At 45.9% G+C, this 144,179-nt stretch overlaps 6 protein-coding genes and 2 pseudogenes across 7 annotated transcripts; 2 read left to right on the plus strand and 6 right to left on the minus strand.

Annotated features, from left to right (window-relative positions):
- Positions 1-23,373: 23,373 nt before the first annotated feature.
- On the minus strand, positions 23,374-25,600 carry LOC109753387 (tyrosine-sulfated glycopeptide receptor 1-like). Its single transcript, XM_073501142.1, has one exon. It carries the CDS (start codon positions 25,598-25,600, stop codon positions 23,462-23,464), a length of 2,139 nt encoding a protein of 712 aa, XP_073357243.1. The 3' UTR covers positions 23,374-23,461.
- On the plus strand, positions 25,471-31,519 carry LOC120966234 (uncharacterized). The gene is made up of 7 exons (XM_073501143.1): positions 25,471-25,602; positions 26,413-26,459; positions 27,401-27,520; positions 27,593-27,724; positions 28,106-28,150; positions 28,298-28,346; positions 30,941-31,519. The coding sequence occupies exons 2-5, from the start codon at positions 26,433-26,435 to the stop codon at positions 28,133-28,135; spliced, it is 309 nt and encodes a 102-aa protein (XP_073357244.1). The 5' UTR covers positions 25,471-25,602; positions 26,413-26,432; the 3' UTR covers positions 28,136-28,150; positions 28,298-28,346; positions 30,941-31,519.
- LOC109753386 (tyrosine-sulfated glycopeptide receptor 1-like) lies at positions 31,076-39,489 on the minus strand. Its single transcript, XM_020312296.4, has one exon. It carries the CDS (start codon positions 36,404-36,406, stop codon positions 34,265-34,267), a length of 2,142 nt encoding a protein of 713 aa, XP_020167885.1. The 5' UTR covers positions 36,407-39,489; the 3' UTR covers positions 31,076-34,264.
- Positions 39,490-64,697: 25,208 nt separating this feature from the next.
- Positions 64,698-67,804, plus strand: LOC109753377 (indole-2-monooxygenase). 2 transcript variants are annotated; one of them, XM_040392098.3, is made up of 3 exons: positions 64,755-65,764; positions 65,988-66,571; positions 67,295-67,804. In XM_040392098.3, the coding sequence occupies exons 1-3, from the start codon at positions 64,796-64,798 to the stop codon at positions 67,386-67,388; spliced, it is 1,647 nt and encodes a 548-aa protein (XP_040248032.1). In that variant the 5' UTR covers positions 64,755-64,795; the 3' UTR covers positions 67,389-67,804. The 2 variants fall into 2 exon arrangements, with proteins under 2 accessions (XP_020167877.2, XP_040248032.1); XM_020312288.4 differs by lacking the exon at positions 67,295-67,804 and having other exon boundaries at positions 64,698-65,764; positions 65,988-66,661.
- A 705-nt stretch (positions 67,805-68,509) lies between these two features.
- LOC109753376 (tyrosine-sulfated glycopeptide receptor 1-like) lies at positions 68,510-70,980 on the minus strand (annotated as a pseudogene).
- Positions 70,981-83,656: 12,676 nt separating this feature from the next.
- Positions 83,657-86,237, minus strand: LOC109753379 (uncharacterized). Its single transcript, XM_073500638.1, has 3 exons — positions 85,221-86,237; positions 85,088-85,128; positions 83,657-84,529 (listed from the first exon to the last, which is right to left on the minus strand). Exons 1-3 carry the CDS (start codon positions 86,235-86,237, stop codon positions 84,082-84,084), a joined length of 1,506 nt encoding a protein of 501 aa, XP_073356739.1. The 3' UTR covers positions 83,657-84,081.
- Positions 86,238-99,928: 13,691 nt separating this feature from the next.
- Positions 99,929-101,719, minus strand: LOC109753391 (phenolic glucoside malonyltransferase 1-like). Its single transcript, XM_020312300.4, has 3 exons — positions 101,142-101,719; positions 100,822-101,064; positions 99,929-100,736 (listed from the first exon to the last, which is right to left on the minus strand). The coding sequence occupies exons 1-3, from the start codon at positions 101,649-101,651 to the stop codon at positions 100,083-100,085; spliced, it is 1,407 nt and encodes a 468-aa protein (XP_020167889.2). The 5' UTR covers positions 101,652-101,719; the 3' UTR covers positions 99,929-100,082.
- Positions 101,720-103,426: 1,707 nt separating this feature from the next.
- Positions 103,427-109,191, minus strand: LOC109753381 (probable LRR receptor-like serine/threonine-protein kinase At1g51820; annotated as a pseudogene).
- Between the last annotated feature and the right edge of the window lie 34,988 nt (positions 109,192-144,179).

Genomic DNA, 144,179 nt, shown 5'->3' on the forward strand with positions numbered 1-144,179 from the left:
AAGTTCAACTTAAGAACTCCGGTTTGCAAAAAGAATTAAATCAAACGAAGCAACGAAAGTCAAACGGCGAAAGAAACAATCTTCGTTTACTAATATGGACCTAAGTCAAATTTTACAGTAGCAAAAACTTGTTTGAGTTGGTTAAACGGAAAGAGGGTTTCGAGATGAAACTCTAGGCGCTTGAATCGCCTGATTCCGTTAAACGAGCGAAAAGTTATACTAGAACGAAAAACAGATCGAAAATCGCGATCAGAAATAATCGCGGAAAATCCGAGAAAAAGAAAACGGACGAACAGGCTAACGAACGAACGTTCGCTGTCTGCAGAAAAAAACGAAAACCATTCATTAAAACGAGCGTACGAACGAGTGTTCACTAAATAAACTAAACCGAAAAAACAGATCTAGGTTTTTAAAAAAAACGAAAAACCGGACGAAAAACCGAACGGTTTTCTCAAGGAAAACCGCCGGCGGCGGGGCGGTGGTCAACCTCGGCGGGGCGACGGGCGGCTCCGGTGGGGCAGCGGGGTCGGCGGCGGGGCTCCGGCGTCGAGCGGCAGGAGGGCGGGCGGCGGCGGCGGCACGCGACGGCGGCGGCGGCGGCGGATCGGGCTAGGGTTAGGGTTTTCGGCGGCGGGGGTGACTTGGGATGACGGGGACTCGGGGGCGCGCCTTATAAAGGCCTGGCCGGGCGGAGTCCTGGACGAATACGGCCCAAGGTCGGTTCGCGTTTTTTTAATAATTTCGCGCAGAAAAATAAATAAAAGAAATACTAAACGGACTCCAAAAATCCCGAAATAAATTTTCCCCGACTTCTAAAATCAAGCCGGACAAGATGAACATTTATTTGGGCCTAAATGCAATTTTGAAAAACGCATATTTTTCCTAATTCAAATACTAATCAAATAAAATCCAAATAAAATCAAATATTTGTTTTTAATATTTTTCCTCCAATATTTCATTATTTGTGGAGAAGTCATTTTATCCCCTCTCATATATTTTGATATGAAATATTTTCGGAGAGAAAATAATTAAAACAAATGATCCTATTTTCAAAATTTGAGAAAACCCAAAATATGAAAATAACGAAATCCCCAACTCTCTCCGTGGGTCCTCGAGTTGCGTAGAATTTCTAGGATCGCAAAACAAAATGCAATAAAATATGTTATGCATGATGATCTAATGTATAACATTCCAAATTGAAAATTTGGGATGTTACAAACCTACCCCCTTTAAGATGAATCTCGCCCTCGAGATTCGGGTTGGCTAGAAAATAGGTGAGAGTGGTCCTTCCATAGATCTTCCTCTCGCTCCCAGGTGGCTTCATCCTCGGTATGGTGACGCCACAGAACTTTGCAAAACTTGATAACCTTGCTGCGGGTGACTCGGCTGGCATATTAGAGAATCTTAATTGGTTTTTCCTCGTAGGTCAAATTACTATCCAACTGAATTGCTTCCAGGGGCACTGTATCTTCCAGTGGTATCTTAGCCATCTCCGCGTGGCACTTCTTCAACTGGGATACGTGGAACACATCATGAACTCCCGACAATCCTTCGGGCAATTCCAACTTGTAAGCAACTTCTCCCATACGCTCCAAAACTTTGTATGGTCATACAAAATGTGGTGCTAACTTTCCCTTAACTCCAAAGCGCTTCACTCCTCGAAGTGGTGATACTCGAAGATAAACTCTGTCTCCGACTTCGTAAACTGTCTCCTTGCGTTTAGAATCCGCATAACTCTTATGCCTGGACTGGGCTACCTTGAGCCTATCGCGAATCAACTTCACCTTCTATTCAGACTCTTTAATCAAATCTAGTCCAAACAAATGACAGTCTCCAACTTCGTCCCACAACAACGGTGTCCTGCACCTCCTTCCGTACAGAGCTTCGAAAGGGGCCATCTTCAAACTGGATTGGTAGCTATTGTTGTAAGAAAACTCTGCATATGGCAAATTGTCGTCCCAACTGGATCCATAATCTAGCGCACAAGCTCTCAGCATGTCCTCCAAATCTGATTGACTCTCTCGGTCTGTCCGTCTGTCTGTGGATGAAAGGTTGTACTGAACTCTAGCCTGGTACCCAAAGTTTCGTGCAACTGATTCCAAAACTTTGAAGTAAACTGGGTTCCTCTATCTGATACAATGGTCCTCGGAACTCCATGCAGACATACGATCCTGGTCATGTATATCTTTGCCAACTTAGCACTGGTATAAGTGGTCTTTACTGGGATGAAATGAGCTACCTTCGTCAAACGATCGACTACAACCCATATCGAGTCATAGCCTGAACGAGTCCTGGGCAATCTCGTGATAAAATCCATGCCTAGCTTATCCTACTTCCATTCGGGTATCGGCAATGGTTGTAGCAATCCTGCTGGCTTCTGATGCTCTGCCTTTACTCTCTGACATACGTCACAAACTGCTACATACTCCGCAATATCCTTCTTCATTCCGGTCCACCAGAAACTGTCCTTCAAATCCAGATACATCTTGGTATTTCCTGGGTGAATCGAATATGGTGAATCATGGGCCTCTTGCAAAATCAACTTCCTAATCTCCGGATCATTGGGCACATAAGCGCGGTCCTCAAACCATAAGGTATCGTGCTCATCCTCACGAAATCCCTTGGCTTTTCCTTTACTCAACCTTTCCTTTATCTCAGCAATCTCCTTGTCTGTCTTCTGAGCTTCTCTGATCTTATCCATCAAAGTAGACTGAATCTCCAATGCTGCTACCTAGCCTCTCGGAACTATTTCCAAACATAGTTCGCGAAGATCCTCTGCTAACTCCTTGGGTAACTCTCCAGTCATGAGTGTGTTGACATGGCTCTTGCGGCTCAACGCATCAGCTACTACGTTAGCCTTCCCTGGGTGATAATGCAATCTCATATCATAATCCTTATTGAGCTCCAACCATCTCCTTTGCCTCAGATTCAACTCCTTCTGCGTGAAAATGTACTTCAAACTCTTGTGATCCGTGTACACCTCACAATGGTTTCCGATGAGAAAATGTCTCCATGTCTTCAACGCATGCACTACGGCTGCTAACTCCAAATCATGTGTAGCGTAATTTATCTCATGGGGCTTAAGCTGTCGTGAGGCATATGAAACAACTCTTCCTTCCTGCATAAGCACTGCTCCAAGTCCTCGACGAGAAGCATCGCAGTAAACTTCATAATCCTTGCGCTGATCTGGCAGAATCAACACTAGTGATGTAACCAAACGTTTCTTCAACTCCTGAAAACTAGCCTCACATTCCTCAGTCCAATTGAATTTGGTGTCTTTCTTCAACAACTCCGTCATAGGCTTTGCAATCTTCGAGAAATTCTCAATGAATCTCCGGTAGTATCCTGCGAGTCCAAGAAAACTCCGGATTTCTCCAACTGTCGTGGGTGCTTCCCTATTTGTCATGGTGTTAACCTTGGTGGGATCAATTGCTATTCCTTCTCCGGAAATAACATGTCCAAGGAATCCAACTTCCTTTAACCAAAACTCGCACTTGCTGAACTTGGCATATAACTGATGCTCTCTGAGCTTCTCAAGTACCAAACGCAAATGCTCCTTATGCTCTTCTTCATTCTTCGAATAGACCAGAATATCATCAATGAACACTACGACGAACTTATCCAAAAACTCCATAAACACTTTGTTCATCATGTTCATAAAATAGGCAGGTGCGTTAGTCAGACCGAATGACATAACGGTGTACTCATATAGCCCATACCTTGTGGTAAAAGCTGTCTTGGGTATATCCTGCTCTCGAATCTTCAACTGGTGGTATCCTGATCGCAAATCAATCTTGGAAAATACTTTAGCTCCTTGTAGTCGGTCAAACAAATCATTGATCATCGGCAGTGGGTACTTGTTCTTGATGGTTACTTCATTCAAACCATGATAATCAACAACCATCCTTAACGATCCATCTTTCTTCTCCACTAGAAGTACTGGTGATCCCCAAGGTGACGAACTTGGGCAAATATATCCTTTATCCAGTAACTCCTTAATTTGCTTCTTAATTTCTTCCAAATCCTTAGCGGGCATCCTGTACGGTCTCTTAGATATGGGCCCAGTGCCTGGCAAAAGCTCAATCAAAAACTCGATGTCTCTATCCGGTGGCATGCCTGGCAACTCCTCTGGAAATACGTCAGGGAAATCCTTCACCACTGGCACTTCCTCCTGTACAACTCCTGATAAGGAATTCACTTGAGTCCTCTTTGGCACATGCCGGGATACATACTTAATCCTTCTTCCTTCTGGGGTAGTAAGCAGGATCGTCTTACTGGCGCAATCGATGTTTCCTCCATACATCGATAGCCAATCCATTCCCAAAATCACATCCAAACCTTGCGACTCCAAAACTATTAGGTCTGAGGGGAAAACATGCCTACCTATGGCCAACGGCATCTGATGGTTTTTTTAGAAAAGATGAGAAAATAGAATAGAATGAGGTCTAGAGGGAAAACACTACCCATATGCACATGTGACAAACACAATCATATCACTCCAATCAATTCAAACAAGGCATACAATCGATCTAACTATCGTTACAAAGTGCTTGGACTACACTATATACATGGTGGAATACTACTACTAATTTGGTGGTCTACTAGAAAAATTGCTCAGTCGAAGACTCCATGATATCTGCTCCGGCTTCATCCTCCCAATCATCCTCACTGGGGTCCGAGTCGGTGTCGCCGATGATGATGTAGTTCTCCGGGCAAGTAGAATCGTCATCTTCTCCTCCTGGTGCTGGGTCTCCCATGAATACTCCTAGCTTCTGTGTCAGGTCGCCGTTCTTCCTCACTAGTGCGACGATTTCCTCCATATAATCCTCGCGTGTAGCCTTGAGTTCTTCTTCCAGTTCCATGATCCTACTCTTTGCCTTCTTCAGATCTATCATGTCTGCGCACATCTGGTTTTCCTGGCGACGAATGTGCTGGTTTAACTCCTGACTGAAAGCTGCAATAGATCTATCCTTCCTGGTGCTGATCATCTCCCATTGCTCGTCTCGGCGCCCACAAATCTGGTAGATAGTATCCTTGAGATCATTGTGGTACACTTCTCCAATGCGTCCCATGGTAATGTGAGCTGCCATACTCTTTCCTAGACTCCAGGTTGGTGCATCAAAGGAAAACTCTATGGGTTCAGTGACTGGTGTGAACGTCCTTCCTGGAACTTGAACTTGAATCATCCAGCACTCCTCTTCTGGTAGTGTGGCGTTGTAGGTCCCGGTGAAGCTTGGTATTCCGATGTTCAGGTACCTAGTAACTTCCTTCAAGTGTCGTCCAAAAGGTGTATCCTCATCCGGTTGCGCGAACTTGTTCCTTGCATCCGCCATCCTAAAAGAGTGGAAGAAAGGAGAGGAGTCAGAAATGTGAAGAGAGTAGTGATCTAGGGCTTTAACTTAGTGGTCATGTCCTACAGTCAGTGTGTGCTCTGATACCATCTTTGTAGCGACCAGACCTCAAACGGTCTAGTCTCTGTGCATCAGTGTCATCCCTGGATCGGTAATGCTGACACGCACAGTACTTGAAGGATTTATAACAGAGTAGCAATCACACACTTATTACATCGAATAGTCTCAAGAGAGAACTTATTACAATAAATATGGCTTAAGGCCATCTAATAACGATAACAGCGGAAGACTTGGAAGATAAAGTGAGTCCATCAACTCCAACGGCATCACTGAGTATAAGACCATGACCTAAGGCTCCTTGCTCGTCGTCTCAAAAGTCTGCAACATGATACGTTGCAGCCCGAAAACGGGTCAGCACATGGAATATGCTGGCAAAGTAACACATAGAGAGTAATGAACAGAATAATGCTATCACTACATGCATATTTGGCTGGTGGAAAGCTCTATGGTTACAGTTTTGCGAAAAGCCAATTTTTCCCTACTGCAAAGGAATGTATATTTATTTAACTACAAAGTTGGTTGAAAAATATTGAGAAGGTAAACCCCCTCTCAATCCCAATTAAAAGTAATCATTAACAACCCAACAAAATTAGTTAAGTATATGATGAGATTCACATGATAATCCAAGAACTAGATACTCAAGATGTCCATAACCGGGGACACGACGAACCATGATTAGATTGTACACTCTGCAGAGGTTTGTGCACTTTTCCCCACAAGACTCGATCTCCTCCGTTGGATTTCTCGCACTACATGGTGTTTGAGAAACGGATGACCGAGACACAGTCTTTCAGAAGCGTTAGCACCTTACGATGGGTAGACAGTTACACCTACTTTCCCCTACATCTGCTAGTCTACCACTGTAAGAGTTCACATGACTTAATCAACTATGCTAGAGCCCATAATAGCATGTGGCTGCACACGGAAGTTTCTAGCATGAATAATCTCATGATCCCTTTGAGCCTGGGTGGCGGTCCATAAAAAAACAGGCAATCACTGGAATACCCAGGTGCCTCAATCCACCCAGATGTGTGTTTAAGTTGCCACCTTAAGTAAACCATTAATTGACAATCTCACATCTGTCATGGATACACTCACCCAATCCACGTCTACTAGCATAGCATAGCAATAAGCAAACGTAGAAGTAACTCCCAAAGGTTGATAATAAAACAGGTAATAGGTACTACCTCATCTACTTCCCGATACCCACAATTTAATTAGATCCTAATCATGCAATTGTTTGAGGATTGATCTAATGCAATAAAACTGGGTATGAAAAGAGGTATGATCAAAGTGTTACTTGCCTTGCTGATGATCCGTGAAACCTAAAGATTCGAAGTAGCACGCTGCGCCCTCCGGGTACTCTATCGCAAACAAACAAGCATACAATAAGCACTCATCTAATGCATAGGTAAAACTCAAATAAAAGATCTAACCAGAAAGTTCAACTTAAGAACTCCGGTTTGCAAAAAGAATCAAATCAAACGAAGCAACGAAAGTCAAACAGCGAAAGAAACAATCTTCGTTTACTAATCTGGACCTAAGTCAAATTTTACAGTAGCAAAAACTTGTTTGAGTTGGTTAAACGGAAAGAGGATTTCGACACGAAACTCTAGGCGCTTGAATCGCCTGATTCCGTTAAACGAGCGAAAAGTTATACTAGAACGAAAAACAGATCGGAAATCGTGATCAGAAATAATCGCGGAAAATCCGAGAAAAAAACGGACGAACAGGCTAACGAACGAACGTTCGCTGTCTGCGAAAAAAACGAAAACCGTTCGTTAAAACGAACGTACGAGCGAGTGTTCGCTAAGTAAACTAAACCGAAAAAAACAGATCTAGGTTTTTTTTAAACCGAACGAAAAACCGGACGGAAAACCGAACGGTTTTCTCGAGGAAAACCGCCGGCGGCGGGGCGGTGGTCAACCTCGGTGGGGCGACGGGCGGCTCCGGCGGGGCGCCGGGGTCGGCAGCGGCGGGGCTCCGGCGTCGGGCGTCGGGACGGTGGCCGACCGCGTCGGGCGGCGGCGGCGGATCGGGCTAGGGTTATGGTTTTCGGCGGCGGGGGCGACTTGGGCGGACGGGGACTCGGGGGCGCGCCTTATAAAGGCCTGGCCGGGCGGAGTCCTGGCCGAATACGGCCCAAGGTCGGTTCGCGTTCTTTTTAATAATTCCGTGCAGAAAAACAATTAAAAGAAATAGTAAACGGACTCCAAAAATCCTGAAATAAATTTTCCCCGACTTCTAAGATCAAGCCGGACAAGATGAACATTTATTTGGGCCTAAATACAATTTTGAGAAACGCATATTTTTCCTAATTCAAATAATAATCAAATAAAATCAAATATTTGTTTTTAATATTCTTCCTCCAATATTTCATTATTTGTGGAGAAGTCATTTTATCCCCTCTCATATATTTTGATATGAAATATTTTCGGAGAGAAAAATAATTAAAACAAATGATCCTATTTTCAAAATTTGAGGAAACCCAAAATATGAAAATAACGAAATCCCCAACTCTCTCTGTGGGTCCTCGAGTTGCGTAGAATTTCTAGGATCGCAAAAAAATACAATAAAATATGTTATGCATGAGGATCTAATGTATAACATTCCAAATTGGGATGTTACACTCCGGTAAACGGGAGTTGCATAATCTCATAGTCATAGGAACATGTATAAGTCATGAAGAAAGCAATAGCAACATACTAAATGATCAAGTGCTAAGCTAACGGGATGGGTCAAGTCAATCACATCATTCTCCTAATGATGTGATCCCGTTAATCAAATGACAACTCATGTCTATGGCTAGGAAACTCAACCATCTTTGATTAACGAGCTAGTCAAGTAGAGGCATACTAGTGACATTATGTTTGTCTATGTATTCACACATGTATTATGTTTCCGGTTAATACAATTCTAGCATGAATAATAAACATTTATCATGATATGAGGAAATAAATAATAACTTTATTGTTGCCTCTAGGGCATATTTCCTTCAGTACCTGGTAGTATTAGCATATCTATGTTGTAGATCAATAGCTCGCATTTAGCTCCCCTGTTTTATTTTGATATGTTCCTATAGAAAACTAAGTTGAAAGATGTTAGTAGCAATGATGCGGATTGGATCCGTGATCTGAGGATTATCCTCATTGCTGCACAGAAGAATTATGTCCTTGATGCACCGCTAGGTGACAGACCGATTGCAGGAGCAAATGCAGATGTTATGAACGTTTAGCAAGCTCGATATGATGACTACTTAATAGTTTAGTGCACCATGCCTTACGGCTTAGAATCGGGGCTTCAAAGACGTTTTTGAAACGTCATGGAGCATATAAGATGTTCCAAGAGTTGAAATTAGTATTTCAGACTCATGCCTGTGTCGAGAGGTATGAAACCTCTAACAGTACTTTGCCTAAAAGATGGAGGAGAATAGCTCAACCAGTGAGCATGTGCTCAGATTGTCTGGGTACTACAATTGCTTGAATCAAGTGGGAGTTAATCTTCCAGATAAGATAGTAATTGACAAAGTTCTCTAGTCACTATCACCAAGTTAATAGAACTTCGTGATGAACTATAATATGCAAGGGATGACGAAAACAATTCCCAAGCTCTTCGCGATGCTAAAATCGGCGAAGGTAGAAAGCAAGAAAAACATCAAGTGTTGATGGTTGACAAGACCACTAGTTTCAGAAAAGGGGCAAAGGGAAGAAGGGGAACTTCAAAAAGAACGACAAGCAAGTTGCTGCTCGAGTGAAGAAGCCCAAGTCTGGACCTAAGCCTGAGACTAAGTGCTTCTACTACAAAGGGACTGGTCACTGGAAACGGAACTACCCCAAGTAATTGGCGGATAAGAAGGATGGCAAAGTGGACATAGGTATATTTGATATACATGTTATTGATGTGTACTTCACTATTGTTTATAGCAAACCCCTCGATATTTGATACTGGTTCAGTTGCTAAAAGTAGTAACTCGAAACGGGAGTTGCAAAATGAATAGAAACTAGTTAAGGGCAAGGTGACGATGTGTGTTGGAAGTAGTTCCAAGATTGATATGATCATCATTGCACACTCCCTATACTTTTGGGATTAGTGTTGAACCTAAATAAGTGTTATTTGGTGTTTGCGTTGAGCATAAATATGATTTTATCATGTTTATTGCAACACGGTTATTCATTTAAGTTAGAGAACAATTGTTGTTCTGTTTACATGAATAAAACCTTCTATGGTCATACACCCAATGAAAATGGTTTGTTGGATCTCGATCATAGTGATACACATATTCATAATATTGAAGTCAAAAGACGCAAAGTTAATAATGATAGTGCAACTTATTCGTGGCACTGCCGTTTAGGTCATATTGGTGTAAAGCGCATGAAGAAACTCCATGCTGATGGGATTTTGGAATCACTTGATTATGAATCACTTGATGCTTGCGAACCATGCCTTATGGACAAGATGACTAAAATTCCATTCTCTGGAACAATGGAGCGAGCAACTGACTTATTGGAAATAATACATACGGATGTATGCGATCCGATGAGTGTTGAGACTCGCGGCGGGTATCATTATTTTCTGACCTTCACACATGATTTGAGCAGATATGGGTATATCTACTTGATGAAACATACGTCTGAAACATTTGAAAAGTTCATATAATTTCAGAGTGAAGTGGAAAATCATCGTAACAAGAAAATAAAGTTTCTACGATATGATCGTGGAGGAGAATATTTGAGTTACGAGTTTGGCCTTCAATTAAAACAACGTGGAATAGTTTCACAAACTCATGCCACCTGGAACACCACAGCATGATGGTGTGTCGGAACGTCATAACCGTACTTTATTGGATATAGTGCAATCTATGATGTTTCTTACCGATCTACCACTATCGTTTTGGGGCTATGCATTAGAGACAGCTGCATTCACGTTAAATAGGGCACCATCTAAATCCATTGAGACGACACAATATGAACTGCGGTTTGGCAAGAAACCAAAGTTGTCATTTCTTAAAGTTTAGGGATGCGATGCTTATGTGAAAAAGTTTCATCCTGATAAGCTCAAACCCAAAAATCGGAGAAATGTGTCTTCATAGGATACCCAAAGGAGACAGTTGGGTACACCTTCTATCATAGATCCGAAGGCAAGACATTCGTTGCTAAGAATGGAACCTTTCTGGAGAAGGAGTTTCTCTCGAAAGAAGTGAGTGGGAGGATAGTAGAACTTGATGAGGTAACTGTACCTACTCCCTTATTGGAAAGTAGTTCATCACAGAAATCTGTTCCTGTAACTCCTACACCAATTAGTGAGGAAGCTAATGATGATGATCATGTAACTTCAGATCAAGTTACTACCGAACCTCGTAGGTCAACCAGAGTGAGATCCGCACCAGAGTGGTACGGTAATCCTGTTCTGGAGGTCATGTTACTTGACCATGACGAACCAACGAACTATGAGGAAGCGATGATGAGCCCAGATTCCGCGAAATGGTTTGAGGCCATGAAATCTGAGATGGGGTCCATGTATGAGAACAAAGTGTGGACTTTGGTTGACTTGCCCAATGATCGGCAAGCCATAGAAAATAAATGGATCTTCAAGAGGAAGACGGACGCTGATAGTAGTGTTACTATCTACAAAGCCAGACTTGTTGAAAAAGGTTTTTTGACAAAGTTCAAGGTGTTGACTACGATGAGATTTTCTCACTCGTAGCGATGCTTAAGTCTGTCCGAATCATGTTAGCAAATTGCCACATTTTATGAAATCTGGCAAATGGATGTCAAAACTACATTCCTTAATGGATTTTTGTATATGATGCAACCAGAAGGTTTTGTCGATCCTAAAGGTGCTAACAAAATGTGCAAGCTCCAGCGATCCATCTATGGACTGGTGCAAGCATCTCAGAGTTGGAATTTACGCTTTGATGAGTTGATCAAAGCATATAGTTTTATACAGACTTGCGGTGAAGCCTGTATTTACAAGAAAGTGAGTGGGAGCACTACAGCATTTCTGATAAATATATGTGAATGACATATTGTTGATCGGAAATAATGTAGAATTTTCTGGAAAGCATAAAGGAATATTTAAAAGGAGTTTTTCATAGAAAGACCTCGGTGAAGCTGCTTACATATTGAGCATCAAGATCTATAGAGATAGATCAAGATGCTTGATAAGTTTTTTCAATGAGAACATACCTTGACAAGATTTTGAAGTAGTTCAAAATGGAACAGTCAAAGAAAGAGTTCTTGCCTGTGTTACAAGGGGTGAAATTGAGTAAGACTCAAAGCCCGACCACGGCAGAAGATAGAAAGAGAATGAAAGTCATTCCCTATGCCTCAGCCATAGGTTCTATAAAGTATGCCATGCTGTGTACCAGATCTATTGTATACCCTACACTGAGTTTAGCAAGGGAGTACAATAGTGATCTAGGAGTAGATCACTTGACAACGGTCAAAATTATCCTTAGTGGAATAAGGACCTGTTTCTCGATTATGGAGGTGACAAAAGGTTCGTCGTAAAGGGTTGCTACCTCTTGAGCACTGCATTGGTTTTCCCTTGAAGAGGAAAGGGTGATGCAGCAAAGTAGCGTAAGTATTTCCTTCAGTTTTTGAGAACCAAGGTATCAATCCAGTAGGATGCTACGCGCGAGTCCCTCGCACCTACACAAAACAAATAAATCCTCGCAACCAACGGGATAAGGGGTTGTCAATCCCTACACGGTCACTTACGAGAGTGAGATCTGATAGATATGATAGGATAATATTTTTGGTATTTTTATGATAAAGATGCAAAGTAAAATAAAAGCAAAGTAAAAAGCAACGGAAATAACTAAGTGTTGGAAGATTAATATGATGAAGATAGACCCGGGGGCCATAGGTTTCACTAGTGGCTTCTCTCGAGAGCATAAGTATTCTACGGTGGGTGAACAAATTACTGTTGAGCAATTGACAGAATTGAGCATAGTTATGAGAATATCTAGGTATGATCATGTATATAGGCATCACGTCCGAGACAAGTAGACCGACTCCTGCCTGCATCTACTACTATTACTCCACACATCGACCGCTATCCAGCATGCATCTAGAGTATTAAGTTCATAAGAACAGAGTAACGCCTTAAGCAATATGACATGATGTAGAGGGATAAATTCATGCAATATGATAAAACCCCCATCTTGCCATCCTCGATGGCAACAATACTATACGTGCCTTGCTGCCCCTACTGTCACTGGGAAAGGACACCGCAAGATTGAACCCAAAGCTAAGCACTTCTCCCATTGCAAGAAAGATCAATCTAGTAGGCCAAACCAAACTGATAATTCGAAGAGACTTGCAAAGATAACCAATCATACATAAAAGAATTCAGAGAAGATTCAAATATTGTTCATAGATAAACTTGATCATAAACCCACAATTCATCGGTCTCAACAAACACACCGCAAAAGAAGATTACATCAAATAGATCTCCACGAGAGAGGGGGAGAACATTGTATTGAGATCCAAAAAGAGAGAGAAAGCCATCTAGCTAATAACTACGGACCCGAAGGTCTGAGGTAAACTACTCACACTTCATCGGAGAGGCTATGGTGTTGATGTAGAAGCCCTCCGTGATGGATGCCCCCTCCGGCGGAGCTCCGGAACAGGCCCCAAGATGGGATCTCGTGGGTACAGAAGGTTGCGGCGGTGGAATTAGGTTTTTGGCTCCGTATCTGATCGTTTGGGGGTACGTAGGTATATATAGGAGGAAGAAGTACGTCGGTGGAGCAACAGGGGGCCCACGAGGGTGGAGGGCGCGCCCCCTACGTCGTGGCTTCCCTGTTGGTTGCTTGACGTAGGGTCCAAGTCTCCTGGATCATGTTCGTTCTGAAAATCACGTTCCCGAAGGTTTCATTCCGTTTGGACTCCGTTTGATATTCTTTTTCTGCGAAATTCTGAAATAGGCAAAAACAGCAATTCTGGGCTGGGCCTCCGGTTAATAGGTTAGTCCCAAAAATAATATAAAAGTGAATAATAAAGCCCAATAATGTCCAAAACAGAAGATAATATAGCATGGAGCAATCAAAAATTATAGATACGTTGGAGACGTATCAAGGGTTACGTCGATGCAAGTTTTGACACTGATCTAGATAACTCTAAGTCTCAATCTGGATACATATTGAAAGTGGGAGCAATTAGCTAGAGTAGCTCCGTGCAGAGCATTGTTAACATAGAAATTTGCAAAATACATGCGGATCTGAATGTTGCAGACCCGTTGACTAAATTTCTCTCACAAGCAAAACATGACCACACCTTAGTACTCTTTGGGTGTTAATCACATAGCGATGTGAACTAGATTATTGACTCTAGTAAACCCTTTGGTTGTTGGTCACATGACGATGTGAACTATGGGTGTTAATCACATGGTGATGTGAACTATTGGTGTTAAATCACATGGCGATGTGAACTAGATTATTGAATCTAGTGCAAGTGGGAGACTGAAGGAAATATGCCCTAGAGGCAATAATAAAGTTATTATTTATTTCCTTATATCATGATAAATGTTTATTATTCATGCTAGAATTGTATTAACCGGAAACATAATACATGTGTGAATACATAGACAAAACAGAGTGTCACTAGTATGCCTCTACTTGACTAGCTCGTTGATCAAAGATGGTTAAGTTTCCTAGCCATAGACATGAGTTGTCATTTGATAAACGGGATCACATCATTAGGAGAATGATGTGATTGACTTGACCATTCCGTTAGCTTAGCACTTGATCGTTTAGTATGTTGCTATTGCTTTCTTCATGACTTATACATGTTCCTATGACTATGAGATTATGCAACTCCTGTTTACCGGAGGAACACTTTGTGTGCTACCAAACATCACAATGTAACTGGGTGATTATAAAGGTGCTCTACAGGTGTCTCCGAAGGTACTTGTTGAGTTGGCGTATTTCGAGATTAGGATTTGTCACTCCGATTGTCGAAGAGGTATCTCTGGGCCCTCTCGGTAATGCACATCACTATAAGCCTTGCAAGCAATGTGACTAATGAGTTAGTTGCGGGATGATGCATTACATAACGAGTAAAGAGACTTGCCGGTAACGAGATTGAACTAGGTATTGAGATACCGACGATCGAATCTCGGGCAAGTAACATACCGATGACAAAGGGAACAACGTATGTTGTTATGCGGTTTGACCGATAAAGATCTTCATAGAATATGTGGCAACCAATATGAGCATCCAGGTTCCGCTATTGGTTATTGACTGGAGACGTGTCTCGGTCATGTCTACATAGTTCTCGAACCCGTAGGGTCCGCACGCTTAACGTTCGGTGACGATTTGTGTTATGAGTTTATGTGTTTTGATGTACCGAAGGTAGTTCAGAGTCCCGGATGAGATCGGGGACATGACGAGGAGTCTCGAAATGGTCAAAACGTAAAGATCGATATATTGGACGACTATTTTCGGACATCGGAAAGGTTCCGAGTGATTCGGGTATTTTTCGGAGTACCGGGGAGTTACGGGAATTCGCCGGGGAGTATATGGGCCTTATTGGGCTTTAGGGGAAAGAGAGAGGGGAGGCTGCGCCACCCCCCCCCCCAAGACTTAGTCCGAATTGGACTAGGGGGAGGGGCGGCGCCCCCTCCTTTATTCTCTTCTCTTTTCCCTTTCCTTCTCTCCTACTCCTACTACTTGGATGGGCTCCTAGTTCTACTAGGAAAGGGGGAATCCTACTCCCGGTGGGAGTAGGACTCCCCTAGGGCGCGCCATAGAGAGGGTCGGCCCTCCCCCTCCTCCACTCCTTTATATACGGGGAGAGGGGCACCCCTTGGAGACACAACAATTGATCTCTTGATCTCTTAGCCGTGTGCGGTGCCCCCCTCCACCATATTCCACCTCGATCATATCGTAGCGGTGCTTAGGCGAAGCCCTGCGTCGGTAGCATCATCATCACCGTCACCATGCCGTCGTGCTGACGGAACTCTCCCGTGAAGCTCTGCTGGACCAGAGTTCGCGGGACGTTATCGAGCTGAACGTGTGCTGAACTCGGAGGTGCCGTACGTTCGGTACTTGGATCGGTCGGATTGTGAAGACGTACGACTACATCAACCGCGTTGTGCTAACGCTTCCGCTTACGGTCTACGAGGGTACGTGGACAACACTCTCCCGCTCGTTGCTATGCATCACCATGATCTCGCGTGTGCGTAGGAATTTTTTGAAATTACTACGTTCCCCAACAGGGGGTTATGTGGAGAAGACAAAAAAGGAGAAAGTCTCACATTGACGCGGCTAATCAACGGGCTAGGGAGATGCCCATCAATTGATGTCAATGCAAGGAGTAGGGATTGCCATGCAATGGATGCACTAGAGCTATAAATGTATGAAAGCTCAACAAAGGAAACTAAGTGGGTGTGCATCCAACTTGCTTGCTCACGAAGACCTAGGGCATTTGAGGAAGCCCATTGTTGGAATATACAAGCCAAGTTCTATAATGAAAATTCCCACTAGTATATGAAAGTGACAAAACAAGAGACTCTCTATTATAAAGATCATGGTGCTACTTTGAAGCACAAGTGTGGAAAAAGGATAGTAGCATTGTCCCTTTTTATTTCCCCTTTTTTTGGGGCCTTTCCTTTTTTATTTGGCCTTTCTCTTTTATTTTTATTTTTTTGGGACAATGCTCTATTAATGATGTTCATCACACTTCTATTTATTTACAACTCAATGATTACAACTCGATACTAGAACAAAATATGACTCTATATGAATGCCTCCGGCAGTGCACCGGGATGGCAATGAATCAAGAGTGACATGTATGAAATAATATGCATGGTGGCTGTGCCACAAATACGATGTCAACTACATGATCATGCAAGGCAATATGACAATGATGAAGCGCGTCATAATAAACGGAACGCGCATGACAATATATCTCGGAATGGCTATGGAAATGCCATAATAGGTAGGTATGGTGGTTGTTTTGAGGAAGATATAAGGAGGTTTATGTGTGATAGAGCGTATCATATCATGGGGTTTGGATGCACCGGCGAAGTTTGCACCAACTCTCAAGGTGAGAAAGGGCAATGCACGGTACCGAAGAGGCTAGCAATGATGGAAGGGTGAGAGTGCGTACAATCCATGGACTCAACATTAGTCATAAAGAACTCACATACTTATTGCAAAAATCTACAAGTCATCAAAAACCAATCACTATGCGCATGCTCCTAGGGGGATAGATCCGTAGGAAAAGACCATCGCTTGTCCCCGACCGCCACTCATAAGGATGACAATCAAAGAACACCTCATGTTTCAAATTTGTTACACAACGTTTACCATACGTGCATGCTACGGGACTTGCAAACTTCAACAAAAGTATTTCTCAAATTCACAACTACTCAACTAGCACAACTTTAATATCACTATCTCCATATCTCAAAACAATCATCAAGTATCAAACTTCTCTTAGTATTCAACGCACTTATATGAAAGTTTTTATTATATCCATCTTGGATGCCTATCATATTAGGACTAATTTTATAGCCAAAGAAAATTACCATGTTGTTCTAAAAGACTCTCAAAATAATATAAGTGAAGCATGAGAGATCAATAATTTCTATAAAATAAAACCACCACCATGCTCTAAAAGATATAAGTGAAGCACTAGAGCAAAATTATTCAGTTCAAAAGATATAAGTGAAGCACATAGAGTATTCTAATAAATTCCGAATCATGTGTGTCTCTCCAAAAAAGTGTGTACAACAAGGATGATTGTGGTGAACTAAAAAGCAAAGACTCAAACATACAAGACGCTCCAAGGAAAACACATATTATGTGGTGAATAAAAATATAGCATCAAGTAAAGTTACCGATGGACGAAGACAATAGAGGGGGTGCCTTCCGGGGCATCCCCAAGCTTAGGCTTTTGGTTGTCCTTGGATTTTACCTAGGGGTGCCTTGGGCATCCCCAAGTTTAGGCTCTTGCCACTCCTTGTTCCATAATCCATCAAATCTTTACGCAAAAACTTGAAAACTTCACAACACAAAACTCAACAGAAAATCTCATGAGCTCCGTTAGCGAAAGAAAACAAACAACCACTTTAAGGTATTGTAATGAACTCATTCTTTATTTGTATTGGTGTTAAACCTACTGTATTCCAACTTCTCTATGGTTCATAACCTCCGATACTAGCCATAGATTCATCAAAATAAGCAAACAACACACGAAAAATAGAATCTGTCAAAAACAGAACAGTCTGTAGTAATCTGTATCTAACGCAAACTTTGGGTAACTCAGAAAAATCTACCAAAATAGGACGACCTAGATAATTTGTTTATTTATCTATTGCAATTGGAATCAGTATTTTATCACGTTCTAGTGATTTTTAACAATTGTTTTCGTGAGCAGAAAGTTTCTGACTTTTTCAGCAAGATCAAATAACTATCATCCAATCCAAGAAGATCCTATAGGTTTTACTTGGCACAAACACTAATTAAAATATAAAACCACATCTAACCAGAGGCTAGATGAATTATTTATTGAATAACAGCAAGTAAAAATATTGCGTTGTCTCCCAACAAGCGCTTTTCTTTAAAGCCTTTTAGCTAGGCATTGATAATTTTAATGATGCTCACATGAAAGACAAGAATTGAAGCGCAAAGAGAGCATCATAAAACACGTGATAAACACGTCTAAGTCTAACATACTTCCTATGCATAGGCATTTTATAAGCAAACAAATTATCATAGCAAGCAAAAATTAGCATATGCAAGGAAGAAGAAAGAGACGATAACAATCTCAACATGACGAGAGGTAATTTAGTAAGATAAAAATTTCTACAACCATATTTTCCTCTCTCATAATAATTACATGTAGGATCATAGGAAAATTCAATAAAATAGCTATCACATAACATATTCTCAACACGATCCACATGCATGCGAAGTTGACACTCTTCCAAAATAGTGGGATTATCATTAACTAAAGTCATGACCTCTCCAAACCCACTTTTATCAAAACTACCATAAGATTGAACATTCTCCAAATATGTGGGATCTAAAGTTGACACTCTTCCAAACCCACTTTCAATATTATTGCAAACACTATTATCAATCTCATATTCATCATGGGACTTAAATAAATTTTCAAGATCATAAGAAGAATCACCCCAATCATGATCATTGCAACAAGTAGTAGACATAGCAAAACTAGCATCCCCAAGCTTAAGGTTTTGCATATTATTAGCACAATTGACATCAAGAGAATTTATAGTAAAATCATTGCAATCATGCTTTTTATTCAAGGAGCTATCGTGAATCTCTTCATAAATTTCTTTATCATAATTTTCAGATTCACGAATTTCAAGCAAAACTTCATAAAGATAATCTAGTGCACAAAACTCACTAGCAATTGGTTCATCATAATTGGATCTCTTAAAAAGATTAGCAAGCGGATGAGGATCCATAGATCTTAGGTTCTCTGTTTAGCAATAAATAAACAACTATTCCAACCAAACGACCAAACGAGCCAAGTAAGACATCAAAGCAAACAAAAAAGACGAACAGAAGAAGGGCGAATAAAATGGCAAGGGTGAAGTGGGGGAGAGGAAAACGAGAGGCAAATAGCAAATAATGTAATGCGAGGGATAAGAGTTTGTGATGGGTACTTGGTATGTCTTGACTTGTGCGTAGACTCCCCGGCAACGGCGCCAGAAATCCTTCTTGCTACCTCTTGAGCATGCGTTGGTTTTCCCTTGAAGAGGAAAGGGTGATGCAGCAAAGTAGCGTAAGTATTTCCCTCAGTTTTGAGAACCAAGGTATCAATCCAGTAGGAGGCCACACGCAAGTCCCTCGTACCTACACAAACAAATAAGAACCTTGCAGCCAACGCGATAAAGGGGTTGTCAATCCCTTCACGGCCACTTGCAAAAGTGAGATCTGATAGAGATGATAAGATAATATTTTTGGTATTTTTATGATAAAGATTGAAAGTAAAGATTGCAAAATAAACGGCGACAGAAATAGCTAGTTGACGGGAGATTAATATGATGGAAAATAGATCCGGGGGCCATAGGTTTCACTAGTGGCTTCTCTCAAGATAGCATAAGTATTACACTGGGTGAACAAATTACTGTCGAGCAATTGATAGAATAGTGCATAGTTATGAGAATATCTAGGCATGATCATGTATATAGGCATCACGTCGATGACAAGTAGACCAAAACGATTCTGCATCTACTACTATTACTCCACACATCGACCGCTATCCAGCATGCATCTAGAGTATTAAGTTCATAAGAACAAAGTAACGCATTAGGCAAGATGACATGATTTAGAGGGATAAACTCAAGAAATATGATATAAACCCCATCTTTTTATCCTCGATGGCAAAAATACAATACGCGTCGTTTCCCCTTCTGTCGCTGGGATCGAGCACCGCATGATTGAACCCAAAGCTAAGCACTTCTCCCATTGCAAGAAAGATCAATCTAGTAGGCCAAACCAAACTGATAATTCGAAGCGACTTGCAAAGATAACAAATCATACATAAAAGAATTCAAAGGAGATTCAAATATTGTTCATAGATAATCTTGATCATAAACCCACAATTCATCGGATCTCGACAAACACACCGCAAAAAAGAGTTACATCGAATAGATCTCCAAGAAGATCGAGGAGAACTTTGTATTGAGATCCAAAGAGAGAGAAGAAGCCATCTAGCTAATAACTATGGACCCGAAGGTCTGAGGTAAACTACTCACACATCATCGGAGAGGCTATGGTGTTGATGTAGAAGCCCTCCGTGATCGATTCCCCCTCCGGCGGAGCGCCGGAAAAGGCCCCAAGATGGGATATCACGGGTACAGAAGGTTGCGGTGGTGGAAATAGGGTTTCGTGGTGCTCCTGGATGTTTTCGGGGTACATGGGTATATATAGGAGGAAGAAGTAGGTCGGTGGAGCTGCGAGGGGCCCACGAGGGTGGGGGCGCGCCCAGGGGGGCAGGCGCGCCTCCCTGCCTCGTGGCCTCCTTGCTTCTTTCTTGACGTCCACTCCAAGTTTCCTGGATCATGTTTGTTCCAAAAATCACTCTCCCGAAGGTTTCATTTTGTTTGGATTCCGTTTGATATTCCTTTTCTGCGAAACACTGAAATAGGCAAAAAAAAGCAATTTGCACTGGGCCTTGGGTTAGTAGGTTAGTCCCAAAAATAATATAAAAGTGTATAATAAAGCCCATTAAACATCCAAAACAGATAATATAATAGCATGGAACAATCAAAAATTATAGATACGTTGGAGACGTATCAGGGACTGACAAAATTATATCTGTAGGTATGCTGACCGGCCATCCTGAAGAGGAGATGTCCGGAATCTCGGGCGATCTGCTACAAGAGCTGTCGCAAATGCACGAGCAAGCTCGGCAGGCGATGCGAAGTGTTGCCAAGGCCTTATGGCCATCCGCCTCCCCTCCAGGGAGGATGGAGGAGCTTATACAGCTATTCAAGGGAGCGCGGCGGCGTTTCCGATTATGGAAGATATCGGCCTGCCGGGAAGGTGCACGAGAAGCCTGGGCCATGGTGAAAACATGGTATACCAAGCTTGATCCAAATCATATGGCGCGGGTCGGACCTCTAGGGTCAGATGGGAAAGAAATTCCCGTGAGTTGGGTATATGACCAAGTAGAAGTAGCTGCCGGATATTCCCAACAAGATTGTAAGTTAGACAGCCTGTTCGACGGTATAGAGGAGGAAATTTATGAGTCTAAGTAACTATGTACTTTCCTTGACGTATTTGTCCCTAGCCGGATTGTAAAACGATTGTCATGGCAGACCTTTTCGCTTCGACCTCTGGACCCGAAGGTGCAGAGTGTTTCCGAATACCTGAGCGGCAAAATATACCGGGGTACGCGTGGAAACCAGGCGTAGGGGTCATAGTTGCTTGAACAGACAAGTTGTATCCGGCTAACTATGTTATATTACATTGTGATTGTAAGAAACATCTTCCAGAGAGAATAGTTCCGTTAAGGGTTCCTTTCCTTGGATGTACATGCGTTAATGTGCATGTCCGAACTGTGTTTGAAAAAATCGCAGTATATTCAACATCTGGGGGTTCATATTCTAATGACTGTAAAAACATCTTTAGTTCGCTGACCGAATATTCCCTTAAGAACGCTAGCTTTCGGCTTCACCCAGTCTGAGGTACACATCCGGATGACCCGGCAGTAACAATCGCAGAGGTGCTCCCTTTATGCCCTAGTTGAACTAACGGGAACATAGGGCATAAGCATAGGAGCCAGGCAACCCAGCTTGGCCAAAACTTAAGTCATATCGATGCACATAATGGCGAAGAAAAGGTACATATGGGGGAAAACGTGCATATGTGATGAGCTTGACGCTCGAAAAATAACAATAATAAGCTTCTGTCAAGGAAGCCCCCAGGTATAATTGACGTACATATTTGAAGATGTGTATGCCACAAGTGCACGGTTTAGCCGCACTAAAAGCTTTAAGGCTAAAAAGGAAAAAGCAAAAAGAGAGGAAAAAGTAATGAAAATAATAGGGAGAAGGAGACGAACAAAGAGTCTAAAAAGTAGATGATTTGGTATGCCCTCCTTGCAGAGGTTCTATCTTGGTCGGTTGATTGGGTGTTATTCTAGGTGTTGTTGAGATGACCTAAGCTAACAACAATTTGAGCTTGTCTTCATAGTGTGTGATTATATTTAGGTGGACAAAATCCCCCAGTGATAAGCCCAAAAAGAAAATTTGGCATTGACGCAGGGGGTAGAGCGTTGGTGACGCATGAAAAGAAAATTCGGCATGGCGCGGGAGGTAGAGCGTTGGTGATGCCCAAAAACAAGATTTGGCCTGATGCGGGAGGTAGAGCATTGCGTGCGGCAGCAAAGATACAACCATGTTAAAAAATTCAAACCATCGACGGGAAGTAGAGTGTTGTGTGCGGCAGGAAAGATACAACCATGTTCAAAAATTCAAACCATCGGGGTGACAGTTGCAAGATGGGGATTGAATGGCGTGACACATTTAGCTAGCAAGAAGGCTGTTTGCCGAAATTGGAGTTTGGATTCTTATATAATTTCATTTTAGACCAATTATTGTTAAATCACAACATGTTATTGTGATAAATATTATGAACAAAAATTTGTTTCAGATAATCAAAATATTGAAGAAAATTCTAAACTTACGTGCGTTGCACGTGCACGCTTACTAGTTACAAAAAACAAGCAAAAATCGCAGAACCAGAGAAAAAAATCGGCGCCAAGAAAAAAACAGCAGAAAATCCGCTCCCGCCCTTCATACTGGGCCGCAGTCCACCGAAACCACGTAGAAAACCTAAGCCCAAGTTTCTCGAGCGACATAGTACATATCTGGCTCATGCATATGGCATATTCCGGTCTTGTTTTGATATAAAAAAAATGGCAGATTCCGGTTAGTTGCGCTGCTCGGCCGCCCGCCGGTGGTGCTCAGCTCATGGCCTTCTCCCTCGATTCCGGTGCGCGGCCTCCAAGAACTTCTCCTCCTCATCTCCAGTCCTTACCCACTCCCGCGCGACACGCCACCTCGCGAGCCCTAGCGGATCTCTGGACCCGCCGCCACATGACGAATGCGGCCGGCCGGAAACGAACACCAAGCTGGGGAAGCTGGCGAACCGGCGGTTTGTGGGCGGCGTAGCGCATGCGATCCGTCGATCCGCGAGTCGGAGGTAATTCGCCCATTTCTCTATTCGAGCAGTTTTTTGTTCGTTATGCAAAAAGTTCGACCTATTGACCATGTAAACTTTGCCAGTAGTTTCTTTTTCAGAGGTCCATTAGTCACACCAGCAATCATCTAGGAGGAGGTAGCCAGGGTGCCTCTGTGTGATCGGATTAAATTGTGCATTTTGTACAGAGAAACTGTTTTTGCACACACAAAGCTGCTTGCTGGAAGAACTAAATATCATGCAACTTTAATACTATTCAGCATGCCAACAATATTCAACTTGTAAAGATTCGACTAGTACATTACTAAGATACAAAGATGTGAACACAAAATCTGGATTACACTGAAGTGGGCTTAGCCGCTCAGCCAAAATATCTGAATAATACTAACTGGTCATATAGCACTCCTACCCCAAAGAACAAACCAAAGGCAATCACAAAGATGACCTTATTGCTGCATTGTTTTGCAGAGATGATGGAGATGGGAGGTGCTTCAACTGAATCACAATGGTTAATAAGCATAGGGCCGCACAGCTTTGGGTTCCCATTAAAACTAGAAGCTTCAAATGTGCTTAGCTGGCCTGTTGTTGGAATAGGTCCTTCTAGGTCGTTGTTAGAAATGTTGAACTCCGAAAGGAAGTGAAGGATCTGCAAAGCTGCAGGAATTTCACCACTCAGATGGTTATTAGACAAATCTAGCCTCTGAAGGATAGCGAGGTTGCCGATCAATTGTGGGATTTCTCCATAGAAGTTGTTGAAACTCAAGTTCAGGTAAAGGAGTGCTTTCAGATGACTAATCTCTTGGGGAATCACACCCGTGAATTTATTGTTGCCGAGATTCAGCACTTTGGGCCAAGCACTGCCCATGCGGTACTGAAGTTTACCATTAGCACTGTCCACATAAATTGGTAGATCAAGGAGGCTTGGGTCCAAATAGATGGCAGGCTTGTCTGATTTTAGCATTGGCATCTCCATCAAGGTCATTGGGATTTTCCCAGTAAGACTGTTATTTGATATGTCCAGACGGAAGAGGTGGTTTAGGGAGTTGATCCATCTTGGCATTGGTCCAGTGAGTCGATTACTGAGTAATACTAGGATCTTAAGATTTCTGAGCTTTGATAACCAAATAGGTATCCTTCCAGTCAACGAACACCATTCCATGGCAAGACATTGAAGATTCTGAAAACCGTCAATGGTTTCATCTTGTGGCATGGCCTCATTCATGAAGTTTCTGCCAATGAGCAGGGTGCTGATGTTCCTGCAGCTCTTAATGGCATGCAAAGCTTTTGTGATATTTGTAAAGGAGTTTTGACTAAGTGATAGGAAGGACAGGTGCTTCAGATTGCCTATTCTTAGTGAGATCTCACCATGGAAATGGTTGTCTGACAGCCGCAGTGCAGTCAAATTGCTGCATGAGTAAATGCTTTCTGGAACTATGCCACTGAGATTATTCCTTATAAGATCTAAGTATTTTAAACTTTGAAGGGAGGAGAAGTTGATATTGCCCAGATCTCCACTGAAGTTGTTGATCTTGAGATCAATGGTTTTGAGGTGTGTACAGTTGCTCAGAGTTGATGGCAGCTCTCCAGACATTTTGTTGCTACCCAAATGGAGCTCCTCCAGCCTCCTGAGCTGATCTATGGACTCTGGGAAGTTGCCACTGAAACTGTTTCCTCCAAGGTCAAGAGTAAGCAGATTACTGAGTTTGACTATGTGTGCTCCATCAAGTTCTCCTTGTAAAGCATTGTTGGGGAAGGAGAGGTACTCTAGCGAGGTAGCGCAGAAGATTTCAACAGGGAGAGTCCCACTTAGGTTGTTATGGCCAACCTTGAGCACTTTGAGCTTGGAGCAATCACCTAGTGCGGTGGGAATATCACCACTCAATTGGTTGTAACAGAGGTCAAGCAAAGCCAAAGATGGTGACCCAAGGCAAAGAGAAGATGGTATTTGCCCAGTGAAGCTGTTATTGCTGGCGTTGAGCGCGATCAGATTCTTCATCATCTTCCATGTGGCTGATGGAAATTCTGAGCTGAACTGGTTGCTTGAGATGTTGAGTACCTGCAGAGGCCAGTCGGTGGTAACCAAAGAAGGCAGCTCAGGCAGCGGTCCATTGAGCTGGCAGAAGCTGACATCAAGGACGATGATGCTTCTGGAGGACATGAGCTCTGGCGGAAGGCCACCGGAGAAGGAGTTGTAGGAGAGGTTGACATGTAGCAGGCTGGTGAGGTCGGCAAGGGACCGTGAGATGCGCCCTTCAAGTCCTCTAGATGCCAGGGAGACCTCAGTGACAGCCCCGTCTCCATTGCAGGTGATGCCTAACCACTCGCAGCAGTCCGTGCTGCTGTCACGCCACGATGTGGCGAGGCCGCCATCTCTGGACAGCCCGGCAAGGAAACGGAGGAGGTAGCACTTCTCCTGCTTGGTGCATGCGGTGGTGGGAGAGGCCAAGATGAGCAGCACGAAGAGCTGCAGCACGGCCGTAGGAACGTTGAAGAAATGCATTGGTTAGTGTTTTCTCCTACCTTCTTTTTTGCTGTTGCTTGAGAATGCATATGCAGTGCTGGTGCTATTTATCATCTAGCAGTAGCTTTATCCTTTGCATCAGAGCTACTGAAAAACCATTCATAACACCATGTCATGTCATGGGTGCCGTGCAGCTTAGGGCCCTTGGCCACAGTCGGCTGGTGCACAAAAGACTGTAGTACTAGCGTGGGAAAGCTACATCCGTGCCCATCAATTACTATTAGCCATAACAAAACGCCATCAACTAGTTTATAAAGCTCTCTTCTACTCTCTCTGTAAAGAAATATAAGAGCGTTTGGATCACTAGCGTTTAGATCACTAAACTAGTGATCCAAGCGCTCTTATATTTCTTTACAGAGGAAGTACTTGTGTATGGATTAAATAGTTACTGAATAGATTGAGGTTAGGCATTGTATCCAAAATATTCAAGTAACAGGAAATCAATCTGTCATCTACCAGCCCCAAGGTTCATGCTTATTATGTTTACATGGCTGAAAAAAATATAGGAGAGCAAGGTTCATTGCTAGTTAGCTTATCTTAAATGATCTATTTATTGCGTTACGGCCCAATAGTACATATGCTAGTGGCAGGCTGCCATCGATAGCCTGGCCCCTGGGGTGCCCTAGTTTACTGGGAATTTGCTCACCCTACTGTTGGTATACTTGAGTATGATAGGTACGGACCGTACCCAAAGATACCAGGCCACATGGGCTGGATTTCTTTTGATTTGATAAATAATGCAGAATGGTACCAGTTACACCACATGATTTGTTTTCCATGCTTTAATGCAGAAGCAAGTTAGATTCTGGAAATGAGAGTCAAATGGTCGATCAGAGAGGTGTGTATCTTGCGTAGTTTCTTGGTTGAGCCTGATAAAATCAGAGTCAAATGGAAATTTCTTCTTACTTCATGGTTGTTTCTTGCATGATGGGAAGAGTTCAGTTAGGTTTCCTCTTCTCAGTTCATGCTTGAGCCGTTTTCCTCCATGCTCGCTTTTGGTAGTTAGTAGAGTACTGGAGGTATTTGTGTTTCAATAGAATCTCCTGAGAAGGTACATACCTAAATGCTTTATCTAATTCATGCTTTGCAGAACATTTTGTGAACTTGTGTTTGATGTCTATGAAATATATTCTGCTTGATAATTATACAAATTGGTGGTTGTCTCCACATGAGGTGGCTAGGTTGATGTACAAGGATGCATGGGTTCTTGTTTCAACCACTCTGACAGCTCGAGTTTACCTGTTGAATAACTGTTATTGGTCGATTCTTTTTTTTAGACTTCGTAATTATTATGTTTCATTTCTTGTTACTTTGCTTGATGCATAAACCGTATATGAAGACCCTGGCGAAAACCCTCGAACACGCACATATCACGTATTCATGCAATGAACAAGCGAAGACTTGTTTTCATGGAAAGTTGAAAAGGTACTCAAAGGCAGACCAAGCGACTTGACTTTGGTCATCACAGACCAAGCGACTTGACTTTGGTCATCGGGGTCAAATCTTGGACGACAGAGGCATACCACCATTGCTTCATCTTGACTATCTAGGCTTGAAACAGCTTTTTTTAAGTAAAGTGCACAGTTAGTACAAGAAGTCGTGGCAAAAGTTGAGTTTATACCAAGTTTAGAAATACCACGGTTTAGTACATGATGTTGTTCAAGTGAGTGTTAAGTGGTGTTTGCCGTACTTGTGCTCTTTGTAGCTAGTGAGCAATTATTCGTTATATCAGTTTGAGAATTGTTTCATGTTTATTTATTTTCTTATACTCCGTGTTAGTTCCTTGCAGATCATATTTTCCATTTCCCTGGGTACGGTACAGGTCCTGGAACAAAGCAGAGCCAAAAGCACATATGCATCATTCGTGAATGTACTTCAGATGCACAGAGAGTGGCCATGGTATATCCCCTCTTCTCTTGTCAACTTCCTATGGCTCCTTTACTTGCTATTTTGCTTTTTTCTTTTTTACAGAGAAGCAGCAATGTAGAACTGTCTCCATATGAGACGGATTGGTTCTTGTCTTGTTCATGGAAAGTTGAACAAGAACGCAGAGCAAGCGACTTGAATTTATCTTGCCAGGAACCATACGTCAAGTGTATGAATGTTAGTGACTGACTCTGGTCTTTGATTGGTATTTTTTCAAGAAGAAACACATTGGTTGGTGTTTCTTCCCCTTGTTTTGCTGTTGCTGGCAGAATGCATGCACTGCTGGTACTATTTATCATCTAACAGTGGCCATATAGGTGGTGGCATGAGTAGTGGCAGGCTGCCAGTGATGTAGCCTGGCCCCTGGGGTACCAACACAGTTTTGGGCCCGCTGAGGCTTACTGGGAATTTGCATGCTTGACGCTGAGGTCTTGCTATACTTGAGTGTGATATACGGATATACGAGTTAACATGGGCTGGATTTCTTTTGATAAAGATAAAGAATGCAGATTGGTACCAGTAACCAGGCAGCATGATGTTTTCCATGCTTTAATGCAGGATCAAGTTAGATTCTGGAAATCAGAGTAAAATGGTCGATCAGAGGTGTGTGTTCTTGCTTATGTTTTGAAATTCCTTCTTATTTCATTGTTGCTTATTGCATGATAGGAAGTGTTCAGTTAGGTTTTCTCTTCTCAATTCATTTTGGGACTGACAAAATGTTCTGGTTTCCTTTGTGCTCGCTGTCGGTAGTTAGTAGAGTGCTGGAGGTATTCGAGTTTCAATAGAATCTCCTGAGAAGGTACATACCTATCCAACTGATGCTTTGCGGAACATTTTGAAAAGTTGTGTATCATGTCTATGGGGAGATATTCTGCTTGATATTTATCATGGGGGGGGGGGGGGGGGGGGGGGGGGGGCATTTCCTTCCAACTCTGATGAATAAATATCTATTATATCAGTTTGAAACTGGTTGTGTTTACAAAATAGTCATATCAGTTTGAAAACAGTTTCATGATTAGTGTTTTTATTTATTTTTGAAAATGAGGATAGACAGATTTGTCGCTGCTGTCTCCATCTCAGACGTACATGGATGCATGGGTTCCTGCTTTCACTACTCGGCAGCTCGAATTTACATGTTGAATAGTTGTTATTGATTGATTCTTTTTCTTAGGGCGTCGTAATTATATTTCATTTCTTGTTACTTTGCTTGATGCATACACCGTGAATGAAGACCCTGGCAAAAACCCTCACGCACGTATGCCTAGAACGAACAACTGAAGACTTCTTTTCATGGAAAGTTGACTCAAAGGCAGAGCGAGCGACTTGACTTTGGTCATCAGGGTCAAGTCTTGTTCGATAGAAAGTCAGAAGCAGACCATACACCAGGGCCACCCAGTAACTGCTAGTTTATACTCTTTGCTGTTTCCACCATTACTTCACCTTGACTATGTAGGCTCCGGTGCGAGCCTTGAAACTGCCTCTTTTTTTTTATAGTAAAGTACACGGTTAGTACAAGAAGTTGCGGCGAAAGTACAGTCTATATATCAAGCTAGAAATATCACAGTTCAGTACAAAGTGGTTGTGTTTAGAGCAACTCCAAAGGGCCGACCCATTTCGTCCGCCTGCGTCCGTTTGGGTCGGCACAGACAAAAGTGGCGGCCCAACGCGCCGACCCAAACCCAAATCACGTCCGCGTCGCGTCCGCGCCGACGCATTTGCGGCCCAAATTTGCGCCCCAAATGCGTCGGCGCGGACGCCGAACGGACGCTTCGCGCGCCTTCTCGCTATCCGCCGCGTCCCCACATGGCGGCCGTCCAACTACCCGCTGCCCACGCGGTCAGCTTAATTTATGACGACGGGCCCACGCGTCAGCGACGGCGCTCGTCCTTTTTTAAGCCGACCGTGCGGCGGGGCCGTCCTCATCCAAACTCGCCGTCCACATCTGCCCACCTTTGCTCCCTCGTCGCCGGCAAACCCTAGCCACCACAACCACAGCGAGATGGGCCTCTTCTCCGGTGCCAGCGGCAGCAAGTCCCCCGCCACCCCTTTCCCCTCGGAGTTCCTCCCACCTCCGCCGGCGCCTCGCCGGCAGAGGCAGCGCGTGAACGTGCCAGTGCACCAGGCGGAGTGGCACTGGCAGAACCGCCAGCCTCTTCCGTATCCGGACGTGACGTTGCCGCACGACTGGCATCTGGATCCAGATAGGATCCCAGTGCTGGCGGCGCCGCGGACGGCTCGTGCTCACGCGGAGGAGGTGCGGCGCCGGCGGGCGCTGCTGACGCCGGAGCACGAGGAGGCCTACGCAACCGACTCGCCCAACTGGGCGAGGTGGTTCGCCTTCGAGGCGAGGCGACGGGGCGTGCGTGAGGTCGACCGGAGGCCAACGCCGCTCGTCGTCCGCGAGGAGGACCAGGCGGCCCTTGCGGCCGTCTACCGGGAGAGCGAGGAGGACGAGCGGCGCAGAGCGGAGGCGGAAGAGGAGGCCCGCTACGAGGCGGCAATGGCGCAGGCCCTTGCCCTCTCCGCGGCGGGCGACAGCGTGGTGCCGCCGGTGGCCCCGCCGTCCCCCATCAAGCCGGAGCCCGAGCCCGAGCCCATCACGCGCTTCTCCTGGAGGGGAGTGGTGCGCGAGTGGGTGTCCGCGCCACCGGTTTGGCTGGGGGCGACGCCGGCGCAGGAGCAGGCGTACCTCGAGATGTGGCGCCAGCGCCGGCTGGCAGAGGAGCGCCGTTGCGGCGAGTACGAGGAGATGCTCGAGCGCGACCTCGAGGAGGAGCAGCGCGAGTCCGAGGAGGAGGCGCGCCAGGCCGCGGCTGCACAGGCGGCCGCACACCCCCCCCCCCCCCCCCCCCCCCCCCCCGCCCGCCCCGGCACTGCCTGCGCCGGCACAGCCCGACATGGCGGCGCTCTGGAACACGACGTTCGCCTGGGCCGGGCCGGCGCCGACGCTCATCGACCTCACGGACCCCGAGGACGACGACGACGACGCCTAGGGCAGCGCGCCGCCTCGTAGTTTAGGCTGTTTTTTTAATGCAAATGTGGACGCGTGGACTCTCGCCGGCCTTCGTGGCCGGCTTTAATGTTTAATTAATGTTGTTTTTCTTTTTTTTAATATGCATGCGTTCATTTTTTTTGGCGCCGTCAAAATGGGTCTCAGGCCAGCGTTGGGCGCACGCGCCGACCCAAATGCGGAAGCGGGCATCCGTGTCCGTCTGGCCGACCCAAACGGACAAAAAGCGGACGAAATCACCGTCCGTTTGGGTCGGCCCGTTGGAGTTGCTCTTACAGTACCCGTGCTCTTTGTAGCTAGTTTACGAAATATTCATTATATCAGAGTTTGAAAACTGTTTCATGGTTGTGGTTTTTCTTATGTTTCCTGTTAGTTCCTTGCAGATCATATCTTTGTGACATTTCCCTGGGTACAGGTCCTGGAACAAAGCAGAGTCAAAAGCGCATGTGCATCATTCATGAATATACTTCAGATGATGCACAGAGAGTGGCCATGGTGTATTCCCCTCTTCTCTTGTGGTAAAGATTTTTTTTTTTTGGCGGAAATATGATAAAGAAGCTGCAAGCTTCAACTTCCTATGGCTCCTTTTTTTTTTGGCTTTTTTCATTACAGAAAAGCAGCAGTGCAAAACTGTCTCCATATGAGATAGGTAGATATATTGATTGATTGTTGTCTCTGCAACTTGTTCATGCAAACTTGAACAAGTACTCATCAAAGGCAGAGCGAGCAACTCGACTTTATCTTGGCAGCAACCATACACCAAGTATGAACTTGGGTGACGGACTTCGGTCATCGTGGTTTGGAATCCATGAATTTCCACAGATCCTTGTACAGATTTTGTAGAATTTAGTCATCGCGGTCCAAGTAGAATAGGTCTCAAGTCTTCTACGTCTGAGGACAGGCATGCAGCCATGCACCAGGACCAGTTGGGAACTGCTAAATAATTCTTTCCATTTCCATCATTACTTCATCTTGACTATCTAGTTCCGTTGTGAGCCTTGGAACTCGAAAGTCTGAGACCCTGGCACTTTGCCTTGGAACTGCCTTTTTTTGGGCGCTTCGCCTTGGACCTGTTTGCTGGACCTGAGTCTGTTTTCTGCTCTCTTCTTGACAGGGCTGGCTATCCTTTTCGAGCCAAACAATGGACTGAATCGTAAGGTGGCAGGCATGCATTAGTGAGAATTTAATCCACATACTCACGGCCAAATTGCTGATTCATTGGCTGAAGGATCACTTGTTCCAATATGTTGTGCCACCGTGGCCAAAGCCCCATTTCCCCATCAAAACTGCTTCAACAACCTCCAAGTTTCTCCACCGAACCCATAACACCTAGGGCGTCCCAAACCCTAAACCTAAAGAAACACCCTCCTTGCCCTTGGAACCGGCGGCAGTGGCGCGCTGAATGTGGACTGTGTTTCCTGTGCTGCTTCTTGTGGTTGGTGCATTCCTTGCCGCTGGCAGTGGTGGTCGCCGCTCTCCCGACTCCCTTTGCCCGACGGCGCTTCCCCTCGCAAATCCTATTCTGAATTAAACCCTAGAGGGCACCCCCCACCCCCTCTCCTCCACTAGCTTAATTGGGCTGCTGGCCCACCCCCCGCCCCAACACCGGTTTCGGGTTTACTGGGCTGGGTTTTCAGTGGGTTTTTTCTCGTCTTTTGTCTAGTTTTCGAGGTTTTTTTGTTTTCTTTTTTATTTTAAAATTTCGTGAACTTTTTTTTCCCAATTTTTTGAGCTTTCTTGCAAAATCACAAACAATTTTCAAATTTATGGAACCTTTTCAAATTCACAAACTTTTTTTCAAATTTGTGAACCTTTTTGTCAAATTTACAAACTTTTTTCAAATCTGCAAACCTTTTTAAAAATTTATGAACTTTTTTCGAACTCGGGATCTTTCTTCAAATTAGGTGATTTTTTAAAAAAAATCACAAACTTTTTCCAATTTTATGAACTTTTTTCAAATTCAAGTTTTAAAAAATTTATGGATTTCTTTTTAAATTTACGTTCTTTTCGAGGCATATTTTTAAAGTCAATGGTCAATCAGGTCAACGGTCGAACTGGTCCATTGGTCAGCGGGTCAACTAGTCAGCGGTCAACATTTACCAGTCACACCATCACTGACTGGCTCACATGGTCGCACGAGCGCCGCGCTGTTGGGCTCACATGCCCATGCAATTGCTTGCACGAGTGCCGGTTGCCTTGTTGGCACCACAAGCGCTGATTAGAGACTCTCCTTCACCGCGGGCGGAGCTTGTTGCTAGCCCGGTGCGCCGGGCCAAGCTTGTCTGATCCAGTGCGGGAAGGGCCTCGCCCGTCCAGATCCGGCATAGGGCTCCTCTGTCCGACTGTTGGGCACATTAGTCTCTAGGCGGAGTCACACCATCACTGGCTCACATGCTCGCATGAGCGCCGGGTTGTTGGGCTCACATGCCCATGCAATTGCTCGCACGAGTGCCAGTTGCCTTGTTGGCACCACAAGCATTGATTAGAGACTCTCCTTTACCATGGGCGGAGCTTGTTTGCTGGCCCGGTGTGCCGGGCCAAGCTTGTCCTGATCCAGTGCGGGGAGGGCCTCACCCGTCCAGATCCGGCATAGGGCGCCTCTGTCCGACTGTTGGGCGCATTAAGTCGCTAGGCGGAGTGGGCCCAGGCAGCTGGGCCTATGGGAGAGCCATGAAATGGGTTCACCGCCTCACCATCTCACGCGTGGCAAGCCTCACCTGTCCTGCTCGGGGCGTATCGTGGGGGTCCTGGTGTAGCTGGGGCCCACACACCGTGAGCAATGGCATGTAGTGGCTCCCTGAAGAATAGTAGTGAGTGTTTTCATCCTGCGGCGGGCGATGTTGCGACATTGAGCTGCATGTGCATGCTTGATCTGTGGATGGCGTTGGATGTGCCCTTTTGGTTGTCTCAGATGGTTGAAGAGGCACAACTTTGCTTCCCTTGGGACTTCTCTTCTCTCTCTGATGGTTGGCATGGGCGGCAGATGCATGACAACCGAGGCATCTATGCACCGGGCAGTGCCTCATAGTGGCAATACTGCGGTGAAGTCAAAATCCTCAGGTCATGATCACGAAAACATGGTAATTAAGGCCTGAGTCTACGATGCTAATATATTTGGTCTTAGTTTTTTGTTGTGATTGTAATATGTTTGACTAAATAGGTTGACATGTTAAGCAGAGTGCAAAATCACATGCTTTTACAGTTCTCTTTTATATCAAATGATATCGAGGTTAACATGTGAAAAATGATATTGAGGGTCAGAGTATGTATCAACAGAATTTTATTCTCATATATCAATTACGGTAGCCAAACGTGCTTTGCGGTACACACATACTAGTCGATGTGAAGGCAATGGCGTCTTCTGGGAATCTTTCATCCGTTTTTTGATTCTATATGAGAAGTCGGTGAGCCATGTCCCATATTGATCAGATATAGAGAAAAGAAAAAGGAGAGAGAGCTATGGTTAAAAAAGGAAAAGCACTTATTTGCAGAAAGCAACAGCATCCAGAAACATGGTACGTCCAGGTACATACTGACCATACTACTTTGCATGTGCACTCTTTCAGAAACATGCATTCTACAAATAACATGGGCACACAGATTGGTTTGGCAAAAATATTCAACTTCTAAAGATTCAACTAATACATTATTAAGACCCGTTGCACGTGTATACAAAGATGTGAACAAAATATCAGGATACTAGACGCTTAGCCAAAATATCTGAATAATACTAACTGGTCATATAGCACTCCTACCCCAAAGAACAAACCAAAGGCAATGGCAAAGATGACCTTAGTGCTGCATTCTTTTGCAGAGATGATGTGCACGGGAGCTTCTTCGACTGAACTGCAATCTCTAATAAGCAGAGAGCCACACAGCTTTGGGTTCCTGTCAAAACTAGAAGTCTGAAACGTGCTCAGCTGGCCTGTTGTTGGAATAGGTCCTTCTAGGTCGTTGTAGGAAATGTTGAATTGTGAAAGGAAGCGAAGGATCTCCAATGCTGCAGGAATTTCACCCGTCAGATGGTTATTAGACAGATCTAGTTGCTGGAGGTTCGTGAGGTCGCAGATTGATTGTGGGATCACTCCATAAAAGTTGTTGGAACTCAAGTCCAGGAAAAGGAGTGCTTTCAGCTGACCAATCTCTTGTGGAATCACACCTGTGAATTTATTCTTGCCGAGATTCAGCACTTTGGCCCAAGCACTGTCAATCCGGTATTGAACTGTTGATGATTCCGCAACATAAATAATTAGATCAAGGTCAAGGAGGCTTGGGTCCGAATAGATGGCTGCCTTATCTGATTTAAACATTGGCATCTGCATCAAGGTGATTGGGATTTCCCCAGTAAGACTGTTGTTAGATACATCCAGCCGAAAGAGGTGGTTTAGGGAGTTGATCCAGCTTGGCATTGGTCCTGTGAGTTGATTGCTGTATAAGTCTAGCATCTTCAGATTTGTGAGCTTTGATAACCAAATAGGTATCCTTCCAGTCAACGAACACTGGTGTATGGCGAGATGTTGAAGATTCTGGAAACCGTGAATGGTTTCATCTTGTGGCATGACCTCATTCATGAAGGTTTTTCCAATAAGCAGGACGCTGATGTTCTTACAGCTCTTAAGCCCATGCAAAGTTTTTGTGATGTTCGTAAAGGAATTTCTAACAAGTGATAGGAAGGACAAGTGCTTCAGATTACCTATTCTCAGGGATATCTCACCATGGAAATTGTTGTACGACAGCCGCAGTGCAGTCAAATTTCTGCATGAATAAATACTTTCTGGAAGCATGCCACTGAGATTATTACTCATGAGATCTAAACTTTTTAGATTCTGTAGGGTGGCGAACTTTACCTTGCCTAGGTCTCCACTGAAGTTGTTGAACTTCAGATCAATGGTTTTGAGATTTGTGCAGTTCCCCATAGTTGATGGCAGCTCCCCAGACATGTTATTGCTACCCAAATGGAGCTCCTCCAGACTCCTGAGCTGACCTATGGACTCTGGGATGTTGCCACCGAAATGGTTCCCTCCAAGGTCAAGAGTAAGCAGATTACTGAGTTTGATCATGTGTGCTCCATCAAGTTCTCCTTGTAAACCATTGTTGGGTAAGGAGAGGTACTCTAGCGAGGTAGCACGGAAGGTTTCAACAGGGAGAGTTCCACTTAGGTTGTTATGGCCAACCTTGAGAACTTTGAGCTTGGAGCAATCACCGAGTGTGGTGGGAATATCACCACTCAATCGGTTGTAACAGAGATCAAGCAAAGCCAAAGATGGCGACCCAAGGCAAAGAGAAGACGGTATGTGCCCAGTGAAGCTGTTATTGCTGGCGTTGAGCGCGATCAGATTCTTCGTCATCTTCCATATGGCTGATGGAAATTCTGAGCTGAATTGGTTGCTTGAGATGTTGAGTACCTGCAGAGGCCTGTCGGCGGTAACCAAAGATGGCAGCTCGGGCAGCGGTCCGTTGAGCTGGCTGAAGCTGACGTCGAGGACGATGATGCTTCCAGAGGACATGAGCTCCAGAGGAAGGCCACCAGAGAAGGAGTTGTACGAGAGGTTGACACGCTGCAAGCTGGCGAGGTCGGCAAGGGATGGCAAGATGCGCCCTTCAAGTCCTCTAGATGCCAGGGAAACCTCAGTAACGGCCCCGTCTCCGTTGCAGGTGATGCCTTCCCACTCGCAGCAGTCCGTGCCATTGTCACACCACGACGTGGCGAGGCCGCCATCTTGCGACAGCCCGGCAAGGAAACCGAGGAGGTTGCGCTTCTCCTGCTCGGTGCATGCGGTGGCAGGAGAGGCCAAGATGAGCAGCACGAACAGCTGCAGCACGACTGGAGGAACGGTGAAGAAACGCATTGGTTGGTGTTTTTTCCCCTTGTTTTGCTGTTGCTGGCAGAATGCACGCACTGCTGGTACTATTTATCATCTAACAGTGGCCATATAGGTGGTGGCACGGGGTGTCATAAGTAGTGGCAGGCTGCCATTGATATAGCCTGGCTCCTGCCGCCTTGCGGTACCAACCCAGTTTTGGGCCCGCTGAGGCTTACTGGGAATTTCCCTGCTTGACGCTGAGGTCTTGCTATACTTGAGTGTGATACGGATATACGAGTTCACATGGGCTGGATTTCTTTTGATAAAGATAAAGAATGCAGATTGGTACCAGTAACCAGGCAGCATGGTTTGTTTTCCATGCTTTAATGCAGAATCCAAGTTAGATTCTGGAAATCAGAGTCAAATGGTCGGTCAGAGGTGATAACCTACATGTATGTGTGTGTGTGAGCTTTGTACGTAGTCTGCTGTATAGGCTAGTATAGCGTACGTGTGTGCAGTTTTCCCCTGAGCACACACGTCCCTCCACCTCTCGAACATGGCCTCCCACGATCACCATCGTGGCCTAGACGTCCTCTGTTCCACCTGTATATGTACCCCCCCAGATCAATGCAACAAGTGTGTTCGATCTCTCCACTGAAACAAGAGGTGTGTGTATCTTGCCTATATTTTGAAATTTCTTCTTATTTCATTGTTGCTTATTGCATGATGGGAAGTGTTCAGTAGGTATTCTCTTCTCAAGTCATGCTTGAGACTGACAAAATGTTCTGGTTTTCCTTTGTGCTCGCTGTTGGTAGTTAGTAGAGTACTGGATGTATTCGTGTGTCAATACTTGTGCTCTTTGTAGCTAGCGGAGAAAATATTCATTATATCAGTTTGAAAACAGTATCATGGTTGGTATTTTAATTTATTGGTCGCTGCCTCCATATGAGATAACTAAATTGACGCAAGACGATGCATGGGGGTTCCTGCTTTCACTACTCGACAGCTCGAGTTTACCTGTTGAATAGCTGTTATTGATTGATTCTTTTTCTTAGGGCGTCGTAATTATATTTCATTTCTTGTTACTTTGCTTGATGCATACACCGTGAATGAAGACCCTGGCAAAAACCCTCAAACACGCACGTATGCCTGGAATGAACAACTGAAGACTTATTTTCATGGAAAGTTGACTCAAAGGCAGAGAGAGTGACTTGACTTTGGTCATCGGGGTCAAGTCTTGTACGACAGAGGCAGACCATGCATCAGGACCACCTGTGAGTCTTGAAACTGCCTCTCTTTTTTTTTAAGTGAAGACACGGTTAGTACAAGAAGTTGCGGCGAAAGTACAGTCCATATATCAAGCTAGAAATATCACAGTTCAGTTGTCGAAGTGAGTGTTAAGTGTTACGAAGTGGTTGCGTTTACAGTACCCGTGCTCTTTGTAGCTAGTGAACAAAATATTCGTTATATCAAAGTTTGAAAACTGTTTCATGGTTGTGGTTTTTCTTACATTTCCTGTTAGTTCCTTACAGATCATATTTTTGTGACATTTCCCTGGATACAGGTCCTGGAACAAAGCAGAGTCAAAAGCACATATACAGTTATGCATCATTCATGAATGTACTTCAGATGATGCACAGAGTGGCCATGGTATATTCCCCTCTTCCCTTGTGGCGAAGAAGCTTCGAGCTTCGACTTCCTATGGCTCCTTTTCTTGCTAATTTTTTTTTTTTGCCTTTTTATTACAAGAAAGCAGCAATGTAAAACTGTCTCCATATGAGATAGGTAGATATATTGATAGATTGTTGTCTCTGCAACTTGTTCATGGAAAGTTGAACAAGGACTCATCGAAGGCACAGCGAGCAACTCGAGAATGAACTTGAGTGACTGACTCTGGTCATTGTGGTTTGGAACCCGCGAATTTCCGCAGATCCCTGTACAGATCTTGTAGAATTTAGTCATCACGGTCCGAGTAGATAGGTCTCAAAATCTTGTAGTACATCTGAGGCCAAGCATGCAGCCATGGACCATGACCAGTTGGGAACTGCTAAATTACTTTTTCCTTTTCCATCATTACTTCATCTTGACTATCTAGTTCCGTTGTTAGCCTTGGAACTGCCTTTTTTTGGGCGCCTCGCCTTGGAACTGTTTGCTGGACCTGAGTCTGTTTTCCTTTCTCTTCTTGACAGGGCTGGCTATCCTTTTCGAACCAAACAATGGACTAAATCGTAAGGTGGCAGCCATGCATTAGTGAGAATTTAATCCTGAGGTACTGGTGGTTTAGGTTTCTATCATCCGAGACGACGCGGCGAAGCACGATGGTGTGTAAGCAGATGATCCGTGACTGATAGCGAAATGCGATGTCTTAGTTAGCATCACTCCCAAATTACCAAAATACATTGATGTCATCACTGACCGTCGCTAAGTTTAGCCCTTATTGACTGGTCAGTGATGTTATTTATGCAGCCATTTAAATTCCAATTACACCGCCTTGTGCTCCCCTAACCTGTCGCCGCCGACCCCCTCGTCTAGTAGTCTCCATCGTCTTCGGCTGCCCACCGACACTCCTCTCCCTCTCGTCCCATCTCCCTATTCTCCCTCCCTTCGTCGATTCGTCGCTAAGGTGAGGCTAGCCTCACCGACGCCCGTGCTGCTACCCGGGCCACCGCGTTATCTGGATGTAGCCGCCCCCTCCCCCCTGAAAACGCAAGCGTCATCCCAAACACCCTCGCGACCACTTGCCGCCACCGTGCCTTCGCTCCTGTCATGCGCACGGTTGATCCAAAGGAGGGGGCGCGAGGTAGAACGTTGTGTTTCAGGTTTGATGACCAAGCCGAATAGATCATGTTACGCTGAGATGAAGAGCAACGAGGAGGTGTGTTGATAACTTGGCTCTGAAGGGAAGACTATGTGCCGAACGGTTAATGTTGTAATATATATTGCTGAGGACAACGATATGGCAAGAGGACATGTTTAGACTTTGATGCATGAGATGTGGATGTGTTATGTGGACATCGAAGTGTAGGTGCAACAAATGTATTAGATGTGTATATGTGTTATGTGAACATATAAGTGTAATGTCGCATAATGAACTCTTTCCTCCCCCGGGAAACCCTAGCCGCCGGGCAATAGCACCCCGTCTCCCTCCTGCCTCCCACGTCGCCGACAGGTAAAGCCCGGCTGGCGTTGGCCGTGAGGCCTTGTTTCCCCTCCTTTTGTCCTTTAGCGGCTGGCGCGGGGCTGCCCGAGCGCACAGAGGTGTTGTGCTCACGCGGGGCGCAGCGGCGCGACAACGGACGTACGAGGCGACGCCGTTCTCAGGGAGATGACGCGGCGGCACGGGCGTGCGCAGGCGGCATGACATCTGTGGGGGCTGATGACATCAGGTGGTTGCTTGCTCGGTCGGATCCGATGTGGTTACTGCTTCGGCTGTGGGCGGCGACGGCCCAGGGTGGGGCAGCGACCCGATGTGGTTACTGCTCCGGTTGTGGGCGGCGACGGCCTAGGGTGGGGCAGCGACCTGATGTGGTTACTGCTCCGGCTGTGGGCGGCGGCAGCCTAGGGTGGGGCAACGACCCGATGTGGTTACTGCTCCGGTTGTGGGCGGCGGCAGCCCAGGGTGGGGCAGCGACCCGATGTGGTTACTACTCCGGCTATGGGCAGCGGCGGCCCGGGGTGGTCTGTCCTCCTGAGTGCGTGTAACACCCTGGGAATCATGCTACAGTAACTCCCTGTGATTAAGCTAATCATGTTGCTAAACAGGGCTTGATCACATTTGAATCACCTTCCTTTCTAACTCCTAGTTCAAACTTCAAATATAATTAAAGTGAAAAATAAAAGTTTTCAAAAATTCAAACAAAAATGTTCAGTGGGTGCCAAATATTACACTGGTAATTATGGTGGAGAAAACACATTTTTATAAAATGCCTAAATGCTTTAAATGAAATAAAACAGAAAAGGGAATAAGCAAATAAAAAGAAAACAGAAACAGTCAGAGAAAAAGAAAAAAAGGAGCAGGCCTTCCCCCCCCCCACTGACCCCGGCCCAAACCCCCCGAACCCCCCCGGCCCAAACTGGGCCGCACCCCCGCGCCCCCGGCCTAGCCCACTCTCCCCCGCGTCCCCCTTCCCTGTTCCCCCGACCGGGTCGGAACAGGGGCGCGCTGCCGCCGCACCCCCTCGCCGGCGGTGAACCCCGCGAGAGGATAAGGGCGCCAGCGGCCCCCGCTCCCTCGGGCCTCTCTCCCACTCACCCCGCTCACTCCCTCGGCCTCTGCGCCTCTCCCCCGGATCCGCGCCGCTCTCCTCTTCCCCACGCCCGACGCGCTCGCCGCCGTTCACCGTCGTTCACACGGCCACCGTACCCACCTCGCCGCCCCAAGGTGTCTCCAAGGACCGCCGTCGCCCGCTGCATCGTCTGGTGCATCCCGTTGGAGACCGGAGCCCCTACAACGAGCACACCGAGCTCGTCTTCCCCGCACGGCCGCCGTCGATCGCCGCCCCGTTTCGCCTCCGACGAGCCTCCCCGAGCACGCTGCCGTCCCCCTACAGCCGCGCGGTGAGCTCCTCTACCTCCTCCCCCTCTCCGCTAGCTCGCCCGCGCTCCGTAGCTGCCCCCCCACACGCGCCCGAACGCCGCGCCGCGAGGCTCGCCGCCGGCGGGTCTCCGGTGACCAAATGGTCACGGGGTCAAGCCCGTTACACTCCCCGCCGTTTGTAGATGCCCCCCAGCCCCTCCGCTTTTTCGATAGCTCGCCGTAGCCATGTCTCCGTCGAGCACCCGTGCGCGCCGCCGCCTCCGCCGCTCGCCGGCGCCGATTCCGGCCAAGTCCGGCGAAGCCCCGGCCACCACTGGATGCGGCGCTGCGAGCTCTTTCGAATGGGCCTAGCCCCGTTCCTCCCCGAGCCCCGTAGCGCGATTCCGGCCAACTCCGGCGAGGGACCGCCGCGGTTTTGGTCGCCGGAGTTGCGCCGGCGCCGGCCGCCGACGTGGCTGGCCTGGCCCCACCCCCAGTGTCCCTGCCAGTGGCCCCCACGGGCCCCAGTTGACTGGGTTGACCCAGTCAACTGCTGACTGGGCAGGCCCAGTCACTGACATGTGGGCCCCGCCGCAAAAATTAAAAAAAAAGAAAAGAAAAAGAAAATGTTTTATAAATAAAAAATAATTAGTTTAATTAATCTCTCACTGACAGGTGGGCCCAATAGTTAATTAACTAAAAAACTAATTAGTTAATCCTCTGTTAACCCACTGTCTATGACAGGTGGGTCCCCCTTGTCAGTTTGACCAGTCAACCCGGACTGTTGACCGCTGATGTCACTCCTACGTCATGCTGACGTCATATCCCTTTTTCTGTTAATTAAATAATTCCAGAAATTCAAATAAACTTTGAAAATTCATATCTTTTAAACCGTGACTCGGATGAAAATGTTTTCTATATGAAAGTTGCTCAGAACGACGAGACGAATCCGAATACGCAGTCCGTTCATCCACCACACCTCCCTAACCTATCGAACTAGCAACTTTCCCCCTCCGGTCCGTCTGTCCGAAAACGCGAAACATCGGGAATACCTCCCGGATTCCCCCCTTCACCGGTACCACCTACTGTCGCGTTAGGACACCCCTAGCACCGCTCATTGTCATGACACGCATCGTCATGCTTATGTTTGCATTGTATTTACTGTTTCTTCCCCCTCTTCTCTCCGGTAGACTACGAGACCGACACTGCTGCTGCCCAGTTCGACTACGGAGTCGACGACCCCTCCTACTTGCCAGAGCAACCAGGCAAGCCCTCCCCTTGATCACCAGATATCGCCTACTCTACTCTCTACTACTTGCATTAGAGTAGTGTAGCATGTTACTACTTTCGATATCCTATTCTGATGCATAGCCTATCCTTGCTAACTACTGTTGTTACCTTTACCTGCAATCCTATCTGCTTAGTCTAGGATGCTAGATTTCCATCAGTGGCCCTACATTCTTGTCCGTCTGCTGTGCTATACTATCGGGCCGTGATCACCTGGGCGGTGATCACGGGCATATACTTATATACTATATACATGACACATGTGATGACTAAAGTCGGGTCGGCTCGTAGGAGTACCCGCAAGTGGATCTTTGTGGCGGAGCGACAGGGCAGGTTGAGACCGCCTAGGTGAGAGGTGGGCCTGGCCCTGGTCGGCGTTCGCGGATACTTAACACGCTTAACGAGATCTTGGTATTTGATCTGAGTCTGGCCATTTGGTCTATACGCACTAACCATCTACGTGGGAGTAGTTATGGGTATCCCGACGTCGTGGTATCAGCCGAAGCTCTTTTGGCGTCAGCGACTGAGTGGCGCGCGCCGTGTTGGACCGCTTTGACGTAACCGCCGTGATCGTGTGGGTTGCTAGGTCTGCTCGCGGCCGCGTTCGCAACGTGCAGGTGTGCATAGGGCGATGGGCCCAGACCCCTGCGCGCATAGGTTTAGACCGGCGTGCTGACCTCTCTGTTGAGCCTAGGTGGGGCCGCGACGTGTTGATCTTACGAGGCCGGGCATGACCCAGGAAAGTGTGTCCGGCCAATTGGGATCGAGCGTCTTGGGTTATGTGGTGCACCCCTGCAGGGAAGTTTATCTATTCGAATAGCCGTGTCCCTCGGTAAAAGGACGACCCGGAGTTGTACCTTGAGCTTATGACAACTAGAACTGGATACTGAATAAAATACACCCTTTCAAGTGCCAGATACAACCCGGTGATCGCTCTCTAACAGGGCGACGAGGAGGGGATTGCCGGGTAGGATTATGCTATGCGATGCTACTTGGAGGACTTCAATCTACTCTCTTCTATATGCTGCAAGATGGAGATGTCCAGAAGCGTAGTCTTCGACAGGACTAGCTTTCCCCCTCTTATTCTGGCATTCTGCAGTTCAGTCCACAGATATGCCCCTTTACACATATACCCATGCATATGTAGTATAGCTCCTTGCTTGCGAGTACTTTGGATGAGTACTCACGGTTGCTTTTCTCCCTCTTTTCCCCTTTCTATACCGGATTGTCGCAATCAGATGTTGGAGTTCAGGAGCCAGACGCCACCGTCGACGACGACACCTACGACACTGGAGGTGCCTACTACTACGTGCAGGCCGCTGACGACGACCAGGAGTAGTTAGGAGGTCCCAGGCAGGAGGCCTTGCCTTTTCGATCGTTGCTACCTTGTGCTAGCCTTCTTAAGGCAAACTTGTTTAACTTATGTCTGTACTCAGATATTGTTGCTTCCGCTGACTCGTCTATGATCGAGCACTTGTATTCGAGCCCTCGAGGCCCCTGGCTTGTATTATAATGCTTGTATGACTTATTTATGTTGTAGAGTTGTGTTGTGATATCTTCCCGTGAGTCCCTGATCGTGATCGTACACATTTGCGTGCATGATTAGTGTACGGTCAAATCGGGGGCGTCACAAGTTGGTATCAGAGCCGACTGCCTGTAGGAACCCCCCTTCCACACTCCTTGACCGAAGTCGAGTCTAGTCATTGCAAAACTTTTACTAACATGGCTGTGCGGCTTACGGGCCCACGTCGCCATTGGGTGGTACTAGGATCTTTTACTCCTCGACCTTTACTCTGGGACTCTGAACTCTCTCCTACTCGGGTTAAACGAATTTACTAACTCAAACACTAGGATCCCGTGACCGCGTTCACCCCTAAGATGGATAAGCCATAGTTGTTTCTTAGAATAGTATTTTGAACAATTCACACACTGTCATTTGACTCCTTTGAAACGTCTTTGCTTTCAGATGGAACCCACGAGGCAGGTTGTTCGCCACACGATGGCCATTGGTGCCTCGGGATCACCTGCGGTGCTAGCTGAGATGATGACCTATCTGGGTTATCGCTGGCACCCTGAGTTCACCGTCTACGAGGAGTACCAGGACTTTAACCAGGAGCAGTACCGTGCCATCGTCCACCTCTACTCTCGGGAGTACGACTCCACTACTGTGCTGCACACCGCACATGGTGTTGGTGTGACCATCGATATGGCTGTCCACGATGCAGCCTATGCTGCTCTGACACGTCTTCGTGGAGAGTATCGGGAGTTGGACACCTCCCCCTTCAGGCACATTGCTATCGCCTCTGATGTTGGTGCGGAGGGATACTACACTGCTGCCTACTCCACTGTCACCCGGGAGCCCTTCTACCATCAGCACCTGGTTCTGCATGCTGATGGGCTGGATCGAGCTAACCGAGCTCTTCGCCACGAGATGTACACCACTCGTCAGCACCTTTACCGTGCTCTGACGCTGCTGCACCCCTTTGTCCGGTCTGGACAGGTACCGCGTTCTGCGATCTACCCAGCCAGGACCGTGATGCCCCACGGTGTCGGTTGGCCAGAGGTGGGAGGCTACTCTCCCGCACTTGGTTCTCTTCTGCCACCTGAGCGTCGGGCTCTACACCTGAGTATCCGCGGCCCCCAGTCTGCTGACGTGGAGAGCTATCCGTTGCCTCACTACCAGCTGTCGGGCTACGATTACCTCCACAGTACCTCTTGGGACTGATGTAGACTTGCTTGTAGTATTAGTTTCAGTCGCCGCGAGCCTGTGTGCCGCCTATGATGCTTTAGTCTATGTACCGAACTCTGTGTACTGAACTCTATGCATGACCCCCTTTTGTAAGCTATGCCGACTACTATGTAGTAGCTATCGTGCTCCTTTCAATTATGCATGTTCCATCATGAATGATTCTTGTCATTGCAAATTTTCTCAATGCTGAACTACCCCTGTTATATATTAGCAGGATGGTTAGACCAGGTGGTCATGGTCGTGGTGGCGATGCCCCACCACCACCTGAGTACATGGCTGGTATGATCCAACAGTTTGAACTGAACCGCCAATTCATGGAAAATATGATGGCTCAGTTTCCTCGCCCCAATATGAACCAACAGCCAGCTCAAGTGATTCTTCAAGATTTCATACGCCTCAACCCAACCATCTACCGCAGCTCAACTCAGCCTCTGGATGCTGATGACTGGCTCCGTGACATCACCTATGAGATGGAGTCTGCTGATGTAGCCCCTGCCAGCTATGTCAATTTTGCTTCCTTCTTCTTGAAGGGACCCGCAGCTCAATGGTGGGACAGCCACAGGCGTACTCTGCCAGCTGGAACAATCATCACCTGGCCAGACTTCCAAGCTGCTTTCCGTGCCCGCCTCATTCCTCAGGGAGTCATGGACCGGAAGAAGCGTGAGTTCCGCAACCTCACCCAAGGCAACAAATCTGTCGAAGCTTATCAGCGGGAGTTTCTGGACTTGTCCCGCTATGCTGAAGAAGACATTGCAACTGATGCACGCAGACAGGAGAAGTTCCGTGATGGCCTTCAAGCTGACATCAAGCTCGCACTTCTAGTGCATGACTTTGCTGATTTCGCCACCTTGGTGAACAAGGCCATCAATGTCGAAACTGGCCTGCAGGAATACCAGAGCTCTCAGAGGCGCAACCGTGACACGGGCTCATCTTCGGGCTCGCCCTCACAGAAGCGTAAGATATGGATCCCGAACAGCATGTATCATCCAAATGCACCTGCTCCCAGGAAATCTTATGCTGCACCGCGTCTGCCTCCTCCACCATCTAGGCAGTCAAAGCTACCAGCTCCCCCACCTGGGGCTCCTGTTCCCACTCCCGATAATGGTCTGTGCTTCAAGTGTGGTCAACCGGGTCACTTTGCCAGGAACTGCTATCAGAATCAGAATCAACTGGCCCTTCCAGCAGCTGGCCGTGGTAACAATCAGCCCCGCAACAACAATGCTAAGTCTCATGGTCGTGCTCATGCCAACCACGTTGATCTCAGCGAAGCTCAAGACCAGCCTGCTACTGTGATGGGTACACTCCTCGTAAATTCAGTACCAGCATCCGTTTTATTTGATACAGGAGCATCCCACTCATTCATTTCAGCAGAATTTGCATTCCTGCATGGCATTAATCACGAAGAGATAAACACTCCGCTAGTGGTACACACCCCTGCGGGCCAATGTCAAACCTCTATGGTTAGTCGCGATGTTACTGTTGAAATTGAAGGACTGGAATTTCTTGTCTCTCCCATCGTACTGAAGTCCTGTAGCATTGATCTCATTCTGGGAATGAATTGGTTAACAGCGCATACTGCTTCAATCGTTTGCACCACTAAGACCGTCCATCTGCTACACCCTTCAGATGAGATAGTTACTTACCAAGCCCATCTGGTGCAAAATGCCGAGGCAAGGCTCTATGCATTGAATGCATTGAACGCTGCACCACTCGAGGGCATTGAAAACATTCCCGTCGTGCGTGAATTCCTCGACGTCTTTCCTGAAGAACTTCCGGGGATTCCCCCTGCTAGAGCTGTCGAATTCATCATCGACTTGAAACCAGGCACCACTCCTATAGCCAAGCGACCCTACAAAATGCCGCCGCATGAACTCCTTGAGCTTAAGGAGGAAATCGACAAGTCTCTTCGCAAAGGATTCATTCACCCAAGTTGCTCTCCTTGGGGAGCACCTTCTCTCTTTGTCAAGAAGAAGGATGGGACAAACCGGTTAGTTCAAGACTACCGTCCTATAAACCAAGCTACCATTCAGAATAAATACCCTCTTCCTCGAATCAATGATCTGTATGATCAACTGGCAGGTTCGTCAGTGTTCTCTAAGCTCGACTTGAGGTTGGGCTACCACCAGATCCGTGTTCGCGAAGAGGATATCCCAAAGACCGCCTTCGTGACTCGCTATGGTTCATACGAGTACACCGTCATGTCTTTCGGTTTAACCAATGCTCCAGCCACCTTCTCTCGTCTGATGAACTACATATTCATGGATTACCTCGACAAGTTCGTCGTGGTTTATCTGGATGATATCCTGATATTTTCCAAGAACGAAGAAGAACATGCTGAACATCTTCGTCTTGTGCTGGAAAAGCTACGAGAACATCAACTATATGCCAAGTTCTCTAAATGTGAATTCTGGCTACCCGAAGTAACCTATCTTGGGCATGTCATCTCTAAGGATGGTATTGCCGTCAACCCCGAGCGAGTTCAGGCTATTCTTGATTGGACTCCTCCCAAGAACGTTAAGCAAGTCAGAAGTTTTCTCGGTCTCGCCAGCTATTGCCGTCGATTCGTCGAGAACTTCTCTAAGATCGCCAGGCCTCTGACTAACCTGTTGCATAAGGGCGTCAAGTTCCAATGGACAGACAAATGTCAGGAAAGTTTCCAAGCACTCAAAGACAAGTTGACTTCTGCTCCAGTTCTAGCTCCACCTGATACTAAGAAGGACTTTGTCATTTACTGCGACGCTTCCCGTCAAGGATTAGGCTGTGTCCTAATGCAAGACCGCAAAGTGATTGCTTATGCCTCTCGACAATTGCGCCCTCACGAAGAGAACTACCTAGTTCACGACCTCGAACTTGCTGCCGTCATTCATGCGCTGAAGCAGTGGCGACATTACCTTCTCGGTAATCATTGCGAGATCTTCACTGACCACCAAAGTCTGAAGTATCTGTTTACTCAACCAGATCTGAACCTCCGTCAACAGAGATGGATGGAGCTCGTTGCAGACTTTGACTTGGGTATTTCCTATACGCCAGGCAAGGCTAATGTAATGGCTGATGCCTTGAGCCGCAAGTCTTACTGCAACCACCTCCAGGTTCATAAAGTTCAGCCCTCACTTGTTGAAGAATTCAGGAAGCTGAACCTCCATATTGTTCCTCCGGGTGCACTCGCTCCCCCTCCTAAGAAATTTGGCAAGGTGAACCTCCACGTTGTTGCCCAGGGTTCCCTCAATACCCTAGTTGCTAAACCAGATCTCGAGAACAGCATCAAAAGGCTACAGAGGTATGACTCTGAAGCCCACAAGATTAAGCGCTACCTCGCAGAAGGAAAGCCCTCATTCTTCACCATTTCTGAAGATGGCACCCTATACTTCAAGGGCCGCCTAGTGGTGCCATGTGCAGAGAAAAACCTGGATATGACACAGGAAGTTATGAAAGAAGCTCATGATACGCCTCTGTGTATCCATCCTGGTAGTACAAAGATGTATCAAGACATCCGACATCGATTCTGGTGGTCTAATATGAAGCAAGACATTGCTCGTTATGTTGCTGAGTGTGACGTTTGCCGTCGTATCAAAGCAGAACATCAAAGGCCTGCTGGAACTCTGCAACCTATCTCTATTCCTGAATGGAAATGGGACCATGTTGAGATGGACTTCGTCACTGGATTTCCCAAATCGCAGAAAGGTAATGATGCTATTCTTGTCGTCATTGACCGGCTTTCCAAAGTTGCACATTTCCTGGCAGTCAAAGAAACGATCACTGCTAGCCAGTTGGCAACGCTCTATATGTCCAGGATTGTTTCACTCCACGGTATTCCATTGGTTATCAGTTCAGACCGTGGTAGCTTATTCACTTCAAGATTCTGGGCAAGTTTCCAAGAAGCAATGGGAACTCATCTGTCATTCAGTACTGCGTTTCATCCTCAATCGCAAGGACAAGTTGAACGCGTCAATCAAGTTCTCGAAGACATGCTTCGAGCTTGCGTTATTTCCTTCGGCAAGAAATGGGAGGAATCTCTCCCGTATGCTGAGTTCTCTTATAATAATAGCTATCAAGCTAGTCTGAAGATGGCCCCCTTCGAAGTGTTATATGGACGAAAGTGCCGAACCCCCCTGAACTGGTCAGAAACTGGGGAACGTCCACTCTTCGGTCCGGATATTATCCAATATGCCGAAGAACAAGTCCGCATTATTCGCGAGAATCTCAAGACTGCTCAGTCACGTCAGAAGAGTCAGTATGACCGTCATCATAAAGACATGGTCTATCAACCTGGCGAAAAGGCTTATCTTCGAGTCACACCTATGAAGGGTGCTCACCGCTTCGGGATCAAGGGCAAACTAGCTCCTCGCTATATTGGCCCATTCACTATTCTCGAAAGGCGTGGAAAAGTGGCATACCAACTGGAACTACCGCCGAACCTTTCTCAGGTTCACGATGTGTTCCATGTGTCACAGCTCCGCCGTTGCTTCAAGGATCCAATCCGAGCTGTGGATCACGAAGTGCTCGAATTGCAGCAAGACCTCTCCTATAAGGAGCATCCGGTCCGCATTCTCGACCAAGCTGAACGCCGCACACGTCAGAAGGCGATCAAGTTTCTCAAAGTCCAGTGGTCGCACCATTCTGAAGATGAGGCCACTTGGGAACGAGAGGATCGTCTGCGCGAAGAATACCCCGCACTGTTTCCTTCTACCTCCTAAATCTCGGGACGAGATTTCTTGTAGTGGAGGAGATTTGTAACACCCTGGGAATCATGCTACAGTAACTCCCTGTGATTAAGCTAATCATGTTGCTAAACAGGGCTTGATCACATTTGAATCACCTTCCTTTCTAACTCCTAGTTCAAACTTCAAATATAATTAAAGTGAAAAATAAAAGTTTTCAAAAATTCAAACAAAAATGTTCAGTGGGTGCCAAATATTACACTGGTAATTATGGTGGAGAAAACACATTTTTATAAAATGCCTAAATGCTTTAAATGAAATAAAACAGAAAAGGGAATAAGCAAATAAAAAGAAAACAGAAACAGTCAGAGAAAAAGAAAAAAAGGAGCAGGCCTCCCCCCCCCACTGACCCCGGCCCAAACCCCCCGAACCCCCCCCCGGCCCAAACTGGGCCGCACCCCCGCGCCCCCGGCCCAGCCCACTCTCCCCCGCGTCCCCCTTCCCTGTTCCCCCGACCGGGTCGGAACAGGGGCGCGCTGCCGCCGCACCCCCTCGCCGGCGGTGAACCCCGCGAGAGGATAAGGGCGCCAGCGGCCCCCGCTCCCTCGGGCCTCTCTCCCACTCACCCCGCTCACTCCCTCGGCCTCTGCGCCTCTCCCCCGGATCCGCGCCGCTCTCCTCTTCCCCACGCCCGACGCGCTCGCCGCCGTTCACAGTCGTTCACACGGCCACCGTACCCACCTCGCCGCCCCAAGGTGTCTCCAAGGACCGCCGTCGCCCGCTGCATCGTCTGGTGCATCCCGTTGGAGACCGGAGCCCCTACAACGAGCACACCGAGCTCGTCTTCCCCGCACGGCCGCCGTCGATCGCCGCCCCGTTTCGCCTCCGACGAGCCTCCCCGAGCACGCTGCCGTCCCCCTACAGCCGCGCGGTGAGCTCCTCTACCTCCTCCCCTCTCCGCTAGCTCGCCCGCGCTCCGTAGCTGCCCCCCCCCCCCACGCGCGCCCGAACGCCGCGCCGCGAGGCTCGCCGCCGGCGGGTCTCCGGTGACCAAATGGTCACGGGGTCAAGCCCGTTACACTCCCCGCCGTTTGTAGATGCCCCCCAGCCCCTCCGCTTTTTCGATAGCTCGCCGTAGCCATGTCTCCGTCGAGCACCCGTGCGCGCCGCCGCCTCCGCCGCTCGCCGGCGCCGATTCCGGCCAAGTCCGGCGAAGCCCCGGCCACCACTGGATGCGGCGCTGCGAGCTCTTTCGAATGGGCCTAGCCCCGTTCCTCCCCGAGCCCCGTAGCGCGATTCCGGCCAACTCCGGCGAGGGACCGCCGCGGTTTTGGTCGCCGGAGTTGCGCCGGCGCCGGCCGCCGACGTGGCTGGCCTGGCCCCACCCCGAGTGTCCCTGCCAGTGGCCCCCACGGGCCCCAGTTGACTGGGTTGACCCAGTCAACTGCTGACTGGGCAGGCCCAGTCACTGACATGTGGGCCCCGCCGCAAAAATTAAAAAAAAGGAAAAGAAAAAGAAAATGTTTCATAAATAAAAAATAATTAGTTTAATTAATCTCTCACTGACAGGTGGGCCCAATAGTTAATTAACTAAAAAACTAATTAGTTAATCCTCTGTTAACCCACTGTCTATGACAGGTGGGTCCCCCTTGTCAGTTTGACCAGTCAACCTGGACTGTTGACCGCTGATGTCACTCCTACGTCATGCTGACGTCATATCCCTTTTTTTGTTAATTAAATAATTCCAGAAATTCAAATAAACTTTGAAAATTCATATCTTTTAAACCGTGACTCGGATGAAAATGTTTTCTATATGAAAGTTGCTCAGAACGACGAGACGAATCCGAATACGCAGTCCGTTCATCCACCACACCTCCCTAACCTATCGAATTAGCAACTTTCCCCCTCCGGTCCGTCTGTCCGAAAACGCGAAACATCGGGAATACCTCCCGGATTCCTCCCCCTTCACCGGTACCACCTACTGTCGCGTTAGGACACCCCTAGCACCGCTCATTGTCATGACACGCATCGTCATGCTTATGTTTGCATTGTATTTACTGTTTCTTCCCCCTCTTCTCTCCGGTAGACTACGAGACCGACACTGCTGCTGCCCAGTTCGACTACGGAGTCGACGACCCCTCCTACTTGCCAGAGCAACCAGGCAAGCCCCCCCTTGATCACCAGATATCGCCTACTCTACTCTCTACTACTTGCATTAGAGTAGTGTAGCATGTTACTACTTTCGATATCCTATTCTGATGCATAGCCTATCCTTGCTAACTACTGTTGTTACCTTTACCTGCAATCCTATCTGCTTAGTCTAGGATGCTAGATTTCCATCAGTGGCCCTACATTCTTGTCCGTCTGCTGTGCTATACTATCGGGCCGTGATCACCTGGGCGGTGATCACGGGCATATACTTATATACTATATACATGACACATGTGATGACTAAAGTCGGGTCGGCTCGTAGGAGTACCCGCAAGTGGATCTTTGTGGCGGAGCGACAGGGCAGGTTGAGACCGCCTAGGTGAGAGGTGGGCCTGGCCCTGGTCGGCGTTCGCGGATACTTAACACGCTTAACGAGATCTTGGTATTTGATCTGAGTCTGGCCATTTGGTCTATACGCACTAACCATCTACGTGGGAGTAGTTATGGGTATCCCGACGTCGTGGTATCAGCCGAAGCTCTTTTGACGTCAGCGACTGAGTGGCGCGCGCCGTGTTGGACCGCTTTGACGTAACCGCCGTGATCGTGTGGGTTGCTAGGTCTGCTCGCGGCCGCGTTCGCAACGTGCAGGTGTGCATAGGGCGATGGGCCCAGACCCCTGCGCGCATAGGTTTAGACCGGCGTGCTGACCTCTCTGTTGAGCCTAGGTGGGGCCGCGACGTGTTGATCTTACGAGGCCGGGCATGACCCAGGAAAGTGTGTCCGGCCAATTGGGATCGAGCGTCTTGGGTTATGTGGTGCACCCCTGCAGGGAAGTTTATCTATTCGAATAGCCGTGTCCCTCGGTAAAAGGACGACCCGGAGTTGTACCTTGAGCTTATGACAACTAGAACTGGATACTGAATAAAATACACCCTTTCAAGTGCCAGATACAACCCGGTGATCGCTCTCTAACAGGGCGACGAGGAGGGGATTGCCGGGTAGGATTATGCTATGCGATGCTACTTGGAGGACTTCAATCTACTCTCTTCTATATGCTGCAAGATGGAGATGTCCAGAAGCGTAGTCTTCGACAGGACTAGCTTTCCCCCTCTTATTCTGGCATTCTGCAGTTCAGTCCACAGATATGCCCCTTTACACATATACCCATGCATATGTAGTATAGCTCCTTGCTTGCGAGTACTTTGGATGAGTACTCACGGTTGCTTTTCTCCCTCTTTTCCCCTTTCTATACCGGATTGTCGCAATCAGATGTTGGAGTTCAGGAGCCAGACGCCACCGTCGACGACGACACCTACGACACTGGAGGTGCCTACTACTACGTGCAGGCCGCTGACGACGACCAGGAGTAGTTAGGAGGTCCCAGGCAGGAGGCCTTGCCTTTTCGATCGTTGCTACCTTGTGCTAGCCTTCTTAAGGCAAACTTGTTTAACTTATGTCTGTACTCAGATATTGTTGCTTCCGCTGACTCGTCTATGATCGAGCACTTGTATTCGAGCCCTCGAGGCCCCTGGCTTGTATTATAATGCTTGTATGACTTATTTATGTTGTAGAGTTGTGTTGTGATATCTTCCCGTGAGTCCCTGATCGTGATCGTACACATTTGCGTGCATGATTAGTGTACGGTCAAATCGGGGGCGTCACAAGTTGGTATCAGAGCCGACTGCCTGTAGGAACCCCCCTTCCACACTCCTTGGCCGAAGTCGAGTCTAGTCATTGCAAAACTTTTACTAACATGGCTGTGCGGCTTACGGGCCCACGTCGCCATTGGGTGGTACTAGGATCTTTTACTCCTCGACCTTTACTCTGGGACTCTGAACTCTCTCCTACTCGGGTTAAACGAATTTACTAACTCAAACACTAGGATCCCGTGACCGCGTTCACCCCTAAGATGGATAAGCCATAGTTGTTTCTTAGAATAGTATTTTGAACAATCCACACACTGTCATTTGACTCCTTTGAAACGTCTTTGCTTTCAGATGGAACCCACGAGGCAGGTTGTTCGCCACACGATGGCCATTGGTGCCTCGGGATCACCTGCGGTGCTAGCTGAGATGATGACCTATCTGGGTTATCGCTGGCACCCTGAGTTCACCGTCTACGAGGAGTACCAGGACTTTAACCAGGAGCAGTACCGTGCCATCGTCCACCTCTACTCTCGGGAGTACGACTCCACTACTGTGTTGCACACCGCACATGGTGTTGGTGTGACCATCGATATGGCTGTCCACGATGCAGCCTATGCTGCTCTGACACGTCTTCGTGGAGAGTATCGGGAGTTGGACACCTCCCCCTTCAGGCACATTGCTATCGCCTCTGATGTTGGTGCGGAGGGATACTACACTGCTGCCTACTCCACTGTCACCCGGGAGCCCTTCTACCATCAGCACCTGGTTCTGCATGCTGATGGGCTGGATCGAGCTAACCGAGCTCTTCGCCACGAGATGTACACCACCCGTCAGCACCTTTACCGTGCTCTGACGCTGCTGCACCCCTTTGTCCGGTCTGGACAGGTACCGCGTTCTGCGATCTACCCAGCCAGGACCGTGATGCCCCACGGTGTCGGTTGGCCAGAGGTGGGAGGCTACTCTCCCGCACTTGGTTCTCTTCTGCCCCACGGTGATTCTTTTTTTGTTGGAAAGTATATTTCGTGCGCTTTCCAACCCAATTGGATTCAACTTAAAATTCGTCCGGAGCGTTGAGTTATCGACGAAACAATCTGACGCTGCAGCAGAATCCGAGTCAAACTACAAGTCCAAAGGTGTTGCATCACCTCCACTTGGGCCCATGAGCCTTGTACGACCTAGGGTTAGTTTTAGGCTGCCTTGTGATGTCCTCCCACCTCCTTGGCCGCCACCCCTTGCTCTTATATAAGTACATCCATGTAGTAGCTTTTTCCTTGGGATTTGTTTAGTTAAAAGTTAGCCATTGCAACTTCGTGTACTTCGTTTGTGTCCAACGACCAGGCCAAGACCGCTTACGGATCCCCACCATTATCAATACTTCATATATATTCGCAATATTCAGATTGCTTTATCATATTCTTGCTTGTTCTTCGATTGCTTGCAGGAATAGACCTTCGTGGTCAGGTTGATCGTGCTCCGGCGTGGTCAATAACCTCTCGGAGTTGGTTTAGCGATTGCTAAGGCGCAATGTCGTGCACGTTTGTAGTCGGATCGTCAAAGTCATCTCCACCACATCGATAGTTATCATCTCATCGAAAGATCAGGACACCCTCGCCTCTATCAAGTGGTATCAGTTTTCTGGTTGCTCGGTGAGAATTTCCCGTTATCCCTAGATTAGATTTATTTTCTTACTTATTGTCCAAGAAAAGCCAAAAAAAAGTTAGATCTATTTATCATTTGTCCTAGCCAGTCTGAGCCTTTGCAATTTTCTTTTCATTGTTTGCATTATTGAATTATCGGTTGCATCGTCATGTCGAGTTGCTGGTCTTAGTGTCTAGTTCGTTTAGAGTTTCGAGTTCTGTTCACATTAGTCACATCGCCGCTGTATCATTATCCCTTCCGATGTCCATCAGCCATCCATCAATTTCCACCACGTGCTACCCACCGTTCATTGTGATAATCATAGTTGAGATCGTTCACATCTTCGCTTGATCCAATCTACATCTTATCTAGTTTGTTTTGGAAAGAGGGAGAGAGAAAAACAAAGACAGAGAAAAAAAAGTATAAAAAAAAGTCATAGAAAAAAAGAGAGAAAGAGAAAGAAAAAAAGTGTGAGGAAAAAAGAGAAGAAAAAAAATTAGGATCTTTCTAGACTCAATCTCGTAGTTGAATTCAGATTGGAATCTGTTTTGTGCACAACTTTCTCATATGAAGTCCGTTTTGGCTCTGCGAGTACTCAAATGAAAGCTAGCGATGAGCCGGATCTAAATAATTAAAGTAGCTTTTTCAATATTTGACACCTCAAAATCGGCTTCTAAATAGGCCTTTTTGCCCTCCAAAGTTCGCGACACAGCTTATTCCAGTTTTTCAAGCCAGTTTTGGAAATTTTTTACTCCTCATATCAACTCGGAATTGAGTGATTCTTTTTGCGTTTGAAAGCTTGAGTCAGTGCCATTCTTGAGAAAAATTATTAGAAAATTGGCACAATTTTTTTCAGAGATAAGTTGGAGAGAAAGTTGTTGATATATCCTGCTTGGCTGTTGTTTCACATCATTATCTTTACTGCTATTGTGATCTTCACTTATATCTTGCTGTCCAGAGCTACTTCATATCCTTTATTGATGCTAGTTGTGCTACGCCGTGACCTCATTAGTGTTCTAGGCTCGCGTCTCTAGTCTGGTCTAGCCTAGGACCAACACAGTACCGTCGTTGAGCGTTTATTCAACATTGCATCTCTGAATTGACTATTGTTAATCTTTTGCTACCAAATATTTAAGTCTTCCAAGCTCCACATATTTCTACACCGGGTATACGTACGTTCCCCTGGCAATCACTTTACTTAATCTTTGGAGTTATTTGACACCGCTGGTTGCATGTCACCACCTGTTGCATGGTAAGAACTTGTAAGATATTGATATTTGCTATACTGTGAGCGTTTTACCACCACATCCTAGTAGTTCATAGGAACATTATTCTCGAATTTTGTTTCTTGTTTTCTACTAATCATGGCAGGTTTTGGAGTTGTTACTTCTTGGGCTTCATTGATCGTGGGAGATTTACCATCACCTAAGAAAATACAACAACCTTCACAAGAGGAGCAACAACAGCATAATGCACATAATCAGGTTAATGTTTCCATGCCACCATTTACTGGTCGTTTTAGGCCTGATTTATATATTGAACGGGAGTACCAAATAAATGCTATAGTTGCTCCCATAATTTTGATGAGATGAAAAATTTCAAGCTCCGGTTAGTACTTTCAGTAGTTTTGCTTTAGTTTGGTGGAGTGAATATTGTCGGTTAAACCTTGATCTTATACCTACTACTTGGGATGATTTAAAACTTGTCATGAGATATAGATTCATTGATGTTTATTATACTCGTGGCATGATTAAAAAGTTACAACTTTTAAAACAAGGCACTGACACGGTAACAAAATACTATGATGATTTACAAACTACATTGTTGCACTCATTTTTAGAAGAAAGTGGAGAAGATTTTATGGATAGATTTTGGGGAGGATTAAATCATGTTATTCAAGAGATACTACTTCATGAAGAGTGTTATCCTATGGACCATTTGTTTCGTCTTGCTTGCAAAGCTGAACAGGAAATAAAACGACGTGTTGCCCACAAGGAGAACAACCGCACGGTGCACATTCCAACTGTTGATACAGATGTTTCTTCAACTACTAGGCGTACTATGACAACCACATCCATTGTTGCGAGGACTACATCATCTGCACCATGTGACACATCACCACCGAGAGTACCTACATCATCTGAGTTGATCATAAGAGGTAATGACAAAGGTACATATTTTCCACTTTCACATAAGAATGATGCATGCCTAGTTAACTTGAATACATCATGTGTTGAGTCACCTGTTGATTTGAGCACACCACCTATTTTACAGAATCGTGTTACTGTCATGAATGCGTCATGTGATCAAACAACTGAAATACCGACAATTTTGAGTGCACCCATTGAATTAACTGTTGATGCAAAAGAACCAATGTTTAATCATTTTGATATGACCTCTACTCTTGGTGATGATTCTGTGACCAATGACTTATTGCATGTTTGGTTATTTAAGCATGTTGTAGCATGTAAATTTGGTGCAAGTAAGGTTTATTCATCAATGTTGGGATGGTTTAATGATGAACATTGTTAACCTTTTGAAATGAATAAAAGCTTCACTTATATATGCAAACTGAGTTGCAATATTTCCATGCCTTCTACTTCTTGTGATAATATTTTGGCTTAAGTTTTTATGAACTATGAAATTTACTCATGTATACATGTGTCATATGTGCAAAAACCAAGGGAAGTAAAAATGGATGACATATACATATACAACATGTACACCTTGTCTCTTTTGTTAGCCACATTTCAGATTAAGCAACGCCGAGGACAGCTTTGTTTTCAAGAAGGGGAGGATGATGGGGACATGACTACCTTGGATACGACCAAAAATATTGCATACATGTATATTTGTGAGGTGATTTCTAATGCAAACTATGCAATAATTTATTTATGTCATCCAGGACAAAGATACTTCACAAACGTTTGTGTCATGTTTAATTGCAGGTGTATGGGACGTTTGTACAATTCACATATGAAGATAAGGGCAAAAGAGAAGTTTAGGTGTTGTTCAAAAAGTCTTCTCACGTCACTTTTGGGCCAAGAGAAGATAGAGTCCAAGTCTTTCACGTTCTGGATTCAGATTCGGACTACACAGACATACCTGACTCAAAACGCCAATAACTCTTTCATACGGACTCCGAATTGGGTGATTCTCTTTTGTTGAAAAGTAGATTTTGTGCGCTTTCCAACCCAATTGGATTCACCTTATTCGTCCGGAGCGTTGAGTTATCGACAAAACAATCTGACGCTGCAGCAGAATCTGAGTCAAACTACAAGTCCAAAGGTGTTGCATCACCTCCACTTGGGCCCATGAGCCTTGTACGACCTAGGGATAGTTTTAGGCTGCCTTGGGACGTCCTCCCACCTCCTTGGCCGCCACCCCTTGCTCCTATATAAGTAGATCCATGTAGTAGCTTTTTCTTGGGATTTGTTTAGTTAAAAGTTAGCCATTGCAACTTCGTGTACTTCGTTTGTGTCCAACGACTAGGCCAAGACCGCTTACGGATCCCCACCATTATCAATAATTCATATATATATTCGCAATATTCAGATTGCTTTATCATATTCTTGCTTGTTCTTCAATTGCTTGCAGGAATAGACCTTCGTGGTCAGGTTGATCGTGCTCCGGCGTGGTCAATAACCTCTCGGAGTTGGTTTAGCGATTGTTGAGGCGCAATGTCGTGCATGTTTGTAGTCGGATCCTCAAAGTCATCTCCACCACATCGATAGTTATCATCTCATCAAAAGATCGGGACACCCTCGTCTCTATCACCTTCCCACGGCGAGCCGCCCATTCCCAGTGGGACTCATAGTCTGCCCAACCAGTGATGGGAAAGGAGAGGTGTTTTGACTGTCAGGATCGCGAGGATCCAGCACCAGAGGACCCGAGCGCCCGGTGAGCCGACGCTATGGAGTCGCGGCCGACAGATCCATCCATCGGCCAGGCATTGTCCTCCCGGGAGTGGCGGGGTGCAATGTGGACTGCCATTGCCTCCTCCAACCAGCGCTGGATGACACCCCAGTCGACGGATTCGGAGTGGTCAGAGTCTGATCCGCTGCCTGCCATGCCGGAGAAGGTTGAAAACTGCCAAAGGTGAGATCATTTGACGGAGGAGAGTGGAGTGAAGTGGGGTTTGCTCTGGCAAGCGGATGGGGGCGAATATATGTGGGGTCGGGTGGGCCAGTATGAGCCGGGTCCGACATGGCGGGTGCGCCCCATATTTGGGCTAGATATGAGGGGTACCGGTTAGCCCAGGCGTTTGAGGCCCGTTTGAGGCATCCGTCTAAGTCAAAAAATCATGACCAATTAGTGACCGGGCGGCCCACCTGAACGTTTGAGGCGTCCGACTGTAGATACTCTAAGAACAACACAAGCATATCTGTTTTCATAAGGCCTTGCTTTATATAAAACAACATGCATGCAGCCATTTCATGACAGTAGTGAGACACTACTGGAATTAGCTTATTTGCCGTCTGCCAATTCTTTGCCGTCTGCTGGCTGACGGCAAAGAAGGTCTTTTCCGTCCGCTTACATAAAACGGACGGCAAAGAACTGGCTGATGGCAAAGAAGGTCTTTGCCATCAGCCAGTTCTTTGCCGTCCGCTAGCTGATGGCAAAGAATCTTTGCTGTCAGCTGGCGGACGGCAAAGAGAGAGATGGGCCCCACTAACGAGCTGCTTAGAAAAAAACCTAACGGCCCCCCTCTTTGCCGTCTGCTAGTAGACGACAAAGAGCAAAAAAGTGGACGACAAAGGGGGGCGGACGGCAAGAGATAACGTTATTTTTGGCAGACGGCAAAGTGAGCTCTTTGCCGTCTGTATTTTTTTGGCAGACGGCAAAGAGGAAACACAGCACACAGATCGATCACGCAGATCAATGACTTGGCAAGATCTTAGACGCATATCTCCACCCTCCGTCGGACACACACCCCAGCCACCCACGACGCACGCGCCCCCAGGGCAGCACCCACGCGCTCAGCCCCATGCCCTGTCTTCTCTCAACCTTATCCCCACCCCCACCGCACGTCTCTCTCTCTCTCTCATTTCTCTCCCTCTCGATCCAAATCGAGGAGGCCGGCCGGCCGGCGCCCGCCACCACCTCGACCCCCGGCCCCGGCCAACACCTCGTCGGCCCCTGCCTCATTCCCCGTCGCCCCTGCCGGCCTCCGCGCCTCGTCCCCCATTGCGCGCCGTCCGCCTCTGCCACGCCACCGGAGCCCGCCTCCGCGCGCCGCCCGGCTTCGCCCGCCCCCGCTCGCCGCCGGCCTCCTCCGCAAGCCGCCCGGCCTCGCCCGCCTCCGCCTACGCTGCTCTCTGCCTCCCTCTCTCAGCGCGCCTCCGAGCACCAGCGCCTCCGAGCACCAGCAGCCACCCGCCTCCGAGCACCAGCAGCCGAGCCGCGGGCCTTCACCTTCGCTGCTCTCCTTTGCAGCCCGCCTCCGCATGCCACGGGCCTCCACCTCCGCTGCTCTTCTCTGCCGGCGATGGGCCTTAGCGCTGACGGAGTTGGTGCGGTCCAATGGATCTAGCGCTCGGACGAGGGTGGCGAGCTCCGGCGCAGCGGCGGACGGCTTGAGCTCCTCGGGTGTCCATGGTGGTGTCGGTGTGCTCCTGTCCATGGAGAAAGGAAGGAGAAGGCAGAGGGGCGCGGCTGCTGGTTGTTGCTGCTCCAGCGAGCATGGCACAGGGGATGGTTGCAGGGAGGCGCATTCGTCCACATCAAACACATGTACTGTACCGCAGTGTAATCCGTTCGTGTGTAATCTGTTCGTCTTGTTAAACAGAGTAGTTTTGTTTTGGATCAGCAAGCTATATGATGGATAGTTTTGTCCTGTGAAATCCGTTCGTTCGTTGTTGATTCTTGAAACAACAGTGTTGATGGATACTGTGGTGTTCGTCCTCAGTTCGTTCCTCGTCGCCTCTGCACTTGGACTATTTGTTCGTTTTTTTAAATAAAAAAATTCTTTGCCATCTGTAATGTTTCTGGCTGACGGCAAAGAAAGAGTCTGTGGCAGACGGCAAAGGCTGCCGTTAGCCGCCTAACGGACTAACAACACATTTATTGCCGTCGGCTTTCTTTGCCGTCAGCCGCTGATGGCAAAGGCCCCTTTGTCGTCCGCTTCAGAAAGCAGACGGCAAAGAAGCTCTTTACCGTAGCCTACTTTGCCGGAGCCTTTTGCCGTCCGCGGCAGACGGCAAAGGCCTTTGCCGTCCGCCATCCTTGCCTTTGCCGTCTGCCGTGGCAGACAGCAAAGTAGCTGATTCCTGTAGCGAGAGACATTGTTGCTAGTTTCATGGTTGAAGAATAAATACGGTGCATGCATGCTTTTCGATTGGCTGCATGTGAGAGAGTGTATTTAAAGTGAGATTGAAGGATTAATGTGAGAAAATTACTATATGCCTTGGTCCAAGAGAAATGGTCTCCGGGTCCAATAAATTCGGATGGAGGAAGTACATCATGATCTCTATCGTCCATAGATCAAGTCCACCTCTCACCCATCTCCTCGGACGAGAACACGACGCTCTGCCGGTGCATCATGGGATCCTGTGGCGAGATTATGAAGAGAAGAGATTTACAGAGAGGATGAGCGCGAGGGAGGAGGCAAGGCTTCGATTCCACATGCGGGAACGAAAAGAGCAGGGGAACTGTTCCAGGGATCTGAGTGAGGGAAGAGGAAGAAAAGATAGTGGAACGAAGTGATGGGAAAGAGATAAGGAAGAAAGTGAGCGTCGCATGATCTAGATCAAACAGGAATTAAGCGTGTGGCCGTAGACAAAAAAATCTAATATTCATTAAATACTTTTTTCATTTCTTATATCACTTCTAGTTTGATTATAGACAAAATATCGAATGTTCGTTTGGTCCTTGGAGTATATCTATATCTATATCTACCGATACCTAATAATAATAAAGGATCTATTGTTTTTAGCGGTACGTCATTAAATTGGCCTTAATGTTGTAAAATATTATCCACCAATGCCAGTCATAAGTGACAAAAAAGGTTTTTTAGGGAATCACCCACCTGGGCCGGCCCAACTATAGCGACCTACTATACTGCGCTCTGCATGCTGGAGAAGATATAACGCGCACGTTTGGGTCGGCCCATGTGCGGGTGCCTGTTTTCTTAGTTTCATTTTTTTCTTTTTATAATTTTGTTCTATTTTTTACTTTAAATAATTTGTAACTTCAAAAAACTTTTGAAATCTTAAAAAATGAAAATTTTGAAATAACATGTTTAAGAAAACATAAAATGTTTGTAAATTCAAAAAATGCTCTGGATTTTTCAAAAAATGTTCACATATTCAAAAAATACCAATTTTCAAAAAACAAATGTTCGTAAAAAATACATGGTTTTTAAAAAAGGCCGTGTATTAAAAATTATTAACAAAATTGAACAAAATGTTTGCTAATTAAAAAAACGTTCATCCATTTTAAAAAAGTCCTAAAATTTAAAAAACATTTCTTGAAATACAAAAGAGTTTATTGATTCATAATTTTCTTAGCGATTCAGAAAATGTTCATGCATTCTAAAAAATGTTCGTGAATTTAAAAAAATCCACCAATTTAAAAAATAATGTCCACCTATTCTAGAATTGTTTGCCGATTCAAAAGGAAATGCTTAAAAACCGTTCGCAATTTTTAAGAATTCTTTGTAAATATTAAAAAGTGTTCAAAATTTTGAAAAATATTCCCAAATTTGTTGAAATGTTTACAAATGATAAACTGTAATACTTTTGAGTCTTTGTGACTATATACCCGCGTGAATTTAGAAGAATTAACTGCCAGGTTGGATTGGAATATTATAGTATGTTTAAAAAAATGTTTCTCAAAACTCAGAATACTTCTTTGAATTACCAAGTTTTTTGACAACCACGATATTGAAAAATAATGTGAGCATTGCTTTAATTTGTGAATAAATTTAAAAAAAGAAACATTTTCTTGTATTCGCTAACAAATTTTTAAATTCATGCAATGAGATGTGAACAAAATGTGGTCGTCGCCATTGAAGATTATGACTTTTTTCCGTTGCAACACACGGGCCCTTTTGCTAGTACCTAATTATAAATGGACTATTGTTTCTGGCGATACGTCATCGAGATTGCCCCAAAAATTGCGAAATTTTACCGATCAATACCATAAAAAAATATTACTTGTTCGAAAAATATTAGAATTTTGAAACAAAATGTTTCGTAAATCATAAATTGTTTGTGAATTCAAAGAATCCTCGTGATTTTGTAAAAAAATATTACTTATTCGAAAAATATCTGAAATTATGAAAAAAAAATTCGGGAAATAAAAAATATTCATGAATTTTCTGAAAGCTTGTGTATTAAAAAATGCTAATGAAATTGAATTTTTTACCAATTCAAAAGTTTTTCATGAATGTAAAAATACCCTCAAAATTAAAAAATTATTCGTGAGTTACAAAATAATCTATTTATTCATAAAATTTTCGCTGATTCAAAAAATTATCATGCATTTCAAAAATATTCGTTAAATCAAAAAAATGTTCATTAAATCAAAAAGAGGTTTGTAAATTTTGAAAAAGCTTCCAACAATTTAAAAAACAAGTTTACCGATTGATGGAAATTGTTTAAAAACTGTTCGTAGTTTTACAGAAATGTTTGCAAATAGCATAAAATGTTCAAGATTTTCTACTTTAAGTAATTTGAGATTTTCAAAAGTTTCTGAAATATAAAAAAAATCAAAATTTTGAATTATAATGTTTAATAAATCATTAAAAAATTATGAATTCAAAGAATGCTTGCGATTTTGTAAAAAACATTGCTTATTCATAACATGTTCGATTTCTCTTAAATGGTCGGGAAATAAAAAATGTTCATGAAGTTTTGAGAAGTTCGTGTATTAAAAAATGTTAATGAAATTGATTTTTTTTGCAAATTAAAAAATTGTTCATGCATGTAAAAATATCCTGAAAATTCAAAAACTATTCGTGAGTTACAAAATAGTCTATTCATTCATAAAATGTTCGCTGATTCAAAAAATTATCATGCATTTCAAGAAATATTCGTTAAATAGAAAATGTTCGTTAAATCAAAAAGTGGTTTGTGAATTGCAGAAATTGTTCCACCAATTTTTTAAAAAAATGGTCGTCGATTGTAGAAATGTTGACAGATTCAAAAAAATGTTTTAAAAAAATCCAACAATTTAAAAAAAATTGCAGATAATATAAATTGTTCATGAATTCAAAATATGTTCTTGATTTTAGATTTTTTTTGAAATATTTTAAAAGTGTGTTCACGAATTTGAAAAATATTCACGATTTCAAATATGTGCATGAGATTAAAAAATGTTAATGATTTCAAGAAAATTGAGTGATAGTGTATCTTTGTGATGCAGCAAGATATGGTCATGATCATTGGAGATTATAAAAAAAATTCTCCCGTTGCAACGCACGGGCCTTTTTGCTAGTTAGTAAATAACCGCTGCAGCGGAGTATTGTCTTAGGTTGAAGATAAGCCATATGTAACTCCCATGAAAATTTATTTTGGATAAGTCAATTTTTGGCCATTGGCAGGTGGATAAGATATGTACATATGTGACCATGGTTGGGCCGCGCACGTCCATCGATGGAGAAATTCAAGTCCACCACCACTAAACGATGAACAGAAATGGAGAAGGAAACGCACCAAATTCCAAGGTCCAAACTTCATTGTCACGTAGCAAATCGAGCCATGCGCTACGCATCCAGCTGTGGTCAGAAGATCACTCTTCTCGACCAGCTACAAATACGACACCAAGGGAGGGTGCTACTAGCAGGCCATGGCGGCTCAAACAGTGCTACCACTGCTCTTATCTCCCCAAGCACTATTGCTCTATCTCTTGCTCATCCCTGTGCTCCTCCTCCTCCGGGCAACAAACAGGCGATCGGCCGGCGAGCGAGCAGCAGCGGACAACCATGGGGGCCGTCCCCTCCCTTCGCCTCCGAACAAGCTCCCTCTCATCGGCCACCTGCACCTGGTCGGCCCCGACCCGCACGTCTCCCTCGCCGCCCTCGCCGCCAAGCACGGCGACGGCGGCCTCATGCTCCTCCGCCTCGGGCAGACGCGCGCCCTCGTCGTCTCCTCCCCGCGCGCCGCCGAGGCGGTCCTGCGCACGCACGACCACGTCTTCGCCTCGCGGCCGCCGAACGCGTTCGCCGACGCCCTCCTGGACGGCGGCGCCGACGTCGCCTTCGCCCCCTACGGCGAGTTCTGGCGGCAGGCCAGGAGGCTGGTCACCACGCACCTGCTCAGCGCCAGGAAGGTGCACTCGCTCCGCCGCGGCCGCGAGGAGGAGGCGCGCCTGGTGATGGCCAAGATCCAGGGCGCGGCGGCCGCCGGCGCCCTCGTGGACATGACGAAGCTGCTCGGCGCCTTCACCAACGACATAGCGTGCCGTGCCGTGTCCGGGAAGTTCTTCCGGGAGGAAGGCCGGAACGAGCTGTTCAGGGAGGCGATCGACGGGAACGTGGCCGCGTTCGGCGGGTTCAACCTGCTGGACTACTTCCCGGGCCTGGCCAAGGTGGGCGTGCTCGCGCGACTGCTGTTTGCCAAGACCAGTCGGTTGAAGAGGAAATGGGACGAGCTGCTCGATAAGATCATCGACGACCATGTCAGCAAAGCATCGCCACAGGAGCAACACCACCAGCACGATCAGCAAGAAGATGAAGAGGCAGACTTCGTCGATGTGCTCCTTAGTCTTCAGGAGGAGTACAGTCTCACCAGACAGCATATCAAGGCCATATTGATGGTAAATCTCGTCTCATACATACGCAGCTACTCCTCCGTTCACTATTACAAAATGTTCTGACCTTTCTTCGAATCGGATGTCACTTATTTTAATCCGTGTATGTAGTTTATATTAAAATATTCAAAATATTTTACAATAATGAAAAGTAGGAAGTAGCTTATTATGGTAATTAAATATGGTCATATTTTAAGTGTTTGACACTTCAGATTGAACCCATACACAGGATATGTTTGTGGCAGGCACAGATACATCATACATAGTACTCGAGTGTGCCATGGCTGAGCTCATGCGAAAGCCGAACCTCATGGCCAAACTTCAAGCTGAGGTGAGGGAAAAGACACCCAAGGGCCAACAAATAGTGACCGAGGACGACTTGGGCAACATGGCCTACCTAAAGGCCGTCGTGAAGGAGACGCTCCGGCTACACCCACCAGCGCCGCTCCTCCTCCCGCACCTCTCCATGGCCGAATGCGACATCGACGGTTATAAAGTCCCTGTAGAAGCCCGTGTGATCGTAAACGCTTGGGCTCTTGGTAGAGACCCTGGATCGTGGGAGGCTGCCGACGAGTTCATGCCGGAAAGGTTTGTGGACGTTGTGTCCCCCGACTTCAAAGGGAGGGATTTTCAGTTTCTGCCGTTTGGAGCTGGGCGAAGGATATGTCCTGGGATAAATTTTGGGATGGCGTCTGTGGAGATCATGCTCGCCAACCTTGTCTATTGTTATGATTGGGAGCTCCCTGGCGGAATGCGGCAAGAGGAGCTGGATATGACTGGTGTGTTTGGCATGACGATGCGTCGGAAGGAGAGGTTATTTCTTGTCCCGAGAACGAGATGTTAATCATGCATAATATCTGTCATGAATTATGTGCACTTGTAAAGCTAGATATTGCACTAGTATATATGGTTTTCCCAGTTTTCAAGAGGGTACGTGGGAAACACTCCAGGTACTCACATTCTGCCACACAAAAACTACCAACCTTCACCCCATTTTTAGTCCACGGCGATCAAACGGGTTTTATTGATGGTAGAAATATCGTGGAGCACCGAGCACGTTATCTTTGCTGCCTACCTCATCAAGTCTTGCCATGGTAGGAAGGGGCAACCCATGGTCATTAAGCTTGACTTTCAAAAAACATTTGAATCAGTTTCCTGGACCGCACTTATATCCACTCTAAGACTTCGTGGTTTCCAACCATTTTTTGGTAGAAACCATCCTTTCTACCGGCAAAACGATGACCATGCTAAATGCGGTACTCGACCCTTGATTGCCTGCAAACAGGATATGAAACAAGGCAAGCCCCTTTCACCTTATCTCTTCATTATTGTTGTTGATATTCTTCAACAACTAATAAATAAAAATCATAGTCATAGTTCTCTCTCCTATCCATTTACAAACTACCTACCACCAACGACACTAGAATACGACGCCCTTATCATAGCTAAGTTCTCACCCTAAGACGTTGAGCCCTTAAAATACATCTTAGACGACTTCGCTTGAACCCTGAATTGATCTAACGTGCTTGGCATCAGATCTCGCCATCGCATACAGATGATGAGAAACCCTAACCTCAGCGTCCAAGGAGACGACAAGAATCTACATTGGCACTATGTTGGTTCCATCTAGACGGACAAACTCGAGGAGGATCGGAGCTCAGAAGACCAACTCAAAGAAGAGGCGTTGTCATCCGCCTGAACACCGCCTACGAGGACTAAAAACCCTAACCTAAACTACTAGTCGGAGTCGAGGCACCGAAATTCTCCTCCAACCGCCTGCCGCCGGAACGCAAGCAGAGGGGAGGCGAATCCACGGGCTAGCCAGTGTTCAGAGACCTTCCTTGGTTCATAGGATATGAATATCAAATGAACAAAAAAACCATAAGTGATGACATGTATCTCAAATCGTATGAAACAAGAAATGACATTTGGTTCATGCAGTAAGATTTTATTTTCATTATGTCTAGGTTAATGTTTTTTCTTTGAATGCAAAGAATTGACTCCTATCTTCTATAGGAATAAGGAATAAGATTATATTGCTACAAACCAAAGGCCTCAAAGAACATTTTCCTATGAAATTACTATCCTTTTGAGTTCCTAAAAAATCATGTAAACCAAAGGGGCCCTAAATTAGTAACAGCTGAAGATCTGTTACTCCTAAATGAGATAATTACTGTAAGAAATGCTAAAAGATGGGGTGAAAATGAGAATTTCCTCTAATTTTTAACTTGAAAATAAAGCTCAACTGGGCTGGTTTCGAAGCCCAGTTATAAGCGACGTCTGAGCCCAGTTATAAGCTGGGCTGGTTCCGGACAGATTTGGGCAATCCGAAAAATCTAAACCCAACCTTCTCGACTGGCAAATATTCCCATCACCTCAAAAAAAAGGCAAATATTCCCATTGCGCTGCTGCGCCGCCGCCGGTGCCACCTTCTCCCTCGATTCCGGTGGCGCGTCCCGCTGAAAGCCATCGAACATACTCCCAGCCCCTCCCCACTTGCTAGCAGATCTTCGCAGCCTGCCGGCGAGCATCTTCGCAGCCCCTCTCAGTCACCCGGCGAGTTTGGCGGCCGGGATCGAACAGCAAGCCGCGGAAGCTGGCGGCCGGTGTAGCTCATAGGATCCGTCGATCTGCGACTCAGAGGTAACTCGCCTAGTCCTCTATTTTATTTGTGTTCTCGCTCAGAGGCAAAAGCAAAGTTAAGAGCTATAAAAACTTTTTCAGCGAAGAGGCCCATTTGTTATACCGACAGCCATCTTCGTAGAGCTCTTAACAAGTTTGCTAGCTAGAAAGGCAAACATCATGTACCTGTATTATTCAGCAAGCTATAACAATATGCAAATTACCCTATCCATTGCATACATCATCCTAGACCATATTACAGTTGAAGTGGGCTTAGCCAAAATATCTGAATAATACTAACTGATCATATAGCACTCCAACCCCGAAGAACACACCAAATGCAATCGCGAAGATGATCTTTTCGCTGCATTTTTTTGCAGAGATGATGGAGACGGGAGCTGCTTCAACTGAACTGCAATGGGTAGTAAGCACAGAGCCGCACAGCTTTGGGTTCCCGTCAAAGCTAGAAGCCTGAAACGTGCTCAGCTGGCCTTTTGCTGGAATAGATCCTTCTAGGTTGTTGTTAGAAATGTTGAGTCATGAAAGGAAGTGAAGATTCTCCAACGGCACAGGGACTGCACCGGTGAGATGGTTATTAGACAAATCTAGCCCCTGGAGGTTCGTGAGCTTGCAGATTGATTGTGGGATCTCTCCATAAAAGTTGTTGAAACTCAAGTTTAGGTAAGTGAGTGCTTCCAGATGACCAATCTCTTGGGGGATCATACCTGTGAATTTATTCTTACCGAGATTCAGCCCTTTGGGCCAAGCACTGCCCATGCGGTACTGAAGTTTAGCATTGGCGTCGTCCACATAAATTGGTAGGTCAAGGAGGCTTGGGTCGAAATATATGGCAGGCTTGTCTGATGTTAGCATTGGCATCTCCATCAGGATCATTGGAATTTTCCCAATAAGACTGTTGTTTGATACATCCAGTCCGAAGAGGTGGTTTAGGGAGTTGATCCAGCTTGGTATTGGTCCTGTGAGTTGATTACTAGATAATAATAGTACCTTCAGACTTGTGAACGTCGATAACCAAGTAGGTATCCTTCCAGTCAACGAACAATGGTGCATGACTAGAAACTGAAGATTCTGAAAACCGTCAATGGTTTCATCTTGTGGCATGGCCTCATTCATGAAGTTTCTGCCAATAAGCAAGGTGCTGATGTTCCCGCAGCTCTTAAGGGCATGCAAAGCTTTCATGATATTTGTAAAGGAGTTACTACCAAGTGACAGGAAGGACAGATGCTTCAGATTGCCTATTCTTGGTGAGATCTCACCATGGAAATGGTTGCCCGACAGCCGCAGTGCAGTCAACATGCTGCATGAGTAAATGCTTTCGGGCACTATGCCACCGAGACGATTCATCATGAGATCTATACTTCTTAGATTCTGCAGGGTTGCGAAGTTTACCTTGCTTAGATCTCCACTGAAGTTGTTGATCTTCAGATCGATGGTTTTGAGATTTGTGCAGTTGCCCAGAGTTGATGGCAGCTCGCCAGACATGTTGTTACCCAAATGAAGCTTCTCCAGCCTCCTGAGCTGACCTATCGATTATGGGATGTTGCCACTGATGTGATTCCCTCCAAGGTCAAGAGTAGCTAGATTACTGAGTTTGACCATTTGTGCTCCATCAAGTTCTCCTTGCAAACCATTGTTGGGAAAGGAGAGGTACTCCAGCGAGGCAGTGTGCAAGATTTCAATAGGGAGAGTCCCACTGAGGTTGTTGTTACCGGCCTTGAGCACTTTGAGCTTGGAGCAATTACCTAGTGTGTTCGGAATGTCGCCACTCAATTGGTTGTGACAGAGGTCAAGCAAAGCCAAAGATGGAGAGCCAAGGCAAAGAGAAGACGGTATGTGCCCAGTGAAGCCGTTATTGCTGGCGTTGAACGCGATTAGATTCTTCATCATCTTCCATGTGGCTGATGGAAGTTCTAAGCTGAACTGGTTGCTTGAGACGTTGAGTACCTGCAGAGGCCGGTCTGTGGTGATCGAAGACGGCAGCTCTTGTAGCGTTCCATTTAGCCGGTTGAAGCTGACGTCAATGGAGATGATGCTGCTGGAGGACATGAGCTCCAGCGGAAGGCCACTAGAGAAGGAGTTGTGCGAAAGGTTGACATGCAGCAAGCCTGTGAGGTCAGCGAGAGATGGCGAGATGCGCCCTTAAAGTCCTTTAGATGCCAGGGAAATCTCAGTGACGGCCCCATCTCCATTGCAAATGATGCCTTCCCACTCGCAGCAGTCTGTCTCGTGGCGCCACGACGCGGCGAGGGTGCCATCTCCCGACGTCCCAGCGAGGAACTGGAGAAGTGCATGCTTCTCCTGCTCGGTGCATGAGGTGGCGGGAGAGACCAAGGAGAGTAGCAGGAACAGCTGCAGCACGGCCGGAGGAATGGTGAAGGAACGCATTGGTTGGTGTTTTTTCCTCCCCCTTCTTGTTTTTCTGTTGCTTGAAGAATGCATGTGGGGCTAGTACTATTTATCATCTAGGTGCAGCTTTATTATGCTAGGGTGTGCAGAACACCGTTCAGAAAATTCTGCAAGTCATGGATGCAGCCGGCTGCACAAAAGACAGCGACACTAGCATGGAAATCAATATCCACGACCCAGTTGAATTTGTCAAATCTTTCATGAGAATAGTCTTTATTCATTAATGGAAGATTACACCACATATAGTAAGTAATTAAGCTGACCCCGTGATCTTCTCTTTTAGCTTCATTGAACTAGTAAAAAGGAGTTATAAAAAAGATTGGGTTTGTTATCTATACATATTTTTCTTGACGCAGATGTATCTACCACAATGGGGAGCTGGCTAGATATAAGGCTAGACACGTCCAAGTCAATCATCAGTTAATAAGAAACCGTCATGTTCTCTCTCTGACCTGTGACAGAAATTAGAAAATGGGGCCATGATTGACCGGCTGCAAAAAGATAGCGACACTAAATTAGAGAATGCCTTCCTCCGTTCCCTGTTTTTTCCCACAATGTTTTTTTTGACTGTGCAAAGACAGTAGGAGAGGCTCCTACTGCCACATTTTTCTATTTTTTTATATATATAAGAGCTTTTACAGGTACATTTGTTTTGATCTACAAGCTCACCCCGGATCCCACTGGTAAGCCATGAGGCTAAGTGGGGAGCGACAGGTCCTCAGTGGGGAATACACAAGCAAAAAGAAAAAAAGAAAAAAATCTAGGGCCTATACGAGGGGCCGTTTCTAACCAGAAAGCAAAACGTGTCTAGGACACTACAGACTCACACAGAGCTTGTATGAACCCCTCTAGGCTGGGTTTGGATCTATGGGCCAGGAGGGCAAAGTCCACCTTGAAACGCTCGGCCCATGTTTTGATGGAAGGAGGGATTCTTTTGAATATCAGATTATTTCTCTCCTTCCAGATATTCCATGCTGACACTACAAAAACCTCCACGAACATTGGTCGCAGCCAGTCTCTCTTGCCTCTTTTGATTATTTGTAACCTGTTTCCATATAACGTCCAGCTCATCCCAATTTTGTCCCAACACTTGGTACTGAAGGGACATGTGAAGAACAAATGCTCCACCGTCTCCTCTATCTTCAGATTGCAGAGTACACATTCAGTCCCATCATTCACATTGTAGTGTCGCCGTTTGAGCATGTTTTTGGTGTTAACCCTATCTGCTAAGAGCAGCCATGCGAAGACCTTCAGCTTCATAACGCAGTTAGATTTCCATATCCAGGAGAAGAGTAAATTGCAAAAAACCACCACATTTGGGGACGCTAAAACAGAAAACCACCAGCTTTCGTTTTTTTTTTCAAAAAACCACCACGTTTGCGCTGACAGTTTTCAAAAAACACTGATCGCACGGTTTGGCGCGTCTGAGTGAAAAACTGACCGGTTGGCCCCAATGTCAGGCGCCACGTGGACAGGGGGAGACGGCGCCCGTCACGCCCGCCGTTAGACATAATGTATGAGGCCAACAAGGTTGAACTGTGCTGTTTCTGAACCTTAGTCATGTCATGTTTAGATGAAATGGATTATTATGTCATATTTGAACACTAAGATGTTTGTTGGATGTGATCATATGGAATTATGGTGATCATAAGAACTGTGTTCTAGGTTTGTCATATTGATAGAGGAGCAAAAGTTTAAAATAGGTTCCTTTCGTCGACGGTTGTCGAGAGGCCACGGTCAGGCTAGAGAGGTAGGTTCCTTTCGTCGACGGTTGTCGAGAGGCTATGGTCAGGCTAGAGAGGTAGGTTCCTTTCGTCAACGGTTGTCGAGAGGCCACGGTCAGGCTAGAGAGGTAGGTTCCTTTCATCGACGGTTATCGAGAGGCTAGGGTTAGCCTAGAGAGGTAGGTTCCTTTCGTCAATGGTTGTCGAGAGGCTAGGTTAGCCCATAAAGTTAGCATCGACAACCGTCGACAAAAGGAACCAACAACTTTATGGGCTAACCTAGCCTATCGACAACCGTCGACAAAAGGAACCAACAACTTTATGGGCTAACCTAGCCTATCGACAACCGTCGACAAAAGGAACCAACAACTTTATGGGCTAACCTAGCCTATCGACAACCGTCGACAAAAGGAACCAACAACTTTATGGGCTAACCTAGCCTCTTGACAACCGTCGACAAAAGGAACCAAGAACTTTATGGGCTAACCATAGTCTAGAAGTTGACAAACAGCAAGTTATCATAACCCATGTAGAGACTAACATTAACTGCCAACATCACATCAAGTTATCATAGCAAGTTCATCATATCAAGTTTACCATAGCTTGCCAACATCACAGCAAGTTATCTTGCTACCACAGCAAGTACAAAATACAGCAAGTTTTGCCAACATCACAGCAAGTTTTGCCAACATCACAGTAGTTTTGCCCAAAATACAAAAGTAGTCTCTGAACTAATTGGCTGACTAATTGCCACTAGCATAGAAATAGTCTCTGAATTTGCTTGGCTTCTTCCTGACCCTTGTAGAACCTGATGCACTAGCAGCAGCAGGCCTTGGAGGAGCAAAAGAAGAAGCAGCACCTCTTCTTGGAGCAGATGAGGAAGAACCTCTTCTTGGAGCAGATGAGGAAGCAACAGTTCTTCCACCAGAAACATTTGCAGGAGCAGCAGCAGTTCTTGCACCAGATGCACCAGAAGCTTCAGAAACTGCAGAAGGACCAGGAGCAGCAGCACTTCTTCCACCAAAAGCACCAGATGCTGCTACTTTTCTGGTACCAGAAGCTGCTGCAGTAGCTCTTGCACCAGATGATGATGCTGTGCTTTTCTCGTACCAGAAGCTGCTGCAATAGCTCTTGCACCAGATGATGATGCTGTGCTTTTCTCGTACCAGAAGCTGCTGCAGTAGCTCTTGCACCAGATGATGATGCTGTGCTTTTCTCGTACCAGAAGCTGCTGCAGTAGCTCTTGCACCAGATGATGATGTTGTTGATGGAGGGGCAGTTCTTGTTTCCTACATATGATTTGCATTACTTATTCAGAAAAGACTGCAGTAGCTTCAGAAAACATGTAAAGGATTTGCATTACTTTATAGTACAAAACTAAACATTGCAAATAAAACATGTCAAGGATTTGCATTATAATACCGTGTGCTTGTTCTTCCTAGCAGCAAGGGATGGCTTCAATTGATCACCACAGTTTGTATATCTATGCCCTTGCTTCCCACAGTTGCTGCATGTGATGGTTCCAACTCTTGAAGTATCCTTGGGTTTTGGCACTTCAAATTGGCCCTTCCTTCTTTGAGCCTGGTTTCTACCCTTCTTCTTATGGAACATAGGAGGATCTATGTCTCTACTGTCTGTTCTTGTCCATAGGCCAGGTCCAGGAACTGGGTATATCATTGGCTTGTAAGCTTCTAGGTACATAGGCTTCTTGAAGAACTCATGGACAAAATCTTCTGGTTGTTGTTTTGATTTATAGATTGCACATACAGCATGGTTACATTGTACACCTCTCATGTCCCATTTTCTGCAACCACATGTCCATTTCTTCAAGCTCACAGCATAGGATTTCTCACCACTATTCACTTGATATAGATCAGGCCCTGCCATCATAGCTTTGCAATTCCTAGCCCATTCCTTTGACTCCTCTAGCATCTCCATATATGTTGGGGTAATTGTCCATCTGGCTGATTCCCCTCCAGTTCTTTTTTCATTGAACTTCACCATTAATTTGGACCTAGCCCCTTGAAAGGATCGATATAGTTGACTAGAGGGGGGGTGAATAGGCAACTAACAATTTTTTGCTTTTCTTTACCAAATTAAACTTTGCATCAAAATAGGTTGTCTAGATATGCAACTAAGTGAGCAACCTATATGATGCAATGACAACAAGCACGCAAGCAAATAAGAGATATAACACGAGTAAACTTGCGAAAGTAAAAGGGACGAGAGAACCAAGAGTGGAGCCGGTGAAGACGAGGATGTGTTACCGAAGTTCCTTCCTTTTGAGGGGAAGTACGTCTCCGTTGGAGCGGTGTGGAGGCACAATGCTCCCCAAGAAGCCACTAGGGCCACCGTATTCTCCTCATGCCCTCACACAATGCGAGATGCCGTGATTCCACTATTGGTGCCCTTGAAGGCGGCGACCGGACCTTTACAAACAAGGCTGGGGCAATCTCCACAACTTAATTGGAGGCTCCCAACGACACCACAAAGCTTCACCACAATGGACTATGGCTCCGCGGTGACCTCAACCGTCTAGGGTGCTCAATCACCCAAGAGTAACAAGATCCGCTAGGGATAAGATGGGGGAATCAAATTTCTCTTGGTGGAAGTGTAGATCGGGGCCTTCTCAACCAATCCCGAGCAAATCAACAAGTTTGATTGGCTAGGGAGAGAGATCGGGCGAAAATGGAGCTTGGAGCAACAATGGAGCTTTTGGGGGAAGAGATGAGTCAACTTTGGGGAAGAAGACCCCCTTTTATAGTGGGGGAAGCAATCCAACCGTTATCCCCCACTTCAGCCCCGCAGAGAGCGGTACTACCGCTTGGCCAGCGGTACTACCGTTCCCTCTCGCGGTACTGCCGCTGGGCCCAGAGCGGTACTACCGCGGTGGTCGGGGCGGTACTACCGCACACAAGCGGTACTCCCCCCTCACTGCCGCGGCAAGTACCGTAAAACCCGACACGGAAAAAGACCCCTCGAATCGAGGCGGTACTAGCACGAAGCCGCAGCGGTACTACGACTGGGGGCTACAGCGGTACTACCGCTGTGGAGCGGTACTGCCGCTTGTAGCACCCAAGCGGTACTACCGCTCCGGCCCGCGGTACTACCACTGGGACCAGAGAGGGCACACTAAGAGAGGGGAACGAGCTCATCAACGAAGCGGAAAGGCTCGGAGGGTGTGCAAAGGAAGTGTACGTGATGATTCCACCCTAGCCTTTCCAAAGCGGACCTCCTCTTGATGGTACGGTGATCCCTACGAAACTAGTCCACCAAACTAATTCGAAAGTACTACACCGTCTTCGCTTCAAACTCCGAGGGGAGGGAATTGTCTCGTGCCAAAGGATGAATCTCTGAAAAACTCAATGCACACAATTAGTCCGCAAAAGCATTGTCATCAATCACCAAAATATCTTAGGGATAAATATGCCCTTACACCCCTTCAACCATAGTTTTAATGGGGTTGCCTCTAATATCCAAGATCATCCTATTGAACACCTCACTTATGTTGTTGACTACTAAGTCAGTTTTACAAGTGGTATCCATAGCATATCTAGCCCATGTTTCTACAGGTATTTTCTTAAGCCAGACCCAAGCATCCTCACTTTCCTTTCTTATTTCTTCCATTGCCTCATCAAACCCATACTTTGTGTATGAATAAGCTGCTGCATCCATATATTGCTTAAGTTCTTCTCCTCTAAATCCAGCACTTTGGAAATTTGCATATATATGCCTTAAACAATATCTTTGAGGACAATTGGGAAATACTTGGTCAATGGCATTTAGCAGACCCTGGTTACATGTATGATACACCTAATTTAGATTGCTACATCTATGTTGTGCAATACACTACTAAGCAGTAAGGAAACTAAATAAACAGTTTTCAACATTACATACCTTCTGCCTGTCTGAAATTATTGTGTAGTTTCCAAACTGTCCTGATTCTCCACCAAGAACTATCTTCAATTGTGTTAAAAACCAACACCAAGTTGGAGTATCCTCCTTCTCTACAACTCCAAAGGCCAGAGGGTATATATTATTGTTTCCATCTCTGCCAGTTGCAGCTAAGATTTGTTGCCCTGTGTTTAGTTTCACAAAACACCCATCTAGACCTGAAACAAGTACTTCATAAGAGATGCAACAATGTATATGTGAGTGTCAAATTTCTATAGAGACAAACATACCTATGAATGGTCTACATCCTTTAAGAAAACCCTCCCTTTGGGCTGCAAGACAAATGAAGAGTCTATGAAATCTGGGATTTTTGCTGGGATGCTCTCTAACAACTCTAGTTGTTACAATGCATCTGCTACCAGGGTTTGTGTCCAAAACAGCTTGAAGATAGTCTCTAATCCTAGTGTACTGTGCTTCCTGATCACCCTGAACAACACTGAGAGCTTGCTGCCTTGCCCTGTATGCCATCATCTTACCAACCTCCACACCATACTTCTCCTTTGTCTTGTCTATGAGTGTCTGAATTCCTGCTTTAGGATCTGTCCTAAAGCATTCTTCAACTGCTTTGGCCACAAACCTAGCAGGAACCTTGCAGTTCTCACCACTTGGAGCACATGTATGCTCTAATTGCAGCTTCCTAATACAGAATGTTTTTTCTTGCCCAACTACAGATGCAACCATGTGAAAGGGGCACCCTTTCTCCACACAATCAACAATGATCCTATCTTTGTTGTTCCTGTGGTAATGGAAGTTCTTTCACTGTGTCACATGCAAGTTAACCAATGCTCTTCTGAACTGGTAAACATCAACAAAACACATGTGCCAGCAAATTTGTTCATGTGGCATAAGCCTTTTTTCATCGTACCATATCCTGGCCTTCTTCTTTTTTGCCCTGGACTTTCTCCCAGATGAGGAACAATACAACACTACTTCTTCATCAGAATCATTTTGAAGTTCATCATCTATGTCTTCATCAGATAAGGGAATGTACTCTGCCTCTAGTTTGGCCTGGGAACTGCAGTGTGATCTACTTGTTGGACCTCTTCTAACAGGTAATTTCTCAACTGGTGGTGCATCAACAAACCCCTCTACTTCATCCTCCTCCTCAGCCTCACAAAACAGATCTTCTGGCTCTGAATCACCTTCATAAACTCTCTTCCTCTTGAGATCTTTTAATTTCTGGTGCAAATCTGCATCATCTTGCTCCTCTTCCTCCTCGTCAGAGCTATCCACATCAATGTCCTCTGTCTCCATCAACTCATCCTCTTCCATTCTTTCTTCTCCTTGTACTACTGGACTGTCATCTGCAAACTCATTAAGAAAATCATCTAACTCTTTCACACCAGCTATGTCCCTCCCCTTTTTAACATTGCAACTCTCCTGAGTGAAGAGATATTGTCCATAGGAGTCCTCTGTGTGGGCACTAACAACTGGAGCACATATATCTGCTTCATGTTCACTGGTCTGACTTTGGTAGAGCACACCTGCATCATCTATATTCCACACCTTTGGAGAACCAATCTCAGAAATTGGAATCTGCTTTTCACATCCATCTTCAATGTTGATCTGCAACTTTGCCATCTCTGACTCTCTTCCTTTCATTACTGTGATAGTAACACACCTCTTCTCCTCATACAATATCAACATTTCTTCCACATCTTCCTCAGATTTGATTAGCTGCATGCCTGCCATTCCTACACCCTCTTGCTTCACATAGTACATTGAATCCTTTTGATCATAGCCCTCTATCCCAACAATAGCTAACATGTTGATATATGTGATATTTGATTCACATAAGGTCCTTTCCAGATTGTCACAGCCTTGGAAATGAAACCTCATATCCCATGGTTCATCATCATCCAAACTGCAAATCATTAGATTCAGTTAACATTACATTCAGTTAACAGTAAATTCAGTTAACACTAAATTCAGTTAACAGTAGAGTACATTCAGACAAACAACAAAGTGAACAGAAGATTACATTCAGTTCAGTTAGTTTAGCTCAGTTAACAGTAAATTCAGTTAACAATAAATTCAGTTAAACACAATTAAGCTCATAATCAGTTAACAGTAAAAATCATTCACCAATTCAGTAAATTCAGTTAACACTAAATTTAGTTATCCACAATTCAGTTAACAGTTAAAATTCAGTAAATTCAGTTAACACAACTCAGCTAAGTTAACACTAAATTCAGTTATCCACAATTAAGCTGATATTCACTTAACACTACATCAATTCATCACAATTATTCTGTTCAACTGTTGAAATTGAGGAGTATTGAAACCCTAATTCCTAAATTCAGATTCATACAAAGGAAAGACTATAGCTACACTAGCAAAATCACTCAAAGTGTTCAACTACACTAGCAAAATCACTCAATTTGTACAACTACACTAGCATAATCAAAAAGAAATTTTTGGAAATACTCACTCCACGCCGCCAAGTCTGGATGTGAAGTGGTGGCTCCGCCCTGGATTGGCCTTCCAGACCTGGGCCAGTTTGGCAGCCGCACGTGCCTCAATGTCGTCGGACTTGAAGATGTTGCCATCCTTGCCGCGCTCATCTCCGCCGACGTCGGCGGATCGAGAGGCGCCAAACATACCAGGGAGCGTCGTCGGAGAGCGACGAAGGACGGGGCGGCCACCAGCATCGGCGATGGAGAGGTCGCCGTCGTCCCCACCATCACCGGACGCGCCTCTGTCGTCAACGCCGCCGCCGCCACCGCTGGTCGCCATGCGGGAAGTGAGGTAGGACGACTAGATGCGATCTGGGGGAAATGGCTGGGCCGGACCGGCTCGTTAGGTCATGTGCGCCGTCTAATGGCGGGCGTGACGGGTGCCGTCTCCCCCTGTCCACGTGGCGCCTGACATTGGGGCCAACCGGTCAGTTTTTCACTCAGACGCGCCAAACCGTGCGATCAGTGTTTTTTGAAAACTGTCAGCACAAACGTGGTGGTTTTAAAAAAAAACGAAAGCTGGTGGTTTTCTGTTTTAGCGTCCCCAAATGTGGTGGTTTTTTGCAATTTACTCCCAGGAGAAGGATTCATCGGCCACTACGTCCTTGAAGTAGAATCGGTAAAATCTTGCAGATGTGAATTTTTCTCCCCACGCATTCCCATCGGTCCGGGACAGTGGGGATCGGCGATGTCAATGATGTTCCCGTCTGCATGTGTCGCACCTCTTGTAGAGCTTGAGCCGATAGGGGCACATGAAACCTCTTTGCAGTTCATCAATTTTCAGAAAATCCGCTACCGAGATATCTTCATGTTTTGCATAGGAGAAAGCCCGAGGGTATTGTTCTGCCAGGATATTATCCAACCATTGGTCTTTCCAGAATAGTACCGAGCTGCCGTCTCCAACCCGGACCTTGGTGATCCCTCTATAGATGTCAGTCAGTTGCAAAATTTCCTTCCACCAAAATGATCCGCACACATCAGAAGCATGGGGGATTTTATTGGTGTAGTACGTGGACCAAACAAGTTCCACCCATGGCACATCTTTTTTGTAATAAAAATTGTATAGATGTTTAAGCATCAGTCCAGTGTTCTGCACTTTAATGTCAATGATTCCGAGCCCGCCGTGTTTTTTTGGGCGACAGACAAGGTCCCATGCAGCTAGCGAGTTTGAGGTGTCGCCATGTTCTGTTCTCTTCCTCCATAAGCATCTTCTTCTAATTTTATCCAAGTGTTCAACTAATTAGGAGGAAACCTGATTGTGCATATGGGATATATGGCGATGGAAGTGAGCACGGAGTTAAGGAGCTGCAAGTTGCTGCCGTATGATAGTAGATTAAGGGATGATGATAATTTCCGTTCCACTCGATCGACAATCGGCATCATGTCCGTGATGGTGGGCTTGGTCGTTCCCATTGGCAAGCCTAGATAGGTGAATGGCATCGTTCCGATTGCGCACTGAAAAATCTGCACCAATTCATTCGTTCTCACTGTTTCAGTGTTAATGGGTACCAGGACAGACTTGTGAAAATTTATTTTCAGCCCAAATAGAATCAGCATAGTCCAGGAGCAATTGTTTCATGACTAGAGCTTGCTGGGGACACGCAGCCATTACCAGGATAGTATCGTCGGCGTATTGTATCACCGGGTAGTCGGCTCTCCCAGTGGCTGGGAAGGGTAGATCAATCAGGCCAGACCGGTGCGCATTGTTGATCGCAGCTTGGAGCAGATCCGCCGCTAATACAAAGATAAGCGGTGAGAGGGGGTCCCCTTGACGGACCCCACATTTGCATTTGAATTGTCTTCCTGGCACGCCATTAAGAAGAACTGAAGAAACTCCTGAGTCAAATATGCATTTTATCCAGCTTAGCCAACGGTCATTAAATCCCATGGCCTTCATGATCTCGAGCATGGAAGAGTGCTCGATTGTATCGAATGCCTTCGCGAAGTCTAGTTTTAGAAGTATGATCTCTTTCCCTGATCCTTTGCATTGATATATGTATTCAAATGCCCATGCGAGACAATCCTGTATAGTGCGCCCTTTGAGAAAGCCGTATTGGTTTTTGTGTATGATGGACAAAATTAGCCTCTGAAGTCTATTAGCAAGAACTTTAGTGATAATCTTCAGGCAGCAGTTTAGAAGCGTGATGGGTCTATAGTCATTTGCTGTCTCAGGCGAGCCAATCTTCGGGATAAGTGTTATAAATCCTGTATTTGTGCTTTTTAGGTCTAGAGTCCAATGATAAAAATCATCACAAAGTTTATAGAAATCTGTCTTGATGATGTTCCAGCAAGTTTTGAGAAATTGTCCATTGAACCCATCTGGGCCTGGTGCTCTATCCGCCGGCATTTGTTTGACCACTTCATCAATTTCTTTGTGCGAGAAAGGGGTGGAGAGCTCTTCCAGCCCATCAACCTTTTTTATAATGGATGACAGTTCAAATTTCATGGTCGGAGGGGACGATTCTCCCAATCGCTGTTTGAAGGTTTGAAAGAGTTGAAATCTCCCATGAGGTGAAATCGCTGTTTGAAAGAGTTGAAATCGCTCTTTGGCGTTGTGGTCACTCACCTCAGTCCCATCAGGCAGCTTCAGTGAGGCTATGGAGTTCCTTCTATATCGTTCTGTTGCTAGTGCTTGGAACAGTTTGGTGTTTTCCTCACCAAATTTTATCCATCAAATGGTGCACCGTTTCCTTCAATAAGTATTCTGGTACTGTAGTAGTTTTAGCAGATGGGCCTTTAGTATCGCACGAAAGTTATCCTCAGGTATCATTAATGGGCGTTGGTCTTCCAGACCATCAAGCTCAGTAAGGGCATCTCCAATGCGGGGCGCTAGGGGAGGGCGCTAGGAAAAATTTCCTACCCGATCGACGGTTGCTTTGTCTATTCTCAGTGTCGGGCTGGCATCGATGCCAAATTGTGCAGCGAGCGCTTAGCGTTTTATCCCCCACGAGATAAGGCAGGAAGTGTTGTTTCTGATCCAAAATTAGCGCTGGTTGTTAGCGCCCAGCGATGGAAGAGATGACTCTAGCGCTGGTTGTTAGGTGCTCATTATTTTTGTTTCGGTTTTCTTTCCATCTGTAAGCGCCTAGATAGGCGCCTGCCATTGTAGATGCCCTAAGTGCCTTGCTGCTATTTTGAATCAGGATTGCGAGGCGGGAAATGTTTTGCTCCACTTTTTGAGATCATAACGCAGGTTCTTGAATTTTTTGCAAATGAGTGTTGCGCTGTTGGGGGCGAAGCAATTTTTGTTCCAGGAGCTTTCCACCACCTCAAGAAAACCAGGGTGCTTTGTCCAGTAGTTCTCGAACCAAAAAATTCTACCTTTTGGGATTGTGGTCTCAATGTTGACAACGCAGGGGCAATGGTCTGAGACTGGTTTGCCTAGAGCAGTCACCATTGTGTTTGGGAACATTAGAGTCCAGTTGCTCGATGAGAAAACCCAATCTAACTGTTCGAGTAGTGGATCGTTTTGCATATTGCTCCAATTGTAAGCGCGACCCTTAAGAGGTATTTCAGTTAGGGATTGGCTTCTTATGATGTCGTTGAACAGAAGGATATCATTTACATCCCCACCCGGCTTATTTCTATTTTGAAGCGAGCGTATAAAATTGAAATCTCCCACGAGGAGGAAATTGTCAGTTGGTTGGATATCCAAATTGTATAACCATTCAGTAAATTCCACTCTCTCATCGCCCTGACAGGGGCCATAGATGTTGAACAGTGACCAAGAATTGCCACAGAGTTTGGATGTGAACTTAATGCCCAGAGTAAAGATTTCAGCACAGATTAAAGATCCATCAATAACAGAGCTATTCCAAATAGTTAAGATACCCCCAGACGCCCCTCCAGAGGCCACAAACTCAAATTTATCAAAGTTTCGAGGACAAAAGGTCTTAATAAAGTTTAGATTGAAATTTGCACGCTTAGTTTCTTGCAAGCAAATAACATCACACCCACTGAGTGAGATCGCATTTCTAAGGGCCAAGGTCTTAGCATCTGAATTTATTCCTCGTACATTCCAAACCAAAATGTTCCATTGTTGCTTACCTGCCATAGTGCTAAATATTTAAGTGGACGAAGAGGGAGGGAAACTTTCCTTGCGCGGCATCAGCAGCTTGGAGACAGTAAGATCATCTGCGGGAACACCACACTACTCCACACCAACCTTTTGAATGACCGGTATGGGCGTCGGGGCTGGAACAGACTTATCTGAACTTGCATCAGAGGTAGTGTTCTTCACTGTCGGGGCGGCGGGGACAACTCTCGGTTTAACTTTACTCTTCACCACCCTTGCTTCAGTCATGGATGGCGCCTTGAACCCATTGTAGCGAGTGGCGTGCTCACTTATATCAATTAGTTATGGACGGCATTATGATTTAGACTGTCTTTGCTATCTCTAAGCTTGTACCCCGCTGGCTATATAAGCCCGGACACTGCATCCAAATCATGTTGTTCGGCTCTCCGTGTGGCACGGCAGTCTGTGTACACATGTGTAACGAGGGAGAGATGGCACGGGAAGAAATAAATTGATTACACCGAGATGAGGTGGCAGTATAAGTCAAACAACAAAACCTGGTCAGCGTCCCACGCGGGTGAAACCATCATCAAACCAGCTTTGAAGTCGGGTGTTTTGGCCAGTATTGCAAACAGTTAAGGATTAAGTAATTGTTTTTTGAGTTTTTTTTGTGGGGGGGGGGAGGTGGTGAGGTAGAATCATGAGGGTATATACACGTCTTTACTTTTTTGTTAAGGCAAAAGTTAGAGTTATTAATCTTGCTTACTTTGTCAGTGGTTATTTTCAAGAGGGCCATTTCTTATCAGCAGCCATCTAGGTGGTAGCTAGGCCCCCCTCTTTGTACTCTGATAGAATCCTGCATTTGTTTTCTTGGTTCTAAAAAAATCCTGCATTTTGAGCACATAACTGATTTGGTACAGCGCTTAACAAGTCTGCTAGCTAGAGAAACAAACATCATGTGCCTGTATTACTCAACAAGCAACAATATGCAAATTTAGAAGAGACTCGACGAACATATAAGTAAGTAACCCACTTGCAGGTGGATACAAAGATGTGAATAACTAAGGCATGTTTACCTTATCCATTACATACATCATACTAGACCATATTACAGTTGAAGTGTGCTTAGCCAAAATATCTGAATAATACTAACTGGTCATATAGCACCCCTATCCCAAAGAAAAGACCAAAGGCAACCGAAAAGATGACCTTCATGTTGTATTCTTTTGCAGAGATGATGGAGACGGTGGCGGCTTTAACTGAACTGCAATGATTAGTAAGCACAGAGACAGACAGCTTTGGCTTCCCGTCAAAACTAGAAGCCTGAAACATGCTCAGCTGGCCTGTTGCTGGAATAGGTCCTTCTAGGTCGTTGTTAGAAATGTTGAATCGTGATAGGAAGTGAAGATTCTCCAATGCCACAGGGACTGCACCCGTGAGATGGTTATTAGACAAGTCGAGCCCCTGCAGGTTTGTGAGGTTGCAGATCGTGGGATCTCTCCATGGAAGTTGTTGAAACCCAAGTTCAGGTAAAGGAGTGCTTTCAGATGACCGATCTCTTGTGGTATTACACCTGTGAAATTATTACCAAGATTCAGCACTTTGGGCCAAGCACTGCCTATGCGGTATTGACGTCGTGATGGATTCACTCCATAAATAAGTAGACCTAGATCAAGGAGGCTTGGTTCCGATTCCAAATACATGCCAACCTTATCTGATTTTAACAATGGCATCTGCATCAAGGTGATTGGGATTTCCCCAGTAAAACTGTTGTTAGATACATTCAAACAAAATAGTTGGTCTAGGGAGTTGATCCAGCTTGGCATTGGTCCGGTGAGTTGATTGCTGAATAAGCTTAGTATCTTCAGGTTTCTGAGCTTTGACAACCAATTAGGTATCGTTCCAGTCAACGAGCAGTGGTGCATGGAGAGATATTGAAGGTTCTGGAAGCCAACAATGGCTTCATCTTATGGCATGGCCTCATTCATGAAGTTTTTGCCGATAAGCAGGGTGCTGATGTTCCTACAGCTCTTAAGAACATGCAAAACTTTTGTAATGTTTGTGAAGGAGTTTCTAACAAGTGATAGGAAGGACAGGTGCTTCAGATTGCCTATTCTCGGTGAGATCTCACCATGGAAATGGTTGGCCGACAGCCGCAGTACAGCCAAATTGCTGCATGAATAAATGCTTTCTGGAATTATGCCACTAAGACTATTCCTCATGAGATCTAAACTTCTTAGATTCTGCAGGGCGGAGAAGTTTACCTTTCCTAGATCTCCACTGAACTTATTGATCTTCAGATCAATGGTTTTCAGATTTGTACAGTTGCCCAGAGATGATGGCAGCTCCCCAGACATGTTATTGCTACCCAAATGTATCTCCTCCAGCCTCTTGAGGTGACCTATTGACTGTGGGATGTTGCCACTGATCTGGTTCCCTCCTAGGTCAAGAATTGCTAGATTACTGCGTTTGACCATGTGTGCTCCGTCAAGTTCTCCTTGCAAACCATTGTTGGGAAAGGAGAGGTACTCCAGCGAGGTTTTTTTTTGCGGGGTTGCATGGAAGATTTCAACAGGGAGAATCCAGCTTAGGTGGTTGTTGCCAGCCTTGAGCACTTTGAGCTTGGAGCAATTACCCAGTGTGTTCGGAATGTCGCCATTCAATTGGTTGTGGTAGAGGTCAAGCAAAGCCAAAGATGGCGAGCCAATGCAAAGAGAAGACGGTATGTGCCCAGTGAAGCTGTTATTGCTAGCGTTGAGCACGATCAGATTTTTCATCACCTTCCATGTGGCTGATGGAAATTTTGAGCTGAACTGGTTGCTTGAGATGTTGAGTACCTGCAGAGGCCGCTCGGTGGTAAACAAATATGGCAGCTCGGGCAGCAGCCCGTTGAGACGGTTGAAGCTGACATCGAGGACAATGATGCTTCCAGAGGAGTGCATGAGCTCTGGCGGAAGGACACCAGAGAAGGAGTTGCGCGAGAGGTTGACATGCAGCAGACTGGTGATGTCGGCAAGGGACGGCGAGATGCGCCCTTCAAGTCCTCTAGATGCCAGGGAGACCTCAGTGACGGCCCCATCTCCATTGCAAGTGATGCCTTCCCACTCGCAGCAGTCTGTCTCATGGCGCCACGACGCGGTGAGGGCGCCATCTCCCAATATCCCAGCGAGGAACTGGAGAAGTGCATGCTTCTCCTGCTCGGCGCATGAGGTGGCGGGCGAGACCAAGGAGAGCAGCAGGACCAGCTGCAGCACGGCCAGATGAATGGTGAAGGCACGCATTTTCTACACTTCTTGTTTTGCTGCTGCTTGAAGAATGCATGCAGTGCTGGTACTAGTTAAATCATGCAGCAGGGGGTTGTGCAGAGCACCATTCAGAAAATTTGCATGTCAATAGCCACTAGCATGGAAATCATGCAGCCGGCTGCACAAAAGACAGCGACACTAGCATGGAAATCAATAGCCACGACGTAGATTTGGTCAAATATTTCATAAGAATAGTCTTTATCCATTAATGGAAGATGATGCTACATGTAGTAAGCAAATAGCTGACTCCGTCTTCTCTTCTAGCTTCACCCAGTTACAAAAAAAGATTGGCTTAGTTATCTACAAAAACAAATCTTGAAACAAATGTATCCAACATTCTACCCTTGAAGGTTCATGGTTTTCAGTGCTTGCCACAGTTTGTAAATTGAACTTACATGATCTTCGAGATGTTTATCTACATTGAGCTTACATGATCCTGGACATGTTTATCTACATTGAACTTACATGATCTTCGAGATGTTTATCTACATTGAGCTTACATGATCCTGGACATGTTTATCTACATTGAACTTACATGATCTTGGAGAAACTTGTAAATTGAACTTACAGTTTGTAAAAAAAGATTGGCTTAGATCTACATTTTTTTTTCTTTAAACAAACACATCTAACATTCTGCTACCCTGTAAGGTTCATCTCTTGAAGGTTAATAGTTTTCAGTGCTTGCTAGTTTGAAATTGATTGTACATGGTCTGAAGATGTTCTACTTTGGTTTGCGGTCTCACGACCAGTAGCACATCAGTGACATCATTCCTGTACTTTTACTTGGAAACCATTCCCAGCATGTGGTTGATTCAGTTCTTTCGACAGGAAGGACAGACCGTGCATTTACACGTGACATTGTCCACTCAACTAATCCATATTAATTGTCGCTGATTTAGTATAAAGTCCCCATAGTTTGTTGCAACGCCATATGCACGCTTCGAGGTTACATCCTCCTTTGTATTGGAGATCCTCGCAGTCCTCTGCCGCCACCTTCATGCCCACGCTTGTGGGTTGATCCTGGAGCAAATAATAACGAAATGAAAATCGATCAGAAGATCACCATATGTCTGCCCACGTCTGTGGGTCGATTCTGGAGCAAATAATAACAAAGAGAAAATTGATCAGAAGATCACCATACATTTGCTACGTGGTTAAGTTTACCACGATTTTATCATATGGAGGAGGTACAAGAACAATTACTCCTACATGGAAAAGAATTTGTTCGGAGGAGGAAACGTACCTGAGGATAGAACCACAAGGGCAAGGACCAAGAAGAACATACAGCAGGTCCTCATAAATCATCATGGTCTTGTTAGAAATTTTGGCTAGTGATCGCCCGGCTAATGGCTCCTGAACATGATCAGATGTTGGCGTGCGCTCACAAGGAATTTATGTAGGATGGTCGTGCTTATCTTGTCTGCAAATACAGTATTTATTACTCCCTTCATCCTCGTTTTAGTTTAACTGAACTAAAACCACGATACAGTATTTGCACGGATGTAATAAGTTTAACTGAACTAACACGGATGTAGTAAGTATTTTGGAACCGGGATAGCTTCAACACGACGTTCTCTGGACGACATGTGGCGGATCGCACGTTACTTAGTTATGGAGGAATTTAATCTATCGATGACTAGCTAGTGTCGTGCATGCATCGGTCTAAAGATCGTCGGCTTCGTAGAACTGCTCTTTTGGAACGGAGGGAGTATGTCATAAATGCACGAACTAAGAGCAGTAAATGATTTTTACATGGAAAGAGGAACATATCCTGGCAACAGTAATTCCTGTATTTTCTCTGTTTTTTTATCAGTAACCATGCACGTGCCAACCACGTCTCTCTGAATATAAATTAAGCACAGTTTTTTAAAACCATGTTCCTTATAGGACAGTTGCAACTAAATTCAACAAAAAACCCTTTCCGGATACATTCCAGCTTCAGAAATGGCATTTTCAAAATGAACTATATAAGAGAACATAAAGATATACTCCCTCCGTCCCAAAATAAGGAGAGTGAATTGCATAAAACCACCACATTAGCGCATAGGTTTGCACGAAACACTCTTTTACGAATTTGAGCCAGAAACCACTGATTTTTTGTCTATTTTTTTTGCAAAAAACACTGATCAGTCTATTTGGACATTTTAACCGTGATTATGACATGTGGGGCCTGTATTTGATGATGTGGCATAACTGCCAGTTCTTGGTATTTTTGCAGAGACACCCTTCAATCTGAAAACAAAAATGCAATTAGGTCATGGGGCGTTGACCCAGCTCGGCGCCGTGCGCAGAACTGCAGCAAACGATGGCGACGCTCATGGGGTCTCGCCAGCCATGGCCACTGTGCCCGGAGGGGGAAGGGGGCGGCGTGTGGCCGTCGGCCGGTGATGCCGTGTCCTCATCGGGCGGTGGTAGGACGGCCACTAGAGGAGGATGCAGCAGCTGGGTCATACGCGCGGGTGAGCTGCTGGCTTGGGGTCGCCGGCGACGAGGGGCCGTGCTGCGCTGCTGCTTTCCCCGGTGCTTCGTGCCGCCGCTACTCGTGCCCGTCCCTCCTCTCTCTCACCATCGCCTCCCCGAAGTCGACCCCGTCCATCTTGCAGCGCTGGCGGCGAGGATCTGCTTGCCGTGGCTGGCCACAGTGACTTGCTCATGCAGCCGTCACAGCTGGCCGTCGAAAGGTCGTGGCGCGCCACGGATAGACGCAGTTCTCGTCGCCCAGCCCGACGGTGGCTCCTCCCCGACGAGATCCACATCGGACTCGCCCCGGTGGTCCGACTACCTCAGCCGTCTTGCCTGCTCGTCCTCAAGGCCACCGTCGCACGTCCTAGCGCTCCCCCCTGCGTGGTCGACATGAGAAGAGGAGGTGCTCGACCTCGACGCCGGTGAGGTCCATCCGCCGCCCTGGATCCCGTGGACCACGACAGCGAGGACGAGCACGCCCTGAATCTCGGGAGTTTCTTAGGGCGATTTTTCCAGAGAGGGAGGAGTTTTTGGCAAAAAATTCTTTGTCTAATGAATGTTACGCCACGTCAGCAAATGGTACTCCCTCCATTTTTATATACAAGGCCACAAACTCAAATTATACCAAGGTAAAATTTAATGTATACTTGACAAGCCAACTTTTCTTTATGTTTACCGGGATCGTTAATACGCAACATGCATGCAAGGAAACTGAGTGGAGGAAGTAGCTAGTGTCATTATGACTGCATACATGCAAGTATTAAACAGATTACTAGTACGAGGAAATATCATTAATTCTTTCCTCGATTAGTGTTGGTGGCCTTGTATTAATGTAAAACGTATATTCCATAGTGGCCTTGTATATAAAAATGGAGGGAGTAGTTAAAATGTCTAAATAGACTGATTAGTGTTTTTTGCAAAAGATTAGGCCGAAAATTAGTGGTTTCTGGCATAAATTCGTAAAAGAGTGTTTTTTGCAAACCTATGCGCTAATGTGGTGGATTTTTGCAATTCACTCCAAAATAAGCGTCTTAATCTTAGTTGTACTAAAGTTAGTATAAAGTTGAGACACTTATTTTAAGAAGGAGGGAGTACATGGTCATATCAACTTTGCAACGGAAAAAGAATTTCATAATGTACGGAAATCATTAATACTTCATCGTCTCGCATTTCGTCTTCTATGACTTCAACGTCACCACTTGCACCAAAATGATATGGATCACCAGATGGTCGTTTTTTAGTGTACATTATACTAAATATACCCCAAATTAAAAGTAGCAAACTTGACTAAAATAGGTTGCTCAAGTGTGGACTAAATTTTTTTTTTGAAAGGGAGGCAAAAGATTTGCCTCATCTATTAAATAAGAGAGGAATAGAGATTAGAGTTTTAAAAGTAACACCCACATGCACGGTATGACGATTACTCACGCAAGATAATAGACCCTAGTCTTTTAGCACCCGCAGTAACCCAAAGCTTTGCCTCGTCCATGACGATGTTAAGAAGGATAGGCGGCGGCGCGCACTTGTGCCGGAACACCCGGGCGTTGCGCTAATTCCAAATGGTCCAATAGATAATATCACGCGTGGACAATTTTGCTAAACAGTGTTTACTCAGCTATGTCATCACGTGATACACAAAATGATCATGGAATTAAACAAATAAATAGGAGTGTCTGAAAGAATTGATGGTTTTGAAAACATCAAAGATTGTTGCACTCTAAGATATATTGACCACTGTTTTCCATTAAAGCTCTGGAATCAGGAGATGTTATCCTTGTGAAACAGTGAGCTCAGCTGTTCGATTCCAGTTTGGATCAGCACGTGGAACTTCGTATCCTATGTCGACCCAAACAACGACAAACTAGCTTAAAAGGGGGAAATCGCAGCAAAAATGTTTGTAGATGCCAATGCTGAAATCAGAATAAACAATGTTTCAGGTGGTCAACTTTGAAATGAAATGTTAGTCTTGGACCATGCAACGACCTGATCTTCAGGACTCTCAGGTCTCAATAATGAAGATCAGGCACGATCGTACCCGAATGCATATCTATACTTCAGGAAAAGAGCACACGGCTGCAGATGTGGTTGCATAAGTTACCCCATCCATTGGAATGTTTGCCTAGCTAACTTCCTGTTCTTCACAAAACCATGTGCACATTACGTGAAGATCACAGCACAAAAAAGGTGCACACATCAGGTCCATAATAAAGCCAGATCAGCGACAAAAGGGTAACCTAGCTATGCATCAAGCATTAAGATAAGGCCGCTTATAGGCGCCAGCGCACCGGCCCAACTTTGGGCCGGTCGCACCAGGACCACGCGATTTAACAATTGATAGCCGCACGATGTTTCCTTCACTCGTTTCCTCCCCAGCGTAACGACTTCTCTTCTAGAACAAATAGCAGATCGACATCGCATCTTTCCATGGACGAGCACAGGACCGGCCTCGAAGAACCACCCTGCGCGCTCACCCGTCGCCTCCCTCGCCGCCGGTCGCCGCACTCGCCGTCCCTGCCGCCGCCCTCGCCACCGGCCGCCGCTCTCGCCGCCGGTCGCTGTCCCCGCCGCCGTCGTCTCCTGAGTTTCTCGTCGAATCCATGTATGCAGCAAGCTTTCACCCCATTGGTTGCAGCTCCCTCGCCTGGTGATGGCCGCGGCTCCGGCAACGTCGGTCGCCGGTCGCTGCACCCAAAGCGACGAGCTCGCCAGAAGGAATCTACATCGAGCAACAAAAATGTCCGTCGGTGGTAGCAAAAAAATTGGCTGGTTCCAGCAAAAAATAGCTCGTAGTTGTCACAACCCCATCGCCATTGTAGCAAAATCAATCGCCAATTGTAGCTTTTGTGATTGCTGGTTGCAACAAAATCATGCACTCCGCTGTCAGTGTGGAAAACACTCCGAGGATGCAGCAAAAATTGTGGTTGGTTCCAGCTTTTGATTTGCCGATTGTAGCAAAAACAAAAGCTGGTTCCAGCTCTAGCTTTGCCTGAAAATAGATTGTTTGCTACAAAGCCATCTCCTGGTCACTACTTTCGTCAGTCGTTGTGGTAGCAAAAAAGATCGCCGGTAGAAGCTTTTGTCTTGTTGGATGCAACAAATGAGGCGGCCGCCGTTGTTGCCGTAGAAAACACTCCAGGCGATGCATCAAAACTACATGCTGGTTCCAGCTTTTTATTTGCCGGTTGTAGCAAAACAAGAAGCTGATTCCAACATCCGTCTTGAAAATTATCCAACTCGCCGTGGGTTCTGGCAAAATAGCCGGAGCTGGAGACGATGCGCTGGGGAAAACGCCTGAGCTGCGTATAAGAGGCAGCCGCGCAAGCATGGGGTGCAGTGACAAGGGGCTCATGGGGAAATCGCTGGCCGCGGGGGTGGACGACCACCTCGCCGGCGAGATGTGGGCTGCAGCGACAGGGGCTCGATACGGGAATGGATGGCGGTCTCGCCGGCGAGATGTGGGCTGCAGCGAGAGGGGCTTGATACGGGAATGGATGGCGGTCTCGCCGGCGAGACGTGGGCTGCAATGATGGATGGGGGAGAGATGCAGCTGGACGTTGGGAAAAAATGGGTGGAGAAGGAGAAGGATAAGATTCGACTGGGCTCATCTCGTCCGTGAACGCGTGAGTGCGTTGGTTGCAGGAAACCGGCGCAATCTTCCGCCGGTCGTCCGGAGGGAAACGTTTCCCTTGAGATAACTATACCAGATGTAAAGGTTATGACTCAATACACGGCACCCCAAAAGGTTGTCCGTATCTGAACTCCGAAATGACTAGTTCATATACATTTCTCTAACAGTTGAAGGATGTTACAAGCATGCACATAGATACCAACAGCCATCATCAGATCAATATATTCTTCTATTATAAAGAAAATACAGTCGAAACAAACATTCTGATTTTAGTCTTGCCCGGAACATATATGAACCAATGATTCTGTCCCTGCCAATTGAGATGGTCTAGGGGAAGAGAAAATCATTGGTGTGTATATATATCCCTGCCAAGGTGATCCATTACAGCCATCAGATTATTTATACTGCACAGAAATTGAGCCTATTTATGCAACCTATACATACCAATGATTCTGTCCCTGTCAATCTCAATCCCATATGTCAGATACGCACCTTGTATAGTTCAGCTGCTCAATTCAACAAGTAAAATCGCAATACAATTCTAATAAGGAAAAATCTACGTACTAGGTTGGAGGGTTGGCTTTCAAATTGCATTAAAATGGGCCCCAATTCATTAGTATCTTCCCATAAAACTGTTCTTCTCACTTATAAGAAGAAAAAAGACATGGCTAATTCTCCTCTAGATTCATATATCCACATCAAGCTAGTAGCAATGATAGTTCAGTTTTAGAGAGATAGAAAGCATAGTTCTTGCTGAACCCTTTTCTTGCACATTATGGATGTGCTAACGCTAGAACTAACATTAAAGCTGAATATATGTCCATGTTCCCTAGCAAACAAAAACATTGGAGGATACTGATCACCTGTGCAAATAGTCCGCCCCAGCAAAATTGTCCCTAATTCGTCGCGTGTTTCCCTTTTTTACGCCCGATGAACACAAAAAAACAGAGCATTTGAGGAACTCGTCCACCAGCTGCTAATCCACCACGTTTGCGAAGTCCATGTCGATGAGGAACTCGTCCACCTGCTGCCGCTCAGCCGGCGTCAGGTCAGCGTCAGTCCTGAGATCGTCGAGCGCCGGGCCTGGGATGATGCTGTCCGAGCGGACGTTGCAGGCCGGCAGCTCCGGGAAGTCACTGAGGAGGTCCACGGACGACCCATCCCAGCCATCAGCAGCGGCCGCCGTGGGTTGTTGCTCGAAGTTGGTCTTGGCCGCGGCCGCCGTGGGTTTTTGATCGAAGTTGGTCCTGGCCGCGGCGCCGTACATCCCGACGGCCGCCGCATCGTACGCTCCGGCGGCCTCCTCGGCGGTGTCGAACCTTCCGACGGTCACCACCTTTCGCCTCCCCGAGTCCCATAGGCCCGCAAAGTACTTGCCGTTCGGCTGCCGGGACACGCCGACGAACTCGGTCCGGGCGTCAGGCCTGGGCGCCGCCGGCTTCTTCTTCTTCTTTGCCGCCGCCAGGCCGGCCGACCCGTAGACGCCGTCCTGCTCGTAGTTCGTCACGGCCCGCGCGCCGTGCAGCCTGACGGCCGCCTCGTCGTACGCCCTGGCGGCCTCCTCGGCGGTGTCGAAGGTGCCGAGCCACCGCTTTTGCCCCTTGGAGTGCTCGATCCGCGCCCCGTAGTTGCCGGCAGGTGTCCGGGACACGCCGCGGAACTCGGTCCGAGCCTCCGGCCGCGGCGGCGCCTTCTTCTTCGCCGCCCACCCCGCGCCGTACGCTCTGGCGGCCCCCTCGGAGGTGCTCCCCTTCCTCCTCCCACCCGCAGCTTCCGCGGCCCCGTCGCGCTCCACCGCCACCACATCCACGCCGCCCGGCAGGCCTTGTTCATGGACGCTCTCCGCCGTCGCCACCATCATCACACTGGACTGGACCGGAGTGGGCACGCCGCCGCAGCAAGAGGCGGAAATGCGCGAGCTTTTCGGGGGGTTTTGAGGGACAGCTGGCGTAGAGGTTCTGTTCGTGATTCGTGCAGCCTGCAAGATTTCGTGTTGCAGTTACTCTACACTGTACTGGCGGCCAGCACAGCTGTCAGGTTAGGTTAGGTTAGGCTGGAAAGGAAAAGAAAAACTGTTGTTAATTTTTAGTAGTTCTTTTTTTCGGAATGGTTACCTTGAGGGCTTTCTTGAATTGCAAGAATTCGAGGGAAAATGCATGATTAGGATATCAATGTAATATGAATTTTCACATAATTTGAAAATGAAAAGGCTAAAATTTGACATTAGTTTTTAACTACGGGAAAGTTTTTCATGGCACGAGGACGGCAATGTTTCTGGCAAAAAATGAACTGAAGCGGATCTGCAATACTCGCCAATTGAACTTGCCATCCTCGGCGAACATAACTTGGCATAAAAAATGTTTGATTTGCCATGCCTAGAAATCTAACGTTCAGTGACTATCCGGGTCCTTGAAAAAACACGGAAATATTATGAGGCAGGTGTCTTTATTATGTTACACAGGAAATAAACACATGAATTTTGAGCTCATGTTGAGATTACTATAAAATTGAGAGCATATGAATGGATTCCGTAGAAATTTGGTGAACCTATTCCTTTGATCCAAATATTTTCTTAGAAAATATTCTTATGGATTGGAATTCTGCAAAATCTATGTGAAATTCCTTCAGCTCCAAGAGGCCCTGAATTGTGGACAAGGCGTCTGACCCTGATTTTGGTTCATCGTCACTACGGCTAGTGTTCCTCCGCTTGATGAACAACACAGTTTCTTAATAGAATCTAGTTGTCTACTTTTTTTTTTCTTAGTGGTGATGGTCGATGTCCACCTCCAGCCAAGGGTGAGCATCTAGGTGGAGGTGGTAACGACATGGGCCAACGATGAGGGCAGCGGGGGCCTTCACAAGCACGAATGGAGGCGGATAAAAATAATGACGTGACATGGTGATGATGGTGAATATGAGAGTTTTGAGTTCGTGGTGCATGGCTTTGGGTTGAGGTGGGGGTAACGATGTCGAAGAAGATAACCGTTATCTACCCCTCCCCCCCCCCCCCCACACACACACTAGATTGGATGAATGATTGGGAAGGACAATGGTGGTGGTTGGGTCAATGTGAATCGGTGAGGCAACACCGTAGTGACATTGGTCGTGCATAGAGAGAGTTATCTATTTGTACATAAAAATGGCTTGAGAAGGAAGAAACATGACGACGATCTTTTTTGCGATGAACGAGGTTGTATTAATTAAGGAATGATGTTACACTCGTTTTCATAGATTTTACATAAAATCATCCGCCCATATCCTAACTAGACCACCATGTGTTGGGAGCAAGGTCCCATCCGAGCCATGAAGTGTGCAGCTTCATTCACCGATCTTCAGACATGGACATTGCAATGCCGTCGGATCCCATGCAGAAAGGCTCTTTGTCTCCTCCACTATGCCAGCCAACAAAGACTGTCAAAAACATGATGGCGGTTTGATATAGCATCGACGGTCAAAAACCCGATGTTGAGCTTGAAAAAGGCACATGAGCTATAGGGCAAATATTTAGCTATGTGAAAACTCATATTTCACAGTATTGTGGAAACTCATATTAAAAGAAGTGTGTTCTTCTTTTGGGATCTAAATAATCTCGACCGTTCATCAACAGCAAATTCTAAACTATCTAGTTACAGAAACACATTTCCTTACAAATAAACCCTGATGCTAAAATTATAAACTATGTAGTGAGAGCCACATTCATTAACTTTGTAGGGAAGGTGAGACATGTTGGGGAACGTAGTAATTTCAAAAAAATTCCTACGCACACGCAAGATCATGGTGATGTATAGCAACGAGAGGGGAGAGTGTTGTCCACGTACCCTCGTAGACCGAAAGCGGAAGCGTTAACACAACACGGTTGATGTAGTCGTACGTCTTCACGATCCGACCGATCAAGTACCGAACGCACGGCACCTCCGAGTTCAGCACACGTTCAGCTCGATGACGTCCCTCGAACTCCGATCCAGCCGAGTGTTGAGGGAGAGTTTCGTCAGCACGACGGCGTGGTGACGATGATGATGTTCTACCGACGCAGGGCTTCGCCTAAGCACCGCTACGATATTATCGAGGTGGAATACGGTGGAGGGGGGCACCGCACACGGCTAAGAGATCAATGATCAATTGTTGTGTCTATGGGGTGCCCCCTTACCCCCGTATAATAAAGGATCAAAGGGGGAGGCGCCCGGCCAAGGAGGAGGGCGCGCCAAGGGGGGAGTCCTACTCCCACCGGGAGTAGGACTCCTCCTTTCCTTGTTGGAGTAGGAGAGAAGGAAAGAGGGGGAGAGGGAGAAGGAAAAGGGGGCTGCACCCCTTGTCCAATTCGGACTAGAGGGGGGGGGGGTGCACGCCTCCTTCCTTTTGGCCTCTCTCCTCTATTCCCGTATGGCCCAATAAGGCCCAATACTTCTCCCGGTGAATTCCCGTAACTCTCCGGTACTCCGATAAATACCCGAATCACTCGGAACCTTTCCGAAGTCCGAATATAGTCGTCCAATATATCAATCTTTACGTCTCGGCCATTTCGAGACTCCTCGTCATGTCCCCGATCTCATCCGGGACTCCGAACTACCTTCGGTACATCAAAACACATAAAATCATAATATAACCGTCATCGAACTTTAAGCGTGCGGACCCTACGGGTTCGAGAACAATGTAGACATGACTGAGACACGTCTCCGGTCAATAACCAATAGCGGAACCTGGATGCTCATATTGGCTCTCACATATTCTACGAAAATCTTTATCGGTCAAACCGCATAACAACATACGTTGTTCCCTTTGTCATCGGTATGTTACTTGCCCGAGATTCGATCGTCGGTATCTCAATACCTAGTTCAATCTCGTTACCGACAAGTCTCTTTACTCGTTCCGTAATACATCATCCCGCAACTAGCTCATTAGTTGCAATGCTTGCAAGACTTATAGTGATGTGCATTACCGAATGGGCCCAGAGATACCTCTCCGACAATCGGAGTGACAAATCCTAATCTCGAAATATGCCAACCCAACAAGTACCTTCGGAGACACCTGTAGAGCACCTTTATAATCACCCAGTTACGTTGTGACGTTTGGTAGCACACAAAATGTTCCTCCAGTAAACGGGAGTTGCATAATCTCATAGTCATAGGAACATGTATAAGTCATGAAGAAAGCAATAGCAACATACTAAACGATCGTGTGCTAAGCTAACAGAATGGGTCAAGTCAATCACATCATTCTCTTAATGATGTGATCCCGTTAATCAAATGGCAACTCATGTCAATGGCTAGGAAACATAACCATCTTTGATCAACGAGGTAGTCAAGTAGAGGCATACTAGTGACACTCTGTTTGTGTATGTATTCACATATGTATCATGTTTCCGGTTAATACAATTCTAGCATGAATAATAAACATTTATCATGATATAAAGAAATAAATAATAACTTTATTATTGCCTCTAGGGCATATTTCCTTCAAGACACACATAATCATTTTGCATTCCAAACTATCCCGAGTAAACAAGATTTACCTAATTTTAGCATTTCTTTATCAGACAACACATGTTTTCACGGTAAAAATGAGCTTTATTTGAAAATTATAGTTATAACCGTCAGACAAGAGATCCTCGAATACGAAGGAGTTTTACAAGGCAAGTACGGTCCAATGACTGCATACAACTCACACAAGGCCTTATTACTCTCGCGGTGCTATATTTAATATGGCTATGACTTGCCAAACATATTATGGTTCTTATGAAGCTTTTGTGGAATAAACTGCAACTCAACCATGAAAGCTGGTTGCCCATAAGTAGATCGAACCAAGAACTCGACATTCTCAACTAATAAAAGCGCCCTTTATCGGAAAAATAGTGGACTATTGCAAACAGCTGCGTTGGAGTTCAAAATCATTTCTTTCAGCACTACTATCATGGTGTAAATCAAGTGGCGGATGAGTTAGAGCATCTCCAACAGGTACCCAAAAACTGCTCCGCACGCTAAAATTCGGGTTTTTTGGGATCTGTGATTCCAGATTTTATTAAGATCCTCTTTTTGGAACCTGTGGTTCCAGATTTTAGTTCTCATTCACTCGTATGTCTATTATTTGAAAAGTCTTTTACCCGTCAAAAATGAAAACATTGCCATTTATTATGGCGGTTTCTGTACCAATGCACATCGAGTAGGTGATTCTACCAAGTGCAGATTATTATTTCTTAAAAAAGAAAAACAAGTGCAGATTATTGTTGCCATTTGTGTGCGCATTATGATTTGTTCCAAATCGGATATTGTTAAGAGAGAGGAGCATACATGAGTGTTTGACAAAAAACTATCACAATTGAAGTTCGCGTCCCACAGAACTATCACTTCAAAAAATGACTGATAACTACCAAAAAATTAGAATCTCGTGACTAAAAACTACCACTTTCGGAAAATGGCCAATTTAAAAGATTTAAATGTGTTTATGACCTGCAGGGCCCGCCTGTCACGGCTGACGTGGCGGGAAAGTCAACTCTGTTTATTTTGACCATTAAGCTGACTATTATGACAGGTGGGCCCCGCATCAACCTTCTTCTTCCTCATCCTCTCTTTCTTTTTGGCATTTCCTCGAACACCTTCCGTGCATGGGAGAAAAGCAGGAGAGTTTCACCATTGCGCCCGGCGTGGAGGCAGCTGAGGCCACTAGCAAGTGCGGCTGCTGGACACGGCGGATCCCGAGCATCTCCGCGGGCCGCCGGCAAGAAGGGCTGCCTTCAGAACTTCACGGCCAGCAAAGGCGAGCAGCAGCGAAGGTCACAACAATTAGCAACAACAGGGGCACACATGGGGACAAGCAGTAGCAGCAGCTGTGGCCACGCATAGCCGCGGCCACACACGGCAACGAACAGCAGTAGAGGCCACGTACAGCCACGAGCAGCAGCTGCTGCCCCTACCCTGATGTTCCCCAGCGGCCCTACTGCCACGAGAAGCAGCCGTGGCGGCGGCGCACGAGCACGCCGCGGCGGCTACGCGGGCAGCAGATGCGGCGACGGCAGGGGAGCGGGCGTTGTGGGGCAGCGGAGCATCACCACGGCCAGACGCTGTACCGGCACGGCGGGGCGCCTCGTGTGCCCGGGAAGAAGGCGGCCGAGGAGCTCGTGGCCGCCGTCTCGCGCCTGCTCCGGCGCTGCCTCCGTCATCGTCGACTTCGGCAGCCTCTAGGTGTGCGACATGGACGACAACAGTGTTCACCTACGAGGTGTTTGTTGAAATGCCTAAGAGAGATATAGGATGAGGAAGAAGAAGATAGATACTAACGTGTGGGGCCCACCTGTCATAACGGTTAACTTAACGTAAAAAATAAACGAAGTTAACTTTCCCGCCACGTCAGCCCTGACAGACGGGCCCGCATGTCATAAACACATTTAAATCTTCTAAACTGGCCATTTTCCGAAAGTGGTAGTTTTTAGTCACGAGATTTCAATTTTTTAATAGTTATCAGTCTTTTTTTAAAAATGGTACTCCCTCCGTCTCATAATATAAAAATGTTTCTTATACTAGTGTAGTGTCAAAAACGCTTTTATATTATGGGACGGAGGGAGTAGTTCTATGAGACGCGAACCTCAATTGTGCTAGTTTTTTTGTCAAACACTCAGCATACATGGTCCTACAAGCAGGTGTCTCAGGCCAAGTCTTCACCTGAAACTATCGATTATTTGCAGGTCATTCAACATGGTATCTGCTTACTGATAATCACCACAGGACGGTCGTAGATGCTCATTCAGCCATGAACACGTCGCGGAACGCCTGCATCTTCCCCGCGGCAATCGACACTGAAGCCTGCACCGAGCCGGCCTCCCTCCCGGCGACGAGCACCATCTCGCCGTCGTGGTTCATGGACGCCAGCTCCACCCTCGCCGGCCTCCCGAACCCGAAGTCCGGCCCGTACGCGGGGAACCACGGCGACCCTACTAGGACGACCTTGCGGCCGGGCGGGATGGCCGTGAACTTGGTCCACCAACGGGCGCGGTCGCGGAGCGGGTCGCGCTTCACCTCCGCGACGGCCTCCCTGACAGCCAGGAGCGCGCGGGCGGGCCCGTCCGGCCCCGCGAGCACCGACCCGCACAGTGAGGCCATGCAGAGCGCGACGCAGTTGCCGGCGTAGGCGTCCGGCGCCGGGGGCGACATGTAGGCGCGGCAGTCCGCGAGGAAGGCGGCGAACACCGGCGCGTCGTCGGCGAAGCCGCTGGCGCGCGCGATGGACACCCACCCGTGCGCCGCCAGGGCGGCGAAGGTGGACGGCGCCGTGCCGATGTTCGCCGCGGACGCAAGCCTCTGCTTGAGACGCTGCACCGCGGGCGCGGCGAAGGTGAAGGTTCGCCGGCTGAGGCGACGCCGGCCGTCGAGCGCGGGATCTTGCCTCGGAGCAATCTGCGTTTGGTTCGGTGACCGTCAGTGACATGGATTGGAAACTTTGATTTGCCAATCTGTGGAGACAGTGACACCGAGCGCTCACCGTGGGCAAGTTCGGGGCGATTTGCCGCAAGAACAGCCCGGCGAGCTCTTCGTCGCCGTGGAACCGCACCAGCCTCCGGTCATGCAGCGGAGCCGACCCGGCGGGCACCCGGCCAACCTCAACACCGGCCGCTGCCGCCGCCCACATCTCCAAGAACCGCCAAATGCCGCGGCCGTCCGCCGCCGTATGGTGCACGGCCACCCCCAGTGCCACGCCACCGCCGCCACCGACGAACTCCGTCACCTGCTTACCCGCGCAATCCGCATAAGAAAAGACAACCCCGGATAACTTACACGTGTGAGGTGTGATGTGACGCGTACCTGCGCGGCCATCACGGGCGCCGGGAGCTGGTCCCGGCGGATGTCCGGGACAAGCTGTCCGAGAGCGTCCTGGTCGTGTTCTGCCGCCTCCTCGACGAGCCGCTCGAAATCGAGGTCCGCCTCGGCCTCGACGAACGTGACGCCTCCGCAGGAGCCGCCCTCCCACTCGTCCGGGAGGACGATCGACAGAGCGCGCGAGTCCGGCGAGTATGTGAGTGCGCCGGCGAAGGGGTGGAAGGCTGGGAGCACTTGCGCGAGGGAGGACCTGAGGGTGCCGGCGACGTCAGAGAACGGGACGCCTGGCAGGGAGCGGAAGAGGAAGACGCGGCGGACTGGGGGCAGCGCCACCCAGAACGCGTCGAACGGGGACAGCGGGACGAGCCGGCCGGGCTCCGGGAGCTCCGTGCCGCCGGCGAGTGGGAGTGGGACGGCGGTGGTGCTCCTTGTGCGCACCATGGGCGGCATGTTTCCCGATCTGTTCCTTGGCATCACAGCTTCCTCTTCTGGCATAACCGCATAATAAAATCGCCGGAAGCGGCAGGGGAAGCTGTCTGCTTGCGCGCTTCCGCGGCGCGCGCTTGTCAGCATGGCCGACCCAGCGGCAGTCTACAAGACTCGTGTCCGATTTCAACGTTTCTTCATCTGATATTTTTTCTGAAAAAAAACTGATTTTTAAAATCTTTTTCATGATTTTTTTCTCGTTTCCTTTTTATGTTTCGTATATATCCTTTTCTGTTCATTTTGCCTTTTTTCTTTTCTTCTTTTCTTAAGGACAATTTCCATATATAGGAACATATTTTTGGAAAACCTAAACTTTTATATATCCACGAACAATTGTCTTGTATATGTTATTTTTTAAATAATTCTATATTTCTTTGATCCAATAAATTTTCTTGACATACAAGAATATATTTTTAAATAGATTAACATTTTATTTACATTTTGCAAGCATTTTTTAACATACATGAACACCTTTTAAAATACATGAAATTTGTTTCCAAGTATAACAATATTTTTATTAATGCACGAATATTTTATGTTCTATATGTGGGTTTTTATAGCACAAGACACTTTTATTGAGACTTTTATATATAACAAATAATGTATTGAGAATTATATAAGAATGTTTTTTTTTTGCGTGAAATGTACTGTGGAGCTAGACAAACACTAGCCCATATATGATCGTTACAGGCGAGCATGTCAGTTGCAACAACGAGGTGTACGTTACTTCTATGCCACATCGATCAGCACTGGTCTTGTTTGTTTGAGCTATGACCATGAGGTAGTTGCGGGGAAAAAGTGGTTGTGCTAAGAGCAACTCTACTAGAGTCATTATATCCATCCGATCGTCATAATAATTGTTATTATCATGATTTTGGCAAAAAATGCCACTAGTAGAGTCACTATACCTGACAATATCATCATAATTTAGGAAACACCCTTCATATATGGCTTTCCAGTCTTCATATATGATGACTCATGACTGTGTTTCGTAGCACACTTGCTATTGCATATAAATCACATGTGGCGCGCAGAAAACTTCAGATAGCCCCACATGCAATGACAGGGAGGTTTCGGGAAAAATGATTTCTCATTGATGAGTAGGTCTCATTATTGTGGACACATCAAATATGAAGACTATGAGTTTGCACATAAGCCCAGCAGGCTCCATATATATACGGAGCATGCTTGATATGGCGGATGGCAATAAAAAATATGACGACTTTGCTAGAGTTGCTCTACTAATCATTTACGATGACAGTTATTTGCTTAGCAGTAGAGATGTAGAGTGGTCGTGAGATAACTAAAAGCAACTATATGAATCAAACCACAGTTTTTATTATTTGGCTAGCCTTTTTCTTTTCCTTCTTGCAAGGTGACTAGGCAATGTCTTCCTTCCCTCGATTTTCATTGATGAGTCCGTAGATTGCCTTCTTTCTGCTTGCCACTTCGATGTCCCGTGTCAATGAGGGGAATCTTGGTGCCTCAACAACGGTTATATAAGGTTTTAGTAGGGTGGAGGGGGGGGGGGGGGTGTGTCAAGCAGATGACAACACTTCATATTTGAGTCGGTCTTTCAGTCTTCGGTCCTTCTTGATTTCGTCTGTCAGGATGGATTAGACAGATCTCCGGCATAGATTTCCTACCGACTCATCGAGGCGATGAGGTTAGTTTTTCTCATTGTGCATACACAACGACGAGATTTGATGTCAGATTTTTCATATCGATTCAAGAGTTTAACGACGATGAGGCCAAAGGGGCTCGTCGCCGGCGACGATCTAGGCGCCATCCCCACCCACTGCGGCGCCGGCCTTGGCGGAGTTCGACCCCGCCGCGCCCCATTCCTCGGGAGGCGCCCCAGAGGTGAGGCCGCTCGACCCCGTCGATGATTTTCTAGCTATGCCACAATCCCCGTCTACCGCGTTGTCTGTAGGCGTGCCGGAGAAGCTCTAGTTCGTCCACGGTTCCGCGCCGGTGCCGCAGTCTCCGCCGTTCCCACCGGCAGCAAATTAGAACAGAGTGCACCGGCGTGCACCCTTGATTCTATTTCTATGCCGTTGCCTCCCATACCTTCCATAAATGATGTAGATCTGGTGGCAAAGGATGGTTCTGAGGCTTGCTCTCCTTCAGAGAAAATGCCCACAGCATCCATGTCTGCTGTTGATCTGAACGCGGCCGGGTGCGGTGCCTCAGGTGCCATCAGTACGAATGCCACATCATTTCGGGATCACAGAGGGCTGCAATGACCACGCGCGGTGGCGGCAAAACCCACACCGTAGGAACCGGAAGAAGACTCATGTACAGCATCCATGGCCATTTTATCTGTGGATTCAGAGCTAGGAAGAAGCAGTGAAGGAAGCAACCTCAGTAGGATAGCATGAGTTGGCCGGTCGCTACGATTGAAACCCTGGCCAGTAAACTCAGTAGGAATTGGAATCGAGAAAATCAGTTGAGCACCCAAATGCCAAATGTTCCATGATCAATCCCTCAAAAATAGAAACGCGTTACATAATTAAAGCCTCCGGGCCCTTTTGATGCACAAAGGCATGGGCAACAAAGTTCGGCCAGCCTCATCGTGCTGCAGGACCGGCGGCCACCGTTGAGGCCCTGCTAGAGTTAGGCCCCATCCTGAGCGCTGCACTGCTCTGGGCGACATCAGAGGCGGGCTGGTCGGTGGTGGCGTACATAATAGAACTTGAGCTGGGATCATCGCTGGTGCTAGCGGTGTTGACGATGCCATTCGTGTCGCCACTGACGCTGGTGTAGACGGTGCTGCGGCTCTCCTCAAGTTCAAGGCACTCCAGCAACTGCGCCATCACGCGGGTCATCGTCGGTCGCTTCGTGGGAGTTTGCGTCATGCACTCGAGCGCAAGGTCGGCGACCTTCCACACGCCGTTGACATCATAGTTGCCTTGCATGCGTGCATCCACCACGCCCTCGATGTCCCCAGATGAAAGGCGCTGCTGCACCCACTTGACAATATGAATGGGTTGCGCCTGCGGGATTTGCACGAATGGAGGCTTCCCCGTGATCACCTCCAGCAACACGACACCAAAGCTGTACACGTCGCTCTTTTCAGTGAGCTCTAGGACTGTTGCGTACCTGCAGTGCATATTTACACATATGTGATGGATTTGTGTTATAGTCGTCTCAGTCACATCACTAGAATTATACTGAATTCTCAAGAACTTAATGCAAGGAGACATACTCGGGGGCAAGGTAGCCTGGTGTGCCAACCACCCTGGCTGTGGATACATGGGTATCACCATCCTGATTGAAAGCCTTCATCAAGCCAAAATCAGCAACCTTAGCTTTTAGATTTGCATCCAGTAGGATGTTTGACGTCTTCACATCCCGGTGTATGAAAGGCGGGCTACATGCCTTGTGCAGATACTCGAGCCCTGCATGCACATCATAGCATTGAGTGCATTGACATTGGCTACTCCACATGTGCTAGCATGCAAATTCCCAGAGATCAAAACCAACAAATGATGGGAGAACATAATCCAAGCCAGAAGAATGTATTACCTTGCGCGGACTCCAGTACAATATGGAGCCTCTGTCTCCAGGTTAAACATCCATCATTGTGATCTCTCCCTGCAGAACATGGTGAGTGTTAGCATCGGGGAGCTCGAAAATGGAGATTCCAAATGCTCCTAGAGTTGAAATGACCTCTGAGTTTATGTTGGAGGTCTCCTTCGGACATATACTCATATACAAGGGCCATGTACTCCCCATCCTTGCAATAGCCAATCAGGCTGACTAGATTCCTGTGATGAATCCCTGTTAAGTTTTGTGCCTGAGCCAGAAGAAAACAGATTAATTAGACACCGTCCAAACGAATCTAGGTGACTATTTACATACTCGATCATGCATTACCTCTGTCAAGAACTCTTTTACACCCTGATTGGAAGATTGAGACCGCAGCTTGACTGCAACTTGAGTACCATCCTCCAAGAAGCCATCATATACGAGGCCAAACCCTCCTTCCCCAAGCACTCGCCGGAAGTTGGATGTTACCACCTTCAGTTCCGTGTATGTGAATCGACGATTGCGCGATTGCACGTCACTTTCCTCATTATGTACATTTGCCGGTTCTTCATATGGCAATTAAGAACAAAACAAGTGTTACCCACTGTGGCATCATCACCACTGCTTGCAGTTACAAATGGACACAGGTAGAACAGTAGTTGTGCTAATGCCAAGTGTTTCTTAGGCTCACCTTGTTTTCTTCTTATTACGAAAAAGAGTAGTAGTACCACTAGTACTACTACAACCACGGATGCCACTACAACAACAGCAATGTAGCCGGTGGTTTTAGAGTTTCGGTTCGCTTGCATAGGCTGGCAAGAACTGCTGTTGCTGCAAAGGTTTGGACTGTGGTCATATCTATCAAAAAGAGGAAGCGATTAGCATGGCGTGGGAATAAAATAAATGGCGGCAGAGGCGTATCTGATTGATTCACCTTAGAGTTAGGTTGCCATCTTGAATTCGTATCAGAAGGCCGAACGGAATCGTTCCACTAAGCTTGTTGCCTGTCAAATCTCTGAAGGAACCAAACAGTTTTGACATCGGAAGAAAAGTGTCGTAAGTATCAACAATTGAAAGGACATGTATAATTTTACCTTTTTAGAGTCGTTTTTTGGTTAAAAAAAACCTAAGGGATTATTCTTACATTTTGATATGGAGATAATAGATACCAAAGTTAACATGATTCAGAAGTACTTACAGTAGCACGAGAGAGGGTAGTTGTGAAAGACCATCAGGAATTGATCCAGTCAAGTTATTATGTGACAAATCCCTAACACATATGCCAGCATACGTAATAGTGAGCTGTACTGCCAAAATTCATTTTGAAAATGGATTAAAAAAACAGTACTTACAGGTACTGGATAGCTTTGAGATTGGCAAAGTATGATGATATATCACCACTCAAACCGCCAAATGACATGTTTCTGTAGAAATGCACAGTAGTTCAGACAGCACATTTTATGCTCAACTCTCATTGTGTGACAGATTAACCCCTTACGCCTGCCAGAAAACATATTCAGACTTACACGCTTGTGATTCTCTGAGGTCTGGAGATGGGATAGCTGCAGTTCAGCCCATCCCACACTAGGTTCTTTGGGGCGCATGGGTCACCCACCCAGTTCTTGATCAACTGGTACTTAGCCTTGATTGCAGTGATGGCAGATACTATATTTTCAGTAACACAAGGGGGAAAAACAGCGCAAGTCAGTCAGCCCATGTGCATCTATGTATATTAAGAAAATTCCAGAGTCAGTATTCACCATCCTGAGCGTCGGTCCCAACCCCGGCGGTGGAAATAGGGGTGAAAAGCTCTGCGGCGTTGATGAATGGCGGTAGTATTGTGGAGTTGATCTCCATGATCGGTCGCAGTGTCGTGGCGTTGGCGGCTCCTAGTATGACGAGGTTCTCCTTGGGGCTGACGAACGGGACGGGTCGTCCGGTAGTCCTGGAGACGACGGTGGTGACAAGGTAATCAAAGTCGCCTATGAGCCACGAAGCAGAGGAGTTGGGCCGCTTGAGGCTGATGAGGAACAGGCGCCGCTCCTGCTTGCTGTCCACGGTCTCCAGCTCCGCCAAATAGAAGACAGGCAGGAGCCTACAATGGGTACGTGCAAATGACAACTCAAATGCAAGATTTTGGCTGGAACTTGAAGTCGCAATTCATACTATGCTGTGAAGTACTGCTAATATGAAAGGATTTTGGCTGGATCATGTGTGCGCACCCAGGCATGGGGTAGACGTGGTTGGGCTCGGCGTCCCAGGGGAACCACATGACGTTCCTGGTGGTGTTGCTCGGCCGGACGGCAGTCTGCATCACCACCGAGGGCACGTCGTAGAGCGGCTTGCGATCCTCCACCTCCATGGCCACCTTGGACGACGTCAAGATGGTAGTCCACTGGTCCTCCGGGTTGGTGTACGGGACCCATGCACGGTCGTACGTGTCGTTCGGGTACCTGATCAGATCGGCGGCGCCGAAGTTGTGCCGGCCGACAAGCACCAGCCCCTGCGTCGCGTTCGCCTGCGGGTACAGCGTGTCCTTGAGGGGCCTCAGCTCCAGCGACGAGATGAAGGGCGTCCCGGAGCGAGTGTTCACCAGGCAGACCTGCACGGAGTCGTCCGGGACGACGGCGATGACCTCTGCGACGTGCACCGCGTCGGGCCTGGAGATGTTCACCGTCTTCCAGAAGTTGACGCCGAGGTAGAGGTCGAAGATGGGAGGCTTGTTGAGACCGTCGTAGTCGCCGTACATGAAGGTGGCCCGGACCAGGTACTTGGACGTCCCCGCCACGAAGGACGGGAGGGTGTAGCAGCCGCGCCGCCCCGGTGGCCCGGGGAAGCTGCGGAGGCTGAGCACCTGCCGGTGGCTTCTCCAGTGGGACTGGTCGATGTACTCGACCGAGACGTTGTAGTTGGAGCCGGCGTCGATAAAGCCGGCGTCCGAGGTGTAGGCCAGCTCGGTGGCATCGTCCACGTAGCTGCTCTGCTCCGAGAGGCCGCAGTCGATGCTGATGAAACCTGAGAGCATGGACATGATGCTTGAGCCTTTGCCTGCCTGCATGCGAGTTGAATTAGCATAACGTACGAGATGTTGGAGCTCAATACCAGTGCTGTCGGGCGCGCTCTGGCAACGAACACGAGGGACGCCTCCGGCCACGCAGAGCAGGAGCAGCAACCACTGGGCCGCCATTGCTCTCGGCGATGATCGCTCCAGTTCACGGCGACAACGTGCAGGTGCAGAGAGCCAGAGATGCTACAACCTGTGCAGCCAGCGCTTAGAGGGGCTAGCTAACTTGGACAAAAGGTACATGTTCGGCGACATATAAGTAGAGCCTTCACCCAGAGTCATGCAATGCAGCCAAAGGCGCTTGGGATGAGCGGTTAGCCATCTCAAGATCAAAGAGTCATGCAACCAAGATACTTGCACGTACATGTGATAAACCTTATCATTTGACACGCAGCTATATATCTATTCACCTCAAGTCAACTGCAAGGCAACGAGCTCATCCAATAGCTAGCTTGCAGGTACACCTCCAGATTATTGGCGTCAAGGTCAACGTTGCGCAAGAACAGAACACTAAGCAGATTGGTCCATGATTAGCGGGGTATAGAGTAGAGAAACACGTAATGTAATGCTCAAGACAAACCGGCCAACCAGGGCAGCCAGCCACCCTGGCTTAGGTTGACTCGTTGCTGGGCCAACTAGCCGTTCATCACACCGTACCAGGTATACTCCTGTTTCCTCCCAACCAAAGCAACTCATGAAGCACACAAGTCTAAAAATAATTATCTATGTATGTTTCTCTCTGGAGGGCGGTGACCAACTGCGGCCGCGGTAGCGGAGATCAACAGCGGCAATAGTGGTGGTGTGGCGGAGGCGGTGAGCGGCGGCAGTTTTGTGACGCGGACTGGTTACTCGGTTGCCCGGCACCGGCAGTGGATCTGGATTCCGGCGGCATGGCGGGTCTTTACTGACCTTGTACGAGGAGTCCCCTGGCTTTTGATGGCTTGAGCTGGCCATCTTCTGTCAGCACGAGGTGCGTCGGTCATATCTTGCTGTGTGAACTATGCGTGACTTATGATGTTGTTGCTGTTGAACATCTGTACAACTATCTTAAATGATGTGTTGCTGTTGGTCATATCTTGCTGCTGATACTGGGCTATTGATCATGTTTTTTTTAGGGGAGCTATTGATCATGTGTTGTTGTTGGTCTTAAATCATGTGGGATGTTTCTGTGAAGTGCTCTGTGATCAAGTTTTGGTCATTTTCTAAACTCATATAAACCTGCCATGTTCTGATACAGTCTTGCAATTTAATCTGTTGTTATAAGACCACACTGATGCATTGTCATTTAAAGTACCAAAATAAAGAAAACATACAGTAAAACAAATCACAAGACCAAGCTGATGCTTCTCATTTCCTTTGCAAAATGTGCACAACATCAAAGGTTCACCACCAAGAACCACTCACAGCAAATTCTACTCAACTTCAGCAACCAAACACATTAAAATCTCACTGCCTACAGCATCACCTAATATACATTCTTTGAAGGAAATAAATAGGCCACAATTCATATGCCAACAATCATAAAAATGCGCATGTTTCCATCAGCTTGGTTAGATGTGCCACCCTCCTCCCTAAACGATGAGCTTTGAGCCAACTTCGCTCTAGCCCAGCATGTAGTTCCTCGATAGCACGTCCAACACGATCTGGAGGAGGAGGGTCAACCCAAACAACCAATTCACATTCATCAGGAAGCTGCAACATCAATAATCTCATCAAAATGCAATCTTGGCAACAATGTAAGGCAAAACAGAGAAAATCTATGTGAATTACATCATGTGGGCAACCAAGGAAACATCTCCCCGTGCTTGCTCCTCCCCAGGCCACACAACGAGCGGGAATGAGCCCGTGGCCCGGGCACCGTTGTTTAGAACGCATCTCAAGCCTGCAAAAGCTTGGATCCGACATGTAGAACTCGGAGGTGAACTGCACTATCCCATCCCCGTTGACCTACGATCGAGAAATTCCCCTAATTGAGTTCAAGCCGTACTGAAAAATCCACAAATCAGAGATGCAAAACTTACCTCCCCGGCGGCCGAAGAGCTCGCAGACGACATGCCCGAGTTGCACATCCACGCACCTAACATGCGGCCTCCCTCCCCGAGCTCCAGATCGACAGCATTGCCCCCGGTGATTCGCCTCACTCCTGTCTGTGTGCCTTCGCGAAGTAGAAGAAATAGAGTGACGAGATAATGTTTGGTGAGGGCCCAAATGTAAGAAGCAAGGGCAGAAATGTGCAGCTGACGCCCAATTACCGGTCAAAGGCCATTGACCCAACGGAAATGACCTGGAGGGGGATTTCTGCAAGGGCCATATACGGGAGAGGGGTATTTTTGAGCATACTCGAATTTTAGGGGCCAATCCCAGGTGGTGGTTCAAGTTAGGGGGAGAAATGGAATTGTCCCTAAAAAATATAGTAGAAATTTCACCTAGAAAATCAATTTCTACTGTATTTTAAAATATGTTTGTCAGAAAAACGTGAAACTTTCTCAGATTGCTCGGTGTAGTATTTTTTATTTTACATTTTTTTTCAAAATTTCCCGACATTCCGATTTTTTGGTCAATTCGGTCAAATACATGCCACGTATGCCAATACCACCTTTAGGCCAGTGAGGGAGTAATTTAAACGAATTTGAGAGTTCAGGGTTGTATTCTAACTGGTATTAGAGTTCAAGTTTGTAAATTGAACTAAAGCGTGAGTTCGAGGTTGAAATATGCACTTCTCTCTTGTTCTTTTGTCATATGCTTTTCAAGTCAGGGAACTGTAACTAGGAGTGGCAGTGACAACCATGATGCAAATGCAAGTAGACCCCCAAGATCTTGGAAAGGTATTAATATGCTTTCTTGTTCGTACGATGCAAATGGAACTATGATCTTGATTTGCTCAGTTCATTTAAAGTGTTGTTGTTTGTAAATTTGCAATGTAGGACTTAAAGACAATAACATATATAATCCATGGAACCATGCACGACCGTATTATGAGGGATTTGATTATATGTACTACAACCAAAGTTACAAAGGTGGAGGTGCAACACGTGCCGCGAAGCACCTTGTGAGGGTGTTCCCAAATGCGCAAAGAAATGTGAGAGATGCAATGAGGGAGTATCTGGATGAATTAAAGAGGAAGAAAAGAGAAACAAAATTGTAAAGTGAGAGTTGAAAAAATACCATGGAAGCGTGTATCAAAGAGGAGGGTGATTAACGTACCAGATAATGATGAAGAAGAAAATCAGATGTCAATTAGAGAGGCATTGCATGACCCGAATGTCTCTCGCAAAGTAGAAAGGAGGGTTGGGAGGGGCAGCGCGTGACGTGTGGGTTTCTGTTGGTAAAAAGAGTATCACCTCCATTTTGATAAGGAATTGTCCAGCAACAAAGTATCTATGCATCCTATGATCAATATTGCTTTGGATCCTAATTCAGAGATGTACTTGGCCTATCTTGGTCCAAGTTTTTTCAGGCCAATGACATTGTTGTACTAAATTTGATTGCCCATATTTTCGAGCTGGTGTGAAGATCACTCAATAATTAAGGCCTATTCCTATACCAAATGCGAAGGAAGTTGATGGGAAATATCTCGAGGACAACTATGGCCAACTATGATGAAGCTACCTTGTTTCTTCAAAAATTCAAATAAGATTGAAAGTACTTTGGTGTGACTCTTATGTGCGAGTCTTGGGCTGGACCTACAGGACTGAGCATCATAAACTCCATGGTGTATTGTAATACACAGATGTTCTTCCTCAAAACCATTCATACATCTAGCCAAACTCGGAATTCAGGTTACTTCTTCCTCCTCTTCTTCACATTTTACTTTCTTGTACTCTTATAATTCTTGCTTCTAGAAATACTTGGATCTGTTCTATAATTATCTTAAAATGTAGAGTAATGAGAATATATTTCACATATTGTATATTATTTACCAAATGATTCTAATACACGTTGGCAACAGTAAAGCAATGGACCCGCGCAGGATATTCATCATACGTCTCTAATATAGTGTGCATGTTCTGTACTTGACTTTCTGTTAAATTGAACTCATTGTAGTATGCAACAGGTCTTTCTCCTTCGTCAAATATGTCTGCTATATTAATTTAAAAATTTGAACAGTTGTTAATTTTAAAAAATAAAATTAAAAACAACTAATTTTAAAACAATATGTATTTACTAATTATATCCATTGGTTCACCGTCTTGATGTATTGGGACATATACATCACAAAAGGGTGACAGTTGTAGCGAAAATGTATCTTGTCTCCTATTCTTATATCATAGTTGTTGCAAAAGCAATCTCATCCAATGCCACCTATATTAATCCTATCTCAATTATCTTTTACATACATCATTTAGCTTCATAGGTGAGAAGTCTCGCCTGTGAAATAACGTTATTTGATGTAGTGCCTAAATTGCATAACTCCTCAGCAATGTACATTCTATACATAATAAGTGTGCGTAGTAAGTCACAACTCAATTTGATGTATAATACAGTTACATATCACATTACAAACCAAAAATACATAAAAATGGTTGACTCACAATACCATAACGATGACTTTGTGGAACTATCGCACAGAATTGTGTGATACTTATTCACGATCTAAGATGCACGGTGTTACACCAGTAGTACAATTATTGCAGACGTTACCCATTTCAACCTAAAAAAGTTACATCCAACTGTGTTATAACACATCAAATATTAATTTAGTACATACAAAATATAAAATAAATATGTTAACTTGAGGTACTCCTGATTTTTTCTTAATAGACGACAAGTTACCAATTTTGTGGAAAAAATCCTACCACTCTCACTATGCGCTATTAGTTCTCTCTATTTGTAGTGAGACAAACGGATTTCGTTGCTGCTAAAAACTTTGCATGGATGATAATATTCATAGCAAATCGTGAGTAAAACAAAAATAAATTATGTGGTTTACTATATATTTAGAATATGGAATTAAATATGTTTTCTTACTTATTTGACCCCCCAAAAAAGATGATAGATAAATTAACTAAATAGGACAGGCACTGAACAAAGGAAGCCGCTACTGTAGCGACATGAGGCAAGGTGCATATAACAAGTTTAACCTCACTTGCAATGAAATCTGAGAAAAAAGTACTACTACTCTCACTATGCGCTATTAGTTGCCTATATTTATAGTGAGACCATTGTAGTTGCTATATTTATAAAAATAAACAGAGTTCGTTGCTGCTAAAAACTTAACATTGACTATAATATTTGTAGCAAATCATGAGTCAAAATAAAATAGATTATGTATTTTACCATATTTAGGATACATAATTGTTGGGGAACGCAGTAATTTCAAAAAATTTCCTACGCACACGTAGGATCATGGTGATGCATAGCAACGAGAGGGGAGAGTGTTGTCCACGTACCCTCGTAGACCGAAAGCGGAAGCGTTAGCACAACGCGGTTGATGTAGTCGTACGTCTTCACGATCCGACCGATCAAGTACCGAACGCACGGCACCTCCGATTTCAGCACACGTTCAGCCCGATGACGTCCCTCGAACTCCGATCCAGCCGAGTGTTGAGGGACAGTTTCGTCAGCACGACGGTGTGGTGACGATGATGATGTTCTACCGACGCAGGGCTTCGCCTAAGCACCGCTACAGTATTATCGAGGTGGACTATGGTGGAGGGGGGCACCGCACACGGCTAAAAGATCAAACGATCAATTGTTGTGTCTCTAGGGTGCCCCCTGCCCCCGTATATAAAGGAGCAAGGGGGGAGGTGCGGCCGGCCAGGAGGGGCGCGCCAGGTGGAGTCCTACTCCTACCGGGAGTAGGACTCCCTCCCTTTTCCTAGTTGGATTAGGAGTGGAGGGGAAAGAGGAGGGAGAGAGGAAGGAAAGGGGGAGGGCGCCGCCCCCCTCTCCTTGTCCTATTCGGACTAGGGGGGGAGGGGCGCGCGGCCCTGCCCTGGCCGCCTCTCCTCTTCTCCACAAAGGCCCACTATGGCCCATTAAGCCCCCGGGGGGTTCCAGTAACCCCTCGGTACTCCGGTAAAATCCCGATTTCACCCGGAACACTTCCGATATCCAAATATAGGCTTCCAATATATCAATCTTCATGTCTCGACCATTTTGAGACTCCTCGTCATGTCCGTGATCACATCCGGGACTCCGAACAACCTTCGGTACATCAAAACATATAAACTCATAATATAACTGTCATCGAAACGTTAAGCGTGCGGACCCTACGGGTTCGAGAACTATGTAGACATGACCGAGACACGTCTCCGGTCAATAACCAATAGCGGAACCTGGATGCTCATATTGGCTCCCACATATTCTACGAAGATCTTTATCGGTCAGACCGCATAACAACATACGTTGTTCCCTTTGTCATCGGTATGTTACTTGCCCGAGATTCGATCGTCGGTATCTCAATACCTAGTTCAATCTCGTTACCGGCAAGTCTCTTTACTCGTTCCGTAATACATCATCCCACAACTAACTCATTAGTTGCAATGCTTGCCAGGCTTAAGTGATGTGCATTACCGAGAGGGCCCAGAGATACCTCTCCGACAATCGGAGTGACAAATCCTAATCTCGAAATACGCCAACCCAACAAGTACCTTCGGAGACACCTGTAGAACACCTTTATAATCATCCAGTTACGTTGTGACGTTTGGTAGCACACAAAGTGTTCCTCCGGTAAACGGGAGTTGCATAATCTCATAGTCATAGGAACATGTATAAGTCATGAAGAAAGCAATAGCAACATACTAAATGATCGAGTGCTAAGCTAACGGAATGGGTCAAGTCAATCACATCATTCTCCTAATGATGTGATCCCGTTAATCAAATGACAACTCATGTCTATGGCTAGGAAACATAACCATCTTTGATCAACGAGCTAGTCAAGTAGAGGCATACCAGTGACACTCTGTTTGTCTATGTATTCACACATGTATTATGTTTCCAGTTAATACAATTCTAGCATGAATAATAAACATTTATCATGATATAAGGAAATAAATAATAACTTTATTATTGCCTCTAGGGCATATTTCCTTCAGTCTCCCATTTGCACTAGAGTCAATAATCTAGTTCACATCACCATGTGATTTAATACCAATAGTTCACATCACCATGTGATTAACACCTATAGTTCACATCGTCACGTGACCAACACCCAAAGGGTTTACTAGAGTCAATAATCTAGTTCACATCACTATGTGATTAACACCCAAAGAGTACTAAGGTGTGATCATGTTTTGCTTGTGAGAGAAGTTTAGTCAACGGGTCTGCCACATTCAGATCCGTATGTATTTTGCAAATTTCTATGTCAACAATGCTCTGCACAGAGCTACTCTAGCTAATAGCTCCCACTTTCAATATGTATCCAGACTGAGACTTAGAGTCATCTGGATCAGTGTCAAAATTTGCATCGATGTAACCCTTTACAACGAACCTTTTTTGTCACCTCCATAATCGAGAAACATATCCTTATTCCACTAAGGATAATTTTGACCGCTGTCCAGTGATCTACTCCTAGATCACTATTGTACTCCCTTGCCAAAATCAGTGTAGGGTATACAATAGATCTGGTACACAGCATGGCATACTTTATAGAACCTATGGCCAAGGCATATGGAATGACTTTCATTCTCTTTCTATCTTCTGCCGTGGTCGGGCTTTGATTCTTACTCAATTTCACACCTTGTAACACAGGCAAGAACTCTTTCTTTGACTGTTCCATTTTGAACTACTTCAAAATTTTGTCAAGGTATGTACTCATTGAAAAAACTTATCAAGCATCTTGATCTATCTCTATGGATCTTGATGCTCAATATGTAAGTAGCTTCTCCGAGGTCTTTCTTTGAAAAACTCCTTTCAAACACTCCTTTATGCTTGGCAGAATAATTCTATATTATTTCTGATCAACAATATGTCATTCACATATACTTATCAGAAATGTTGTAGTGCTCCCACTCACTTTCTTGTAAATACAGGCTTCACCGCAAGTCTGTATAAAACTATATCCTTTGATCAACTTATCAAAGCGTATATTCCAACTCCGAGATGCTTGCACCAGTCCATAGATGGATTGCTGGAGCTTGCATATTTTGTCAGCACCTTTAGGATTGACAAAACCTTCTGGTTGCATCATATACAACTCTTCTTTAATAAATCCATTAAGGAATGTAGTTTTGTTTATCCATTTGCCAGATTTCATAAAATGCGGCAATTGGTAACATGATTTGGACAGACTTAAGCATAGATACGAGTGAGAAACTCTCATCGTAGTCAACACCTTGAACTTGTCGAAAACCTTTTGCGACAATTCTAGCTTTGTAGATAGTAACACTACTATCAGCGTCCGTCTTCCTCTTGAAGATCCATTTAATCTCAATGGCTCGCCGATCATTGGGCAAGTCAATCAAAGTCCATACTTTGTTCTCATACATGGATCTCATCTCAGATTTCATGGCCTTAAGCCATTTCGCGGAATCTGGGCTCATCATCACTTCCTCATAGTTCATAGGTTCGTCATGGTCAAGTAACATGACCTCCAGAACAGGATTACTGTACCACTCTGGTGCGGATCTCACTCTGGTTTACCTACGAGGTTCGGTAGTAACTTGATCTGAAGTTACATGATCATCATCATTAGCTTCCTCACTAATTGGTGTAGTAGTCACAGGAACAGATTTCTGTGATGAACTACTTTCCAATAAGGGAGCAGGTACAGTTACCTCATCAAGTTCTACTTTCCTCCCACTCACTTCTTTCGAGAAAAACTCCTTCTCTAGAAAGGATCCATTCTCAGCAACGAATATCTTGCCTTCTGATCTGTGATAGAAGGTGTACCCAACATTTTCTTTTGGGTATCCTATGAAGACGCACTTCTCCGATTTGGGTTTGAGCTTATCAGGTTGAAACTTTTTCACATAAGCATTGCAACCTCAATCTTTAAGAAACGACAGCTTAGGTTTCTTGCCAAACCATAGTTCATACGGTGTCGTCTCAACGGTTTTAGATGGTGCCCTATTTAACGTGAATGCAGCTGTCTCTAATGCATAACCCCAAACGATAGTGGTAGATCGGTAAGAGACATCATAGATCGCACCATATCTAATAAAGTACGGTTATGACATTCGGACACACCATTACACTGAGGTGTTCCAGGTGGCGTGAGTAGTGAAACTATTTCACATTGTTTTAACTGAAGGCCAAACTCGTAACTCAAATATTTCATCTCTGCGATCTTATCATAGAAAATTTTATTTTCTTGTTACGATGATTCTCCACTTCACTCTGAAATTCTTTGAACTTTTCAAATGTTTCATACTAGTGTTTCATCAAGTAGATATACCCATATCTGCTCAAATCATCTGTGAAGGTCAGAAAATAACGATACTTGCCGCGAGCCTTAACACTCACGGACCGCATACATCAGTATGTATTATTTCCAATAAGTCAGTTGCTCGCTCCATTGTTCCGGAGAACGGAGTCTTTGTCATCTTTCCCATGAGGCATGATTCGCAAGCATCAAGTGATTCATAATCAAGTGATTCCAAAAGTCCATCAGCATGGAGTTTCTTCATGCGCTTTACACCAATATGACCTAAATGGCAGTGCCACAAATAAGTTGCACTATCATTATTAACTTTGCATCTTTTGGCTTCAATATTATGAAAATGTGTATCACCACGATCGAGATCCAACAAACCATTTTCATTGGGTATATGACCATAGAAGGTTTTATTCATGTAAACAGAACAACAATTATTCTCCAATTTACATGAATAACTGTTTTGCAATAAACATGATCCAATCATATTCATGCTCAACGCAAACACCAAATAACACTTATTTAGGTTCGACACTAATCCCGAAAGTTATATGGATTGTGTGATGATGATCACATCAATCTTGGAACTACTTCCAACACACATCGTCACTTCATCCTTAACTAGTCTCTGTTCATTTTGCAACTCCTGTTTTAAGTTACTACTCTTAGCAACTAAACCAGTATCAAATACTGAGGGATTGCTATAAACACTAGTAAAGTACACATCAATAACATCTATATCAAATATACTTTTGTTCACTTTGCCATCCTTCTTATCCGCCTATTATTTGGGGTAGTTCTGCTTCCAGTGACCAGTCCTTTTGCAGTAGAAGCACTCAGTCTCAGGCTTAGGTCCAAACTTGGGCTTCTTCACTTGAGCAGCAACTTGCTTGCTGTTCTACATGAAGTTCCCTTTCTTTCCCTTTGCCCTTTTCTTGAAACTAGTGGTCTTGTTAATCATCAACACTTGATGCTCTTTCTTGATTTCTGATTTCATCATCATGAAAAGCTCGAGAATCGTCTACGTTATCCCTTGCATACTATAGTTCATCACGAAGTTCTACTAACTTGGTGATGGTGACTAGATAATTCTGTCAATCACTATCTTATCTGGAAGATTAACTCCCACTTGATTCAAGCGATTGTAGTACCCAGACAATCTGAGCACATGCTCACTGCTTGAGCTATTCTCCTCCATCTTTTAGCTATAGAACTTGTTGGAGACTTCATATCTCTCAACTCGGGTATTTGCTTGAAATATTAACTTCAAGTCCTGGAACATCTCATATGGTCCATGATGTTTAAAACATCTTTGAAGTCCCAATTCTAAGCCATTAAGCATGGTGCACTAAACTATCAAGTAGTCATCATATTGAGCTAGCCAAACGTTCATAACGTCTGCATCTGTTCCTGCAATAGGTCTGTCACCTAGCGGTGCATCAAGGACATAATTCTTCTGTGCAGCAATGAGGATAAACCTCAGATCATGGATCCAATCCGCATCATTGCTACTAACATCTTTCAACTTAGTTTTCTCTAGGAACATATAAAATTAAACGGGGAGCAACATCGCGAGCTATTGATCTACAACATAGACATGCTAATACTACCAGGACTAAGTTCATGATAAATTAAAGTTCAATTAATCATATTACTTAAGAACTCCCACTTAGATAGACATCCCTCTAATCCTCTAAGTGATCACATGATCCATATCAACTAAACCATGTCCGATCATCACGTGAGATGGAGTAGTTTCAATGGTGAACATCATTTATGTTGATCAAATCTACTATATGATTCACGCTCGACCTTCCGGTCTCAGTGTTCCGAGGCCATATCTGTTATATGCTAGGCTCGTCAAATTTAACCTGAGTATTCCGCGTGTGCAACTGTTTTACACTCGTTGTATTTGAACGTAGAGCCTATCACACCCGATCATCACGTGGTGTCTCAGCACGAAGAACTTTCGCAACGGTGCATACTCAGGGAGAACACTTATACCTTGAAATTTAGTGAGAGATCATCTTATAAAGCTACCGCCGAACTAAGCAAAATAAGATGTATAAAAGATAAACATCACATGCAATCATAATATGTGACATGATATGGCCATCATCATCTTGTGCCTTTGATCTCCATCTCCAAAGCATGGTCATGATCTCCATCGTCACCGGCATGACACCATGATCTCCATCATCTTGATCTATATCAATGTGTCGTCACATGGTCGTCTCGCCAACTATTGCTCTTGCAACTATTGCTATCGCATAGCGATAAAGTAAAGCAATTATTTGGCGCTTGCATCTTATGCAATAAAGAGACAACCATAAAGCTTTTGCCAGTTGCCGATAACTTCAACAAAACATGATCATCTCATACAACAACTTATATCTCATCATGTCTTGACCATATCACATCACAACATGCCTTGCAAAAACAAGTTAGATGTCCTCTACTTTGTTGTTGCAAGTTTTACGTGGCTGCTATGGGCTGAGCAAGAACCGTTCTTACCTATGCATCAAAACTACAACGATAGTTCGTCAAGTTAGTGCTGTTTTAACCTTCTCAAGGACCGGGCGTAGCCACACTCGGTTCAACTAAAGTTGGAGAAACTGACACCCGCTAGTCACCTGTGTGCAAAGCACGGCGGTAAAACCAGTCTCGCGTAAGCGTACGCGTAATGTCGGTCCGGGCCGCTTCATCCAACAATACCGCTGAACCAAAGAATGACAGGCTGGTAAGCAGTATGACTTGTATCGCCCACAACTCACTTGTGTTCTACTCGTGCACATAACATCGAGGCATAAAACCTGGCTCGGATGCCACTGTTGGGGAACGCAGTAATTTCAAAAAATTTCCTACGCACACGCAGGATCATGGTGATGCATAGCAACGAGAGGGGAGAGTGTTGTCCACGTACCCTCGTAGACCGAAAGCGGAAGCGTTAGCACAACACGGTTGATGTAGTCGTACGTCTTCACGATCCGACCGATCAAGTACCGAACGCACGACACCTCCGAGTTCAGCACACGTTCAGCCCGATGACGTCCCTCGAACTCCGATCCAGCCGAGTGTTGCGGGAGAGTTTCGTCAGCACGACGGTGTCACTACTAGGAAAAGGCCTATAGATAATATGGACATTAATGACGCACCACACATGTGGTGCGCCACTACTATATAGCAGTGGCGCACCATGTGTTGGTGCGCCATTAGTGTCCAAATACTAATGGCACACCACACCCACGGTGCGCCACTACTAACAATTTTTTTTCATTTTTTTTCAAAACTAGTAATGGCGCACCAGGGGATAGTGCGCCATTACTAGTTTTAACTAGTAATGGCGCATCACACCCTCGGTGCGCCACTACTAAATTTTTTATTATTATTTATTTTTCAAAACTAGTAATGGCGCACCGTGGGTGTGGTGCGCCATTACTAGTTAAACTAGTAATGGCGCACCACACCCACGGTGCGCCATTACTAGTTTTGCCCAAAAATTCCACCGAATGCACCCCCTGGACCGCCTTTTCAGGTTAAAAAAAATAAAAGAAAATGATGAAATGTCAAAAAAATAAAATAAAATAAGTTTCCCATGTGATATGTGGTCTAGTTGTTGGGAAAATTTACAAATATGAATTTCGACTTTATTTGCAAAATCTCTCTGGAATTTGTAAAATGGGTTAACTTTTGCATACGAACTCGGATTAAAAAGTTTTTTATATGAAAAATCATCTACTCGAAAAGATACATCCGAATTCAACCGGGGGAACCCCGTTGAACATTTTTAGAATCCCCAAAAACCTAACAGAAAAAAAGATACGGGGCTTTTAAGATCTAGAGGGGGGAAAATGGAAAAAAATAAATTCAAACTTACTAGTGGCGCACCATTTGCTAGGTGCGCCACTAGTAACAGAAAAAATAGTTTCAATTTTTTTTTTGGAAAAAATGTTCAAAATATGATACGTAATATGAACGAAAGTTTGAAATATTTTTTCAAAATTTCATCACATTCATGAACATGAACAAAGTCCTAGACATCAACAAGGTTTAATAGGATTGATATGCTAGACATATCAACAAGTGCGTGTTAAGTGAGCTGGTGCTGGGGTTGGATAGAACTTTGAAGTTAAGCGTGCTTGGGCAGGAGTAGTGTGAGGATGGGTGACCTTTCGGGAAGTTTGACCACGGAGTGCGATTTGACTTGAGATTAAGCATATTGACCCGAGATTAAGCCATAGTGACCCGAGATTAAGAAAAAAACGAAAAAATAAATTTGAAATTTTTTTGAAAAAAAATTGAAAAAATTTGTTAGTAATGGCACACTTCTATGTGGTGCGCCATTAGTATCTGGTATACTAATGGCGCACCTTTGCGCCATTAGTATTAATTACTAGTGGCGTGATGCTAGTGGCGCACCTGTAGTGCGCCATTAATGGCCAAAACAGGTGCGCCACTAGCATGCCTTTCCTAGTAGTGTGTGGTGACGATGATGATGTTCTACCGACGCAGGGCTTCGCCTAAGCACCGCTACAGTATTATCGAGGTGGACTATGGTGGAGGGGGGCACCGCACACGGCTAAAAGATCAAACGATCAATTGTCGTGTCTCTAGGGTGCCCCCCTGCCCCCGTATATAAAGGAGCAAGGGGGGGAGGTGCGGCCGGCCAGGAGGGGCGCGCCAGGTGGAGTCCTACTCCTACCGGGAGTAGGACTCCCTCCCTTTTCCTAGTTGGATTAGGAGTGGAGGGGAAAGAGGAGGGAGAGAGGAAGGAAAGGGGGGGCGCCGCCCCCCTCTCCTTGTCCTATTCGGACTAGGGGGAGGGGCGCGCGGCCTTGCCCTGGCCGCCTCTCCTCTTCTCCACAAAGGCCCACTATGGCCCATTAAGCCCCCGGGGGGTTCCGGTAAACCCTCGGTACTCCGGTAAAATCCCGATTTCACCCGGAACACTTCCGATATCCAAATATAGGCTTCCAATATATCAATCTTCATGTCTCGACCATTTTGAGACTCCTCGTCATGTCCGTGATCACATCCGGGACTCCGAACAACTTTCGGTACATCAAAACATATAAACTCATAATATAACTGTCATCGAAACGTTAAGCGTGCGGACCCTACGGGTTCGAGAACTATGTAGACATGACCGAGACATGTCTCCGGTCAATAACCAATAGCGGAACCTGGATGCTCATATTGGCTCCCACATATTCTACGAAGATCTTTATCGGTCAGACCGCATAACAACATACGTTGTTCCCTTTGTCATCAGTATGTTGCTTGCCCGAGATTCGATCGTCGGTATCTCAATACCTAGTTCAATCTCGTTACCGGCAAGTCTCTTTACTCGTTCCATAATACATCATCCCACAACTAACTCATTAGTTGCAATGCTTGCAAGGCTTAAGTGACGTGCATTACCGAGAGGGCCCAGAGATACCTCTCCGACAATCGGAGTGACAAATCCTAATCTCGAAATACGCCAACCCAACAAGTACCTTCGGAGACACCTGTAGAGCACCTTTATAATCACCTAGTTACGTTGTGACGTTTGGTAGCACACAAAGTGTTCCTCCGGTAAACGGGAGTTGCATAATCTCATAGTCATAGGAACATGTATAAGCCATGAAGAAAGCAATAACAACATACTAAACGATCGAGTGCTAAGCTAACGGAATGGGTCAAGTCATTCACATCATTCTCCTAATGATGTGATCCCGTTAATCAAATGACAACTCATGTCTATGGCTAGGAAACATAACCATCTTTGATCAACGAGCTAGTCAAGTAGAGGCATACTAGTGACTCTCTGTTTGTCTATGTATTCACACATGTATTATGTTTCCGGTTAATACAATTCTAGCATGAATAATAAACATTTATCATGATATAAGGAAATAAATAATAACTTTATTATTGCCTCTAGGGCATATTTCCTTCAGGAATTGAATATGTTTTTACTTCTTTGATCAATAAACATATGATATAGAAATTAGCAAAAAATGGTAGTCAATGAGCGAAGCATGCCCCTTGTGTGGCGGCACGAGGCTAGGTGCATGTAATAAGGTTGTGCTCACTTGCAATGAAATATGTGTAGATCTCGACGATGACTTTATGGAGTGGACGGTATGTTTCACTTAACTTGTGTTATATCTTATGGTTTTGTAATGTTGCGCCCATAGTTGTATTATATCTTTTTTTATTTTTATCATGCTCAGCATATGCCCTGCTGGGGAAGAGCCGAGTTCGTGCATGTGGCCAGCTTGCCCATCAATGTGGACGACACAGTTCACTTTGACATGATGCTGTTAAAAAAATGGCATCCATTTTTTTAACAGCATCATGTCAAAGTGAACTGGGTCGTCCACATCGATGGCCAAGTGTTGGCCACACGCATAAACTCGGCCCTTCCCCAGCAAGAGATACGCTGAGCATAAAAAGAAAAAAGAAAAAGGCATAAGACAATTGAGGGCGCAACATTACGAAACGATAACCTATAACATAAATTGAATGAATCATATCGCTCACTCTATAAAGTCGTCGCAAAGGTCAACATAAATTTCATTGCAATTGAGCTCAACCTTGTTACATGCACCTAGCCTCGTGTTACCACACTAGGGTATGCTTGGTTAATTGCTTAACATTTTTAATTAATTTTTTATCATATATTTAATAGTCAAAGAAGTAAAAAACATATTTAATTCCGTATCCTAAATATATGGTAAACCACATAATCTATTTTCTTTTGACTCATGATTTACTACAAATATTATCGTCCATGCAAACTTTTTAGCTGCAACGAACTCCGTTTGTTTCATTCAAATATAGCAAATATGACTGTCTCACTATAAATAGAGGGAACTAAATAAACGGGAGCCAACTAAATAATTGAATGTGGTCTTTCGTCAATATGAGCTCCACTTCATTTGTAGTATTGTTTGTTGCACTTTTCCATGCCATGACACATTAAACCAGACATGCATCGTACTTGATTGTGCATCATGCCATGATTATGCTTGTTGGTTTACCATGTTGTTTGCTTCTTTCCAGTTGTGCTCCTTCTCGATAGTTCCGGTTACGTTGCGATTGTGAGGATTCGTTCGACTACGCCCGTCCGTCTTCTTCATGGATTTGGTCTTCTTCCTAGCAGGATTTCAAGTAAGATGACAATTACCCTGGATATCACTACTATCCTTGCTTGCTAGTTGTCTCGATGCTATCGCTATGTCGCGCTACCTACCACTCATTTGTCAAGCCTCCCAAATTGCCATGATAAGCCTCTAACCTTTCCACTATCCCAGCAAACCATTGTTTGGCTATGTTACCGCTTTCCTCAGCCCTTTTATAGCGTTGCTAGTTGCAGGTGCAGTTGCAGGTTGTTCCATGTTGGGACATGGATATCATGGGATATCATAATATCTTTTTTTAATTATGCATCTATATACTTGGTAAAGTGTGGAAGGCTCGGCCTCTTGCTTGGTGTTTTATTCCACTCTTGCCGCCCTAGTTTCCGTCATACCATTGTTATGTTCCTTGATTTGCGTTCCTTACACGGTCGGGGTTTATGGGCCCCCCATGATAGTTCGCTTTGGATAAAACTCTTCCAGCAAGGCTCAACTTTGGTTTTACCATTTGCCTAATAATAACTAGAACTCGCATAGGGACCAGCTGGCACCCGAGGATAATTAATCAACAACCCGGGCCAGTGCTCCTCCTGAGTGTTGGTCCAAACCGGGCAACCTGCGGGGCCACCATGGGGAGACTCGAGGATTGGTTTTACTCGTAGCTTGACCCATACGATCGTGGCCTAAGACGAGATACACGCGGCTCCTATCAGGGTGTTGGCATGTCAGGAGGTCCTGCTGGTTTTGTTTTACCATTGTCGTAATGTCTTGTGCACCCGGATTCCGAGCTTGATTGGGTTGTCCCGAGATGGAGGTTTTTCCTCCGTGGATCGTGAGAGTTTATGATGAACTAAGTTGGGACACCCCTGCAGAGTTAAATCTTTTCGAGAGCCATGCCCGTGGTTATGGGTGACTTGGAAATTTATAATATCCGGTTGTAGAGAACTTGACAATAAACTTAAAATAAAATACACCAACTGCGTGCGTAACTGTGACCGTCTCTTTTCAAGAGAGTTCGACACGAGAAAACAGCGGGGTTATGTTTGACACGTAAGTAGTTCGGGATCACTTCTTGATCATTACTTGTTTGCGACCGTTATGCGTAGTTTACTCTTCTTACTCTTGTACTCGTAAGTTAGCCACCATACAATGCTTAGTTCTTGCTGCAACCTCACCACTTATCAATTTCATACTCATTAAGCTTTGCTAGTCTTGATACCCATGATAATGGGATTGCTGAGTCCTCGTGGGTCACAGATTACTACAACAACAGGTGCAGGTAGAGGTAAAGTGATGCTTTGACGTGAGAGTGATGCTTGCTTGTTTGGAGTTCTTCTTCTACTTCCACTACAAAAAAATACACTTCTGTGATGATACTTGTTTGTCACAGTAGGTCACGTTTTCTGTCATGCATGTACATCCATGACAAATTTATGACAGAATCAAGATAGTCATACCTGTGCTGTCGTAGAAGTGTTCCATGACATTACCAAAATTATCATCACGGAAGTGTCCACTTCCATGACGATAAATCGCGCATCACAGAAGTGCTTTCGTCAAGGGTGACCGACACGTGGCATCCACTGTAACGGAACGCCGTTAAGCTATCGGGTCCGGTTTTGGATCCGATAACCCGTTAACAGCCCCGACCAATGGGGATTTTCCATGTGTAAAATCATCATTGGCTGGAGGAAACACGTGTCCACTCCGTGTTGGCACAGGTGTCACTCACCCAATGGGCGAGATGCGCCTATGATATGTTAACACGTGGACCAGCCCAAAAGTGGCCCATAAAGTTTAAATGGGCCGGCCCAACTAAAGGCCCACAAGATTTTGCAGACCATAATGGGTCGGCCCAGCTAAAGGCCCACAAGATTTTGCGGGCCATAATGGGCCGGCCCAGGTAAAGGCCCACAAGATTTTTGCGGGCCATAATGGGCCGGCCCAGGTGAAGGCCCACAAGATTTTTGTGGACCATAATGGGCCGGCCCAGCTAAAGGCCCATGAGATTTCGCCAACATTAATGGGCCGGCCCAGCTGTAGGCCCACAAGATTTTGAGGATCCTAGTAGGCCGGCCCATTAACTGGCTGCCATGTTTTGGGCCAAATGTCGGTCCATATTTGATCCGGTCCATTAATGGCCTGCCACGTTCCGGGCCTAATAATGGCCCATATGAGATCCGGCCCATTAAAAGCCTACCACGTTCTGGGCCAAATTACGGCCCAGATCAGATCCGACCCTTTAAGAGGATTGGGCTAAATTATGGCCCATACCAGATTCGGCTCGTCAACTGGACGCTATGCTTTTGGGCCCACTTGCTAAAGGCCCATTTAGTAATTCGGCCTGATATTAGTTTCGGCCTGTTAAGGGCCCGTTTAACATTTCGGCCCTATATTAATTTCGGCATGTTAAAAGCCTGTCATATAGTTCGGCCTAACTACGGCCCGGTTTGCATCCGGCCTGCTCGTAGCCGATAATCTGATTGGGCCAAACAAGGACCGAGACAATTTTGGCCTATTATAAGCCCATGATTTGATTGGCACATTCATGGGCCGGCGTCTATTTCGGCCTGCTGCCTGCCCGTGAGCTGTTCGGCACGTTTCAGGCCGAACCTACTTTTTAGCCTGCTAAAGGCCCATTGAGTTTTCTTGGGAAAATAGGGCCGGCGGTTTACTCGGCCTATTAAAGGCCCGAATCTACTAGTGGGCCAGTTTACATTTAGGCCTGTTAACGGACCAAGATGACGGGGCCCATGATGCGGATCATACATGGTGATTTGCATGACGGCCCGATTATGTACCGTAATTTTACGGTTTGGCCGGTTTACTGCGAAGACAGGATATGTATACAGTAAAATAACTGCAGCATCATGAATAAGAAAAAAACCTAGACTATACAATAAAGAAATTACGGCATATTACATCCACTGGGCATCAAAGTTCGCCTCTATGATAATAAAGCACAAGCAGGCAGCAGATTACATACACTGGTCATCAAAGATTGCCACCAGTGCAACTAAACACGCCGACAAAATAATATACAAAACCGATAGCACTTCAATAGAGTTCAAGAAAGGTTAGCCCTGCTCGGGAGCTGCAGCGCAAGCAGCTGAGCAAGCTGGTGAGACTGCACTTGTTTGACACTTATATCCTCCTCACTCTGAAAGATAAACAAGCAGACAGATGACAGGTTTTGCACATATAAGTATCAGTGCTGACAATTTATCACATTTCTTACTGACGAATAAAATGACACAATTTAAAATAGCATTAACACAATATGTATTGTTCAGGTCAATACATGGCAGGAAATGACATTGTGAAGGAGTTGGCAGCTTCACGACACCACTGGATTACAGATCAAGAACTCATAAGTATCAATGGTTAGTGTGCTATCAATTTATCCCATTTCAGATTGGCAAAATAAGATCACTTGCTCTGTATAGTTTAATTTACATGGTATGAAGAAGGAACTTGGTTGTACAACTGAAAACTTAAATTGAGAAGGACAAACTTTTGTTTATGAACTGGAGTACATAACAAACTTTAAACATGCAATTTGATGCAAACACCAAAAATAAACAGCTGTTGCAGTCATGCCTAACCAAATATACACAACAAAGTTTGAAGGCTTGAGAAGGACAAACTTACATTATTGGTGAAGGCAGGCTCTATAAAGCCCTTGTCCATGCTGATGGGGGGGGGGGGGGGTGGCAATTCAAGAAGTTTACCACAAAATCTTCTTCATAAGCTTTGCCTTTATTCTATATTTTGCTAAAGTAAATATAGGTGTGACAATATAATAAAAAATGGAGAATATTGAAGATAAGATGAAGAGTGATGCTACATAACCAAGTAGCTATAAATGTAAGTATAGCGATACAGGCAAAAGGTACAGCCAAGAGCAATGCAGAGCTAAACTTCTTCAGTACCATTGGTGTTATCCAACCTTATGGTAAGAGTAAATATAGATCTTATGTGTAGAAAATTGAGGGCAAAGGAAAATAAGCTGCAGAGTGATGGTACATGAACAACTACCCGTCAATATAAGTACACTGATAAAGGACAACAGGTACTTATAAGAACAATGCAGAGCTAAAAAATTTCATTGGCATTGGATATATTCTACACTAATGTAACCATTCATACAGATCAGATAATTTGGAGGGAACAATTGATAAGCAAGCTATCATGCATACTGCTGTCACATAATGAACCAGGTATGTATGCAAGTACAGTGATACAGGACAACAGGTACTAACAAGAGCAAAGCAGCGGGCAGCATATTTGCGATATCATGTCATTCTTTTCAAACCAGAATTCTTTTTCGAGCAGATTTCCTGCAAAAAAGATCCGTAAGGCACATGCGGAAAAGTAGAAGTTCAAATTGGCATGCGATATCATAGACAATACCTCATCCTCGGAACGAGACCAGTGCATAACAAGGTTTTTCCATTCAATGTCTTCTAAATTTAGCACAGGAGACTTCACTAGAAATTCGTTTATAGACTTGCCATCAAAGTGTGATTTCCTCAGGTAACACCAATACTGCTGCAATGTTTCCTTGAAAAGCGCAAGCAAGCTTTGCTCGTCATGACTATCCAGATTGATCCTCGCCTACTTACAACAATGTAATGTAAATCGTTGATGTGTTCAATCAGCAGAAAACAGGAAAATAATCACCATGAATAATAGCACTTACACGTAAGTGGGACAGGAAGATGTGAAAATGGTGTTTGTCTTCACTATAATCTTCCAATGATGGGAATATATGCACGTAGTCCCTAACAACATTGAAAGCATTGTCTTTTAAACTGGGAATAACTGGAATGGGGTTCCAATCTGCAGGAATTGGCCGTCTCAGCAGTTAGGATAGGTCTTCGGCCGGTGGACTTGCTGTACTTTTTGCTGGAGTGGGATTTTTCTATGGTACGGCTGGTGCTATGGCAACTGAAATCGGCATACCTTTTGCTGGAGTGCCGGTCCTGTGTGGTGGGGCTAGTGGTGTGGCTAGTGAAGTATGGGTATAGTCTGCTGGAGTCGGTCCTACATTTTGTGTCACTGGTTGTACAGCCAATATAAGTGGGGTGCTGTCTGATTTCTCCGGCACAACCACGTTTTTCAAGGACTTTGCTGGTGCTCCTTCAGGTTCGGCAATCACCCTCTTCCTTTTTGATGTCTGATGCACAAGAACAACATTTGAGTGGAAAAACATGGTATGATGATAGATGGAATATGTATTGATAATGGATGGGCATGGCATCTCGACATATATGATGAGTAAACTAAGCAGATGGCGGTGCAACAAAGTAGAAGAAATGCAAGACAACATATGCAAGATACGTGCAATCAATAAAACCTTGCCAAATTAGAGCAGGCACCTTGATGGGTGAACATGACAGGCCATCTGCCTTTGACTCCTAGAGGTTAGAATAGTCAAGGATCATATTCTGAACAAGAATCTACAGGTGGGGAGTGTATGAGTTTCATTGCATCCAGAATGGCACTCAATGCCTTGGTGCCAATTTTGTAAGTCATTGCAGTGTTCCACAATGTTCTTCTGATGCGCGGATTCTGATATTCACTGTAATTACGTATAATATCTGAGAACCATGAAAACATAAATAGTTGTGAGATTATCTTTGTAATGTAGAGGATATTCTAATACACGGGCGCCCTTGTAAACACTTGTGTGCTATCACTGGATTCTGATGAGAGAGCTCATGTGTGCTGTAATATGGTGCGTGCATTTATATAATCTGGCACAAGTACACAAAAAAATAGGCTCCAGAAGTAAGGATAGTTGGCAGATGATAGGTTCAAAATATACTGTATAGAGAGTTTATTGCCAAACCATGATAACAAGAGCACACAGCAACTAGGCATATCATAGTGTACATAAAAGGGGTACACCATAACCACGATATATAAGTCGGGAAAGTGGAACTGGCTTGAAAATACGGTGTTGTATTGCCGCTAGTAATTGAAAGCCTATCGATCAAGTACATGCCAGCTCTGTCAGCTGTTGACTGCAGATGTCCCTGCTCCCATTCCTGACAAGGAACATACTGTACGTACTAAATACAGAATAACAAAAGAGGAACATGTTAAAGAACAGAAGAGGAAGCATATTCTTGAGGTTCCGCTTAATTGCATACAATGTTGGTTGCCCACTCATGATGAATCACAGCGCCCAAAGAAACACAATTCCATGCTGTCTCTCTATATGTGGCAATTTTGAGCAAGAGTCATTAGGATCATATTCTGAACAAGAGTCAACAGGTGGGGAGCGTATGAGTTTCATTGCATCCAGAATGGCACTCAATGCCTTGGTGCCAATTTTGTAAGTCATTGCGGTGTTTAGCTTCAAGAGTGGACTGCTGCTAGTGCGACACAAAGCAGCTACACAGATCATAGTGTAGATATAACGGGAAAACCGTAAGCATCAGAGTAAAATCAGCAAAGTGGAACTTGCTGAATATATGTGCTAGTATTGCCGGTACGGCTAGAAAGGCTTCGGATACCAGCTCTCTTCAACTGAAGGTGCGGTACTGTTAATATCAGTGTAACTCTCAAAGGCGACATAGCTCCCCACATTTCTTTGCTATTCTTATAGGATTCAAGTGGGCAGGCCACTACAAATCCTATTCCCATGTTTACAAAATCCTACGAATCAAAGAGGCCCGAAGAGTTCAAAGTGTCCATACCAACCGACCGTATAGACCTCTACACTGCAAATGTCCCTACTCATCTTCACTACAAGGAACATACCGTACTACTATCATACTCCCTCCATTCCAAAATATAAGTCTTGGTAGAGATTTCCACTATGGATCACATACAGATGTTTCCAGATATATTTTAGAGTGTAGATTCACTCATTTTGCTCCATATGTAGTCCATGGTGGAATCTATACAAAGACTTGTATTTAGGAACGGAGAGAGTACTTATTAAAGAAGAACGGAAGAGGAACATGCTAAAGAAGAGCAAGCAGATTTTGGATAATAAAATGTTCATTGCGCAGTGCCCACACATGATGAACCAGAGCGCATTAAGAAAGCAACTCCCTGCTGTCTCTCTATATGTGGTGCACGTGCTTTTTCAAAAGTAAAGTAGGAACATTAGCTGACCAATTAAATGTTATCTGTTTTAGTAATATCAGCATCATATCATATTCGTACTTGAGCAACAAGTTTGGAATTATGAGTGGCACGTTGTTTAGCTTGATGGATTCAGGAGCAGTGCTAAGCAGGTACGATGATGGTACTGAATATAAAGGCATGTCTGCATGCAAGTCGCCTGACTTTTGTCATTTGGGTCAGTCGACCATTTCAGGCAGTTGGATGAAGATCCGACGTCTCCTAACCCTTCTTCTTCCTCGTCTCTGATTCTTCCCATACAGAACACCGCACGGGCCACCGGCCGGACCACCGGCCCCCACCGCCTGTGTTCCTCCGCCACCCCCACCCCCACCTCCGCCCCCACCCGTGTCAAGTTTTCTTCATTCGGCGAGGCCCCACCACCGCCCCCCACAACCAAAGTCCCCACCCGAGCCCCTTCGTTCGCACCGGCGAACTCCGGCAAGCTCTGAAAAATCGACTGACCCAATTTTGAAATTTAGTCTACTGTGATTTAACTAGTGTGGAATATAAAAGGGGAAAACCATAAGCATAGGGAGTATAGTGTTGAGCGTGCGATGGCGGATCTGAAGGTGCAAACCGGACAAAGGCAACTTCGCAACCAATGTTTTCTCTCAACTAGCAAGTAAGTGATGGACAAGAAATCAGAGTAAAGCATTGGCGATCTATTTTCTTGCTGTGATAAATAAGTTGAGCAGATACGAAAGAGTACCGCCTCTGGTGCGGCGCCGTGTATGCATCTGCTGAGAATTTGACGTTGCTGCGGTAGCGATGGCTGTCGGCGGCATGAAAGCAGATCTAGGAGGGTAGACGGTGGCAGCGGGGCGCGGTGGACAAGACGGTCGTTGGAGCGGCGCCGGCAAGGTGGACGACGGCGGGGATGAAGCGAGAGGACGGGATGCAAGGATCCCGGTCCGAAGCCGTGGATGAGAGAGGTCGATCTCTTGTAATGGACGGCGGCGTCGGGGTATCAGCTCCGGTATGGTGGAGGAGGACGGCGGTGGATGGGGTGGCGGACAGAGGAGGCTGGGGTGGAGAGGGTGTTTTGGCGCCCACAGAGTACGAATGGGGAAATGGAGGTGGAGAGGAAGGGGGAACCATGTCTTCAGGGCGCGCTTGTCTCAAATGCGAGGAAATTTACAAACTTAGCCCCCGTTTCAAATTTCCTACATCACAACAATATTAGTCGGTTGGGGATAGGACGGTAATCTCGCATACACCGAATATTCGCCGATGAGAGTTTGTTTTTGGCGCCCACCGTGTATGAATCGGGGAGGGAGTCGATTTCGCCCGAGGACACACTGTGTTTTGGCGCCCACCGTGTATGAATCCGGATGAGAGGCGGTTATGTCACGTTTGAGTGAAAGTACAAACCTACCCCTATCGAAACCTATAGAAATCGAGCAGATAGGCTTTGCGTGGCAGGGATAGGCAGTAGTAATTTCCATCTCGCAGATTTTGGTTTCGGGCGGTTACTGCAACTTTCCCCGCTTCGTTCAAATTTTGCAGAGTGCACGTTTACTGTGCCAACTCAATTCGAATCCCGTTTGTATTCTATTTTTTTCGGGCGGGATCCATTTTCGATTGGAATAAAATTCTATATACATCATTTTTTATATATACTTTCAAAAGCACAACACCCTTTATACATAAATATGGTTTACAAATGGGATGATCTCAGATTCATAAGGTTGTATCCATCAATTTGGATTTTCAAATATTTGAAACCACTTTATGTTGAAAATGCAATGTATGCATTCCTCGCTAACTGTCTCCAATTAATGTGTGTTTCATTCGGGGTTTTTTTTACTTCTCAAACATGTATAATGTGTTTCACACACGCAACATATAGTGTAATCCCGTTTAGACATTAATTGCATATAAACCATGCATTGTTTCTAATTAAAGAATCTATGGACCACCAATATTGATAAACTATATAACATTACACGTGTCCCCAAATTAAAATGAATATGCATGTTTGATACACCAATTTGCGTTATGATATTATCGATGTCGTGATCTCCAGTTTAAATATTTGAATCCCATTTAATCCAGATATTCGTCTCATATAACTATCACTCATGCTTATATAGGACTATCTCTCTAGACCTATACACGTTCATCGTCTCTCGGGTATCTCTCATGCTACCTGTATGTCGACAATGATCTTTTATCTTCGTAACACACTGGCCGTACTCTCTCCCTCGACCTTCATCACTTTATCCCTCTCTAAGTATATCTCGCTCCCTGCTATGTGTCTCTAACTATGATTCTCCATGTGGAATCTCTTTCTCTCACACAAACACAAAACTTTGTCTTCCGGGGTCTCATTTCTCTATACTATTCCCCTGTGTGCCACTCGCACACCCCTCATACAGAGATGTCTTTCGCTCCTTAGGTATGAGAACCTACGACTCTTCCTCTTAAATATCTCTTTCTCACACACAAACACAAACTCTGTCTCCCAGGGTCTCATATTTCTCCACTGTTCTCTTGTATGTCGCTCACACACACTCTCTCTCCCTAGAGATATCTTGCGTTCCCTCATATGTTTCTCTAGCTATCACTCCCGTTTTGAAATATCTTTCTCTCTCGCAGACACAAAACTCCGTCTCTCGGGATCTCATTTCTCTCCGATATTTGTTTGTATGTGAGTCACATGCACCCTTTCTTCATCTCTCTCACACCCACACCCATAACTCAGCCTTCTGATCCACTCGACTCCTATCTCTAACGCACACTAGCTAGCATCTTTATCTTTCTATTTATCTGTTTCTCCATCAACCTTCTTTCATTTATAGGTTGATCTCTTTTGCACAATCGTTGTGCCTCACTCCCTCTGCTCGCCCTAGATGCATGCTCCAGCCCACGCCACTATCTCTTAAAGACAAAAACACATGCTCAATTGTCGGGCCTTCTTCCCTGCATTCTCGCATGCATGCATATTGTCATACCGATCATCTTAGCTTATGACTTATGTCTTCTTTCTTTTATCTCGATCATGCGCGCGCGCGCGCACACACACACACACATCCCACGTATACATGTATACCTCTCACACATGCACGTTGAAGGTCTCTATGTCTCCATACGTAGTTAATTACCCTCAACCCTAACGCCACATCGAATCGTTTTCTTCTTGTGTGCACATAACTTCCGCCTAGATGGGTAAAACACACACTCACACTTAACAATCTCCTTGTAGCTACCCCCCTCTCACTCTTCCCCTATATCCCTGAAACCAATAAGACCATCCCTTCGTTTAATTCCCGCCTACATGCACCATCGATATATAGTAGTCTTCCTCGGTGTCTCTCGAACAAACACGTTCTCTCGATGTCGACTACTCTCACGCGCACACACCTTCTCTCCCTCTCTACGGGCATTTTCTCTCTCGGACCCCATCGTTGGTGGCCTCTGCCATACACATCACCTCTCTATGATGAAGCCATGCACACTTAAATTACATCCGCCACCGAGGACCCCGCGACACACACACACACACAAACAAACACACACACACACACACGCACGCACGCACCCACCCACCCACCCACACACACACACAAACACGCACACACACACACACACTAAGACTCCATCTCTCTCTCTCTCCCACACACACACACTGAGACTCCATCTCTCACACACATGCTCTAGGCGGAGCATTTGTTCCTACCACCCTTCATCCACCCTTACCCGTATGATAAACAATCACCTTAATTTACTTGTATAACATGGACAAATTCCACTTTACTTTAGTAGTTAGCAAACTTATCATCTGTACCCTTATAAAAAACCGAGTTGGCGATGATGGTGTGCCTGCCATCTTGTAATATAGACTGTCTGATCTATATCTGACGGATAGAAAGCAAACTATGATAATTTTACAAAAGATAGCCGCACCTGTCTCCACATCCTTATCTCCCACACCTCATTGCTGAGCAATTAAAAAAGAAAGTCTCCGGAACAATCTAGCATGGTGGCCGCTGCCGCCTGCCGGCGTCGTCCATCCCCATGCCTCCGCCCATTCCGACCACCAGTCACCACCACGCTCCACTCCTCCTCACCTTATCTCTCATCTTTCATTTTTTTCGATGACATTCTCGAGATACTAGTTTTCCGATAAAATTCTCGAAATATCATTAGTTTTTACACATGGGATTACTCCTGCATGGGTAAATCACAACATGTGTTTTGTAAAAAAATGCATATTGATGTTCTGTGCAATGCATGAGCATCTTGCTTGTAATTATATAACACAAATCACGAGCAGGAAGTGACATTTTTTTTACACAACCACGTTAACATGGCCACGTAAATCACTAACTAAAGTAAATACCATTATACTTATATCCCGATGCAAAAGGTTGAGTACATGTCCGAAGAGTAGAGTCGCACACACGCACTCTGTCTCTCAGAATCTCTCTCTCACACACACACACACCAGTTACGTGACACCCACTTAAGCAGACACGTATGTTTCAATTTGTGCACCCGCAGGTACACGTGATGCTGCGCATTTTATTTAAGGCGGACGGCAAACCCAAACAATAGCTGCATTCATTCCCCTCCCGCCGCCTCTTCTCTGGTCGCCGTCGCCCGGTAGCCATGGCCCGGCCGAAGGTAACAACATACGCCATACTCCCGCCGGAGCGGTTCTTTAATCTGGAAATTTTTGTGGTCATGCATGCATCTTTTTGTGCTAGCACTCCTATATAAGGGTTGACCGGTCGCTTCCCGCGGACGTGCGCGGGCGGTGGAAGAGGAAGGAGAAGGGAAGCGGGTTGTGGAGTAACGTTTTTTACCACAATTTCTTAGGAAACTGAGTGCAATAATTGAGTAGTTTTGCAAACTACCAGTACTACACATGAAACGGTTCAAAACCTATACTCCCTTGCCAGCGCGCGCTTCCCGCGTGAAACGGTCAGCGTCACCCTGGAACGTCAGTGCCGCATTAATGCCCAGCCAGAGCGGAGGCGACCTCTCACTGGCGCCGTCTTTGAAGCGGCGCGACGGCCGAGAGAGCGCCGCTTCCCGGTGCACCGACTGCTCCTCGTCGAGGCTGGCCATAGGACCTGTTTGGATCTATGGGTTAGAGTTAGTTTGAGCTAGTTGGGGCTCAAATAGCCCTAAAGTATCCAAGCATGAGTGTTTAAATTGGAGCAAGTTGCACCGAACCCACCAAAAAAACCTATCCCACCCAAGAGGTACTAACTGGAGATAGTTCTCATTGGGACCACTGAAAAATCACTTCTCTCTCTCCATCAAGTGCATTTATTGTCAATCTAACCCTGTCACCCAAACACCTCTTTGGCTACAGTTTGTTCAGGGTTAGTCATGAGTTAGTCTAACCTCTAGCTAAGTTAGAGTATCCAAACAGGAGCAGTATAGGACATGCAAGTTGCTCAAAGCATACAGTCAAATTCGTACGTGAAAGGATTTTTTTCTTTTTGAAAACGGAACATGAAAGGAATTTTTTTTAGAATGCTCTTGGCATGTCGCTAACATGTGATGAGTTAACCGACCTCAATAGACGGCAAAAACGCCAGCCCACCGCACTTTGAGAGAGACGAGGAGGGAGAAGCGATACGGGCTGCTGGATTACTAGAGATAGGTGTCGCACGGAAGCCAAGAAATACGGTGATAGCGTGGGTTAGTTGTATTAGTATGATGTAACTATACTGGGCTGCCGTGTTTCGTACTCTTCCAGTCCACTGTGGAGATGATTGGTTGATTTTATATCGCTGAATAATATAAAATATTATGAGTGCACACGCTCCACCCTGAGGTTCCTTGCTCCTTCTCGGTCGTCGGGAATCTATGTTCTTCCACTCTATTTTTTTACGTGAGCTTTGTTCATCCTTTTGCCAACACGCGACACATCTAGCATCAAGGTGCACGTGTCATGCAAGGATCGTTCCATCTATATGAAGAACACGTGGGACTGGAACTACGAGACGGACATGTACCCAGGAGTGTACGTGCGAACCTGTGTAACGTAGCGCAGTAAGTGAAATAGAAAGGCACAAATAGTATGAACATGCGTGGCATATAGGCATTTGTCTCTTACTGTACCACTAAATGTTGTACGTGCAATGCCCGGTGATGTTATGGAGTACGTCACTAACTACTCTACTACTACTATATTAATTGGAGGCACATATTAGGTTTTATATTTGTTTACGTGTATGCCCCGAGACCTTCCAACTAGACGTTTCTTTCTCTCCGGGTCGCACTTTGTATCGTTCATACCACTAGTACAGTAGTACTACTACGTGTGGTCTCGGACCCAGAAGTGGAGACGCTCTACCACGCTGTTCATGTCCCACTCCTTTCGCTGACGTGTGCGACATCCAGCACGTGTCGTGTGTTTGGCACTCCTTCGTCGTAAGAGTTGAAATGCTAGCATTCATTGGAATAAAAAATAAATATAAATCACCAATGATACTATACCACGCGGTTTCCTTGCTCCTCGATATCGGAAAGAATACTTCCGCTCGCCGACATGTGGGACGTCGACCATCCTGGTCCACTTGCCATGCCCGCAGAACTCCAAGGGAGAGTCACCCAGGTCGTCGCACCGCAGTAATTACTAATGAGCCGTCAAATCACAGGCCCAACCTTACCCACTGTGAAGTTGCTTGGACGAAGGAACCATCATGACTTCGTTGAATTCCGCTTCTTGAAGAAAACTACTGTACCAGCAGTACTGCTAGCTACAGTAGTTACTCCAGCAGAGGCCTCCTTTGGTTCATAGGATAGTAATTTTATAGGAATATGAAAATCATAGGAAGTGAGATGACATGCATCTCAATTCCTATAGAGAAAGAGATGCCGTTTGATGCATAGGATAGGAATTTTTCCATTGAGTCTAGGCTAATGTACTGGTAATTTGCTCTAAAAACTACAGTAGTAACTAGTAGTACTGTTACATGCTCATAATTAATTAAACAAACGTACGAGCGACACAGACACACACACACTAACTACTAGTACTACTACTTCTCACATGCTGGCCAGTGTCGGCGACACCCCACCGTGCTTGGATCTCCGCCAACCTCTCCGCAGCAGCGCGTGCGTCCTCTTCTTTCTTGTGGCGGCGGGCCTCTCTTTTCTTGAGTGCTTTCTGACTTCTCCGCTCCCTCTGTGCGGCTTTGGCCGCCTCTTTCTCTACCGCTCATTCGGCCTTGGCAGCTTCAAATTCCGCCCACATAGGTGTGAGGTCGCGAGCGGCGATGAACTCGACATGGCGGGATGCCACCGCTTGCCTACCATTCTATGTGCGATCGTGGGCGGCGAGGAACTCGGCGCGGCGGGATGCCATCGCTTCCTTACCGGTTAGTGTGCGGCGCGGTGGCATGAACGACGCTTTGTGACAGCTCTGGGGTGGAGTGGCCAGACAACCATAAAGTGCATTGGTTTGTCAAGAGCTCAAGGACAGAAGACGAAGGAAATTTGGATTCCCCTTCAATTCTGGTCATTTATTACCGAGTAAAATGCATTGGCGGTCATTGAACTTGTCTTGATAGCTCACTTTGATCATTGTATACGAGATATGGTGATTATACGGTCACTGGCTCAGCATATAGCTCCGTATTTGTCTGGTTGACCAGTCAAACAGTCCGCATGCGCCTCATCAGCTCGTGTTCTTTATCTATCTATCTATGCGGGCCTACCTGCCAGTGGAGAAAGAAACAAAAACCAAAATTATGCGTATGTGACATTACTGTTTAGACGTTTGCTGGAGGCCTCCGCGAACACCGAGCATGTATTCACCTGGCTCAACACCAACGGTCATACTCATGACTCGGCGCCTTGCTCATGTATATCGTCCATCACAACGACAATCTATAAAACAGCCTAGCTAGAGAGGGTACTATGGTGCGGAGTATGTACTATCGTGAGCAACCGATCATAGTGCCACTGCACACGAGTGTGTGTCTGATCGATTCGTCGATTTATTCGTAAGTTATGCATGGTTGTGTGGTGTCTAATGGTGGTCGTCGAATGCTAGCTGGCGACAAGAGCGATTGCATGGATGCCTGGTTGTCAATACGTGCCGCATACGCTTCAAAGGCTCGTCATCCATGAGTTCACATTTTACCACCACGCCAGCGTCTGACCGCCCTAGCCTACCGAAACCCCTTCCATCGCTAGCGCGCGCTTCCCGCCTGAAACAATCACCGTCTCTCCAGAACGTCAATGCCGCATTCACTGGCCTTAACTGCAGGTGCAGTTGGTGTGCCACTGACATCCGGGCCTGATGCCCGTTGGGCCCACATGTCAGTGAGACAACGCACCTCGGTTAAGTCACTGAAGCAGCGTCCGCATTCACGCCCGACGCGACCTCTCACTGGCGCCGACATTGCAGCAGCGCGACGGCCGAGAGAGCACCACCCACGCGGCATCCCGGTGCAAGCGACTGCTCCGCGTTAATGACACCACGACTGCCGATGAACCTACTCCGGTGCCAGCCGTCCATCCGTCTGCCGCGGCTGATTGCCATTCGCCCGCTATATTAACTTGAGCCCCAGCTCCCAGCCATAGCCAAAGACCCACACTCATTCTCCTCCGGTCCCTTCCTTCTGTTGGCACCACTCCAACCATGGCCTCCGGGCACTCCAAAGCTCTCTTGGACGTACTATCGCAGGAGCAGACGAAGGACATCGGTGGCTCCGCTCCAGGCGCGCTCCAAAGCTCTCTTGGACGTACTCTCGCAGGAGCAGACGAAGGAGATCGCCGGCTCCCCCCGGCCGCCCTCCGCCGCCACGACCACGAAGCCGGCGCGCGTGCGCGGGCGTAGCCGGCAGCGAGGAAGAGTAGTACACGGTAGGTCGCCGCTTCTCCTCCACTCAGTCGACGCCAAGCTTGGTGGGACAAAAATCGGCGGCCGATTAGCCGCTTGACGGCGACGTGGAGGCGGAAATCTTCATAACCTTGTGCTCCGGAGGAGGAGGTTATCGAGGCGGATAAGGAGGAGGCAAAGGACTCTTTGCCGGCCGCCATAAAAAGCAGACGGCAAAGGACCTGTTTACCGTAGCCTACTTTGCCGGAGCCTTTTGCCGTCCGCGGCTGACGGCAAAGGCCTTTGCCGTCCGCCGTTCAAGCCTTTGCCGTGCGCCGTGGCAGACGGCAAAATAGCTGTTTCCTGTAGTGTTCTTTTCATTTCGTATATGTTTCGTATATTCCTATTGACCATCAACTGTTTACTTTCTATCTTTTTGTGCAGATAGGGATATCCATTTCACCTTGTTGCTATTGTGACCTTTTGGTGAACAGCACAAAACACTTTTTTTTGGAATGAGTGTCTTGTGCAGTTCAACTAAAATGTCACGTGGGCAACATTTCTCAATTTTGGTGGAACTGCACAAAATGGTGATTGGAGTTTCCAAAATCTCCGTCAAGTTCTGCTAGTAATCTCGTGCAACATTTTATTAGCCTTTGCAAGATGAGCCGTCACTGTCACCACAATGGCACTTTATTTTAGTGGAACTGCACAAAAGGATAAGAAAATTATAGTTGCACCTTACATGAGCCGGACAGCCAACCTTAATGTTCCTCAATTTTAGTGCAACTACTAAAGAAGAACCTGCCAGCTCACGAGAGCAAGTACTTCTTGCTAGCTGAATGATGCAATCTTTGCTTCATTTCAGGTGAACTGCAGAAAAAGGCGCATGAATTGAATCATGGAACTCCAGGCAGGCCTCATCCGAGTGGAGCTGCAGGTTGAGTTCAAGGAGGCCACTATTAAAGTGAAATCATGCTCTTCTCGTTTGTGTTGTGCAAACAGGAATACTCAACTACAGATGTTGTGACGGTCAAGAGCATTCGCCAAGTTCTTCGATTGTATGACATGGCTAGCCAAGATGGATTTAATCCCGATATTCACTTTATCAAAAGGCTCTAATGGGTTGGTTCTGAATCTTGCAAGCTGGGAATCAATGAGATGTGTAGGCATCTTTGTTGTATTTATTATTTGAATCTTATTTGTTGGTTCTGAATCTTGCAAGCTGGGAATCAATGAGATGTGTAGGCATCTTTGTTGTACTTATTATTTGGATCTTATTTGTTGGTTCTGAATCTTGCAAGCTGGGAATCAATGAGATGTGTAGGCATCTTTGTTGTACTTATTATTTGGATCTTATTTGTTGGTTCTGAATCTTGCAAGCTAGGAAACACGGCATGATGATGCAGAGGACAACAACCATAAGAAACAGTTCAAACTTGGTAGTATTACCTTTGTGTAAGTGCGACAAATGTGCTGATCGTGTGCGTCCTGAGAATAATAATTCTAATTGTTGTGCATGTTGATCCTGTGGCACTGATAGAACGAGCCAATGCATTGCTTGTTTTAAGTATAGATTTCTATTAAAGCTAATTAAATTTAAGTAAAGTGACCACTAACTCCTGTTATTACAGTACCAATACAAACCCGCTCGTGAACCGATGTGTGGCCGGAGTAGGTTTCTTAATGGAGGCGTTTGAATGCGCCAAGAGTGCATCTTCTGCCGGGCGTGCAGCGGACGAGGGAGGGGTAGTAACTATTGTCGCCTGTACACACTCAGTTTACCGTTGAATCCAGTTCCCCAAGAGCTGAAAAACAAACTGCTGCCGCTGCCTACACACTCGTTCACTTGAAGAGACTCCAATGCACTACAAAAAAATACACTTCCGTGATGATACATGTTTGTCACAGTAGGTCGCATTTTTTTGTCATGCATGTACATCCATGACGATTTTATGACAGAATCAAGATAGTCATACCTGTGCTGTCGTAGAAGTGTTCCATGACATTACCAAAATTATCATCACGGAAGTGTCCACTTCCATGACGATAAATCGCGCGTCACGGAAGTGCTTTCGTCAAGGGTGACCGACACATGGCATCCACCGTAACGGAATGCCATTAAGCTATCGGGCCGGGTTTTGGATCCGATAACCCGTTAACAGCCCCGACCAATGGGAAATTTCCACGTGTAAAATTCTTATTGGCCAGACGAAACACGTGTCAGCTCGTCAGTGGGTCAGATAGGCGCCTATGATATGTCGACACGTGCCACGGCCCACCACTGGCCCATTTAGCTTACAAAGCCGGCCCGTTTGACTTGGTCAAAAGTTAACGGGCTGGCCCATGAAAAGCCTGTTAACGGTCTCTTCGCAGATAGCCCATTTTACGGCCCGTTAACTCACGGCCCATTAGGCCCTAAAGGAAATCGGCCCAACAACGTCATGTGGGCCGTCGAATATAACACGAGCCCATTTGACTTTCGGCCCATGTATGGCCCACGACGTCTTTCGGCCCATATGAGGCCTTCGTATCTTTCGGCCCTTTACAGGCCCACGGTGACTCTAGCCCATAATGAACAGTAATTTTCTTTATACCCGTTAACGGCCCATGATTTACATGGGCCGTTTCCAGCCCGTGTTAGCTTTCGGCCTATTGACGGCCCATACGTTCTTGGGCTCCTTTTCGGCTCTCGATTACTTCCGGCCCGTTACTGGCCTGTTGCCCTAATGGGCCAAATTCAGCCCATGGCAAGAGTCGGCCCGTTACTGGCCTGTTACCCTAATGGGCCAAATTCGGCCCATGGCAAGAGTCGGCCCGTTTCTGGCCTGTTAACTCGTTGCGCCGTTTCCAGCCCGTCCTATATTCTGGCCCATTAACGACCCGTTATGCCTGTGACAGAATTAAGCCTTTGCTGTCCTACGGCCTGTTAACGGCCTGTTACCGTGCTGGGCCGATACCAATTACGCCCGATTACGGCCCATGTAGACCCATTTATCTGACGGCCCGAGGCCCACCGATTACAGGCCCATTTATCGACGGCCCGTAGGAGACCCATGGATCCTACGGCCCGTATATGGCCCATGGTAGTTGCGGCCACTAGCAAACCAGGGAAAAAGAAGACTAGGAAATAAATAAGGCCGAAACTAACGCTAGGCTATTAAGGCGATTGCACAGATTACATCCACTCGGCATCAAAGATCGCCACCAGTGCAAATATAGGGAACACCCTACACTATACAAAAATGGCTTGCTGTTTTCTTCAGCCGGTGGCTGCACGTTAAGAATAAATTTTGTATCGCACCAAAATAAATTACAACTATATAACAAAAGGAAGGTTGGCATAAAACTTAACAGTCTAGCAGATAAATGCACCACCAGAAGTTCAGAAGCTCAGTTCATTTGACCTGACTATTACGTTTTCACGTTGTATTGTCCGATGGAGCACCATAACCCTCGCCTTCATTTCCCCTAGGCTCCTGAACAACATAGCAAATGTCTGATAGTCTGGTTTCAAAACCATGCATATCTTGACAACATTGAGCAATGTTTCTCCTTGTTTCACAAAGGG

Source organism: Aegilops tauschii, chromosome 6 (assembly GCF_002575655.3).
Source record: "Aegilops tauschii subsp. strangulata cultivar AL8/78 chromosome 6, Aet v6.0, whole genome shotgun sequence".
Lineage (NCBI taxonomy): Eukaryota > Viridiplantae > Streptophyta > Magnoliopsida > Poales > Poaceae > Aegilops > Aegilops tauschii.

Excerpts from the sequence above, each read along its gene's own strand:
- LOC109753377 (XM_040392098.3), top strand. The coding sequence starts at position 64,796 with ATGGCGGCTCAAACAGTGCTACCACTGCTCTTATCTCCCCAAGCACTA. Across the intron at positions 65,765-65,987 it reads ATATCAAGGCCATATTGATG|GATATGTTTGTGGCAGGCAC; the intron begins GTAAATCTCGTC and ends ACCCATACACAG. Across the intron at positions 66,572-67,294 it reads ACGATGCGTCGGAAGGAGAG|ATCTCGCCATCGCATACAGA; the intron begins GTTATTTCTTGT and ends GCTTGGCATCAG.
- LOC109753391 (XM_020312300.4), bottom strand. The coding sequence starts at position 101,651 with ATGCCAGAAGAGGAAGCTGTGATGCCAAGGAACAGATCGGGAAACATG. Across the intron at positions 101,065-101,141 it reads CGCCCGTGATGGCCGCGCAG|GTGACGGAGTTCGTCGGTGG; the intron begins GTACGCGTCACA and ends GCGGGTAAGCAG. Across the intron at positions 100,737-100,821 it reads TCGCCCCGAACTTGCCCACG|ATTGCTCCGAGGCAAGATCC; the intron begins GTGAGCGCTCGG and ends AACCAAACGCAG.
- LOC109753386 (XM_020312296.4), bottom strand. The coding sequence starts at position 36,406 with ATGCGTTTCTTCACCGTTCCTCCAGTCGTGCTGCAGCTGTTCGTGCTG.
- LOC109753387 (XM_073501142.1), bottom strand. The coding sequence starts at position 25,600 with ATGCATTTCTTCAACGTTCCTACGGCCGTGCTGCAGCTCTTCGTGCTG.
- LOC109753379 (XM_073500638.1), bottom strand. The coding sequence starts at position 86,237 with ATGCGTGCCTTCACCATTCATCTGGCCGTGCTGCAGCTGGTCCTGCTG. Across the intron at positions 85,129-85,220 it reads TCAGTGGAGATCTAGGAAAG|CAATTTGGCTGTACTGCGGC; the intron begins GTAAACTTCTCC and ends TTATTCATGCAG. Across the intron at positions 84,530-85,087 it reads GTCGGCCAACCATTTCCATG|GTGTAATACCACAAGAGATC; the intron begins GTGAGATCTCAC and ends ATAATTTCACAG.
- LOC120966234 (XM_073501143.1), top strand. The coding sequence starts at position 26,433 with ATGAGAGTCAAATGGTCGATCAGAGAG. Across the intron at positions 26,460-27,400 it reads TCAAATGGTCGATCAGAGAG|TTCCTTGCAGATCATATTTT; the intron begins GTGTGTATCTTG and ends ACTCCGTGTTAG. Across the intron at positions 27,521-27,592 it reads ATGCACAGAGAGTGGCCATG|AGAAGCAGCAATGTAGAACT; the intron begins GTATATCCCCTC and ends TCTTTTTTACAG.